General features: G+C 37.8%; 8 protein-coding genes across 27 annotated transcripts; 4 read left to right on the forward strand and 4 right to left on the reverse strand.

The window, feature by feature from the left end:
- Positions 1–39,053: 39,053 nt before the first annotated feature.
- Positions 39,054–41,045, reverse strand: LOC121997958 (cytochrome P450 86B1-like). The gene is made up of 2 exons (XM_042552644.1): positions 39,673–41,045; positions 39,054–39,594 (listed from the first exon to the last, which is right to left on the reverse strand). The coding sequence occupies exons 1-2, from the start codon at positions 40,969–40,971 to the stop codon at positions 39,211–39,213; spliced, it is 1,683 nt and encodes a 560-aa protein (XP_042408578.1). The 5' UTR covers positions 40,972–41,045; the 3' UTR covers positions 39,054–39,210.
- Positions 41,046–41,875: 830 nt separating this feature from the next.
- Positions 41,876–53,678, forward strand: LOC121997959 (probable protein arginine N-methyltransferase 6.2). 2 transcript variants are annotated; one of them, XM_042552645.1, is made up of 13 exons: positions 41,876–42,417; positions 44,084–44,149; positions 44,257–44,325; positions 45,577–45,612; positions 47,280–47,345; positions 48,367–48,435; positions 48,533–48,610; positions 49,880–49,958; positions 50,939–51,033; positions 51,586–51,670; positions 52,770–52,978; positions 53,107–53,225; positions 53,324–53,678. In XM_042552645.1, the coding sequence occupies exons 1-13, from the start codon at positions 42,169–42,171 to the stop codon at positions 53,364–53,366; spliced, it is 1,263 nt and encodes a 420-aa protein (XP_042408579.1). In that variant the 5' UTR covers positions 41,876–42,168; the 3' UTR covers positions 53,367–53,678. The 2 variants fall into 2 exon arrangements, with proteins under 2 accessions (XP_042408579.1, XP_042408580.1); XM_042552646.1 differs by lacking the exons at positions 48,367–48,435; positions 48,533–48,610.
- Positions 53,679–53,768: 90 nt separating this feature from the next.
- LOC121997957 (MLO-like protein 6) lies at positions 53,769–57,863 on the reverse strand. Its single transcript, XM_042552643.1, has 16 exons — positions 57,800–57,863; positions 56,826–57,097; positions 56,680–56,737; positions 56,339–56,592; positions 56,133–56,249; positions 56,001–56,061; positions 55,816–55,904; positions 55,667–55,741; positions 55,494–55,588; positions 55,366–55,415; positions 55,263–55,303; positions 54,987–55,160; positions 54,848–54,883; positions 54,681–54,748; positions 54,530–54,590; positions 53,769–54,456 (listed from the first exon to the last, which is right to left on the reverse strand). Exons 2-16 carry the CDS (start codon positions 56,955–56,957, stop codon positions 53,977–53,979), a joined length of 1,791 nt encoding a protein of 596 aa, XP_042408577.1. The 5' UTR covers positions 56,958–57,097; positions 57,800–57,863; the 3' UTR covers positions 53,769–53,976.
- An 18,848-nt stretch (positions 57,864–76,711) lies between these two features.
- LOC121997960 lies at positions 76,712–84,873 on the reverse strand. 7 transcript variants are annotated; one of them, XM_042552653.1, is made up of 14 exons: positions 84,553–84,873; positions 84,257–84,458; positions 83,949–84,023; positions 83,750–83,851; positions 82,367–82,461; positions 81,696–81,824; positions 79,337–79,451; positions 79,007–79,200; positions 78,821–78,937; positions 78,189–78,269; positions 77,771–78,006; positions 77,573–77,612; positions 77,020–77,430; positions 76,712–76,922 (listed from the first exon to the last, which is right to left on the reverse strand). In XM_042552653.1, exons 1-14 carry the CDS (start codon positions 84,598–84,600, stop codon positions 76,860–76,862), a joined length of 1,908 nt encoding a protein of 635 aa, XP_042408587.1. In that variant the 5' UTR covers positions 84,601–84,873; the 3' UTR covers positions 76,712–76,859. The 7 variants fall into 7 exon arrangements, with proteins under 7 accessions (XP_042408587.1, XP_042408583.1, XP_042408584.1 ...); XM_042552649.1 differs by having other exon boundaries at positions 76,712–77,430; positions 84,272–84,458; XM_042552650.1 differs by having other exon boundaries at positions 76,712–77,430; positions 82,367–82,416.
- A 334-nt stretch (positions 84,874–85,207) lies between these two features.
- On the forward strand, positions 85,208–87,897 carry LOC121997964 (anaphase-promoting complex subunit 10-like). 4 transcript variants are annotated; one of them, XR_006116403.1, is made up of 7 exons: positions 85,208–85,458; positions 85,790–85,850; positions 85,937–86,029; positions 86,240–86,310; positions 86,679–86,783; positions 86,865–87,498; positions 87,646–87,841. XR_006116403.1 is itself a non-coding variant. In XM_042552666.1 (7 exons), exons 1-6 carry the CDS (start codon positions 85,211–85,213, stop codon positions 86,932–86,934), a joined length of 648 nt encoding a protein of 215 aa, XP_042408600.1. In that variant the 5' UTR covers positions 85,208–85,210; the 3' UTR covers positions 86,935–86,974; positions 87,646–87,897. The 4 variants fall into 4 exon arrangements, 3 of the variants coding, with proteins under 3 accessions (XP_042408600.1, XP_042408601.1, XP_042408602.1); XM_042552666.1 differs by having other exon boundaries at positions 86,865–86,974; positions 87,646–87,897; XM_042552667.1 differs by lacking the exon at positions 87,646–87,841 and adding an exon at positions 87,499–87,606 and having other exon boundaries at positions 86,865–86,974.
- A 2,290-nt stretch (positions 87,898–90,187) lies between these two features.
- LOC121997963 lies at positions 90,188–93,815 on the forward strand. 3 transcript variants are annotated; one of them, XM_042552663.1, is made up of 7 exons: positions 90,188–90,271; positions 90,556–90,658; positions 90,742–90,988; positions 91,293–91,445; positions 91,528–91,630; positions 91,797–91,911; positions 93,487–93,815. In XM_042552663.1, exons 2-7 carry the CDS (start codon positions 90,611–90,613, stop codon positions 93,520–93,522), a joined length of 702 nt encoding a protein of 233 aa, XP_042408597.1. In that variant the 5' UTR covers positions 90,188–90,271; positions 90,556–90,610; the 3' UTR covers positions 93,523–93,815. The 3 variants fall into 3 exon arrangements, with proteins under 3 accessions (XP_042408597.1, XP_042408596.1, XP_042408599.1); XM_042552662.1 differs by having other exon boundaries at positions 90,196–90,271; positions 90,610–90,658; XM_042552665.1 differs by having other exon boundaries at positions 90,201–90,271; positions 90,610–90,658; positions 91,293–91,430.
- A 133-nt stretch (positions 93,816–93,948) lies between these two features.
- Positions 93,949–111,613, forward strand: LOC121997961 (acyl-coenzyme A thioesterase 8-like). Of its 8 annotated transcripts, none has more exons than XM_042552654.1 (17): positions 93,949–94,250; positions 94,327–94,419; positions 95,002–95,069; positions 95,497–95,578; positions 96,168–96,214; positions 96,325–96,450; positions 96,907–96,984; positions 98,123–98,210; positions 101,697–101,809; positions 103,385–103,450; positions 103,516–103,571; positions 104,814–104,915; positions 105,013–105,069; positions 109,770–109,871; positions 111,001–111,049; positions 111,134–111,202; positions 111,287–111,613. In XM_042552654.1, the coding sequence occupies exons 1-17, from the start codon at positions 94,235–94,237 to the stop codon at positions 111,368–111,370; spliced, it is 1,296 nt and encodes a 431-aa protein (XP_042408588.1). In that variant the 5' UTR covers positions 93,949–94,234; the 3' UTR covers positions 111,371–111,613. The 8 variants fall into 8 exon arrangements, with proteins under 8 accessions (XP_042408588.1, XP_042408590.1, XP_042408589.1 ...); XM_042552656.1 differs by having other exon boundaries at positions 104,817–104,915; XM_042552655.1 differs by having other exon boundaries at positions 103,388–103,450.
- Positions 111,614–112,848: 1,235 nt separating this feature from the next.
- Positions 112,849–117,937, reverse strand: LOC121997965 (Werner Syndrome-like exonuclease). The gene is made up of 6 exons (XM_042552669.1): positions 117,551–117,937; positions 115,648–115,827; positions 114,179–114,306; positions 113,910–114,071; positions 113,280–113,390; positions 112,849–113,186 (listed from the first exon to the last, which is right to left on the reverse strand). Exons 1-6 carry the CDS (start codon positions 117,894–117,896, stop codon positions 113,088–113,090), a joined length of 1,026 nt encoding a protein of 341 aa, XP_042408603.1. The 5' UTR covers positions 117,897–117,937; the 3' UTR covers positions 112,849–113,087.
- Between the last annotated feature and the right edge of the window lie 6,140 nt (positions 117,938–124,077).

The following is a 124,077-nucleotide window of genomic DNA, read 5'->3' on the forward strand; positions in this document are numbered from 1 at the left end:
TCCTGCATTTTTATATTAAATATTTTATTTAAAAGTAGGTCTCTTTTTGTTACCTTTGCGTCGCTTGTTCCTTCGTGCAACTCGATCAGTTTGTCCCACAATTCTTTAGCATTCTGATGTGGTCCGACCCGGTTCAGCTCTTCTCGTGTTAGGTCGCAGTGTAGCGTATTGATCGCTTTGTTTTCTGTTGACGCCTTTTTCCTCATGTCTGGAGTCCACTGTTCCATGTCTAGTGGATTTCCGGAGTTGTCGGTTGGAGCTCGGTAGGCCTTTATAACGCTGAACCACTGATCGTAATCCATCTTTAGGTATACTTCCATTCTTTTCTTCCAGTACGAGAAGTCATCCCTGTTGAATAGGGGAGGACGTACTGTGCTAAAGCCTTCTAGTTGAGATATTCTGCACACAAGTAAACAACGAAAAAAATATCCCAAGACTTGGTCTTGGATTAGCAGTGCGGGAAAAATAATAAGAATATCTAAATTAGTGTTACACCAATATGGATTTAATTGCAACGGAGGAAAGAAAAAGAAAAAAAAACTTCCCAGATTAATAATAATAAAATCATATTAGAATTAGGCGTAAAAAATTTTCACCCCCTGTCTGATTGGTGGTTGCACCAAATCAGAGCGGTACCTGCTCTGATACCACTTGTTGGATCGTGAAACGTCGATAGAGGGGGGGGGTGAATATCGATTCGAAAAATAACGAGTATAAACGCAGCGGAATAAAAATTGGACACAATGAATTTTACTTCGTTCGGAGCCTGTGACGACTCCTACTCGAAGGCCCGTACTCCGTGAGTACTTTCGTTGGGCAATTACTAGCAGTTCGAAAATGATTACAATTTAAGGTACAGTAATGCTTAGCAAAATAAAGAAAATACCGACAAGAATTAAGAACAGAAAAGGAGTATATCGTCGGATCTTCGTTAGCGTCGCAGGAGCGCAGAGCAGTAGAGCAGGCAGTCTGAGAGTTCTGAGTTTATTTTTGTTTCTGCCTCCGCCCCATCTTTTATATGAAGCTCGGGGCGCCCTGGATCCCTTCCAGGCGCCCTGGTGAGACGTGGCAAGTCCAACCAACGAGCTCCAAGTGGCGACGCGCGGTCAGGATAAATTTTGCCTCCAGGGCGCCCGGGTGCCTCCTGGACGCCCGGACCTCTGGGCGCCCGGATCCCCTCCGGGCGCCCGGACCACCTTTTTCCAGCGACCAACTTTCCTGCTGATCCTGTCCGAATGCTGAACCAACGGACGCTGGGCACGTGGCGCTCCCCGGCTGCTAATGTGGATCTTCGACTGGTTGCACGAAGCTCCGGCGAACCTGCACAGAAGTCGGGCCAGGAAGGGGTTCCCGGCGGCGACCCTCCGACGCTCAAGTCAGGCAAGCAAGCAATGACAAAGTGGCTCTCGAAAATATTAGAACGCGTACCTCCGGCGAAGTATGAGGCTCTTTATATAGAGCGGTGAAAGAGCTCCTGCATGTCCACCGAGGCACATACGTGTCCGTAGCCTATATCTCGGTATGTGTCTGTCAGAAAGCTTACCTGACCCATACTGCTACAGTCCAAACATGTCCTCGATGGGACAGCGGAACCCCGTCATAAGATTTGGAGTATGGCCTGCATGTGGAGCATACCCGCTATCAGAAAAAGATGTCACTTGTCCTTTTGCCCTTTCTCCCTGGAGGTCGTCCGGCCGGCCAGCTTCCGCGACATCCGGACGGACATATACGGTGGTCTACTTGGGGAGATTCTCAATCGGGCTTTGTGGAAACTATTAGCAGTATGCTACCTTATGGCTTTGGCCAAGCGTGCAGTCCGCTCGACCCTACGATCTTATCCTCTGAGCTCCAGAACCCTGACTTTCGACAGGGTGCCTTTATCAACTAGACACCGGTCGGCCGCCCGGCCGATCGAACGCATCCCTCTCCGACCGGCCACCTCCCACTTTGACTTCCACGTGGCGCTGACTCTGTTGGAGTGTATACTGAAAGCCTAAGCTTTGTAAACATTCATTATGAATAAAGAATCACATTTGGTCAAATTGTCTACATTTAGTTGTAGTTGTTCAATTAATTTATACTGTAGATAACATAGTATGTGGTGTCACATGCAGAAGATGATGTTATCAGTACCTTATAAATTGTAAACAGTAGCTCACGACCAAAATGGAAAGGAATAAATCATTAGAAGGTCGTAGTGTAATTAGGTATCAGTTTATCTTGACTGTATAATTACACTAGTACACTTAGAGTGTATTGAGTAGGACCATTTGATGTCGTTTCTTTTATACTGATTTTATAAAGAAACAAAGACCTCGGTTATTATGGAAGTGTGTGCTCTTAATCCTAATATAATAACAAGCACATATATTTGATATTTATTTCTTTAATTTATCAATGGGTGAGATTTAGTTCGATGAATCAATAAGCCCGATAAGTTGGGAAATGGTATCACTTATAGTGTGTGTTGTTGATTATAGAAGGAAACTGTGTCCTAGAGATACTAGGTTGATAATGTCCCCAAGAGGAGCTCATAAGGATTGTCATGTTAAACCCTGCAGGTGGACTTAGTCCGACATGACGATAAGGTTGAGTGGTACTACTCTTGGACTAAGATATTAATTAAATGAGTTGTCAGTAACTCACTTAATTAGTGGACATTCGATATCTTAAACACAGGGAGACTAACACACTCATAATAAGAAGGAGCCCAAAAAAATGTAATTTGGGATTGGTGCGGTAGTTCAATAATAGTTCTCTAGTCGAATGAATTATTATTGATAAAATTAAGTTGTGTGTTCCGGGCGAACACGGGATGCTTAATTTTATCGGGAGACCAAAACCAATTCCTCCTCTCGGTCCCTATCGTAGCCTCTTATTTATAGAGTACTATACCCACCTATACTCACTTTCTATACCCACCTAAAAGGGGCCGGCCAAGCTAGCTTGGGAACCAAGCTAGGGCCGGCCTAAGCATAAGATGGGGTGGCCGGCCCTAGCTTGAACCCAAGCTAGAGGGGCCGGCCATATTAATTTAAAAAGGATTTTTATTTTTATTTTTATTATGTTGGAGATATAATTTATTAAAGAGAATTAAAATTAAAATATCTCTCTTGTAAAATATCTACAAAAGATTAAAGAAAGAGATTAAATCTCTTTCTTTATTTGTAGATTGGTGAGATATTTTATTTTCTCTTTAAAAATTATTCACATGTTGTAAAATTAAAATTATAGAAATTTCCTTTTATCAACCATGAAGAGATTTTTAAAGAGATTTTTAAAGAGAAATTTTAATTTTAAAAATTTCTGGAAACAAATTAGGAAGTTTTAATTGTTGATTAAAACTTGTCTAATTTATCTCTTTTAATGTGGTCGGTCATTAAAGATTAATTGGGGAAATTTTATTTTATTTTTCTCAATTAAATCATGTCAAGGGAATTAAGGAAATTTTATTGTAATTAAATTTCCTAATTTGCCTAGGCCAAGGAATATAAAAGAAGGGGTGAGGGTGCCTTCATGAGACACAACCTCTTTTATTTCTCTCCCTCTTTTATTCCTTGGAGTGGCCGGTCATCCTCTTCCTCTCTCCCTCTTTGTGGTGGCCGAAACTCTCAAAGGCTTGGAGCTCTTGTGGCGGCCGGATACTACTTGGAGAAGAAGAAGAAGAAGAAGGAGAGAAAGCTAGCATCTCTTGGAGCTTGGTTGGTGTTTTGTTCTTCATCCTTGGTTAAGCTTTTTGTGGTCGAACCTAGCTAGGAGGAGAAGAAGGTGGTTGGTGGTTTCTCATCTCGGAAGATCGTTGCCCACACAACGTCCAAGGTTAGAAGAGGAATACGGTAGAAGATCAAAAGGTCTTTCTAAAAGGTATAACTAGTAATTTTTCTTTCCGCATCATACTAGTTATTTTTGGAAATAATACCAAATACAAGAGGCTTACGATTCTAGAATTTCGAATATATTTTTCGATATTGTGTTCTTTTGTTTTTTTCTTTTCCTTGTGATTTGATTTTTCTTTTCGGTTAACCTAAAGTTATTTTAGGAAATTAAATATTAGCTTTCTATAAAAGGTTTTGTCTAGTCGGTGGTGGTTGCTCCCATATCCAAGAAGGTCATGTGCCTCGCCACGTCAGTACTGGGAACCGATTATGGAAATTAATATTTAATGGAATTAATAACTTAAGGTGATTTGGGTCGAACGTGTTAAGTTCCGCAGGAGATCCAAGTCAAAGCCTAAAAGAACAAATAGATTAAGTTTTGGATCAAACGTGTTAAGTTCCGCAGGCGATCCAAAATTTAATTTAAAAGAACACATGGTAGCTAGGAAAAGGTTCAGACCTTTGTACAAAATTTTTGTACAGTGGAACCTCTAGGCTTTCCGAGTAGCAACCAGCAATTGGTATCAGAGCTAGGGTTTTGCCTCTGTGTATTTGGTATTAGTTTAATTATGCACATGTCATACATAATTTAGGCAGGTTAATAGTAGGATGTGTTAACTTTATGGATGCAGGATCCAACTATTATGGCTTTTAGTTATTATGTGTGTGATTGGACCCTTGGACATGTCAAGGGCATTTATCTGTGTGTGCATGATTGTATTAAAATACAGCAGGAGTTGTATTTAATTTTATTAGGATTTTATTTTTGATCTAGATACATGTACATTCCTTTTATGGAATATAGGATCAAAAATGTAAAATTCTATTTATGTCGCGGATCGAATCTTGCAAAGCGTGGAACCTTCTAAGGACCAGAGGCGTAGGGGAACTAGGAGCAAGATGGATGCGACAGCTAGACCCGGTGGCGTTGGCCAAATATGGCAGCAGCTTGGGATGACAACACACGGAGGACAACTAGAGATAAAAGCCATAATAGTTGAAAATTAGATTTTCTATTTATTGCTTTTATATTGTGCTGTGTGTGCATGTTAGTTTACAAGTTTAGTAGGCTAGCATAGTTAAAATTCCTCATTTATAAATAACTAAGTGGGAGAGGGTTTTTTAAGTAAATCTCATAGTCTCCATTACTGGTTTGTAAGTGATGCAAACAAGCTTGCGCGTTGGCTCTGAGTGCCTTCCTCCATAACGGATGAGCTTGTTTGTGGATCACCAGAACAAACTTCCATTTTTGGATGACTATAGGAAGTTAATTAAGAGCGTGTGATCTTCCCCAACGGAAGGGGCATAATCTTATTAATGGACTTAGTGTCAAGTAATGGTACACACTTAGACACATCTAATAGTATCCTCCCCATCGGAGTCACTGCTATTATTTGTGTGACCAAATGATACCAACTATTAATTTTATTTGTCAAAAAGTTAGGTTGACAAGATAATAAAATTAATGGGTTAAAACCCTCCTTTTACAAATGATGAATTTGTATACGTCCACACTAACGTGGCATACAAAATTCACGGTGCTTTGAGGTGTTGATTAATTTAAAATAGTATTGTTTGAGGAATCAATATTATTCTAAATTTAGAGTTCTAACCAAAAGTTATTTGTGATTCTTAGGATGACTTTCAACCCACTGTCCATCATACTTCAACATAATAGACTTACTGGACCAAATTACATAGATTGGAAAAGAAACCTGGACATTGTTCTTACTGCTGAAAGCTATAAATTTGTACTGACTGAGCCTTGCCCTGAAGCACCTACTGGTGAATCTACCCAAGAGGAGATTGAATATCATAGGAAATGGGTAAAAGCAGATGAGATGGCGCGGTGTTACATTTTGGCTTCAATGTCAAATGTATTGCAACATCAGCATCAAGATTTACCAACAACTTATGATATTATGAACAATCTCAAGGAACTCTTTGGTCATCAGGATAGGGCTTCTAGGCAAGAAGCCATGAGAAAGATAATGACAACCACCATGAGGGTACTCTGTGAGGGATCATATCCTAAAGATGATGGCTTATCCGAACGAGACAGATCCTTAGAGGAGAAATTGATGGGAAACCTAGATCGATATGATCCTCCAACGCTACCGAGAAGTTTCGCCCGAACTATAATATGAATAAAAGGATTTATTCATTAGCGGAACTACTTGTTGTCAGGCAGCAGAAGGATTATTTCGTCACAATGCTCAAATTCACTATGCTGAAAATGGTTCTACTTCTAAACCGAGAGGAAAGAAGAAGAAGAAACAAGCTGGTTCAGCAAAGAAAGTGAATAAATCTCAGAGTACGGGATTTAAAGCTGGAGTGAAGAAGCTAAAGGGCAAGTGCTTCATCTGCAAGCAGGCAGGACATTGGAAGGCGGACTGTCCTCGTAGGAACCAAAACAAAGGTATATCTCATACTCTAGTTGTTGAAACATGTTTAGCGATGTTATCTACCAGCACCTGGTGTGTAGATACGGGAGCCACTGATCATGTCTGCAATTCCTTGCAGGGGTTCCAGGAAACCCGACGATTATCTGAAGGAGAGATTACCGTCTACATGGGCAATGCTACTAAGGTGGCAGCTGTTGCAGTGGGAGACGTCTACTTATCTTTTAGTAGAAATAGAAATTTGATTTTAAGAAATTGTCTTTATGTACCCAGTTTTAGAAAGAATTTAATTTCAGTTTCTAAACTGTTTTTAGATGGATATTCAGTTTCTTTCAGTAACGATGTAGTTATTAAAAGAAATAAAGTGATTATCTGTTCTGGTGCATTAGTTGGCAATTTGTATACTTTAAATCCAATTTCTTCCACAAAACAAAACATGGAAATTTATAACTCATCTTCTAACTCTAATAAGAGAAAAGAACCTTCAGAGATGAACCAAGCATATCTTTGGCATCTAAGGCTTGGTCATATTAACTTAAGTAGGATTCAGAGGCTTATAGCCGATGGACTTTTGAGTTCATTAGAGTTGGAAATTTTTCCAACTTGTGAATCTTGCTTGGAAGGAAAAATGACCATAAGGTCGTTCAAGGCCAAGGGGTATAGAGCCAAAGAAGTGTTAGAATTGGTTCATTCTGATTTGTGTGGTCCTATATCTGTCCAAGCAAGAGGTGGTTTTGAATATTTTGTTTTTTTTATAGATGATTATTCAAGATACGGATATATTTACCTAATGCGCCGCAAGTCCGAGTGTTTTGATAAGTTCAAAGAATACAAGGCTGATGTGGAGAAACGATTAGGTAAAAGTATCAAGACACTACGATCTGATCGTGGTGGCGAATACCTCTTAGGAGAGTTTAGGAATTACTTATCAGAGGCCGAGATTCAATCCCAATTGTCTGCACCTGGAACACCCCAACAGAATGGTTTAGCAGAACGAAGGAATAGAACTCTTATGGAGATGGTTAGATCGATGATGAGTTATTCAGAATTACCAAATTCGTTTTGGGGATATGCTCTGGAAACAGCAGTATATGTTCTGAACTTAGTACCTTCTAAATCAGTTTCTTCTACTCCCATAGAATTGTGGAATGGGCGAAAACTCAGTCTAAGACATATTCGGATTTGGGGTAGTCCAGCACATGTGCTGAAACCAGATGCTGATAAGTTAGAATCCCGTACAGAAGTTCGTGTGTTTGTAGGATATCCCAAAGGAACAAAAGGTGGTTTATTTTATAGTCCTAAAGACCAGAAGGTCATTGTTAGCACCAATGCCCAGTTTTTAGAAGAAGACTATATAATGGATCACAAGCCCAGTAGTAAAGTTGTTTTAGAAGAACTTAGAGAGGACACGTCTACTTCAGTACCAACAGTACAAGATGAAGTACCACAAGAGACTGCAACACGTGTCACACATGATACACAACCACAGACAGTGCCTCGTCGTAGTGGGAGGGTTGTAAGGCAGCCTGAAAGATTCATGTTTTTGGGAGAGTCTTCGGACTTGATCCTGGGTAAACATGAACCTGATCCACGAACATATGACGAAGCACTCCAAGATATAGATGCAGCATCTTGGCAAAAGGCAATGAATTCTGAAATAGAGTCTATGTACTCTAATAAGGTCTGGGAGCTTGTAGAACCACCTGATGGTGTAAAAGCCGTTGGATGCAAGTGGATCTACAAAAGGAAAAGAGGGACAGACGGGAAGGTAGAAACCTTCAAAGCTAGGCTTGTTGCGAAAGGGTACACTCAGAAAGAGGGAATCGATTATGAGGAAACCTTTTCACCGGTAGTCATGCTTAAGTCTATCCGGATACTCTTATCCATTGCTTCTCATATGGATTATGAGATTTGGCAAATGGATGTCAAGACAGCTTTCCTTAATGGAAGTCTTGAAGAAAACATCCATATGAAGCAACCAGAAGGGTTCATTGAAAAAGGCAAAGAGCATCTAGTGTGCAAGCTCAATCGGTCCATTTATGGACTGAAGCAAGCTTCAAGGTCTTGGAACATCCGGTTTAATGAAGTAATCCAGTCGTATGGATTTATTCAGTGTCCGGATGACTCTTGTGTATACAAGAAGTGTAACGGAAACGTGGTGGTATTTCTTGTACTATACGTAGATGATATTTTGTTAATTGGCAACAATGTCAAGGTATTATCAGACGTAAGGGTATGGTTGTCCAAACAATTTGATATGAAGGACTTAGGAGAGTGTGCACACATTCTTGGGATCAAAGTGATAAGGGATCGCAAGAAAAGAATGTTGTGTCTGTCCCAAGCTTCATATATAGATACAATCCTTGCTCGTTTTAGTATGCAGGATTCCAAGAAAGGTTTCTTACCTTTTAGGCATTGAATAGCTCTATCTAAAGAGATGTCTCCTAAGACATCAAAGGAGATAGAAGACATGAAAGCAGTTCCTTATGCCTCGGCTGTAGGAAGTCTTATGTATGCAATGCTATGTACGAGACCTGATATTTGTTTTGCCGTGGGCATGGTCAGCAGATATCAGAGTAACCCTGGACATATATTTAAGTACCTGAGAAGGACTAGAGATTATATGCTAGTTTACCAAGCAGACGATTTGCTCCCTGTGGGTTACACGGATTCAGATTTCCAATCAGATAGGGACAACAGTAAGTCTACATCAGGCTATGTGTTTACTTTAGGAGGTGGAGTCATTTCATGGAGGAGTGTTAAGCAGAAATGCGTTTCGGACTCAACCATGGAAGCAGAGTATGTAGCAGCCTTTGAGGCAGCTAAAGAAGCAGTATGGCTCAGGAACTTTCTAATGGACTTAGATGTGATTCCTGGTTTGCCCAAAATCATCACAATTTATTGTGATAATAGTGGTGCAGTTGCAAACTCGAAGGAACCACGAGCTCATATGGCAAGTAAACATATAGAGCGCAAGTACCACCTGATACGAGATATCGTGAAGCGAGGAGAAGTTGTCATCGCCAAGATTGCATCAGCGGATAACCTGGCAGATCCTTTCACTAAGGCCCTTCCGGCGAAAGCTTTCGATCGGCATGTGGAGGGAATGGGAATCAAATGTATGGTAGAAGATATGGCAGCTTAGTCATTAGTATAAGTGGGAGATTGTTGGAGTGTATACTGAAAGCCTAAGCTTTGTAAACATTCATTATGAATAAAGAATCACATTTGGTCAAATTTTCTACATTTAGTTGTAGTTGTTCAATTAATTTATACTGTAGATAATATAGTATGTGGTGTCACATGCAGAAGATGATGTTATCAGTACCTTATAAATTATAAACAGTAGCTCACGACCAAAATGGAAAGGAATAAACCATTAGAAGGTCGTAGTGTAATTAGGTATCAGTTTATCTTGACTATATAATTACACTAGTACACTTAGAGTGTATTGAGTAGGACCATTTGAGGTTGTTTCTTTTATACTGATTTTATAAAGAAACAAAGACCTCGGTTATTATGGAAGTGTGTGCTCTTAATCCTAATATAATAACAAGCACATATATTTGATATTTATTTCTTTAATTTATCAATGGGTGAGATTTAGTTCGATGAATCAATAAGCCCGATAAGTTGGGAAATGGTATCACTTATAGTGTGTGTTGTTGATTATAGAAGGAAACTGTGTCCTAGAGATACTAGGTTGATAATGTCCCCAAGAGGAGCTCATAAGGATTGTCATGTTAAACCCTGCAGGTGGACTTAGTCCGACATGACGATAAGGTTGAGTGGTACTACTCTTGGACTAAGATATTAATTAAATGAGTTGTCAGTAACTCACTTAATTAGTGGACATTCGATATCTTAAACACAGGGAGACTAACACACTCATAATAAGAAGGAGCTCAAAAAAATGTAATTTGGGATTGGTGCGGTAGTTCAATAATAGTTCTCTAGTGGAATGAATTATTATTGATAAAATTAAGTTGTGTGTTCGGGGCGAACACGGGATGCTTAATTTTATCGGAAGACCAAAACAAATTCCTCCTCTCGGTCCCTATCGTAGCCTCTTATTTATAGAGTACTATACCCACCTATACTCACTTTCTATACCCACCTAAAAGGGGCCGGCCAAGCTAGCTTGGGAACTAAGCTAGGGCCGGCCTAAGCATAAGATGGGGTGGCCGGCCCTAGCTTGAACCCAAGCTAGAGGGGCCGGCCATATTAATTTAAAAATGATTTTAATTTTTATTTTTATTATATGGGAGATATAATTTATTAAAGAGACTTAAAATTAAAATATCTCTTTTGTAAAAGATCTACAAAAAATTAAAGAAAGAGATTAAATCTCTTTCCTTATTTGTAGATTGGTGAGATATTTTATTTTCTCTTTAAAAATTATTCACATGTTGTAAAATTAAAATTATAGAAATTTCCTTTTATCAACCATGAAGAGATTTTTAAAGAGAAATTTTAATTTTAAAAATTTCTGGAAATAAATTAGGAAGTTTTAATTGTTGATTAAAACTTGTCTAATTTATCTCTTTTAATGTGGCCGGCCATTAGAGATTAATTGGGGAAATTTTATTTTATTTTTCTCAATTAAATCATGTCAAGGGAATTAAGGAAATTTTATTGTAATTAAATTTCCTAATTTGCCTAGGCCAAGGAATATAAAAGAAGGGGTGAGGGTGCCTTCATGAGACACAACCTCTATTATTTCTCTCCCTCTTTTATTCCTTGGAGTGGCCGGCCATCCTCTTCCTCTCTCCCTCTTTGTGGTGGCCGAAACTCTCAAAGGCTTGGAGCTCTTGTGGCGGCCGGATACTACTTGGAGAAGAAGAAGAAGAGAAAGCTAGCATCTCTTGGAGCTTGGTTGGTGTTTTGTTCTTCATCCTTGGTTAAGCTTTTTGTGGCCGAACCTAGCTAGGAGGAGAAGAAGGTGGTTGGTGGTTTCTCATCTCGGAAGATCGTTGCCCACACAACGTCCGAAGTTAGAAGAGGAATACGGTAGAAGATCAAGAGGTCTTTCTAAAAGGTATAACTAGTAATATTTTTTTCCGCATTATACTAGTTATTTTTGGAAATAATACCAAATACAAGAGGCTTACGATTCTAGAATTTCGAATATGTTTTTCGATATTGTGTTCTTTTGTTTTTTTCTTTTCCTTGTGATTTGATTGTTCTTTTCGGTTAACCTAAAGCTATTTTAGGAAATTAAATATTAGCTTTCTATAAAAGGTTTTGTCTAGTCGGTGGCGGTTGCTCCCATATCCAAGAAGGCCATGTGTCTCGCCACGTCAGTACTGGGAACCGATTATGGAAATTAATATTTAATGGAATTAATAACTTAAGGTGATTTGGGTTGAACGTGTTAAGTTCTGCAGGAGACCCAAGTCAAAACCTAAAAGAACAAATAGATTAAGTTTTGGATCAAACGTGTTAAGTTCCGCAGGCGATCCAAAATTTAATTTAAAAGAACACATGGTAGCTAGGAAAAGGTTCAGACCTTTGTACAAAATTTTTGTACAGTGGAACCTCTAGGCTTTCCGAGTAGCAACCAACAGACTCCACCGGACGGGGGGCCTCTGTTCTTACAACCGGATCACCTGCAAAACAAGGTTAGTCCGAGACAAAATAGATCCTGCAAAATAAAGTGTTAGCATAATTACAGTTCAACAAAGTAATAGCAAAGAGTATGACTTAGATTCCATCTTTCCGAGACCGGAATCTAGTCACGATCTCGACTTAGATATCCGAAATGGATCTAAGCTAGATCGACGCATAATGTTCCCTTCCCGGGAACACGTCCTCGCAGTCACTCCCCTCCAGTGACTTACCTCACTTACCTGCCAGACGTCCGGTCAGCCCTTCGACCCGTCTGGACTTCTCGCCAGCTATCCGGTCAACCCGTCGACCTAGCTGGACTTCTCGCTAAGCGTCCGGTCAGCCCGTTGACCCGCTTGGACTTCTCGCCAGCTATCCGGTCAGCCCGTCGACCTAGCTGGGCTTCGTGCCAGACATCCGGTCAGCCCGTCGACCTGTCTGGACTTCTCCTGCACACTCGATCAAAGTGTCAGACAACACCAAACTAACTTAACTTGATTTGTCATTCATCAAAACCTGGATTAAATCGTTAATGCTAACCGCACCAACAATTATGTTCATTTTGATCAGAGGTGTAAAGAGGCTTTTGACAGATTGAAGGAGGCTCTTACTTCAGCACCTATTATCAGACCCCCAGACTAGTCCTTACCTTTTGATTTGATGTGCGATGCTTCATATTATGCAGTGGGAGCTGTACTTGAATAGAGAATGGATGGATCACCACACGTTATTTGCTACGCTTCCAAGACCTTAGATTCAGCTCAAGCAAACTACACCACGACAAAAAAAGAGCTTCTTTCTATTGTTTTTGCTTTAGATAAGTTCATATCATATTTACTTTGTTCTCATGTGGTGGTGTTTTCTGATCATGCAGCTTTGAAATACCTCCTCAAGAAGCCTGATGCAAAACCTTGGTTAATCAAATGGATGCTTCTGCTTCAAGAATTCGACGTAGAGATACGTGATAGGAGCGGGAAGGAGAATTTGGTTGCAGATCACTTGAGTAGGATTGAAGGAGACTTAGATCGTACAACTATTGATGATGATTTCAAGGATGAGCAGCTTCTACAGCTGCATGGTGAGTCACCATGGTATGCGGATTTAGTTAATTTCTTAGTAGCACATGTTTATCCCAAACAATTTTCAAAAACTCAAAGAGATGAATTAAAAAGTGATTCAAAATTCTATGTTTGGGATGATCCTTATATGTGGAAATTTTGTAGTGATTAGATCATTAGGAGATGCATACCTGATTATGAGTTTCAGTCTGTACTTACTTTTTATCATTCTTCTGAGTGTGGGGGGCATTTTGGACCACAAAGAACTGCTAGGAAAGTTTTAGAATGTGGTTTGTATTAGCCTACCCTTTTTCGTGATGCTTATGCTTTTTATCGATCATGTGATAGGTGTCAACGAACTGGGAACATAGGACTTAGAAATAAAATGGCTCAACAATTCATTGGCATTAGCGGTGTTATCTACCAGCACCTGGTGTGTAGATACAGGAGCCACTGATCATGTCTGTAATTCTTTGCAGGGGTTCCAGGAAACCCGACAACTATATAAAGGAGAAATAACCCTCTACATGGGCAATGCTACTAAGGTGGCGGCTGTTGCAGTGGGAGATGTCTACTTATCTTTTGATAGGAATAGAAAATTGGTTTTAAAAAATTATCTTTATGTACCCAGTTTTAAAAGAATTTAATTCCAGTTTCTAAACTGTATTTGGATGGATATTCTGTTTTCTTTAATAATAATGTAGTTATAAAGAGAAATAAAGTGATTATCTGTTCAGGTGCATTAGTTGGCAATTTATATACTTTAAATCTAATTTCTCCCACAAAGCAAAATATGGAAATTTATAACACATCATCTAACACTAATAAGAGAAAATAACCTTCGGAAATGAACCAAGCATATCTTTGGCATCTAAGGCTTGGTCATATTAACTTAAGTAGGATTCAAAGGCTTATAGCCGATGGACTCTTGGGTTCATTAGAGTTGGAAATTTTTTCAACTTGTGAATCTTGCTTGGAAGGTAAAATGACCAAGAGGTCTTTTAAGGCCAAGGGGTATAGAGCCAAAGAAGTGTTAGAATTGGTTCATTCTGATTTGTGTGGTCCTATGTCTATCCAGGCGAGAGGTGGTTTTGAATATTTTGTCTCTTTTATAGACGATTATTCAAGATATGGATACATTTACCTAATGTGCCGCAAGTTCGAGTGCTTTGATAAGTTCAAAGAGTACAAGGCTGATGTGGAGAAACGACTAGGTAAAAGTATCAAGACACTACGGTCTGATCGTGGTGGCGAATACCTCTTAGGAGAGTTTAAGAATTACTTATCAGAGGTCGGGATTCAATCCCAGTTGTCTGCACCTGGTACACCCCAACAGAATGGTGTGGCAGAACGAAGGAATAGGACTCTTATGGAAATGGTTAGATCGATGATGAGTTATTCAGAATTACCAAATTCATTTTGGGGATACGCTCTGGAAATGGCAGCGCACATTCTGAACTTAGTACCTTCTAAATTAGTATCTTCTACTCCCACAGAATTGTGGAATGGGTGAAAACCCAGTGTAAGACATATTCGGATTTGGGGTAGTCCAGCACATGTGTTGAAACCAGATGCTGATAAGTTAGAATCCTGTACAAAATTTCGCGTGTTTTTGGGTTATCCCAGAGGAACGAAAGGTGGTTTATTTTATAGTCCTAAAGACTAAAAGGTCATTATTAGCACCAATGCCCAGTTTTTAGAAGAAGACTATATAATGGATCACAAGCCCAGTAGCAAAATTATTTTAGAAGAACTTAGAGAGGGCATGTCTACTTTAGTACCAACAATACAAGATGAAGTACCACAAGAGACTGCAACACGTGTCACACATGATACACAACCACAGACGGTGCCTCGTCGTAGTGGGAGAGCTGTAAGGGAACCTGGGAGATTCATGTTTTTGGGAGAGTCTTCGGACTTGATCCCGGGTAAACATGAACCTGATCCCCGAACATATGACGAAGCACTCCAAGATATAGATGCAGTATCTTGGCAAAAGGCAATGAATTCTGAAATAGAGTCTATGTACTCTAATAAGGTTTGGGAGCTTGTAGAACCACCTGATGGTGTAAAAGCTGTTCGATGCAAGTGCATCTACAAAAGGAAAAGCGGGACAGACGGGAAGGTATAAACCTTCAAAGCTAAGCTTGTTGCGAAAGGGTACACTCAGAAAGAGGGAATCGATTATGAGGAGACCTTTTCACCGGTAACCATGCTTAAGTCTATCCGAATACTCTTATCCATTGTCGCTCATATGGATTATGAGATTTGGCAAATGGATGTCAAGACAGCTTTCCTTAATGGAAGTCTTGAAGAAAACATCCATATGAAGCAACCAGAAGGATTCATTGAAAAAGGCAAAGAGCATCTAGTGTGCAAGCTCAATCGGTCCATTTATGGACTGAAGCAAGCTTCAAGGTCTTGGAACATCCTGTTTAATGAAGTAATCCAATCATATGAATTTATTCAGTGTTCGGATGAGTCTTGTGTATACAAGAAGTGTAACGGAAACGTGGTGGTATTTCTTGTACTATACGTAGATGATATTTTGTTAATTGGCAACAATGTCAAGGTATTATCAGACGTAAGGGTATGGTTATCCAAACAATTTGATATGAAGGACTTGGAGATTGTGCACGCATTCTTGAGATCAAAGTTATAAGGGATCGCAAGAAAAAAAATGTTGTGTCTGTCCCAAGCTTCATATATAGATACAATCCTTACTCGTTTTAGAATGCAAAATTCCAAGAAAGGTTTCTTACCTTTTAGGCATGGAATAGCTCTATCTAAAGAGATGTCTTCGAAGACATCAAAGGAAATAGAGGACATGAAAGCAATTCCTTATGCTTCGGTTGTAGGAAGCCTTATGTATGCAATGCTATGTAAGAGATCTGATATATGTTTTGCCATGGGCATGGTTAGCATATATCAGAGTAACCCTGGACAAGGACATTGGACTACGGTAAAGCATATATTAAAGTACTTGAGAAGGACTAGAGATTGTATGCTAGTTTACCAAGCAAACGATTTGCTCCATGTGGGTTACACGGATTCAGATTTCCAATCAGATAGGGACAACAGTAAGTCTACATCAGGCTATGTGTTTACTTTAGGAGGTGGAGCCATTGCATGGAGGAGTGTTAAGCAGAAATGTGTTTCGGACTCAACCATGGAAGTGTTAGCTAGAGCCCTAGAGCCAATCATTTGATGATTGTATTTTGGACTTATTGTATCATATTCTATATAAATAAAGGCATTTGGATTTTGGTTATTATACTTACTTGTATTGGTGCCAAATAAACTAAGTATAATAATGTCCTTGAGTAGATGGTTCTCACCTATATCAATCGGTTAGTTGAACCGATAGTGAGATGATATAGGGAACACTACTCTTAATCATTCCTAATCGAGTATTAACATTCAGGGACAATGTTAATGCAATAAGACTAGCATGTAGGTCAACTTGATGACTTGATCTCACAAGTCATGGATATAGAGATATCAAGTTGACACATGGGTATACATTAGATAATGTATACTGAATGACCCGCCATGAGAAAGTATCATGAATCGTTATATGAGTGTCATATACTTTCTCATGTGGCTATTAGTATGACTACTAGTCCTTAGACCTGAAGTCACCATAGATCTCTACATAAGGAGTTATGTACTTTGGTTTCGTCAAACGTCACTCGTAACTGGGTGGACTATAAAGGCGATTACTGGGTATATAACAAATTATGCAGAGGGATGTGAGTGATGTAGATGGGATCTATCCCTCCTATATGACGGGAGAGACATATGTATTCTTGATAGAGTGAGACCACGAAGTGCATGGCCATGCTCAAATGAGTCAATATAGGATATTGAGCTCATTTGATTTAGTGAGTCTACTTGGAGTTCAAGATTTAGATTGGTCAGAGGATGACACGGTCTATGCCTCACATTGGCCAATCTAGATGTCTAGGATAGAAGGACACTTGTCATATTTTGTGAGGAGTCACAATTAATAGTCACAAGGTGATGTCGGATCTCAACATTCTTGTAACTTGGGTAGTAATGATGTGTTGCTAGATACCGCTCATTACTTATGCTCCTAAATGGGTTTAGGGCATTGCTAACGTTACAAGAACCTATAGGGTCACACACTTAGGACAATTAGATGGAGATTAGGTTCATATGATGAACCAAGAGGATTAGATTCATTTGATGAATCAAGTTGGATTAAGAGTAATCCTAATTGGGCTAACTTGAGTTCGACTCAAGTTGATTCATGTGTTCAATGAGTCTAATTTAGATTTTGACTCATTGAATCAATTTAATTAAATGAATTAGATTCATTATATTAAGTTGGCTTGAATCAAATGGTTAGATTAGATCAACCATGGAAGAGATTTGGTCAAGTTTGACTTGACTTGAGAGAAAGATTAAAAGTCAAGTTTGACTTGACTTTATGCCACCTCATTGGTGAGTTGGCATTGATCTAGACCAATGATGTTACTCCACATCATCATGGGTGCCACCTCATGGAAGTTACAAAGTCATTCTCTTTAATGGCTTCACATTAATTGCAATTAATGCAATTAATTTGGGTTTACACATGGAGAAGTGGCCGGCCACATTTTTGAATGAAATGGATTCATTTTTCATTCAAGTGGTATTATTGCATCTTCTTCCTCTCAAGCTCTCCCTCTCCTCCTTCCTTGGCCGAACCACATAGGTGCTAGCACACCTTGGTTTTTTGGTCACCTCCACCTAGTGTGTTCGTGTGGATACGTGTAGAGAGTTGTCTACATTGACAACTTCGAGATCCGGCGTACCGAGGACGAGCGGGATACACAAAAGGGCACGCATCAAAGGTATAAAATGTTTTTCCTTTGTAGATCTACTGTAGATCGTCGTTTTGTAACTCGTACTCGTATGTTTTTGTTTTATTTCTTCGCACGAGATCCGTTAGCTAGGGTGATTCGGGGTTTCCGCGACGCGAAAAAGCGGTTTTCGCGGCCCGAAAAACCCAACAGTGGTATCAGAGTCACGTGCGAAGCTTGTATGAGTTTAATTTGATTTTTATGAAAAATTAAAGCTTCTGTACATTTCTGTAAATTTATGAATTTTATAGTTTTAAGAGTAATATTTCTCGTAGAAGCGAAGCACAAGTGTTTATACACTTGTAGGCTTCGACTACCGAGAAGTTTTTCCAAAAACGGCATCGTTTCGACCCAAATCGTTTTGGGACAGCGGACTTAGGCACTTTTGGATCGCTTAGGAGCAACTCGCGATGGTTAGATCGCGGGTAGGGGTACTGCCCCTAACCCCGCAAGGGAATTTGCTCCGCGATTGCGCCCGAAATCGCTAATCGGGACCGCCGGGAAAAATTTACTCATAAAATCTGTAAAATTATGAAAAATTACAGAAAAATTACAGAAATATATAATTTTGAATTATATATTAATTTTGTGATAGTCATGGCCCAAAGACCCAATTCGATTGGACAATTGTGTTGTAATTCATAATACGGCCTGCGTGCCGTTATGTGATGTGCGTGCTTGTATTTTATTTTTATTTTATTTTTCGCGACCTGCGCGTCGTGCCTTTTTTTTATTCTGGTTGTAAATTAGATTTAGACTCGAATGTAATTCGAGTTTCAAAATTGTAATGTACAAAATTGGAGCTGTGGAAGGTCCACTCGAGACGGAGTTACGAGGAAGGCGCGAGCAACACAAGGTGGTCAAAAGGAAAGCGCTTGAGAAGTTGACCTTAGGTTGACCATCCGGTCTTCTCATTGGCTTGAGAAGATCGTAGTAGGGCCATGACTAATCACAAAACTTAGTTAATTACTTGTGTATATGATGCATGTTTAATTAAGTAATTAATTAGTGCCTAGCGATTAAGATTAGATCTAAATCGTGCACAAAATGCACCCTTACGATTAGATTAGATCTACATCGTGTACAAGATGCACTCTATCAATTAGATTAGATCTATTTCGTGTATATGATACAACATCATTTAGATTAGATCTAAATCACGACAACTCAAAATGCCTACCATGCCGTGATACCTACCACTACCTCGATCGCATGATGTTGTTGAATCTGCCAAAGCAGAGCAACACATACTATCTTGGTAGGGTACGGAGGGACAATCTTGGTTCCGCCTATCAACGCATGGGCGAGTACGAACTCAATTAGATTGAGTATTCCTAGTTTACTCGTTTGGATCGAGTACAACTATAGGCATTCTTCCAATGGTTGGAAAGGTAGGACAAAATCACGTTTATATTAACTCTCGGGCATATTAGCCAAAGCCAACTCGAGTTTTAATATAAATGTGGATTTTATCCTATAAACAAGAGTTGCATAGAGATGTAATTGGTAATCGTTACCTACCGATCATACTAAATCTTGGGCGTATTAGTCAAAGCTAACTTAAGGGTTAGTATGATGTGGATCTTGTCCCACATGAATTATAGAATTCAGTGGGAGCATCATTTAGTTAAAGGCCTAATTAAATGATTAAGAATATGATACTTATTTCTGCATTTATTTCTGTTGTAGAATTGTCATGACGTCAAATACGAACACTTTCTCTCTGCGATCTGCCCTTAAGAAGGACAAGCTCAACGGAGCAAATTTCCTGGACTGGTACAGGAACCTGAGAATAGTTCTCACCCAAGAACATAAACTGTACGTTCTGGAGTAGCCCATTCCGGAGGCTCCTCCTGCCACTGCCACGCGAGCAGACCGAGATGCTTACAAGAAGCATCAAGATGGCGCATTAGATGTGTCCTGTCTTATGCTTGCAATCATGAACTCTGAGCTTCAGAAGCAACATGAGTTGATGGGCGCTTACGATATGGTTGAACATCTTTGTCACCTATATCAAGGACAAGCAAGGCACTGGAAGAGGAACTCCAAAGAATACCTAGAAGATCTTAAGAAGAAGAGAAATAAGATTTCTACTTCAGGTATACATGTTATAGAAGTCAACCTCTCTATTTCTTCATCGTGGGTATTAGATACCGGATGTGCTTCGCACATTTGTACTAATGTACAAGCGCTGAGAAATAGCAGGGCATTGACAAAGGGTGAGATAGACCTACGAGTAGGCAATGGAGCACGGATTGCTGCTGTTGCTGTAGGGACTTACTTTTTATCTCTGCCCTCTGGGCTTGTACTAGAGTTAGACGATTGTTGTTATGTGCCTGCATTAACTAAGAACATTATTTCAGATTCTTGTTTGGACAAGAAAGCTTTCTCGTTTACTATAAAGAACAAATGTTGTTCCGTTTATTTAAACGATATGTTCTATTGTAGTGCACCTCTGATAAACGGACTCTATATTCTAGATCTTGAGAGCCCTATCTATAACATAAATACCAAGAGGTTCAAGTCAAATGACATGAACCAAACTTACCTTTGGCACTGTCGCTTAGGTCATATAAATGACAAGCGCTTATCCCAACTCCATAAGGATGGTTTGTTGGACTCATTTGATTTTGAATCATATGAGATATGCGAGTCATGCCTACGAGGCAAGATGACCAAGACTCCCTTTAGTGGGCACAGCGAGAGAGCAACTGATTTGTTATGACTCATACGTAGTGATGTATGTGGCCCTTTCAATGTTGCTGCTAGAGGTGGTTATAGGTACTTCATCACATTTATTGATGATTTCAGTAGATATGGTTATGTGTACTTGATGACACGTAAGTCTGAATCCTTTGAAAAGTTCAAAGAATTCAAGAATGAAGTACAGAACCAGCTTGGCAAGAGTATTAAGATACTTCGATCAGATCGAAGTGGAGAATACCTTAGCCATGAGTTTCGTGCCTACCTAGCTGAGTGTGGGATTCTATCCCAACTCACTCCTCCTGGGACACCACAGTGGAATGGTGTATCCGAAAGGAGGAATCGTACCTTATTAGATATGGTACGATCTATGATGAGTCACACTGATCTTCCGACATACCTTTGGGGCTATGCTCTAGACACGGCATCTTTTATACTCAACCGAGTTCCATCCAAGGCCGTGATTAAGACACCATATAGGATATGGACTGGGAGAGATGCCCAGGTGTCTTTCATGAGGATTTGGGGTTGTGAGGCTTACGTTCGACGTCAAGTCTCAGACAAGTTAGGACCCAAATCTGACAAGTGCTACTTTATTGGATATCCCAAGGAAACTAAGGGATATTACTTCTACATTCCCAGTCAGCACAAGGTAGTTGTGGCAAAGACTGGGATCTTTCTAGAAAGGGACTTTGTTTCTAGAAAGACTAGTGGGAGCGCGTTTGATCTTGAAGAAGTTCAAGATGCGAACAATAGCACTGATGCCTCGATGGAAATTGAACTGGAACCACAAAATGTTGTGGATGATGTTGTTCCACAAGGAGTTGAGGAACAACAACCAATTCAAGTAGACATACCTCTTCGCAGGTCTGATAGGGTACGTCGTCAGCCTGAGAGATACTCATTTCTCTTGTCTGACCATGATGACGTTATGCTCATAGAGGATGAGCCTACCACCTATCAGGGAGCTGTGATAAGACCAGATTCCGAGAAATGGCTAGAGGCCATGAGATCGGAAATGGAATCCATGTACACCAACCAAGTATGGACTTTGGTTGATCCACCTGAAGGGGTAAAACCCATTGGGTGTAAGTGGGTCTTTAAGAGAAAGACTGACATGGATGGACTTATTTATAAGGGTCGCTTGGTAGGTAAAGGTTTCAAGCAGATTCATGGTATTGACTATGATGAAACCTTTTCTCCAGTAGCGATGTTTAAGTCCATTCGGATCATGCTTGCTATTGCAGCCTACCATGACTATGAGATATGGCAGATGGATGTCAAAATCGCGTTTCTGAATGGAAACCTACTCGAGGATGTGTAGATGACACAACCTGAGGGTTTTGTAGATCCACAGCATACTAGCAGAGTATGCAAGCTGCATAGGTCCATTTATGGACTAAAGCAAACTTCTCGAAGCTGGAATCTTCGATTAGATGATGCAATCAAACAGTTTGGTTTCATCAAGAACGAAGATGAACCTTGTGTCTACAAGAAGGTTGTAGAGAACACAGTTGTCTTCCTCATATTGTATGTGGATGACATACTGCTCATTGGGAAGGACATCCCTATGCTTCAGTCTGTCAAGACCTGGCTAGGGAGTTGCTTCTCAATGAAGGACTTAGGTGAGGCATCCCGCATTCTAGGGATACAGATCTATAGAGATAGATCTAAGAGATTGCTTGGCCTAAGTCAAAGTACATACATTGACAAGGTACTCCTTCGGTTTGCCATGCAGAACTCCAAGAAGGGATTTCTGCCGATGTCACATGACGTGAGTCTTTCGAAGACTCAAGGTCCCTCTTCTAGAGAGGAAAGAGACCGCATGGATCAGATCCCTTATGCCTCAGCCATAGGATCGATCATGTACGCCATGCTATGTACTCGACCTGATGTCTCATATGCTTTGAGCATAACGAGCAGATACCAGTCTGATCCAGGTGAAAGTCACTGGATAGCAGTCAAGAATATTCTTAAGTACTTAAGAAGGACTAAAGAATATTTCTTGATATATGGAGGCAATGATGACTAGCTGTAAAGGGTTATAGTGATGCTAGCTTCCAGACCGACCAGGATGACTATAGATCGCAGTCGGGGTTCGTATTTTGCATTAATGGTGGTGCTATCAGCTGGAAGAGTTCGAAGCAGGATACAGTAGCTGATTCTACAACAGAAGCCGAGTACATTGCTGCATCAGATGTTGGTGCAATATCCCTCAGGTCAAGGTTGACCTGGGTAACCAAGCTGAGTCTTGGTTTGGGTTTAGATGTTTGACAATAAGATATTGATTGAAGAAGAGTCAAGTAGGTCAAGGTTGACTGGATACTTGACTGGGAAGTCCTAACTGGGATGTTAGGCAAAATGAAAGTCCTGGTGAGTGAAGCCAGGCAGAAGAAAAGTCCTGGTGAGTGAAGCCAGGCAAAAGGAAGTCCTGGTGAGTGAAGCCAGGCAGAAGGAAGTCCTAGTGAGTGAAGCTAGGCAGATGGAAATCCTGGTGAGTGAAGCCAGGTGAAAGTCCTAGTGAGTGAAGCTAGGCAGATGGAAATCCTGGTGAGTGAAGCTAGGTGAAAGTCCTGGTGAGTGAAGCCAGGCAAGGGAAAATCCAGATGGATCAAGGATGATCGGACATCTGGTGTTGGGAAGTCCAAGTAGGTCAAAGGATTGACTGGATACTTGGCATGAAAGAAAAGTCCAAGTAGGTCAAAGGGATTGACCGGATACTTGGCACAGAGAAAAGTCCAAGTGGGTCAAAGGGATTGACCGGACACTTGGTAAGGGAGTCCTAGCAGGTCAAGGGAGTGACTAGATGCTAGGCATGACATACCAACAGGTCAAGGTTGACCGGATGTTGGTTTGGGAGGTTTAGGACTTGGTTATGGACAAAACCAAGCGTTGGATCGATCGATGGATCAGGCTCGGATCGATCGGTGGATCGATCCGACTGTCCCAATTGGAGCTCCGGATCAATCCGTGGATCGATTCAGAGGTCCCAATCGATCGATGGATCGATTGGGACGCTGTCGCGCGATAAGCGCCGGATCGATCCGTGGATCGATCCGGTGAGTCACCGAGCCCCGGATCGATCCGTGGATCGATCCAAAGCCTCCCGATCGATTGGGAACATTCGAATCGATCGGGATCCGACCGCTGACGTCGCTTATAGGCGTTCGATGGCTGCGGGAATCACTTCTCTGATTCACTCCAGAGCTCTCGCCAACTCCTCCACAGCGCTCACAAAGCTCAGATCGCCAGTTCTTGAAGGATCTTGGAAGCTCTCCAAGTCAAGAGGCGGATCAAAGCCAAGAAGAGAAGCTAGGGTTAGGGTTTTGTACTCATTGTAAGCTTGTATTTCTTGTATCCTTTCCCTCTCTTCTTGTATTGAGTATTGTAGGGCTTCTCCGCCCTTGGTAGTTACCACAAAGGAGAGTTTTATTTAGTGGAGGGTGTGTGTGTTGGTGTGGATCCTTGGATTAGTCACCTCTTGTGAGGTGGATACCAAGTAAAACCAACCGTGTTAGCGTTGTGTGTTTGTTTCTGTATTTTCCGCTGCACATCTTTGAAGGAACAAGCAACGCCGAGCACCGAGCGAACGCGACGAGCTATTCACCCCCCCTCTAGCTACTTTTGGTCCTAACAAGTGGTATCAGAGCAAGGCCGCTCTTCACCGGAATCATCGCCGGAAGGGTCAAGCATAACAAGAAAAGCTAGAGGGTGAAGAAGTTGAAGCAAATTCTTCAAGTTCAAGACTTTATCAAGCTCAACTCCAAGATGCAATTCCAAGATGGACTTGGATTTGACACAAGGGTGGCTCCACCATATTCATCTACAAGCTTCGATTCTTGGAAATCAAGAATCGAAAATTTTCTTATGATGGAGATAGAGCAATGGTTTGCTCTCATGGAAGGTTTTGAAGCTCCCACAAATTCCAAGGGCAAAGTACTCAAAAGGAGCAAGTGGAGCAAAGACCAAATCCAAAGATGTGAGGCCAATGACAAAGTGACCAAGCTTTTGGTCAATTTATTGCCAAGCAACATCTTGGAACAAATTGGAGAGTTTGAAGATGCCAAGGAGCTTTGGAGCAAATTGGCAAGAATTCATGAGATCCCCTCCACGGTATCAAATCAAGGAGAATCCAAAGAGGGCGACTCATTGGATCAAGACCAAGAGGAGGACTCCGAGGTTGAGAGATGCTCAACCTCCGAAGAAGAGGAAATCCAAGAAGCTTCATCATCAAGGGAATGCACCGAAGGGAACAAGGAGGGAGTATACTCCTTGTTTCACATTCAAAATGATGAAGCCTCCACCTCTAGGATTGAGGGGGAGCAATTCTTGGTGACGCCGGATCAAGAAGAAGGAGAAGCTTCTACATCCGGGTCAAGTGAAGAAGAAGAAGATTGTGCCACCTCCGAAATTCAAGAAATATCAAATGGAGGAGCAAGTGCCATCCCTATACAAGAAGGTATAAATGTTTTAATTAAAAATAAAAATCATATAATATGTTTTGAGTGTAGGGAAAGTGGGCACTACAAGAGCAAATGCCCTAAATTGGCCAAGAAGAAGGGCCAAGTGGCACAAAAGGGCAAGAAGAAGCTCAAGGAGACCACCCCCGGGACAAAGAAGAGCAAGGAGCACATTGTGTGCTTCTTGTGTCAACTAAAAGGGTATTACCGAAGTCAATGCCCCAAGGGGAAGAAGATGGTCAAGGCTCAAGGAGGCACTAGTCAAGGGGGAGCCTCCAAGGTAAAAAGGAAGGTAACTTTCATTGAGCCTATTCCCTTGCAAAATGGTAAAAAGCATGCTAGATCAAATTTTTATCATTTTAATGCGATTTACCATAAGAATAGGAAGCATGAGGGCTTTAAGGAAAAGCATGTGGCCCTACATGCCAAAACTACTACACCTAAGGCTAGGAATGTAGGTAAAAGTCTAGGCAAGAACTCTAAGGATTGTAGCTACAAGCCTAGAAACAAAAATGCTCATGGACTTAATGGAAAATCAAAAACTAAGGACTTAGTGATGGAAAATCAAGTCTTGAGGTCAAAACTTGATAAAATGGAAAAGACCCTAAGAAGGATGGAAAATATCTTATTAGGCCGAAATGAGCATAGCCTAGGTCTAGGAGCACAAAGGTCATCCAATGGTCATAGAGGTTTGGGATACAAACCCAAAGCTAAAAAGGATGTGCCTAGTTATCATAGGGTTCCATATAGCTATGGAACAAACCCAAGTCTAGAGGTCAAGTCCAAGATACAAGGGAAGATATCCCTAGAAGTATCTTTGTAACCAAAGTGACTAAGACTTCTAAGAAGTCTAAGAAAGTCACTAATAAGGTCACAAGAGAGGCTATCCCTAGAGTTGACCTAGAAAATGTGACCAAGGCTTCTAAGAAGCCCAACAAGGTCACTAGGAAGGTATCTAGGGAAGTTATCCCTAGTGAGTACCTAGAGCATCCAAGGAGCATCAATAGGTGTTGGGTTCCTAGGAGCATCTTCTCTACCCCATAGATGGGTTAGAGAGTGTCAACTCCGATTAGAAGGGTAGTTAACCCAACTTTGAGGAAATTGACACTCAAGGAGCATTTTCAAGGTTTTTGTTAACCTTTGAAAATGAAATGGAATTATTGATTACTCCTTGAAAGAGTAAAATGTCCCTAATGGTGGAAGAATTGATTTTAATCTTAAATGGCACATATTGGAAAATTAATAAGAACTATCAAGTTGGGTTTTTGGTATGTTCTTAGGCAATTTAAGGCAATCCGGGCCTTAAATTTAAAAGTGCTACTCTTGAGGAAAAATGGAATATGCCAACATTTGAGGACATGTTTATTTTAATTGGCATAAATTAATCAAGGGAATAAGAAATGCAAACTTAGGCTTTGGCATTTTCTTGAAGCACTTTAGGGCAATCTAGGTTTAAGGTGTAAGTTTAGCTAAGACTTTAAGGATACTTAGATAGTTAATCTAGGTATATTTTATTTATGCTAAATCTTGCCATGATTGTTTGCCCATCATATGCCATGACATCATGTCTATTTTTACATTCATGTTTTATTATGAAAAATCCAAAAAAAAATACCATGTCATGACATTCATACATCATGTAGCAATAGGATATTTTCTTTTGAAAATTATTTTCTTTTGATGTATGCCATAACATAATCATGCATTAAGTTTAATTCCTTGTAATTAAGGACAAATGGCATCTAACGACACTTATTGACAAGTGACATCCTGGGTGGATGTCTAATATCTCTAAAATGCCTAGATAGATATGCATGATCCCTAGAATAGGGCAAAACCAAATTTTACATCTCACAAAGACCTCTAAGGTGACTTGTATGTGTTTTAGTGCATATTATATACAAGTGAGATGTTAGGATGATGAACAAAGCTCAAGATGTTGATTTAGTGCATTCCTTTGAGTTTTAAATTCATCAAAACACATAGTTATGTGTTTTCCCATCATTGGGAAAGCTAATGTACAAGTCATGTGCATTATGCCCAAGGAACATGATGGGATATTGGTTTTGAAAATGTTTTTAAAATATTTTTGGAAAACCTTGGTGAAGGCTATCTTTTGATAGTAATCACCATTGAATAGTTAGACACAAACTTGAAGAAAAACACTAAAGTTTTTGCAAATTTTCAAGTTTGTGTCAATCTTTGAAAATATGATGTATTTTCATAGAAATCTATTTTTCCATGATTAAGTATGCCCTAAATAATATCTACACGAAATTTCATAATTTTTGGATTTTTGTAGAATTTTCTAGGGGTTTCTGAAGTTGACTGAAATGGAATTTCAGCAACTATCAGAGCTCCGATCGATCCATGGATCGATTGGAGTTCCTGAATCGATCCATGGATCGATTCAAACAGCAATTCCCGCGAGCAGAAGCTCGCTGGATCGATCAGCCGATCGATCCAGGGAGTCTGAATCGATCCGTGGATCGATTCAGAAAGGTTCAATCGATTGGAACCCAACTCCAATCAATCCAAGTTGCTGATTTTGGCTGGGAAGGCCTGATTTCAGCATCTTTGAACCTCTTTGAGTCTAGGTAACCATTCCAAACCCCTTAAATACATTTGTATACATACAAAGGGTGTTTTCATGCTGAAAACAAGGATGGATTGGTTAACGAAGACTAAGTAGAAGTTTAGGTTGCGGTTGTTTCAAATTTTGAATATTTGAACCTCAAAACTTCTAAATTTGGGTTTCCTAATGTTTTAGGGATTCCAAGTCATTGTTGGTGCAATGACAGAAGTTACCACCATGTCTTTAGGGGGAGGGACTCTTTAAAGACATGAAAATTATTTTTCATGAACCTTGGAAGGTGGTTAACCTTCTGTTGTGAACTTGCTCAAGGTTGAGCATTTAAACTTGAAATGGGGAGAAATGGGGAGTGGATATCCTCATTATTTCAAGTGGACACTCAAGTGGTAGATAATGCTCAAGGTTGGGTAGTTGTCTACATTGAGGGAGAAGTTAAGGATAAATGAAGGGTATGGGACCTTCATTATCGTGTTGATCACAACGAGTGATGTTGTGAACAACGATGAGCAACTCTTCAGGGGGAGAGTCTTCAACAAATGGATTTGTTGAAGTGTGCCCAGAATTGGAGCATAGGTTGATGTGTGTCCAACGATGGGTTGATGTGTGCCAATAGGGGGAGAATGTATGGTTAAGCTTAGTCCTTCATTACCTATGGGAAGGTCATAGGGGGAGAATGAAAGGACTCATGAAAGGGAGTAAGTTAGGCTTTCATTACCTAGAGGGAGTTTGCCCTCTTAGAGGGAGAATGAAGAGCTTAATTTATGCTTTCATTACCTAGTGGCATGAAGAAGGAGACTATGGGATTAGCCTAACTTACATATGGGATTGTAAGTGTTATTGTGGTATTGTCAAACATCAAAAAGGGGGAGATTGTTGGTGCAATATCCCTCAGGTCAAGGTTGACCTGGGTAACCAAGCTGAGTCTTGGTTTGGGTTTAGATGTTTGACAATAAGATATTGATTGAAGAAGAGTCAAGTAGGTCAAGGTTGACTGGATACTTGACTGGGAAGTCCTAACTGGGATGTTAGGCAAAATGAAAGTCCTGGTGAGTGAAGCCAGGCAGAAGAAAAGTCCTGGTGAGTGAAGCCAGGCAGAAGGAAGTCCTGGTGAGTGAAGCCAGGCAGAAGGAAGTCCTAGTGAGTGAAGCTAGGCAGATGGAAATCCTGGTGAGTGAAGCCAGGTGAAAGTCCTAGTGAGTGAAGCTAGGCAGATGGAAATCCTGGTGAGTGAAGCCAGGTGAAAGTCCTAGTGAGTGAAGCTAGGCAGAGTGAAAATCCTAGTGAGTGAAGCTAGGTGAAAGTCCTAGTGAGTGAAGCTAGGCAGATGGAAAACCCTAGTGAGTGAAGCTAGGTGAAAGCCCTGGTGAGTGAAGCCAGGCAAGGGAAAATCCAGATGGATCAAGGATGATCGGACATCTGGTGCTGGGAAGTCCAAGTAGGTCAAAGGATTGACTGGATACTTGGCATGAAAGAAAAGTCCAAGTAGGTCAAAGGGATTGACCGGATACTTGGCACAGAGAAAAGTCCAAGTGGGTCAAAGGGATTGACCGGACACTTGGTAAGGGAGTCCTAGCAGGTCAAGGGAGTGACTAGATGCTAGGCATGACATACCAACAGGTCAAGGTTGACCGGATGTTGGTTTGGGAGGTTTAGGACTTGGTTTTGGACAAAAACCAAGTGCTGGATCGATCAGTGGATCGATCCAGGCTCTGGATCGATCAGTGGATCGATCCAGACCTGTCCCAGCGAACAGAGAGCCTCTGGATCGATCCGTGGATCGATCCAGAGGTCCCAATCGATCAGTGGATCGATTGGGACGCGGCTGCTTCGCGCGATAAGCGCTGGATCGATCCAGCGCTTATCGAACAGAGGCGCTCTGGATCGATCCGTGGATCGATCCAAAGCCTCCCCGATCGATTGGGAACATTCGAATCGATCGGGATCCGACCGTTGGCGTCGTTTATAGCTGCAGGCGTGTGATGGCTGCGGTATCACTTCACTGATTCACTCCAGAGCTCTCGCCAACTCCTCCACAAAGCTCAGATCGCCAGTTCTTGAAGGATCTTGGAAGCTCTCCAAGTCAAGAGGCGGATCAAAGCCAAGAAGAGAAGCTAGGGTTAGGGTTTTGTACTCATTGTAAGCTTGTAAGCTTGTATTTCTTGTATCCTTTCCCTCTCTTCTTGTATTGAGTATTGTAGGGCTTCTCCGCCCTTGGTAGTTACCACAAAGGAGAGTTTTATTTAGTGGAGGGTGTGTGTGTTGGTGTGGATCCTTGGATTAGTCACCTCTTGTGAGGTGGATACCAAGTAAAACCAACCGTGTTAGCGTTGTGTGTTTGTTTCTGTATTTTCCGCTGCACATCTTTGAAGGAACAAGCAACGCCGAGCACCGAGCGAACGCGACGAGCTATTCACCCCCCCCCCTCTAGCTACTTTTGGTCCTAACATCAGAGGCAGCAAAGGAGGCAGTTTGGATCCGCAAGTTCATCACTGAACTTGGGGTGGTTCCTAGCATTGCTGACCCCATTGAACTCTATTGTGACAACAATGGAGCTATAGCACAGGCGAAGGAACCTCGCTCACACCAGCGGACCAAACACATACTACGACGCTTCCATCTCATTCGAGAGATCATCGAGAGAGGAGATGTGAAGATTTGCAGAGTACCTACAGAGGCTAACACCGCAGATCCCTTGACCAAGGCTTTGGCACAGAAGAAGCATGATGGTCACACTAGGTCATTTGGGCTTAGAGCCTACACTGATTGGCACTAGTGCTAGTGGGAGATTGTTAGCTAGAGCCCTAGAACCAATCATTTGATGATTGTATTTTGGACTTATTGTATCATATTCTATATAAATAAAGGCATTTAGATTTTGGTTATTATACTTACTTGTATTGGTGCCAAATAAACTAAGTATAATAATGTCCTTGAGTAGACGGTTCTCACCTATATCAATCAGTTAGTTGAACCGATAGTGAGATGATATAGGGAACACTACTCTTAATCATTTCTAGTCGAGTATTAACATTCAGGGACAATGTTAATGCAATAAGACTAGCATGTAGGTCAACTTGATGACTTGATCTCACAAGTCATGGATATAGAGATATCAAGTTGACACATGGGTATACATTAGATAATGTATACTGAATGACCCACCATGAGAAAGTATCATGGATCGTTATATGAGTGTCATATACTTTCTCATGTGGCTATTAGTATGACTACTAGTCCTTAGACCTGAAGTCACCATAAATCCCTACATAAGGAGTTATGTACTTTGGTTTCGTCAAACGTCACCCGTAACTGGGTGGACTATAAAGGTGATTACTGGGTATATAACAAATTATGCAGAGGGATGTGAGTGATGTAGATGGGATCTATCCCTCCTATATGACGGGAGAGACATCGGTATTCTTGATAGAGTGAGACCACGAAGTGCATGGCCATACCCAAATGAGTCAATATAAGATATTGAGCTCATTTGATTTAGTGAGTCTACTTAGAGTTCAAGATTTAGATTGGTTAGAGGATGACACGGTCTATGCCTCACATTGGCCAATCTAGATGTCTAGGATAGAAGGACACTTGTCATATTTTGTGAGGAGTCACAATTAGTAGTCACAAGGTGATGTCGGATCTCGACATTCTTGTAACTTGGGTAGTAATGATGTGTTGCTAGATACCGCTCATTACTTATGCTCCTAAATGGGTTTAGGGCATTGCCAACGTTACAAGAACCTATAGGGTCACACACTTAGGACAATTAGATGGAGATTAGGTTCATATGATGAACCAAGAGGATTAGATTCATTTGATGAATCAAGTTGGATTAAGAGTAATCCTAATTGGGCTAACTTGAGTTCGACTCAAGTTGATTCATGTGTTCAATGAGTCTAATTTAGATTTTGACTCATTGAATCAATTTAATTAAATGAATTAGATTCATTATATTAAGTTGGCTTGAATCAAATGGTTAGATTAGATCAACCATGGAAGAGATTTGGTCAAGTTTGACTTGACTTGAGAGAAAGATTAAAAGTCAAGTTTGACTTGACTTTATGCCACCTCATTGGTGAGTTGGCATTGATGTAGACCAATGATGTTACTCCACATCATCATGGGTGCCACCTCATGGAAGTTACAAAGTCATTCTCTTTAATGGCTTCACATTAATTGCAATTAATGCAATTAATTTGGGTTTACACATGGAGAAGTGGCCGGCCACATTTTTGAATGAAATGGATTCATTTTTCATTCAAGTGGTATTATTGCATCTTCTTCCTCTCAAGCTCTCCCTCTCCTCCTTCCTTGGCCGAACCACATAGGTGCTAGCACACCTTGGTTTTTTGGTCACCTCCACCTAGTGTGTTCGTGTGGATACGTGTAGAGAGTTGTCTACATTGACAACTTCGAGATCCGGCGTACCGAGGACGAGCGGGATACACAAAAGGGCACGCATCAAAGGTATAAAATGTTTTTCCTTTGTAGATCTACTGTAGATCGTCGTTTTGTAACTCGTACTCGTATGTTTTCGTTTTATTTCTTCGCACGAGATCCGTTGGCTAGGGTGATTCGGGGTTTTCGCGACGCGAAAAAGCGGTTTTTGCGGCCCGAAAAACCCAACAGGAAGCTGAGTATGTGGCAGCCTCTGAGGCAGCTAAAGAAGCAGTATGGCTCAGGAACTTTCTGATGGACTTAGATGTGATTCCTGGTTTACCCAAAATCATCACAATTTATTGTGATAATAGCGGTACAGTTGCAAACTCGAATGAACCATGAGCCCATAAGGCAAGTAAACATATAGAGCGCAAGTACCACCTGATACGAGATATCGTGAAACAAGGAGAAGTTGTCATCGTCAAGATTGCATCAGCAGATAACCTGGCAGATCCTTTCACTAAGGCCCTTCCAGCAAAAGCTTTCGATCGGCATGTGGAGGGGATGAGAATCAGATGTATGGCAGCAGATATGGCAGCTTAGTCATTAGTATAAGTGGGAGATTGTTAGAGTGTATACTGAAAGCCTAAGCTTTTGTAGACATTTATTTTGAATAAAAGAATCGCATTTGGTCAAATTATCTATATTTATTTGTAGTCGTTCAATTAATTTATATTGTAGATAACATAGTATGTGGTGTCACATACAGAAGATAATGTTATCAGTACCTTATAAATTATAAACAGTAGCTCACGACCAAGATGGAAAGGAACAAACCATTGGAAGGTCGTAGTGTAATTAGGTGTTAGTTTATCTTAACTATATAATTACACTAGTACACTTAGAGTGTATTGAGTAGGACCATTAGAGGTCGTTTCTTTTATACTGACTTTATAAAGAAACAAAGACCTCAGTTATTATAGAAGTGTGTGTTCTTAATCCTAATATAATAACAAACTCATATATTTGATATTTATTTCTTTAATTTATCAATGGGTGAGATTTAGTTCGATAAATCAATAAGCCCGATAAGTTGGGAAATGATATCACTTATAGTGTGTGTTGTTGATTATAAAAGGAAATTGTGTCCTAGTGATCTAGGTTGATAATGTCCCCAAGAGGAGCTCATAAAGATTGTCATGTTAAACCCTGCAGGTGGACTTAGTCCGACATGATAATAAGGTTGAGTGGTACTACTCTTGGACTAAGATATCAATTAAATGAGTTGTCAGTAACTCACTTAATTAGTGGACATTTGACATCTTAAACATAGGGAGACTAACACACTCATAATAAGAAGGAACCCAAAATGTAATTTGGGATTGGTGCGGTAGTTCAATAATAGTTCTCTAGTGGAATGAATTATTATTGATAAAATTAAGTTGTGTGTTCGGGGCGAACACGGGATGCTTAATTTTATCAGGACACCAAAACCAATTCCTCCTCTCGGTCCCTATCGTAGCCTCTTATTTATAGAGTACTATACCCACCTATACCCACCTTCATACCCATGTTATAGGGGCCGGCCAAGCTAGCTTGGGTACCAAGCTAGGGCCGGCCAAGCCTTGGTCCATAGGTGGCCGGCCCTAGCTTGAGCCCAAGTCTAGGTGGCCGGCCATTATAAATACAAAAGAGATTTTAATTTTAAATTTTTTTTCTTATATGGAATACATGATTTAAAAGAGAGTTTAAAAATTAAAATATTTCCTTTTATAAGATTCTACAAAAGATTAAGAGAAGAGTTAAAATCTCTTTCCTTATTTGTAGATTAAAAGGTTGATTTTAATTTTGGTAAAAACTTTACTTATTTATCATCCACATGTTGAAAAGTTAAATTTTAAAATTATAGAAATTCCCTTTTATAGCATCAATCATGAAGGAATTATTAAAGAGAAATTTTATTTTAAAATTTCTCCGGAAGCAAATTAGGAAGCTTTAATTTTTCTAGCGAAAAATTTCCTTGTTTTCTTATTTAATGTGGGCGGTCATATACACTAAGAAAAGGATTTTAATTTTAATTAATTAAAACTTTCCTTTCCAATGGTAATAGAGTTAAGGAAGTTTTTATTAAATTTTCCTTATTTGCCAAGGCTAAAGGATTATAAAAGAGGGGGTTTGGGTGCCTTCAAGGTGAACAACCTCTATTATTTTTCTCCCTCTTTTCTTCCTTGGTGTGGTCGGCCTCTTCCCTTTCTCTTCTCTCCATCTTTGTGGCCGAACCTCTTCATGCTCTTGGAGTCTTATTTGGTGGCCGGATCTTAGCTTGGAGAAGAAGGAGAGAAAGCTTGCATCCCTTGGAGTTTGGTTGATGGAAAAAGATCTTCATCCTTTGGAAGTCTTGCTTGGCCGAAACTTGAAGGAAGAAGAAGAAGGTGCTAGGTGGTTCTCATCTCGGAAGATCGTTGCCCACACAACGTCCGAGATTAGAAGAAGAATACGGTAGAAGATCAAGAGGTCATTATCTACTAAGAAAAGTATAACTAATATTGTTTTCCGCATCATGTTAGTTTTATCTCCATGTAAAAATACCAAATACAAGAGGCATGCGATTCTAGTTTTTCGAATTAGTTTTCGAAATTGTGTTCTTTTGTTTTTTTTTCCTTGTGATTTGATTGTTCTTAGAGGTTAACCTAGGGTTACTATGGGAAGGTTAAATATTTAATTTCCTTAAAAGGCTTTGTCTAGTCGGTGGTGGTTGCTCCCATATCCAAGAAGGGCATGTGCCTCGCCATGCAGTACTGGAAGCCAATTTTGGAAATAGATATTTAATTGTCTTCGTGACCTAGGTGATTTGGATCGAACGTGTTAAGTTCCGCAGGAGATCCAAGTCTAAACCTAAAAGAACAAATAAATTAAACTTAGGATCAAACGTGTTAAGTTCCGCAGGCGATCCAAGTTTGATTTAAAAGAACACATGGTAGCTAGGAAAAGGTTCAGACCTTTGTACAAAATTTTTGTACAGTGGAACCGTTAGGTTTTCCGAGTAGCAACCAACACCTATGACCGTCCCGGTCGGTGTCCCAGACTCTCACCCCAGTGCGTGTTATAAGTGAGCTATGCTCTCACGCCCAACGACCATCCCGGTCAGTGTTCCAAACTCTTGCCCCAGTGCGAGTTATAAGTGAGCTTGCTCTCATGCCCAACGACCGTTCAGGTTGGTGTCCTATACTCTCGCCCCAGTGCGAGTTATAAGTGAGCATACTCTCACACCAACGACCGTCTAGGTCGATGTCCCAGACTCTCGTCTAGTGCGAGTTATAAGTGAGCATGCTCTCACGCCCAACGACCGTCCAGGTCAGGTCCCAGACTCTCGCCCCAGTGCGAGTTATAAGTGAGCATGCTCTCACGCCCAACGACTGTACAGGTCGGGTCCCAGACTCTCGCCCCTGTACGAGTTATAAGCTCGACAGATTTATAGCCGTATTCTTACGATCAATACAAGAGGCAAGGAAGCAGGTCTATATACGTCATGATGTGTCATTCCTTTCAAGCAGGAAAAAGGAAAAAGGTAAGTTATCCTTTATAAGATATCTTTTTTGCATATTTCCTTGAAGATACTATCAGAAATAAAGAAATCTAGACCCGTAGACCCATAACCTGGAGGGCAGATGAAAGCAGATAAGACAAGGGATATTATTTGACAAAGTTTGAAGTACAGACCCACAAGATTAAAAGCAGATAATACAAGGGATATTATCTAAAGCTGAACATTTTTTCAGTTCCCATTATCATTACGATATCCAGATCCAAAGGCTCGATCCTTCCTGGCCAGATGAGTCTGAGCTCTATTTAGATCTTCCTTAATAAGATCGATGGTGCGCTTCAGTTGGTCGATAGTCTCATCTTTGATCCGTCATTCCTCTTTCAGGAGGGTCATCTTGTCCTCATGTTTCATCTTCAAGTAGATAATATAGTGAACCTTGCTTTGGAAGTCCGATTGAGCTTTAAGCTTGGGAGCAATCTCGGCCCGGGTTCTGGATTTGGCGGCCAGCCAGAGGTTTTCCATTTGACGAGTAAGGGTCACTTGAAGATCTCTGCTTTCAATCATCTCCAGCAAGGCTTCCTCTTTCTGAGTCAATAACTCCGTCAGATGGGCAATTTGTGGAAGCAAAGAAGCGAGTTCGTTGGATTCTACTGCAGGTTCCATGGAAGCTAGATACTCTATTAACAAGAGGGTAGCTTGAAGAAAAGATGATGGAGGTGTACTTGGACCTTTTAAAGGGGAGGAGAAGATGAAGGATTACATTGGAATCTTAAACGACATGGTGGGAAACAGTGGGCTATTTGTAAGACAAAGACATGATCGGAAATTGAAGAGTCATCGTGCACACATTAACATCCAGGCTATCTCTTACAAAAGGTGATAAAGTTTAAGCGGGACATTGGAAAAAAAAGGACAACCAGTAGGCAAATGTAGGGCAGATGTCAGGAATCTAGATCGAGTGACAATAGGATTCGGGTCTAGTGAGTCGGACTAGATCCTCCTTCGACTAGACTTGAGGGGGAGGCTTGTGATACGGTGCATGATAGTGGAGTAGGCGAGATGAGGTGGTCGCGAGCCAAGACCACAAGATGGTCAAAAGTCAAGCTTACGTGGTGGTCAGAAGTCAAACGTATGTGGTGGTCGAAAGTCACGCCTACATGGAGGTCATAAGTTAGGCCCACGTGGGGGGTCAAAAAACTGGCTTACACGAAGGTCAAAGATCAGACCTACGTGTAGTGCAAGGAGCCCAGTTGCAAGATGGGCTAGATTAGGCACGAATGATGCCTTAAGAATGGACATAGCATACAAGTCGGGATTAGCCAACCAAGGATACAGATCAGGGCTTCTAGCCTTGCGGCACAGGACATAGCGTACAGGTCGGAATTGGCCAACTAAGGCTACATGTCGGGGATTCTAGCTTTGCGACACAGGACATAGCGTACAAGTCGGGATTAGCCAACCAAGGATACAGGTCGGGGCTTCTAGCCTTGCAGCACAGGACATAGCATACAGGTCGGAATTGGCTAACCAAGGATACAAGTCGGGGTTTCTAGCTTTGCGGCATAGGACATAGCGTACATGTCAGAATTGGCCAACCAAGGATACAGGTGGGGGCTTCTAGCCTTGCGACACAGGACATAGCGTACAGGTCGGAATTGGCCAACCAAGGATACATGTCGGGACTTCTAGCTTTGCGGCACAGGACATAGCGTACAGGTTGGGATTAGCCAACCAAGGATACAGGTCGGGGTTTCTAGCCTTGCGGCACAGGACATAGCGTACAGGTCAGAATTAGTCAACCAAGGATACAGGTCGGGGCTTTTAGCCTTGCGCCACAGGACATAGCGTACAGGTCAGGATTGACCAACCAATGATACAGGTCGGAGCTTCTAGCCTTGTGGCACAGGACATAGCGTACAGGTCGGGATTGGCCAACCAAAGATACAGGTCGAGGCTTCTAGCCTTGCGGCACAGGACATACTGTACAGGTCGGGATTGGTTAACCAAGGATACAGGTTGGGGCTTCTAGCCTTGGGGCACAGGACATAGCGTACAGGTCGGGACTTCTAGCCTTGCGGCACAGGACATGGCGTACAGGTCGGGATTGGCCAACCAAGGATACAGGATAAGCGGAAGCACACCGAGGCATACAGGTCGGGACCGAGGGCATGTGCAGGTCCAGATGCATAAAGCAATGGAGGATAGATACAGGTCTATGCCCACAGGTCGGGATCAGCAAATACCAAGAGCCAGTGCAGGGATAACGAGAGGAGGAGGCAGGGCGCTACACGACAAGAAGTCCAAGGAATCGTAACCACCTGCTAGAGAATAATCACTGCCTGTCAGAGAATATGCTAATGGTCGAGTACTTACCGCACTCTGATTCCTTCCTAGACCTATAAGATGACGCCACGTGTTATCCACCGCCAGACAAAGTCTGACACCTGACATTCCCTGACACTCGTCAGACTCCAGAAGAATCTGTTGTGGTATCAAAAGGGATGTTTTGTCCCTTATGCAGGTACACTCGTCATTTCATACTCGTCTTCTATTTTCGTCCTTTCGCTGTATTTTCTGGGGAAAAAGTACTTGACTTGAGCGTCGGAGGGCCTGACCCGGGGACTTTTTCTCTGGTTTCTGGTCTCTAACGACTCGTGAGCTGGTCGGAGTGTGCGTAGGACCTTTGCTTTGTCACCACCCCCTGTCATTCGCTCGTGTAAGCTTTTCCGGTGTGTGCCAGATCGACTCGGCTTGGCAACGACTTTTCGTCAACATCAGCGATCTCGTGGCCCACCTTCATCAGACTCAGTTTCCGGACGGGATCACCGAGCATCCCGAGTACCTCTACCTCACCTTCCTGAGTGTGGATGACGTAGCTAGCAAAGGATGCGAAGAACATATAGAATCATGGGGCATCTAAATGAGAGTAACGGAAGAAGCAAAGTGGACGACATGGCATCCCCTCGACTAGAATGTGGGTGACTGGGGACATGGGTAGGGGAACGTGGATATCGTGCCTCTATCGTCGAAGGTAGTATAAAGAAGAGTCTACTCTCACGAGGATAGGTAAGCGAAAAAGGATCTACACTTCTAATCTCTACTTGTCCTTCTTGATAGGTAAGCGAAAAAGGATCTACACTTCTAATCTCTACTTGTCCTTCTTTGACTACTAAAGTTTGACTTTAGCGAATCCACTTTGGCCTTCATTTTAATCCTTGTTGAGTATTTCAAGGATCCCAGGAGCTCACTCATCACCGTATCGTTTGAAATCAATTCGACCCAAGGACAGCTCGTCCTCGGTGGTTCACTCGTTCAGGATCTCAAATCAGAACAATATCCGTTATCGCATTGTGTATATGATTGTATCGAATTCCAGTTCAACTTTCAGCGGATAGGCATGAACCTGACTGCCCATATCTAAGTAAGCCAAGTCGGCACAAGCATTGAGTATAGCATTCAACGTAATCCGGTCGAATTTGAACCCTGAATTTTGTCCATATGTGTTTATTAGTTCTTAATCAACTCCTTTTTCTAGCTTAATTAATTCCCTGCTAATTCAGTTTAAAAATATTTAAAATATTATTCAGACTTTTGAGTTTCAAATCGTGTATTACATATCAATAGAGTACATAAAATTCTGGGAAAAGCACAATAGTAATTATGAGCGAGGTGAATAATTAATTCCAAACAAAGTGTTTAATTTCCGATCGAATGGTGTTATATTGCCTCGTGTTGATCTCGCCTGGTGAGGGTGACCTTGAGCCCGTACTTCATGTACATGGTGAGGGCCAACTTGGGCGCCACAGGGTGGCCCTCCGCCACCTTCACTCGGTACCGGCGCAGTATGGAGGCGGCCACAAACTTCATCTGGTAGTAGGCGAAGTCCTTGCCAAGGCACAGCCTCGGCCCGCCGTTGAACGCCGTGAACTTGTACGCCGGCTCGCTTAAGAACCGGCCGTCCTTGAGCCACCTCTCCGGTCGGTACTCGCGGGAATCCTTCCCCCATATGCTCTCCATCCTCCCCATGGAGAAGATCGCGTAGACCACCTTCGTCCCTTTCTTCAGCACCGTGCCATCAGGAAACACATCGTCTTCCACAACCTGCATACAGTTGATTTTGCATATAGTTTGTAATTTGATGATAGGATTATAATTTGTTTCTTACGGATACGAACGCACCTCCTTGTGATCTACCGGCACGGAGGGGTACAGCCGGAGCGCCTCCGATAAGGCGGCATGCAGATACTCCATCCTCTTCACTTCTTCCGGTCTCAGCACCAAGTCCTCCTCCGGCTCGGTGATCGCCTCCTCCCTCTCCTCCACTATCTTGTCCACCTCTTCGACGATCCGGGCCTCCACCTCCGGGTGGGTGTTCAGGAGCCAGAAGAACCAGGCCAGCGCCACCGACGAGGTGTCCCTCCCTGCCAGAATGAAGTTGACGCAGATGTCCCTCAAGAACTTATCCGAGTACGGCTTCCCATCTTCATCTCGCATCCCCATGAACGACGTCAGCAGATCGCCCTTCTTGCTCATCCCGTGTTCTCCCCCTGCTGCCGCCGCCTCCTCCTTCCTCTTCTTTATCACGTCGTAGGCGAACTCGTCCACCGCCTCGATGGACTTCCTCAGGCACCGCTCGCTTCCCACCCCGACATGCCTCATCGCCCTCCACACCGCCGTCGGCATCACGAAACGGAGGATCGTCGCCTCCGTCGCCTTCTCGAACGCGCTCGCGAAGGGAATCTTCGGCAGCCCCGGGCCGAGGCAGCCCGGGTCGGTCCCGAACGCGATCATGCACACGTTGTCAAAGGTGAGGCGTAGGAGCACGTCTTGGAGGTCCAACTGCGCTCGCCGCTCCGCTGCGTCCGCCAGCACGGGGAGCAGCCGCTCGTGGACCAGCTCCACCAGGGAGTGCGCCGTCAGGGCCCGGAACGCCGCCGAGTGGAAGTCAAGGCTGGCGGCCTTGCGCTGGCGCCGCCACGTCTCGTCGTCGGCGCTGAATATGCCGTCGCCGAGGAGGTCGCGGACGGTGTCGCGGAAGTAAGGGCCCTTGGGGAAGTTGGCGAAGCGGGCCTTAAGCAGGTGCTCCAAGTTGCGGGGATCGGCGGTGACCACGCAGTGGAGGTTGGTGCCCACCGGGCCGCGGAAGGTGAACGTGCCGCCCTGCCGCTCCAGCACACCGGTGACCCACTCGTACATGTGGCGACGGAGCGCGAGCAGCAGCGACGGAAGCATGCCCACCACCGGCCACACACACAGCCCATGCACTCTCCCCTGTCTCACCGCATGGATGCCCACGAAAATTGCCACCGCCACGAATAACTCCACCGTTCGGATTTCCGGCAGCAGCCGCAGTAATCCACTCATCACGACGTCGGCAGGGGACGAGAGGGCGGTCTGGTTGCCGGAGTTCATCATGCCCAGCTTAATTCCCCAAGTGCACCGCAATATCAATTTATAAAAGGACCAGATCCACTGCATGGACGAAGCCCTTGTAGCAAGCTTCGCTTGTCGGAGCTACTCTTGCCGTTCAATCCGTTCAACAGAAAGAAAGCCGCAATCGAATTAATTATTAAGCCTTGCAATCAATCCGTCGATATTATATAAACGCGTGGATGCAGGGAATTATATTATAATAACAATACGATGCTGATAATATGCTTTAGAAGAAGCAGGGAAGGTGTGGAGGATGAGGGTCGGTGAAGGTCCCCCCAGGCATGCAATCGGACGGAGGGAGGGTGTAAATTAGGTGTGACCCTCGGAAGGTGGCCAAACACAACTGCTTTTGCACTTTCCGTATACTCCTCCAAGCTAGCTCAACTCCAAGTAACTAAAATTCCAACTACTCTGCTCCTTTTATTCTTTTCTTTGTTCGTCCAAATTAAATTCAGTCGTTATTGGAGAAGGTTGAGCAATCGCCATTGAAGTCTGCTAGTTTATTAGGAGAAGTTGGGTGGCTTGCATTGCAAAAGCAAAGGAGGCCGATGGCGATGTTTTGTAGAAACATGCAATGTCTGTCGACCATTCAACAGCAAGGGCTGTTTGCGTTTCTTGGGCAGCAGTGCAAGTTATCCAGTGATTTAAGCATCTGGTCTTTGCAGATTAAATATGGTTCACTTACAATGAACGAGGTGTCTGTTTTTTCTACTATTGTCATTAATTGTGAGTATTAAGATAAGTGAGAAGGTAAGCATCTGTTTGTATTTAATAATATAGTGACATCTACAACGATATACACGTCCCGGGACGCTCGAGCATATGTTTGGTGACTGATCTGTAGGGCCGGACCGTCGACTTGCAAAATTATTTTTTTTTTTTTTTGCTTTTCTCATTTTCTTTCTTTATTTTCCAACTATATAAGATGGAGAAGGACGCATTACTCCTTTCTGGTTTCTTGGGCAGTATTCCGTGATGCTGCGCCTAACGGAAACTTGGTCCGTCTCGAGAGCAAGCGCAGGACCCGTGTTTTCAATTGGCTCCGCCCGAGCGCGCACATGTGTCCATCTCTCTCCGACGCGGCCTCCCTTTGTCGGAAGCCACAAAGTAAAACCTACTGCCTCGCGAACCCCCTCGCATCTTCCACTCCTCTCGGCTCCTGCCACCGCCAAGGAATCGCTCGTTGCGATTAGGGTTCTCGTTCATTTTAACTCACTGCTCGTCGCGTGAGCCGTCGTTGGGATGCTCGGCAACGGGTACGCATCCCCGTCATCGTCCTCTGTCCGGAGGCGGAGGGGCAGGCCGAGTGGGAGCGGCAGTGGCGCCGGAGGTGGAGGAGGAAGGTATGGCTACTGGCAGCCGTTGGCGCTTCAGCAGCATGAGCAGAAGAGGCAGCAAGATCGGAATCTGGAGGTGCCGCCGCTCACTGAGTTCGACATGGCCTACTTCCGCGCCTATTCTCACGTTGGAGTACACGAAGAGATGATTAAAGTCTTTCCCTTCTCTTTTTCGCCCCCTTTTCGTATTGCTTGTTGGCTTTGATTTGGATCTTGCATTGCTTTGTCTTGCTTTCGTGAGCTTATGATGTTTTCCCCGAAGAAGCTGAAACCCCCCGATTTTTTTTATAGCGTTCCTTTTGTTTTCTCCTACATTCGCAATGGTTCTTAATCACTCTTAACTTAAATTTTCTATCTAAACGTTGATCTTTTTCCTTTTAAGTTTTACCATGACATAGAATTACGGCTATACTATTTGAGATGTTTTTATTTAAGTGTTTCATGCTAATATAGAGAGAACGGTTTCTTCTGGCATTAACTCTATAACATCTCGATCTGGTAGAAGTGATTTTAATAACTCCTTAATGATTGTTTCCATTGGCTTTGAATATGTTAGTCCTCTCTGATGAATGTACTTTTGCATACTATTTCAACAAATAAACTTAAAATACTTTGTATTTTTGGGACCTGCTATGGCATATTAGTTTTGCCATAGTACCCTAAAGTCTATGACACCCCCAATCTCTATTTAAATGTGTCAAGAGGTGGCCATATAGTTGATTGTCACATAGTATTTTGAGTTTCTTTGCGAATAACCGACCACATCAAGTCAAATGTATGAATGTAATGCATGCCAAGTTCGATATCTCTTAAATTTTTTGCCATTCATATCTGGTCAAGTGTATTAAACAAATGTTAAATATGAAATCTCTAGTTGTTTCCTTCTACCACTTATTCTTGGGTATTAATGCTATTTTAAGTTTAGCAATAAGTTTTCATATAATAGTTTTACTAAACGTTAACTGAAAAATTGGAAAGTTCAGTTTAATAAAAGAATCAAACACAATATCAATAATTGATTTATAATATTTTTGATTGGATAATGCTGTATCTAAAATTTGAATAACCTTTATACTATATTTTTTATTATTAAATCTCTATAAATAATTTATTTAATTTAATATTTTATTACTAACAGTATTGTTAATTTTTTTTATCATACTCTAAATAATTAATTAGCAATAATTTATATTTGAGCTTCAACATTTTTTATAACAAAGTCAATGTGTTGATGAGAAATTGATTCAAGAAATTTGCTGACAAAAATAATTTCTCAATTTACAAGTGTATCAACTAATGAAAAATATTTAAGTTGATACAAATAGGCAGAATGGTCAAAACAACAAAGTAATAGTCAAGGCGATAGGTTAAGTTAGATAGCTTTAATATGCCAATTTCAAAATTCTTGCATGAAGTGAAAGATTAAACTTTAAAACTCAATTTATAATTTAGTTTTATATTTATTTATATTTTTATCAACATATATTTATTATTTTCAATTATGATTATATTTTTGCAGAGCAATGTGTGAGTCATTAACTTGTTTCTTGTGATATGACTATTTTGGTTTATCTAATTTGTTACAATATGTAATCCATGTTCTGAATCATCTTCTGTAGAGGGATTGTGATATTACAAATGTGATTTTTTGTTTTATGTTGAGGATTATCTTTCATAAAGTTAACTAGTAAAATAGCATTTCCAAATACAAGGTAGAAGATTAGGATGAAAATATTTTTGTAGTTTCCTACAATGTTAAGTGAGCGTAGGCTATCATCAGTCTTTTATGGGCTGCATTTTAATCCTTTGATCATTTGCAGGATCGTGTTCGTACTGAAACTTATAGATCTGCTATCATGCGATATCAACATTTAATTTCTGACAAGGTTGACTTCTAGCCTTTGGTTTCCTTGTCATATTTACTATTATGTTCATTAAGTCAATAACTGGATTTTTTTTATTTGAATCTCACTAAGAGAGTTATTCTGTGTAGGTTGTTTTGGATGTTGGTTGTGGTACAGGAATTCTTGCTATATTGTGTGCTTTTGCAGGTGCTAAAAGGGTAATAAATTGTCAAAGCTTATCTTTTAATTTATTGCTTTTTCAATATCCTTTTTACAATGTACATAAATTTTCTTGCAAGGCGCCATTGATCGTAATCTGGAGATGAGATCGGCATCATTTTTCATAGTACAAACTAACTTTTTGGCGCTTTATAAGGCAAATTGTGTATAACTGTTTTCTCATGCCTCATCAAGTGCTTTGCCAATGCCATTTGTAAATTGTGTTGCAAGCTTGTGCTGTTTATTATGCTATCAACAAGTCCTTTGCTTTGAACCAAAACAAAAAAAAATGCAAATTCTTTTCTTTTATTTGTTCAGATCTTTTCCTAGAGAAAAATGCTTGTTTTGAATGAAATGAACCAAATTTATTTAGATACTCAACCAACTTTAATTAGTCTGTGAGGATAATTCTAAGTTAGGAGAAACATGGAATTTGCCTGAGTATGTGTTAAATTTGCTGGATAAATTTCCACATCTTCAACTAACATAAACAATCGCCATCCTTGATATATGAAATGAACCTTTTATGAAATAATTCCATCTGAGTTTTACAAATTGCATACAAGGTAAACTGTGAACCCTCTTTCAATAGTTTAGGACAATATTGGGGCATTTTATTTTATCAAAACTGAACCACCATAAAGCACATTTTGTGTGAGTGACTCATGGCACAGTTTCTTTGGTACACTGGAAATGAACTAGTGCTGATTTGGCCTGGATTCATGAAATGAAGTCTGATGGAGAAGTCTCTAGAAGTTGAATAAAACATTTTGCCGATCGGATCAGGATTGACATTCTTTGCCATCCATGTTTCACCTGTAACGATATTTTTCTTCAGGTCATTATTTTTGTTCCTACTCTATGTTTTGCCAATGAGAGCTAATCTAATTTATGTAACACACTGAAGGTACATAGTATCAATGCTCTAGCTTGAGGCAACGAGTATTAAGAGCATTAAAGCTAATATGTTATTGTTCTTGTAGGTTTAGTCTAAATTAGGGTTAGGGTTGTTAGTTTTACATATGACCATTTAATTATCCCTTTATAATGTATGCAATACAATATTTTCCTTCCCAAAATTTAATAGTTACAAACAACGAGAAACAATGATCTATTTCTTAGACAGCTATTTTGGGTTTTCATCTGTTTGGGGTTTAATTGCATGAAATACTTCTTGGAAATTTTAATTTACTTGAGTAGTCTATCTTAGTTAACAAATTATTTCATAAGTTAGTCATTTCCACTATCAGGTGTATGCAGTAGATGCAAGTGAAATCGCAATTCAGGTATTTTGTTTTCTTATCACGGTTAATTTTCTTTTAAAGACACTGATGCAAAAAAATTTGGAAGTATTTTGTTGACAATTAAGTTTACAGAAAATAAAATTATCTGCTTACCAGCATGTACATCAGTATTATTTCATTGTTTTGTCAATGCAATGTTTCTTATAGTTGACTTTAGGTATATTGTAATTCTAAAAGGTGCCACCACCTTTCCTATTCAATTTAGGGCATGTGCAACAGGTCAAAAATGGATAATGAGTGTGTACCTATCTGGAAAGTCGTTAAATTTTGTGTAATTTGACCTGCTAAATTATGGTGATATCTTGAGACCTTTGGTGAAATTGGGCAGTTTTTTTTTATAATATCAACCTTGCAACATTCAGAACCAGACATCTGACGTTGACTATATTGGCTAATCCGAACCATAATTTTTTGTAGTTTGACCTTCTGAATTATATAATGTTGTCTTGAGTCCTTTGGTGAATTTGTCAAGATTTATTATCAGCATTGGAACATCCAGAACCAGTCATCTGTTGTTAGATGTTGATTATAATCACTACTCAACCCAGAATCAATTACAATAGGCTTGAGACAAATTCATCTTTTCTATTGATTTCTGTTGCCGGCTGTCAATCATCAATCATGATTATAGCAACCCATCCCTAAACCATCATGAATCTAAATGGGAATTCCATCCATCCCTACTGGATGTGATGCATTTTTGCTTGCATTAGTTCCCATCTGCACTAAGTTTCATACTGTAACCCTTGGATAGCTCACAACTTGGATGGAATTTGGTTTGGCCTCTCTAATCTTGACTGATTGATCTTTGGTAGATAAAATGTGGATGAATTGCTCATGCTAGTCACTCACCAAAAATTAACACTATTTACAAGAGAGAATATTGGGTGTATATTTGGTATCTGCAACTAAATCCCTCAAGCATAGGCTTTGGACTTCTCTAGTACAACTATTAGTTACGACTCAACACTATGGCTTGGTTTACTCGGACGGGTAACTAGGTGAGGAAAGGGGAGGGAAGGGAAAGAATCCTAAACTTGTATGAGTCTCTACTCTCCCTCCTACAAGTAATAAAATGGATAATTAGAGAAAAAAAGAAGAAGAGGAAATCAATCTTAATTTACCTTTTTTTTTCTTGCTTCTTTTAAAGAGAGATTAGTCTATACATATTTTGATGTCATAATCTATCTAATCATTGTATCTTTTCAATTTTCCCCTAAACTATTTCCCTTTTGGAGCTGGGTGACAATGTTAAACCTCTCCCAACAATGGGTATTGATCGAGCCCCCAACCTTTAGCTAGAAGAGAACTAGTTCATTTACCACTAGACCTAGCAGTTAGTCAATTTTTTCCCTTAGTTGAAGGAGCAATCACCATACCGAACATGATCAATGACATATTTGACGCTTCATATACAATTTGTAGCAAATAACTGGTCCAAATAATTAAGTTCTTATAATCAGACATCTAGCTGTTTTCTAAATGTAATTAAATATTTCTTGTAGATGATATGATTCTTATTTTCAGTTTCTTGTTTTGAACAATTTCAAGTTGGTTTTGTTAATTTTAACATGGAGTTTAATTATGAATTATGCTCATGTACTGAGTTTTTGTTAACCATAACAATGGTGTGCTTGCAACCTAAGCAGGCTAGTGAAGTTGTCAAAGACAACAATTTATCTGACAGGGTGACTGTTTTGCATGGACGAGTTGAGGTACACTTTTTCTGTTACATAATGTTGTTCTTTTTATTCCTATATCATTTATATGTTGTTTTCATATTTCAGTCCATCTATATGGGCTCTGGGTGTGGATGACTACAGTTAAAAAATGAGCAACAAAAAACTATTTTAGAGTCTGATTATGCTTCATTTTGTATCGACTTTTCAACATATTGCTTGTTCTGAGTTCTTGAGATGAAAAATAAGTTGGAAGCATGACAAAAATGGCAATCCTTGAGTATGAAATATTTGAGATGCGCAAGTTCTAATGGTTTTATTTCAGTGATTTTCCCAATCGTATTCAACATAAACCTCCTTGGTGTATCTTAGTTAAAAACAATATTTGACAGTTGAGAATAATTATATTATATTTGTAGCTTAAATTATGTAGAAGAACTTTAGGAACATTGTTTGGTTTGTGAATATTCTTTGTTTTCAAGAAAATAAAATTGGAAATTAAAAATAATAAAGCAAATATGTATCATTAACTTTTAAGTTTTAACTATATTGAATAATAGTATAAATTGTTTATACAAACATGTTTGATCTTTATCAAAGATAAGAGACAAAATCACTGTAATTTTTTTTTTGAGAAATAAAAGAATCAGAAAATAAAATTTAAATGCACTTTTGCTTATAAAAATAGCAATGAAAAAACAATTAAGATGGATGGATATTTGATCCCAATAAAAGCAATATTGCATTTAGAAACCTGATTACCATTGAAAACTGTTCTTAGGATTGCTATGCCTCAACTGTCATAATAATTGTTGTCCTTGAATTCAGGGCATGGGCAGCCCCTATATATTTGCACTGCTAGTCACCTTGTACAAATGATTAATGGAAACATGGTTCCTTCCATTTTAGGCAAATTTTCTAGATTTTTACTTTGGCTTGTTTCTTGTTAATATTCTTCCTATTGCTACTTCTTCTGTGCTTTACACTTCTATTTCTACCAGTACAACTTTCCTTTTTTGAAATACTTAGTGAGTCATGATAAATGTTATTGATGAAGGATGTGAACATTGATGAGAAAGTTGATGTCATAATATCTGAATGGATGGGCTACATGCTCTTATATGAGGTGCTTATCATGTTTCCTGCATGTTATCTTTTGTTGAATGACAAACCTATCAATTTTTTGTTTTTTCCCCCTAAATAAGAGCTTTCTTTCTCTATAGAGTATGTTGCCTAGTATCATTTTTTCCAGAGATAAATGGCTTAAGCCGGGAGGTCTTATTCTTCCATCACATGCTTCGGTAATATTCACAGAAAGTACATCCTTTTGATCTTGTTACTGTTTCTGTACCCATATCTTCAAGCATTGTCAAATGCAAATATATTTTAAAATTTTACTCAATGTCTTGGTTAATCATTATAATTAAATAAATTGCTAGCATCTGTTATTTACATCAAATAATACTTGACATACATAATCAAGTTCCACTGCACAAATTGGTGTCATTTTACTAACTTGAAGTCTGAACTTATCTTGGTTGAACACTAATTTTTGGGATTATTGTTGGATGCAATGCTAGTGGGGCTGGAGATTGTGCAATTGATCATAGGCATGGGAGAGGAGTGTTGTTTGAGTAGGTGTTGATGGACGGAAGGGAAACAACATCTCGGTGCTCACCTACTGGCCTTGTGGAGGTAAACTTAGGGTAGGAGATGTTGAGCTTGCAATCTAGGGAAGAGATCAAGATTGGGAATGGAGAGGGAGAGATCAACATGGGAATGAGAGTGCTATCTCCAAGATTGATAGTGAAGAAAACCTACCCTTTGTCCTGTTGAACCCCCACATTTACTGAACCTGGCCATATGAACTTGGCTCACCATTGGTTAAGCTCAATTACATCCAAATGGACTCTAATTCAAGCCCATCTCATACTCAGATTGATTCCTCTTTCATAATGGCACAAGCTTCCATTTATCAGATACTCCTTTTGTGTTATGAATGATTACAAGTATTACAAATTATGTGCCCTCTAACTTTGCCCAATACAGATTATTGATGGCATGAAGAAGGATTGAAATTACCTTAGGCACCTCAGTTGCACGAAGAAGGATTTAGAAAAATGCACGCTTCCTTTCTGTTATGCTTTATAAACATATGCATCTCAGTTGCACTAATCATGTTATCTGATCTGACCTAAGAAATATCAGTTGCTTTTTAGTGTAAGAGGCCATTATGCATACTAGTTACATATAAACTGTCACCGTATCAGTTATTTCCTATGATATTGAATATAAATTTAAATGTACGATCAAATTTGTCACCATTGAGCTTTTTTTGCATCAAAAATAAAATAAAATGTAGAACCAGATTTTGACAAATTTGAATATTTTGGAATGTATAATCAAATTTGTCAGCTTTGAGCTTTTTTACATCAAAAATAAAATTAAATGTAGAACCAGCTTTTGACCAATCTGAATATTTTGGAGTGATGTAGTGTCAATTCACTAAAGTCATTGCTACTGGGATTACACAATAAAGGAAATTTAGACTCGCTGTTTTTATCTTGCAGCTCTTTATGGCACCTGTCACTAATACAGATAGGTACCGTGAAAGCATTGGTTTTTGGCATGATGTTTATGGGATCAACAGTAAGTTAATCATTCAACTTGTATTCTTTGAAATTTCAAATATCACTTTCTTCCAAGTTTTAGAAAATATATGCAAGTTGCATGTCATTGGGTCATCCACATAGAACTGGCAATGCATTTCATATTTTGTTCATCATGATGTCTGTATGACTTTATGACCGGGTGAGCAAATTGTTCAAGCATTCAAGCAGACAGGTTGGTTGATATGCCAAACTGGGTAGGCTGATTAGTCTGGGAAGGTTGGTCCGCCTAGCAAACATGAAGATGGGCCAAACAGACAGAACAGTTGGTCTAAGACAACTAGGTTAGTCGAGCTTGTCGGTTGGTCCAAGCAAGCTAGGAGGATCAGGATATACAATCGCTTCACATCAGGTGAACTGACTTAGCCAAGTGAGCCAGGCGGTCTGAATAAGGTGAGTCATTTAGATGGGGTAAGCAGTTTGTACAAGTAAATCTGATTGGGTGGGTTGGATGGTTCACTCGAGTTTGTTTAGTTGGGCTGTCCCGTAAGCCATCCAAGCTGGATGGTTCATACAGATTGTCAGGCTGGGTGGTTCAGACAAGCATGCTAGATTGGATTGGTTGGGTCATCCAGACAAATTGAGTGTGTTGGACGAATTGAGGAGGCTGAACTTACAAGTCACTTGTACCTTTGTTTTTTCATTTGTTGGAATAAACACATGGTAGGATATCCAACTGCTCATTTATCCATCCATCCATATAATTTATCCCTCCATTTTTTTATCCCTTTGATGAACTGACCCTGAAGCAACATAAGATTGCATGTCAATGCAGTAATATGAGGTACATGAAAGCACTGCATTTGCATCTGCAGCCAAATGGCCACATGAACCACTTTTTGAAAGAATGCATGATATTCATAACCAGCAAAAGATGATTCCAGGGACAAACACCACAAATAAGACAAAGGAACTAAATCTAACTTAATTGTCAATTAAATTGCAACTCACTTTCTGCAGTGTCTGCTATGGTCCCTCTTGCCAAACAATATGCATTTGAAGAGCCAACTATTGAGACAATTTCAGGAGAAAATGTTCTGACATGGCCGATATTGGTAAGTTTAACCTGTTCATTTGCTCTTCTGGGATATGTACACTTCTCTCCCCTTCTATGTTCAGCACTAAACTTTGTGGATTTCAATGAGTATTTGCCAATATCATGACAATTTGAAGGAGCTCTTTTCTGTTTCTTCATTTTTTTTTTCTTGATGTCCAACAGAATAAGCAATTTGCAAACTCCTGCATCTTATGATCAACCATTTTAATGACCAAAATTTTTTTCATTATTGCATGGAGGATGGTTCACTAAATATTGTTTGGACACAGTATTTATTATGATTTCTAGTATAGAGGGTATATAGGTGGGCCAAATGCTATGTGCATGGTACTCTTTTCCCAGTTAATAGTTTCTTTAAATCCTTACAGATTAATGTCCATTACTTCATAATTCACTGTCTGTAACTGAGTTTAATTGAAGAAAATTCAAAGTGCTTGACTCTATGATGTATCCTCTTCTGTTCCACACATGAATTACCATTTCACTGCAGACTTAAATCTAATTGTATATGTTGCTTTCACATTAAGCTTTTCATAAACCTGATAAGCAGGTCAAAGAAGTGGATTGTTACACTGTCACTGCTCCAGAGCTAGAGTCAGTTACTGCAAAGTTCAGTTTTTCATCAATGTTACAAGGTAGCTAATGCAATTAAATTTATTTATACTTCGTTTAAATGTTCCAGAAGATTTTATTATCAGCTGCAGGAAATTGTTTAAACACATAATTAGCATTCGCTTTTTGCTTGCTTTCGATGCTAATGGGCCAGAGGGTTGATGTTTATTTGGTCTACATGCATGACTGCTCAAGAATAATTTCTAATCCACCAACGACATGACTCAGGAATCTCTAGGTTTATTTTGTAGATAGTCCAATCCAATTGCATATCATTCACACATTGTTGCCTCAAAAAGATCTATTTTAGAGAGAATAACAGTGTGCTGGCCAGTTAGCCAGGAGTGATCCAAATTAGAATCGTCTTTCAAATATATTTTTTACCAACAAATTAGGCATTTTTATCTTTACTATTTTGTGATGTAAGGTGCATAGCTCTTTTATGTCTCCTAATAGTTGAGAAGGAAAATGTTGTATTATATTCAAATAAAAAAGCCATTAAACCATATATATCTAGAGAGGATTCTTCCTTTTCCTTGTTTTCCCCTCAATTGCCTCTTTTTGGGCTGTGCATGGCTTTAGTGCTGTCGTAATCTAGGAATCCAGGGCTGGGATTAGAGTACATGCTAGCTTTGGTGTTCCATACCCGTATATCAAGTTGGCAGTTGAGTTGGATCCTTTGTCAACATCTAGATGCGGAGATTAGGAGCAGGAAAATCTTTTGTTGTTACCATGGTTGTCAAAATCCCATACTGATTGCATGGGTTGGATGCATATCAGCAAAGGCTGATTTGATCTTTCTTCAAAATCAGTCATCTCATATATAGATTGTCATCTATCGTAGATCCATATTTAAGCTCAAAGAAAGTAGATATTTGAAGAAATTAAATGGCATAGTTTGTTTTAAGCATGAGGCTGATGTACTGGTAGATGGTTGAACCATGACCTTTTGATTTTTTTTTTTTTTTTACTTTCCAGCTACCTAGCTTACCTCCACCTTGATTAGGTGGTTTTTGTTAAGTATGGGGGAGAGGTCATAATATATAAAATTTATATTCTTAAATTTCTGTCAATCTGCATCATCAATCATTGTTCACTGAGCCTATTTGTGTTCATCAAAAGCTCCACTCCATGGATTTGCATTTTGGTTCGATGTTGTGTTCGACGGACCCACAATTCAGCAATCAAACTATGATCTACAGCCTCCCCCGCCAGAATGTCAAGATGGCCTGCATTCACAAGGTTCTAATCAAAACAAGAAGCGTGCAAAATCTGACGAAAGTATTGTACTTTCTACTGCACCTGAAGATGCCCCAACTCACTGGCAACAGGTACTTTGTAAAATTCTATGCCTCTTCAAATTGATGGACGTTGTTGTCTTAGTCCACGGTTTACAGATTTCCCTTAATTCACGTGATTTCATTCTTTCCGAAGTCACTACCACACTTATACCTTTCAGACCCTGCTGTATTTGTATGACCCAATCGAGTTGAAGCAAGATCAGAAAATTGAAGGTTCCATAACATTGTCACAGAGCAAGGAGAGCCGAAGATTCTTAAATCTTCACTTGGAATACTCGTGAGTTAGAAAATTAGTATTCATTTAGATTTTTTTCACCTTAAGCTAGCAAATCTAAAAAGCTAATGCATTTCTTGTATCTTGCTGGCTTTCTACAGTTCAGGAGGACGATCTTATGTGAAAGAGTCGGTGATGCGATAAGACGATTAAATCTGTTGATTAACAAGTATTCATCTGGTCCATAAGACGATTAAATCTGTTGATTTACCAGAAGTATTCATCTGGTTCCCATGAAATGTTTTTATCTTCATGGGGCTAAAAGGCTAAATTGGCCATTGAGGTTCCACATCTTGTACTTCGATGACAATTTTGTTGTCTAGCTAACTGATGAGAGAGATTATGACTCACCTTGTTCTAATATTAGCTTCTGCCTGGAACAGTGTGCTGAGGCATTGATTGTGTAGCTTTGTGGGTTTTGTAGAAGTGTATTCTCAACGAGACAACTTATTTTAAGACAAATGGTATGATTTTTCTTTTCTTAAAATCAATATGTGCAGGGCCAAAAATATTCAATAGAAAAATGGCATTGCACTATGTAGATCATGCAGGAAGGAAGGATTAACCTTGTATTATACATCAATAGACAACACTCTTGAATCGATTCAACCTCCTCCTCGAGGCACTTGTATCTAGAACAGTTCATACAAAAAAAAATGAAGTAGACAAACTTTTGTATGCTAAGCTAAATTGATAAAGCATTCAGTCTCGTGTCCCAAAGATCAAGCGTTGAACCAATATCTCGTTGGTCTATCTACACCTGCGTCTTACCTTTCTCCATCTTGTCGAATGAGAAATCAATAGACACTCTACTGTTCGCATGGCCATCACTGCCCTGCCTGATTGGCAGCTGCAACCGGCCGTCGTCGTCGACTTCCCTCATCTCTATATTCGCTTCGACAAATCTCTTCAGCGTCGCGTTCCTGTACTGCGAGAACGACTCATCGTTCGTGTGGCCCGAGGGCGACGGCATGCCCTCAGGATCGAACTGGTCTTCCTCCACAAAGTACTTCTGCGGAGAGTTATGACTACTGTAGTCCACCTCATTGTGGTAGTACTGCAAGAGGTGCACCGGCGACAAGCTGTGGCTTGGAGTATTCGGCCTGCTCGTATAAGGCGTCACGCTGCCAGACTTCCTGCTCTCCTTCACGTTCTTCCTTGCAGTGTGGTGCCATTTCCTCAGAGCAGTGGCCACCCTCTCACTGAAAATAGTAGGCTTCAGATTCGTCCCCATCTGCAGAAGATCCATGTGAGTTTACGTTGGGTGAGTTTTGTGATTATACTAAATCAAGATCTGTCTTTTATACCTGTGTTACCAATGCATACAGAGGCAGTATCACATAGCTACACAAGACCTGTATGAGAATGCTGGCAAAGGAAAACATGTATCAGAAACTCACACTATCATTGTTTGTTTATGTATGTATCAAAACTCATTTAGAGGTTTGGAGAACTAACCCCATGGAGATGCGAATTATAATGTCTTCGATTCGCTTGTGGAAGCATGATGGGTAGCCAAATTCGTACTGCCATCGATCCAAGCAAGGAAAATTTAGATTTGTGATCTTGAGCAAGGTCTAGTTTTGGTTGAATTAAGTTTAAAAGAAGAGGCTTTTGTTTCTCACCCAACTCCAGGCAAAGAAGGCCAGCTGAAATGCATTCTGCAGTGCAAATTAAGACTATTATTATTTACTAGTGAAATTGCAAATAGATTAAATGGTGTGTATATATATATATATATTTATTTATAGACTTAAAATTGACCTGAAATAGGACGAAGTGAATGAGGAAGAGGAGAAGGCCTGGGCGATTGAACCAAAACAGGTTGTCTCGAGGCTGAACAACAGGAACACCCTTGACGACATCTCCACGTTCCATGATCTGTATTGCCATCTTTGTGATAATTACTTGAAGTTTTGTTCCAACCATGAGAATGATCTGCAAATATTTTAGGCATTTAAAGTGTTATTGTTGTAGCAATAGATTCACAGAAAAAAAAAGGAAGAAAAAAACATTTTGCACTTCAGAGTTAATACTTACAATCAAAGGAATGAATGGTTGCCACAAGTAGGATTGCCACCCTGAAAACATACACAGTGAGTTCTCACCGCTACTTTGAAGGTAGAAATGTCAATTGCCTTACCATGGGTATTAAATAGCAGGAAGACCACAGCCATGAACCATATTGCAGGACTGTCAATATAGTAAAGAAGGTGATCAAACTAATTTATCTTAACCAGTTTATCGTAAGGTTGATCAGCATTTATTTACCTTATTCCGACAACTACTGTGAAATCTTCTTCCAGTGATCTCTTGATGTACTTCTGGAAATTGAACTTGCTTGAGCTTTGTGGTGCCAAGTGTGCCTGAGACATTTTATGTGAGTCTGAATCATGCGTGTGTGTGTGTTGATCGACTATGTTATCAGAAGAACTTTAACTTACCATGATAAATCCATGCCTTAATGTCAAGTAGTCGACTTTCGATACCGAGCTCACAAATTGTCTGAAGAAACACACCTGTTTAAAAGGTTTCTTCTGGTTAGTATCCATATTTCTTTTCTTCTTGTTTAATTTTGTGGACTCAATCTTACAATCCAGATGAGCAATGGCGATTTGCTCCAGAAGTTCAAGTGCCGGCGGCCGAACGATGTATCTCTTGCAAACCGAAACCTGTCAGGATCTTTTGCACAAAGTTGCAGTTGCAATCAGATTTGCTGCTGATGTTAACAACAATAATAATAATTTTAAAAAAAAACTTATCAATTTGCATAGCTACCATGAGTGAATTGGTATTCAGCTGTTCTAGTCTCCATTTCCCAACCTTTCCACCTCCTCATCTGCAAGCACAATACTGATTTAACTATGTGTGTTTCTGCAAATTCTCTCTTCGAGTAAACAATTGTTTTACCTTGAGTCGACCAAAAGCCAACGTGCAGACGCAGTAGAGAACATGGGAGACAGCCAACACGAAGATAAAGATATGAAGCTGATTGATGGCTTCACCAGAAATCAAAGCCACTTTCCCCTGCACATTATAAGAACTTGATGAACACAAAGTATCGATCGATCTCTGAAAATATGAACATTAATAGCCAGTGAACTCAGTCTACTTGCCTCTGGGCAGGTATCTGACGACCCCCCTGCAGCCAAAACTCGTCTGAAGGCACGGACAGAGCCAGCAGTCTGCAGAAGCCTTCGTCGTCCTCCAGGGTTCTGGTCGGGGTCCTCCAAATGGCCGGCGATGTCGTCCTCTTCCGAGGGCTTGCACGGGTGCCATGAGTCGCCGACGCTCAGGGGCACACAAATCTTCGAGATGCTGCTCTGTAAGACCGTCAGCAGAAAGGATATGAACCCCATCAGCATCAACTCTGCCAATCAAACAACAACATCAGCATCAATCACTTCAGCTCTGCAGCCATGGAGATGATCGATGGCCTCTAGAATTAATTCCATACCAGCTTTGATCTTCTCCAGTGCTTCGTAGAGTGCTTTTTTATGATGCTTTTGCAGCCACTGCGAGATGCAAGAATCCCAGTACGTCAGGGCAAATGATCTAGACTAATTAGAAACAATAGCAAGGAAATTAAACTTAATTAATTACCTTGCCGAGGAGGTGGATGGCATGCTCAATGAGTACAGAGATGACGACGATGACCAAGCACACGACGGCCACCGCCCATGTCGGCGTCTCCTCCATCGACCGGCTGCCTTCACCTCCTCCTCCGGCCGCCATCGATTGCGAGCTAGCTAGCTCTTGTGATACTTCTCGAAGGTGGAAGAGATCTTATATAAAGAGAACTTGTAGATGCTGACTAAAGAAGGTAAGAAGATGTTCTTCACGAGAGAGGCGCGTTGCTTTGACGACTTGGTTGCCTTTGAAGGTTCAGAATTATAGAATTCAAACTTTGGCTAATTTGATGGGTCTTCAATTACTTCAGAAACTTTTAAATTTCTTCTGTTTTTCATTTATTTATTTTTTTTCCAAAGTCTTTTCTGATAAATAATAAATGATCTTTGATGTTTGTATCAAAATATGATGAGAATATTGCAATAATAAATGAATATTTGTCCTATTTTTTCTTCTTTTTTTTCCTTTGCGTGCAAGAACGTAATTGAGGCAGGGAAAATAAAATAAAATAAAATGAAATAAAATGGTGTGAGGAATAAGTCAAATCCTAAAGTAGCACTACCCAATTTCCCCATTTGTATTGCAAAGAAATCAAAGCTGAAAAGTCCTAAGATTTTGTCGTTTAGCGTTAATTAAACTATTGATCCTTCTCATAATAAAATAATTAAGGAGAAATGCATGAGAATAAAAGATGTGGACCAACATAAATCATAGAAGGCTACAAATTTTTTAGGTGAATAAAAAGACTAGCTAGTCCCTTACTTACCAAGTCAGCTATATTTCTACGTTTGTTCTTAACTAATTAATATATATCTATGAAAATAAAAGGATAGAATTTATAATTCGAACCCTAATTGGCTTAATTTCTCCACGATCAGTAGTGTTATTTATGTGATGATGAATGGATGATCAGTTAATTATCAGAAATGAATCCCAACTATGTTTACCTGAACAGGTTGAGCTGAGACCTTCCTTCCCCTTCCTATTTCACTCAAAATGAGGCCTGAAGCTCTACAGCTCCGTGGCGTATTTATAGCCTTGCACTTCCTGCTTCGAAGTCTTATCCTTTGTTGAAGCGTATGGTCACATTTTTACTTATTCTCTGTCTATGATGCAAACCTGTCATGTTACTCGCTTCGTGGCCTCTTCCTAGAACAAAAAGGAAAATGCACAGGCCACAAGTAATTAATTAATTAATTTGCAACATCATTACTGACTAATCCATCTCCAATATTGACTTTGTGGTCGAGCGTTATTTGCTAGAACCAGTCAACTTAATAACACACAGAAAAGAGGAGCAATAATACTTAATAAGACGGCCAGGTCGTATGCAGTACGCCAATGATCTCTCATGGATCAAAGTAATTGGGCGGTTGTTATATAATAAATTGTAATATAGAGAGGAGAGGACACACGTGAGAGACAACTTTTCGATTTTTTTTCTTGATTTTTAAGTAGATATTTGAAATGTTAACATCTTGACTTACTTGATATTTATCTTTTTTGGATGACTTATCTAAAAATTCATATCGGCAATCATAACTTTAATTATGAACTTTCTTTTTCGGAACAACATCGAAAGTGAAAAAATCTTTTACAATCACATTAAAGTTTATAATGTTGAATTTTGTTTTAAAATTTAAAGTATTTTTTTTTTTATAGTATTTTTAGTTCCACATTGCTAATTGGAAAATCTTGGAAGGACTTATATAGGAAGCTCTTTCATCTTTGCTTAACAATGATAAGGGGACCTACACGCATGCGCGGGTCAAACCCAAATCAAGTGGATTTGGGGGGTTCGAGCCGGAAATCCATAAATCGGGCGTCACGTACGCGATTATCGCAGGGGGGGGTGCAAATCCCCAGCCCGTGGGCCTTGCGCTCACGGGCGGCCCGGTCTGTTTTTGCTAGTTTGGTTTCCGGTTCGGTCTGAACCAAACCAAAGTTTGGTTTTTGTTCCGTGCGTGAGGGGAAGGGACGCGGACGCGACATTTAGACGCGTTTCCTTGCTAGCGAAGCAGTGCTTTGTACCTTCTCAGAGTGAATAAAAGGGGAGCAGCAGCGCCTCTATTCTTCCTGTGCGATACATTCTGCACAATTTTTCTGCCTTTCTTCTCGTCGAGTTTTTTCGCTGCTTTCTTGTCCTGAGGCTTGGTCTTCTGGCGATCTGAGGTTGGGTCCGAGTGTCGCGTCCGTCTTGGAGTGCACCTACGGACGAGACGAGCGGTTGTCGGATCTTGGGGGAGTTTTTGCCGGGAAGCCTTTGCACCGAGAGGCGGCAATAAATTCTCTAAGGACAGTCGGCGTGCCGACGCTTCAACCGGATAACTATATTCTAAACCCGACTTCTTTATTTATCTGTCTATTGCATGTTATTTTTTGTGCAAATATAATACTGCTTTTATTGCTTTATTTACAACATATAACTCTCACTCAAAAAAAAAAAAAAAAAACACAGCACAAAAAAAATGTAGAAGAGATTACAGATGAAGCATAATTTTCCTTCTTTGAGTTGCTTGAGAAAGTCTTGTAGATAAGAAATTGACCTTAGGCGCAATAGAGCAATGGAATAGTGTCTTGTTTTCTGCCCCAAGTCCACTCTGAATCGAGCGGTTTCTTTGCTTTTTGTAGCCACTAATCGATTAGAAGAAACCCCCAATTGATTGATGATTGTTTGACTATTCGTTGAACGACAATTGACTCTAGATTGATGGTTGAGATTGATCCATTTTGAATCTCAATCTATTGGCATTAAGCACTAATCGATTTGTCACCTTGATCGATTAGTCAATCGATTTGAGAACTTTATGTTTTCGCGAATAAAATCTCTCAATCAATTGCACGAATCGATTGACAGTGCCTCAATTGATCAGTGAATCGATTTGGATTTTTCTATTCTTGTGAAAAAAAACCTCCCAACAACCGATTAAAGTGTCGTAATCGATCAATGAATCGATTTAGGAGTTTTCTATTCTTGCGAAGAAAGCCTCCTAATCGATTGCACCAATTGATTTGTGTGGCCAGTCGTTTGAGAGCTTTCTATGTGCTCAAATTTCATTACCAATTGATTGGTCGATACATAATTTGGCACTCGGAAGTCCGGGTTTACAACAATCAATTGGTAATGGCAACCCCGGAAACTTAGGTTTAGGGGTTTAGCTCACCAACTCACCAATCGATTGGTGAACCCTAAAATAGGGTTTTCACCCCTAAACTCTTAAGCACACACTTCCTTTGACATTCCAATCGATCTCAATTATTTCATGCCAGATGAACCTCCTTTTCCCTGGACTTAGTGCCCAGCTTCCTTATGATCTCTGGGTCTTCATCTACCCTTACATTTGATCTCATGATTTGCTCGAGTTTTCACCTTTTACCAAGAATTTGTTCCTCAATTTTTTTGGACTTCTCTTCCCTTACATCTGATCTTTTGACCGGCATGGACTTTTTCTTGTCAAGAATTCGACTTTTAACCTTCTGGGACTTCTCTTACCTTGCATTTGATCTTCCAATCAGAATGAACTTCTTCTTGCTAAGAATCTGGATCTCGACCTTTTTAGACTTCTTTTATCCTACAAACTTGTAGCTCGATCCAATGTATTAACCTAAATTTAAATAATTGTTAATCATTGAAACTTCTCCTTCGGGGTATACACACACACACCTTACACGATATATCTCGTACACATCTAAAATATTTTTTTGGTTTGAAATTTTTTTGTGTGCTTAATATTATAACCTAATCCCTAAACCTTAAAGATAAAAACCTTAAATGGCATACCTTAAGCCAAAAAAGTAATCAAAATAAAAAATAAAAAAATTGAAATGCACCGTCGAGAATGGTGGTCCATAGCTTATATATATATATATGATGATGATATATCAATCTATTTGATTGTATTGAAAGGCCCACTGAATTGGGATTTCCCTATCGGGCCGGATCATTTCGGGGCAAGCTGAGCATTTATCATGAAGAGGATGAGCTTCAAGAGCATGAGGAGGAGTTCTTGCAGAGGGGAACCATGCAGTACCGAACACCAGATAGATTTTCCAAAGAACAAGGCTTTTTTCGAATAAGCCAATTCATTTGGGACCCTGCAGATCCATTCTTTTTCCTATTCAAAAATTAGTCCTTTGTCTTGTAAGCACCTTGCAAGCACCTATGATTTAGGGTTTAGGATATAGTATTTAGGTTGAAGGAAGTAGAAATTAAAAAAAAAATGCTAAGTGCTGTCAGGGTGCTCGTATATGGGTGTGCATCATACCATCCTTCATATGGAAATATCATGTTGCACACCTATTAGTGAGCACCCGTGTTAATTTTTTTTTAATTTTCACTTTCTTTAGTCTAAATACTATACAATAAATCCTAAATCCTAAACCATATGATTTTTACTTGCTTTGTATCAAAGTTATGTGATTTTTATGTACTTTGTATCGAAGTTATGTTTTTTTAGAAATTTTAGGATTTGTGAATAGTAAAAAATGAATACTAATTGTGAACAATAAAAAGTGATTAGTAATTATGAACAATAACCTTGAATAGAAATGGTCAAATCTAGGCTTTTTGAAAGGATATTTTCTTCATTTTTGGTTCTCATCAATTATATCTTATTGTTCAAGCTTTATCTTGACTTTTGTAGGTCTGACAAGCTTAAACTATCTGACACTTCCTAACTTTTTAAGATAATGAGATGAAAATTGCGCCTTTAATTTTTTTTATATTAAGCTACCACAGAAATTTTACAGGAAAACATACAAACTAGGAAATTGAAAGCATATAAGCTAACTTAGCTAGATACAGATAAAGAAATTATAAGCTAGGTACAAGTTTACATAAGGAAATTACAAGGACATTACAGGAGATACTTATAGAAAAATTGAAAACACACTTGCACTCTTGGCACTATTGCACTCTTGGTTGTCTTCAGCGTTGGAGATGAGAGGTATTTATAGAAGGAGAGGGAGAGTTTGCTTCGGGGTGAAGAAAGGATGAGGTGTTCGCATCAGGATGAGTTGAGGGGGGACAAATGTAGTGGAGGTGAGGTGTCAGGGCAGTGGATAATGAAATTGTTACTAGCAAGTAAAGTTATCGATGGAGAATATTGCTTCATGTCGTCATAGCTTACATTTTTAGCATGATGATGTCATTGCTTATGTCGTCTTCGGGGTTCCATTATATTTTCCAAATTGTGTTCATCAACTAAGTCTAATGACAGGGTTCTGGAGATGGTAGCTTAGGTAGAAGTGTTGGCAGTGTTTAGAGCACGCCTGTAGGAAATGGTTGATCTTACTGAGCTAGCTATTTTCCTTGCTACTCTCCTTTTTGCTTTCATTTGAGGGTTGTATGTTGAGTAGAGAAATTAAATAGAAAAAAACTAGTGCCCATGTCTCTTGGCCAGTAAATTTTTTTTATGTAGGTTTCTCTAACTAGTATGTAATTTTCTGAATCTTCATACTAATCCTACAACCAATTGTTTCCTTGAGTTAAAGCATATCAATGATTAAATTGATCTACTGGTGCAGGAAGTGTTGCCCACTCTAGATCAGGAGTGGGATATTCTTCAATTTCTAATTGATTAAGTGTGTAACTGGTTCTATCTTTAAGTTTATCCACTCCAATGAAGAACTTTCAAAAGTGTAGATAATAAATGTTTTTTCTTTTTCAAGAGCATGAGCTATAATGCTATTCAATTTCTTTGGGAAGTCTTTAACAGAATCCACGTTGTGTACCTAAAATTTGTGTAGAAGTCCATAATCCATTAAAGTAACTAAGTAATAAGTCTTCCTCTGAAATTTCTTAGTACATTTTTTTCAAAGTCAATATTGACTTTTCTGAAGAAGTAAATTAGTTGGCATGGACAATCGTATTTTTTTGAATCTGTACAAGCTTTGAAGAGCTTTTGACATTTCAATTTATAACTAAATTTAGCTTTGTAGACAATTGTCATATCTTTAGGAGGACTTGTATGGAGTGCCTTGAGTATTTCACGCAAGCCAAGGAATGTTTGAAAAGTAGATTTTTTTTGTTATATTCAAACATATATGTTGGTGCAATCGACCTCTAGGGTTCTAAGGTTTGACAATGTACCTAAGTTTGGTCAATTTGACCAAGGGTTAATCCAAACAAGACTTTATATTTGAAAGAGAGAAGTCTAATAAGGACTAGATAATTACCAAGGGTAAGTCCTAACTGAATGATAGGTAGGCGAAAAGTCTACTGAGTTACTAATCCTAACTAGAGGTTAAGCAAGGGGAAGTCTTGGTGAGTAAAGTCAGACCCTAGTGAGTAAAGCTAGGTAGTGGAAGTCCTGGTAAGTGAAGTCAGTGTGAGTGAAGCTAGGTGGTGAAAGTCTTGGTGAGTGAAATCAGACATTGAAAATACTAGTGAGTGAAGCTGGACAATCCTAGGGGAGATAACCCTAGGTAATATGTGACCGACTGATTTTTGGTCGATTGCGCATGGTCGATCGGATCAGTGAATTATTAATAATGTTAACACTATTTTTCTTTACCATTTTATATCTATTGTCCTAACTCAGTGTTACAGGCAAGTCTTAGTAGATCAGCTTGGTCAAATACTAAGTAAGGTCAGAGAAAGTCCAAACAGGTCTGAAGGATTAAATATTTGGCAGGTAAGTGGAGGTAAGTCATAGAGGAGAGTGACTCAGTGAGGACGTGTTCCTGGTTGAGGGAACAGTAGGCGTCAGTCCAGCTTAGATCCATTTGGGAAACTTAAGCTGAGATCTTGACTATATCCTAGTTTCGGGAAGACCGGATATAATTACTACTACTATCTTATTGTATTGTGCTAACTTTATTTTGCAGGATAAATATATTTTGGTTGTCTGGACTAACTCTTTTTTACAGGAAAGAAGAGGCTGAAAAAAGAGTGTCTGGACACCCGAAAGGGATCCAGGAGCTCAGACTCTGAGCGCCAGAGTTTATCCGGGCGCCTGGACCAGATTCACCCGGACAGGTGCTTAGCCAGGTATTCGGGCAATTCGAGCGCCTGAACCAGATTCACCCGGACGGGTGCTTGGCCAAGTATTCGGGCAATCCGAGCGCCCGGAGCTAGTCCAGGTGCTCAAACAAGAAATTTTATCTAGAAGTTGAGTTAGATCGCAACAACTAGTCGAACCCACATCAATGGTCCAAGCGCCCCGAAGGTGGATAAACTTCGAGGATGAAGTTTCGACGAGAACTTACCATGTCAACATAGTCTAGGCACCCGGGAGGAGATCTAGGCGCCCGAACGGGCCTATAAAAGCAGCCTTTGACCAACAGCTTGAAAACAACATTTGTTACGACTTTCATATTGACGCACTGCTCCGAAAATGCTCTAACTACACCAAAAGGTTGCTCTGAAGTTCGAAGAATGAAGACTTTTTAAAATTTTTATTCTATTTGTCGGTAACGTTTACATTACAATTATTGTACTTAACTTTGTAAATCCATTACGAATTAATAGTGATAATCCATTGAAAGCATTCTTACGTGCGGACCTTGGAGTTAGAGTCATCGAAGGCTCTAAACTAAATCAAATTAATTGTGTTAGCGTGTACTTTTGTTCTCTTTTTTTCACTGCATGACTTATTTTAAATCACGATTTTTCTATTAATGCTATTCACCCTTCCCCCTCTAGCTTATTTACAGTCCTATAATATGTGGATATATCTTCTGGGATAATAGTAGGGTAACCCAAAAGCATTGATTTTTAAGCTCTTATTATGACTTTTCAACAACCTTGGCTTTAAGCTAGACTAAAGTTGAGTAATTGGGCCTATGAATAAGGTCTGAGGGTTGTGAATTTATTTTTTCAGACTCATCAAAAGCTGCTTGAGCATATGTTTTGTCTGATTGAATTTTTTTGCTTGCCTTTAGCAAGGTGCTTATAAAAAAATTAGGTCATAGTCTTTCTCTGGCAGAATAAATGTTTCACCTAAGGAGTGAAGTCTTTGTAGAATGATTTTTCACATTCTTGTATGAATATTTTAACTTCTTCACAGTCATAGTAATCTCCTGCTTATTTTTCAAAAAAATACTACGTAACAAGAGTACTTCTTTCCATCAGATTTTTGTATTGTTGTCAAGAAGTAATTTGAAAATATATTGATTATAGCAATCTTGTAATTGGAGCTTCCTAGTATTGTTGGAATATTCCAAATATTGTCAAGCAAATAGTTTTGTATATTGTCAAGTCTTTCGATCTCTTGAGGAGAAATGTAATTGATCCTCATGTTTTGTAAATTGTTGAAGTTCTTGATTGTCAAACCTCATGGTTTTCATGGCAAAAGTTCGCACTTCTCACTGTCTATCCATTCATGAAATATCCATTAAAGGTTAATATAAAAGTCTAGATAAAATATCTGCTAGGAAATTATTTATTCCCTTAATATGTTTCTAGTGGATTTTTAATCGCCTCCGGGGAAAGGTTTAGTTGGCTAGTGTGGAGCAAAGTTGAGGGGAAAAAGCCCTCCTCCACATTAGCCAACTAGAGCTTCTCGATTTATCTCCTCACAAATGGTCTTGGGGTCGATCGTGTGGGGCCACTGGGATGGCGGATTCCACCTTTTGCTACCATAGTGGATTTTTAATCCTCTGTTTATGATTTTGTTTGTAAATTTAACCATCTCTTTGTACTTAGAGTTTTTCTTAATCCTTTTGTTTGCTTGTTGTACTTCACAATTGCTTCACAGTCAATTCTAATAGTAATTTCTTTCTTATTGTAAATGAAAAGTATGAATGCATCAAGGCAATAAATTACTACTAAGAGTTTATAATCTAAGAAAGTCAGATGTCCTTTATCTTTATATTTTTCTAAAGCATATTTACGTAAAGTTTTAGTGGTTTTGAGATTATCTTTGAAGTTTATCTGAATAATACTCCCCTATCCTAATTCACATCTATCTGTTTTTATCACCAAGTAATGAGTGTCTAGTAGAAGTGTTAAGACTTGAATATTTTTAACCATTGATTTGATTTATTTCACTAGTTCTATATCTTGTTGGTTAAAACTTTTCTGCCCTGTGTTTGACGTCTTATTGTCTAATAATCCACTATTTTTTCATATGTTTTTTAGATACTATCAGGCATAATTGAGAAGTCCTAAGAAAGCTCTAAGTATCTTTGTGTCTTCTTTTTTGTCTGAGAAAGTCAAGATTTTGAAAGCAATATGAGGTTGAAGTAAAAATTTTCCTTGTCTAATTTCTGCTCCTAGAAATTCTATATGTTTAATGTGGGATACTATAAGATTATGTTTTTTAAATAGGTAAAAGATTATATGGAGATGAGCGTAATGTTCATCTTTTATTTTTGAGAAAAATAAGATGTCATCAATATACACACATGTGAATAAAGAGATATATCTAAATATATCATCCTTTTTTTTGGAAGATTTGATGTGCTACCTTAAGTCCAAATGGCATAACTAACCATTCAAGTGTCCTTCTGGACATGAGAAGGTCGTTCATTCGATAAAATCAGGATTCATCTTAACTTGCCAAATTTTCGATTTCATATCGAATTTTGAGTATCATTTCGAGTTTTGTATTTTGTTTAGAAGTTGATATTTGTCAGATACCTTATATCCGCCTTCCTAACAGTTATCATTAAGTCTTTTGTAATTAAAAATTATCCTGGATTGTCTATATTTTTGCTCATATCCTTTATTTACTATAAAAGTTAGACTTCTATGCCTAGAAGTAGATCTTTGGATTGCTCCAAGAGCTAGTAATTGTTTGATATGCATTGTGCATTCTTTTATTTCCCAATTAGTGGATCTTAAGTCTTGGACTTTTATGGTAAAGTTTGGGTTTATTATTGCTAATTTACAATAGATCTTATCTCGTTCCCAATATTTGTTGGGATTTTCTTCTATAATTTCTAATTTTTCTATTTGAGATATCAAAGAATCTAGGTCTGGTTGTATCTTTATTAAATGTAGTAAATATGTGGGAGAAACTAAATCTTTTGGAAGGTTTAAGTTTGAGTTACTAAATCTTCTATAAAAGTTTTCTTTTTATAAAAGCTTGTACAACTAAGTATTGTTAGTTTTCTTGTAGTTTGTGGAATGCTAATGCGCATGATAGTTCTTGCATTAATAAACAAGAACCTTTGCAAGAAGTCTTATATGTACACTGACATGTATCATTATCAGTAATAGAGGTGGATGTTTAAGGTATATCCTTATTAGTGATGGTGAGAATATGTGTAGGTCTTCATGTTGTAAGGGTATTACCATGTTTCTGGATTGTAGAGGGTAGTCAAAAACAATTGGAGAAGCGATATGTGTAGAAAGAAAAATAGCAGTCTTTTGTAAGGAATAATACTCGATCCTGAACAATGAGAAAACTAAGTCCTAAAATTAAGTGGAGATTAGGTTATGGAAGGGGTCTAATCCAAAGTTTGGGTAGAGTGAGAGGGGAGCTAGATTTATCATAGTTCGTATAAAACCTTACGTGAGTATTGGAGACAAACTTTTGATAGGATAATTCTTGACCATCAAATTGGGTACTAATAAGGGGGTTAGTGGTCGTTTTAATGAGTTCCAGAGGTATGATTGAGAATATAGTAGTTTTATCAATTGTTGAATTAGTGGCTCCACTATCAAGAAAGACATATAGTCATATAGTATAAATTTATGTCCATGTATGTTAACTAGACAACGAACTCTAATATCAGTAGTTTGTCTAGTATTGCATATACTAGGAGTTTTTATGAAAACTAATTCAACATATGAGGTTAGTTCATTTATCTCAATTTCTTTGCCTCGATTGTCAGTTATAGGGGTAGAGGATTGCTTGAGATTAGCTAACTTGGCACATTTCTTATACTCCCTTGTACTTGTTGAATAGTAAGTATAAGGATGTTAAGTATTTGTTGTAAGCATATATTATAGATTTGTCTCCTACAGAGCTTAAATGTTCCTCTTTTGTCTATGGCTGGGTAAAACCCATATAAGAAATAAGGAACATTATTTGTTCATGTTTTTAAAGTTCATTCACAGAAACATTCGGGTAAGTCAGGTTTTAGTAAAGTAGTCAGGTTTTAGTAAGGTTCATGTTATCTATGTTCAAATCCTCCCATTATTTTATTAAGTTCTCAATTTCTGACTAGAATGTCTCATTAGAGATTCCGTATTTTTCGACTAGGGTATATGAGATGTTTAGGAATGAGTTGATGAGTCTATAAGTAGAGGGAGCAATTATTTCTTCTGTATTCTCTATAGAAATAATAGAGTAGATAGAGGAGGTATCAGACACATCCTCTTGTATTTCTATTAAGTAGATTAGTGCAAGAGACTAATTTAGTCTCTCTTGTATATGAGTTTTTTCTATTTGGACATGCAGAAGATAGATGTCTTGGTTCATTACAGACAAAATAGGTTATAGTATTGACATATGTTTTCTTTGGTTTAAATTGCCTAACATATTTATCTTTATTTAAATAAGACTTCTTTTCTTTATTTTTTTTCTTAAATAGTAGGTCTTTCTAGGCTTTATTTTAAGTTTAGGCTGGCTTGGCCAACCTTCTTCTCTATTTATACATATGTTAGTTTAATTTGTATTGTTTCGGAGTATATATTTGATTATAAAAGTCATATTATTATTTTTTAAGTTGTTTTTATATTTGTAGATAAGTACATTTTTCCGTAAGTATGAAAATGATATATTAAATTCAGACTCCTATGTTATCATATTGGGGGGTTGCTTTCAAGTTTGTCAAAGCTTTGCGAATTTCTTTTCCTAAATCTCCTGGTAATATACTGAAAAGTCTTTTGCCTAATTCGGAATTACAATAATTTCCCGAGACTATAGTAAGTGCTAGGAAATCATTACAGAAAGGTTTGATCCAGTTTCAACTGAATAGTTGAAGTTGTTATAATTCTCTCATTGCTTCCCTTTGTTGTATATCTAATCCTGAATTAGTATCTCAGGTTGTTAAAAGTCTATGGATGGTATAACAAAAGTTTAAGATGTTATTTCCCTCGGCTGCTATATGGACTATTTCTTCTGAAAATTTTACCTGGTAGGCTTCCCATGCAACTCTAGCTATATTGCACACATCATGACTTTACTTGTTTCTATGTCAAATTCATGTCTGACTTGATAATCTCTTCTAAATGTGTATCATACATCTGGGGTCGTCACACTCGGCTATATTTAGAAGTATTGAATTTTTCGCTAATCAAGTAATTTTTTATGACCTTCTTTTTCCTATAATTCGAAGTAAGAGATTATTATTTGTATGTGGAGCTATTTCTATTCTTGGTGGGTGGTCATGTATATAATCCGTAGTTCTCATAGAACTTTTTGGATATTAGATTATTGGTGGTCTGGACGTGACAGATAGTAATAGATTTTGTTGAGTTCATGAGGTTTAATTCGTTAGGTTATTTTCTAGCAATTATATTCCATTTTTCATTAAAATATAATTCTCAATCTTTGTCAAGTTTTTGTTATTTCTTTTCAAATTCCTCAAATTCAGTTACTTCTTTCGGGGTTAGATAAGTTGTCATCTCTGTTGGCATGTATAAGAATTCATCTAAATCATCAAAAAAACCTTGTTGTCTCTCTTGTTGAAACATATAATTCATATTATTGTTTGAATATAAGAGTTGGTTAGTTAATTATACATGTTTATTTCCTAGTTATTGTAACATATGTCTAGTTTGTTTAATTTCTAGGAAAGTTTCATCTTTTATGTCTTCTATACACATTAAGTTGAAAATTTCATTTTCTTCATTTTGTGAAGTTGATGGTTTATAGTCATTAAACCTAATAGTCAAGACACTATGCCGATCTTTATCCATAAGTGAATTTGTAGGTTAAAGAGTTTGTACTTGATTTACAAGACTGATATTTCAATTTAGTCTGGCTAGGATTTCAGACGAGAAGTCTTTTGGTTTTAGAAAATATATTCCTTTTGTTGTAAGAGATTCAATGATGTTATTAATTTATATCTTAAAAATATTATTTATTTGAGTCATAGTTTTCCCAAAGAAAATGATGTCAATCTGAACATTGTGTTTTTGGAAGTTTCCGTTGCCTTTGGCTTGGACTAAGATTTTAATGTGCTTAATAAAATCTGGAATGGTCATATTCAAGTTTGGGTAAAAAATAAGTGATACCTAAATTAATATTCATATCTACTTCAACAAGTCCTGTAACTACATTTTCATCATCTGAAAATCTAGTGTCATATAGTACTAGGAAGAGTTTGGCTCCTATGCTCCTTGTTAAGCTTCTAAGGCTAAATATGATTAATCCTAAATGTATATAATTATGCCTTTGTTGTAGAAATGCACTTGTTGATTCTCCAGTCATAAGATTCAACTTTTCTTCTCCTTCATCTGAAAGATGAAGAGGTTGGGTTCTATGATGACGATAAAGTAATATAGTAAAGAATAATATTTCTTGATTGTATAATCTCCTAGGATTTAAGGAATTAAGTTGTTCATTTGAGAAAGTTGTCAGGTTTCTTTCTATATCGATCAGATCTTCTAGTAGATAATTCCACGTCGTCTAGTTATGATATTATCTAACCAAGAAGTCGTATTTGACTCCATTTGTCTTCTTACTATCTCTGAGGGGACTGTGAATGATTCAGTCGGTGTTTGTGCTAGACTCATTGTGTTGAGTGGTATAAGTTAAGAATGAATAAGTTTTGGGTTGTCTTCTAGGGATAATATTTCATATAGATAATTTGTTTAAGTCTTTTGTTAAAGTTTTTATACTTTCTCTCCACTCAGTAGCTTTAGTGGTTTTTTGAATTTGTGTTTCAACTTGAAGTAGTTTATTTTCTAGTAAAATGAGTCGATGGTGTAAGGATGCTAGAAGGACTAGTATAGTATTATTTTGTTGAATTAACACTTGGTCTCCTTGTCCAATAACCTCAAGATTACAATAGCCATTCTCTTGGATTTTTGAAAAGTGTTTAGAAAATTCCAAGGCTTATTCGTAATATGTATTTTCAAAGTTTTGTTTGCTCATTTATATTTGATCTCCTCAAGTGTAGTATGTAGATTCCTCAATTCGTCTGCTATTTGAGTTTTATGTATTTCAATTAATTCTTTAATTTGAAGTAAAATAGTTTTAGACTGGAGCTCAAAATGTTTGGATTGAAGTTCTCAATTTTTAGGTTTATTTTCTGTGATTAGTTTTGAAAGGCTTAAGATTTCTTTTTTAGTAGGAATACTAAGTAAATTGAGTTAGCTAAATCTTTTATTCAATGAGTCTTGAGTGTCTTTTAAGAAATCAATATTTCTTTTTAAATCACTTAATATTTGTATTTGTTGATTTAAAGTGATAACTATTTTTTCCAATAGGATTTTAATTTGACTTTGTTGAAACTCTAAGTTGGTTCTTATACTGAGTAGTAGGCCTATGATTGTATTTAAGTATGCACTATCAGTATGAAGACAATGGATTGTATGTTATAGATCTAAAATAACAATTATTTTTATGTTGATCTAGAGTAATAATTTTTCGAGCTGAGACTTGAAGGGTTAAATCTTAAAAATCTCATTTTTGAAAGTCCAAAAAATTTTTATAATTAGAAGTCATTCATGGTAATCCGAAGATCTTATAGCTATGATACCAAATTTTTACATACTTCGTGTCAAAATTATATGATTTTTGTGTGTTTTGTGTCAAAGTTATATTTTTCAGAAATTTTAGAATTTGTGAATAGTAATTGTGAACAATAAAATGTGAACAGTAATCTCAAATAGTAATTGTCAAATCTAAATTTTTTGGAAGAATATTTTTCTCATTTTTACTGCTCATCAATTATGTTTTATTGTTCAAGTTTTACCCCAATCTTTGTAGGTCTTATAACGAGCTTTCAGTAGTTCTTACTTCTTACTGTTCAACTTAGTCAGCATAGGTTTTACAAGCTTAAACCACAAGACAGTTTCTAACTTTTGAAGACAAGGAGACGAAAACAACGTCTTTTTTTTATATATTAAGTTGCTATAGAAATTTTTTAGGAAAACATACAAATTAGAAAACTGAAAACATACAAGCTAACTTAGCTAGATACAGATTTACATAAGGAAATAATAAGCTAAGTACAAGCTTACATAAAAAAATTACAAGGATACTATAGGAGATACTTAATATCCTAAGGTTGTGTTTGGTAGGTGGGATAAAATTAATGGTGTTAATTAATAGTGTATGAATTAATGGTATGATAAATAATTATTGGCTCCCTCTTATGATAATTTTTTCATACCATTAATCTCACATCATTCATTCTATTCCACTTACCAAACTCTCCCTAAGAGTTTTATGAGAACTACAAACTATGGTCATGATCATCCTTCTATAAGAAAAATAACTTGTACAAATAATAATCCTTTACAATCATAGGAAAAAGGAGGCTGAAGAGATTACTTATTTTGGAAATATATAAATGTAATTAGTTGAAATGGTGGTGTAGCGTGACGTTAACTGCATTATTGATGGTGGACTGGTTCCAAATCTAAGCGAAAAGTATGCGCGAGGGTTGACACTTAATTATGAGGAATTTTTTTTTAAAAAAGAATTCACATTTAACGAATTTGACAAATGAGTACCTCTTAAAGAAAAGTCAAAATAATACCTCATTAGAAGCTTTATACCAAAAATATTCTTTTTCCAATATTGCTATATATTACAGTATTCATTGGTCTAATATAAAAAATAACTATTTCACTAGTTGTACTTTAATCAAAATTATTTTAAATTGGTTAAAATAGTTATTACATATTATATCAATGTCATCAGTTGCAGTAATTAATTATAGTGTCGGATATAAGTGATGTGAATGAAGAAGGGGTAGAAAAAGAAAGATACTCTATTATGATGGGACTTTAGTTTTACATTGAGAGTTTTATGATATGTTAATTGGTTTATATTGATTCATATGTATTGAGGATGTGAACACATACATGAGGAGAGACTCTCTCTCACGCGTGGGTGTGTATGAGGGGTACAAATTCAGAGTCCGGATTGCACTATGTTGGTTGGTCCTAGGAAGATCGTACCGGTTCCACTGTACAAAAATTTTGTACAAGCTTTGAACCTTTCATAACAACCTATTGTGTTCTTTAGAAATTAAATTCGGAATCGCAAACGAAACTTAACATTATTGATTCCAAATTTAACTTATCTGTTCTTAATGGTTTAGACTTGGATCGCAAACGATGCTTAACATTATTGATCCAAATCCACCTATGTTATAAATTCAATTAAATATTAATTTCAGAAATCGGCTTCCAGGTTAAACATGACGAGGTACTAGACCTTCTTGGATATGGGAGCAACCACCACTTCCTAGACAAAGTCTTTCAATGAAATCTAATATTTAATTTCCTTATATAACCCTAGGTTTAACCAAAAGGAACAATCGAATCACAAATTCAAAAAATAAAACAAAAGAAACACAACTTCGAATATCTAATCCGAAAATCTAGAATCACTAGCCTCTTGTGTTTGGAATTCATACAAAGAAAATTAGTATGATGCAGAAAACAATTACTAGTTATACCTTCCTTTGTAAGCAATAACCTCTTAGTCTTCTATCGTATTCCTCTTCTTATCTCAGATGTTGTGTGGGCAACGATCTACCGAGATGAGAACCACCAACACCTTCCTTTCTTCTAGCAAGATTCGACCACAAACCAATGAGCTCCAAGGGATGCAAGAGCAAAGCCTCTTTTCTCTCCTTCTTCTCCAAGCTAGAACCGACCACCAAAAATCCCCTCTAGTATTGATGTCGTCGGCCACCAAGGAAGAAAAGAAAAGGAGAAGAGCAAGGACTAGGGCCGGCCACCACCAAGGACGAGAGGGAGGAAAATAAAATAGAGTTGTATCTCATGAACGCACCCCTCCCTCTCTTTTATAATCCTTAGTCTTGGCAAATAAGGAAAATTTAAATAAAAACTTCCTTATTTTCTTTGCCATTAAAAGGGAAATTTAATTGATTAAAACCAATTTCCTTTTCTTATATTAAGTGGTCGGCCACCTGTGTTCCCTCTTCCTCTGTCGTACAACTCCTGCTCGGCGGAGCGTCCATGATAACAGTCGGGTACCACTCAGTTCACCGTGACCACTAATGCTGGGCGTAATCACGGTTAATCGTTCTATCTTGGGAAACAAACGACCCAAGTAAACCTCGAAACACTGTCGGAGGTGAGGCGAATCTGTTTCAAGGAAACTGCGTCAGTCGCAGGCCTCTGTCAGCTAGCCCGATCTCATCATCTGCCCGGTCGGCCTCTTCATCCTCCCGGTCGGACTCTTCGTCCTCTCGGTTGGCCTCTTCGTCTACCTGCTCAGCCTCTCCGCATGGTCGACACCAGCTCGCTTAGCCTGCCTATTCACCTAACTGACCTCTCACTCGGCCTGTCTGTTAGCCTGACTGGCCTCTCGCTCGATTTGTCCGCTCGCCCGACCAGCCTCTCACCCGGTCAGCTCTCTGTCTGGCCGAACTTGCTCGGCCTTACTGCCCAGTCGACCAATTTACTACTTGCCCGCTTGGACTTTACTGCTCAGATTCGAAGCTCGGTCTATACTCAACAATTAGCAGAAACCAATGTTTTGAAAATCGGACCGGTCACTGAACCGGTGCGATGACCAGGTCGAGGTTTTTAAGGTTTGACCGGTCGAACCGGAGGTTCAACCGTTATATATATATATATATATATATATATATATATATATATATATATAAATCATGCTTCAATAAATAAAAATCATGTTTCAATCCTGGTTGAACCTGCGATTTTGATCGATTTCGAGCGATTTTGGCCGGTTTTGACAAGTTGTAAGTGGTTTGACCGGTTTTAAACGGTTTTGACCAATTTTTTTATTTTTTTCGGCTTTAATGGTGGACCAGACCGGATCAAGAGCCGGTTCGCAGTTCAACCCCGGTTCAATTTTCTCAATACTAGTAGAAATTAGTCTCTGTCGGCAGTCTAAAATTATCAACTCAAATCATTTTAATAAATAAATAAATTTAATTCGATGTAATAAAATTTAAAAATATCTTGTATATTTTTGGTAGCAGATTATTTTATCGAACAAATAAGTACCTATACTAGCCTTGGAAGTAAGGTATAATATTGTAGTAACTATCTGGAATTGTTATATGCAGTAGTTCTGTAGTTGCTATAAGTTATTATTATAGTTACTATAATAACAAATTAAAGATATTTTCAAGATAAGATATATTCATTTGACTATTTTTATATAAAAATGTTCCAATTCATTAAAAACGAAACCTTCTTTTGAATTTTACTTTAATTATAAAAAACTAGATTTGGAAGAGTGTTTGGAAAGATCCAGCAGCATCCATGCTCGATCGCAATTTTAATGCTCATTTAAGGAGTGTAGATTTGCATGTGTACTCATCTCATTGTTCACGCTAAAAGAAAACAAGTGCACTTTGCTAATTGCGGCTTCTGGAGAAGTGCCACTCTAGTTTAAGTTGTGCATGAACTAACAAAATATAAAAATATTTTAAATCCTTTAACTAAATAGACATCGACATGTGAATTAAGAATATAATTAAATGAAACTTAAATCCAACTTAAATTTGACCCAAAGATTTTTTTTTTAAAAAAATATAACACTGCGATTCCATCAAATGTTTAAAATGTCAATGCAACTGACGAGAGGGATATTTGAAAGTCAAGAGATCAAACGATTAGTAGATTTTTTTAAAAAAAAAATGCCATTGATTAACCTTTTGTGCCCGTATTTCTATAAAAGGAATCTTGTATTGATCATGATCAAATCCAGTTGACTTTCTATGGGGCGGTCATTTGTGGGGATTACAATTCAAATGATTTGCAATCCAAAGAATGAAAGAAGTCAAAGTCAAAACTAGACTAAGACTTCGAAAGTCTCGAGCAAAAATATTATATGAAATGTTAACTGTCCAACATAATGGGAGGATTTCAAATGGCTTAGTCAGAAAGATTTGACTAAACCAATGCAACTTGATCCAACTTGCTGGAAAAGATCAATTCCATGGTGCGAAAAGTGACCGAAAATAAAATTCAAACTAAGGTGGCTAAGAAAGATACAAAAAAAACAGTAGTTCAATGCCGAACGTTCATTATTATAAACCAATCATTCCGAAATAGGGCTGCGAATTGACCTAAACGAAATTCTTTGAAGATTAACTAAGTGGGCCAAGTTAGTTTTGAAACTAAGAGCAACTATCTCTAATTCCTAAAAGACTTTGACTCGGTGTAATGGTAGAATACTTTTTAATTTTTTAGGTATTTAAAAATCAAATCTTAGTTTTAACAAATTAAGGGATAAATTTTCATTTATTAACCTAAGCATGCTAGTTGATGGATCGTTTATTACAAGCGCTTCTCAATTTATCCTAATAGTCAGTGAAAAATTTCTATGGATTAGACCGTTTACACCTAAGATTAGTCGGTGTAAACTGAATACATGATACCAGCTAAAAAGAATAAAAAAATAAAAACTTTGACTCACCCCTAAAACAATAGTACGATAGCAAAATCTCTTCTTAATTTCCTCAATGGATAGTTAACCTAAGACCGCTAGACTGATGGATCATCCGCTGTAAACACTTCTCAATTTACTCTAATGACCGATGGGATGCTTCCATTAGATTGGACCGTTCATCAAAATTAATTATAAACTAAATATCTAATACCAACTAAAAAAAATTGAAAAACTTACAATTTGACCCCGTTATCTTTTTTTTTTAGAATGAAGATTATCAAAGGATTCTCAAACTACGGAAGATCCTCTAAATCAAACTCAAATGCCTTCGATTCAAATTTCAAGACCTTGTGCCTTGAACACTAATTGCTTCAAGTAAACACAAATCCATATCGAATCCGGGTCAAATTTCCATTAACATTACAATTTCACAAATTTTAGACAACATGAAAGTTTGCTTAATAGTTATTTAAACAACCATTTGCAATTTGATGGATTCCAGAAGGTCAAACCTTGAGTCCCTATACATCTTCAGATGTCAATGGAGGCCAGCTGACTTCCTGACACAATATGAGATCGGAAATGGTCTTCCCATGCCGGTCTATCCTTCGTGAACAGTTCACACCTCCATCAAGTATATTCCGCACTACAATATTGAGAGAATGGATACCAGGGACTTCATAAATTTCTACGTTTACCTGTTCCATCTGCTTGTTCCTCTGCTCAATTGCTTTGCTGTTGGGAAAGGATGAAATGTCGAGGAGGGATGAAACCACATGCTTGACCCAATCTGCAGTTAATAACTGTTTAAGCTTGTCGATATCATTGGGAAGGTGAGGGATGATTGAGAAGTTCAAGTCATTTCCTTTGTCACCAGCCCTGCTATGGGCGAGTTTATACAGAGGGATTTTCTTGTTGGGTTGAGTAGGCTCAGCTGGTGCAGAGGACATTGGATCAGTGATAGAGTTGTTCGAGGGAAGCAAAACTTCATTTTCTTCTCTTGTAATGTTCATACGATCTGGATGATCATGCAGATCATCCTTTTTGGATGGCTGCTTGGACTCTGATTTCTTTATCTCAGTTCTCCAGAAAATACTTTCCCGCTCAACCTGAACAACATAAAAATGTTTAGCTAAAACTATAATGAAGATGGAGAATCCTCTAGTCAATATTGCAAGAAGATGAAAAGAAAATGAAAGCTATCCAAAATTGCAACATTATCATGCTTTGTATTTAAACATAGATTCACACCAGTTTCTTATGAAGAATGATTTCCCTCTTGTGTCCAGTGCTGCATATGGAACAAAGTAACTCCACATGTTAAGGTTGAATCTAGCAAGTTCGATATTTTGAATTTAGTTTAAACATATAGAAATTATATAGAAGTCAAGAAACCATCCATTTTCAAGATGAATGACCGGAAAAAGAATTTCATTCTCTCATATGTACCAAATACCACCACCAGCAGCTGGCCCATTAGTATACAGAGCTGTAAACTCTTGAACTAAGCACATTGCATGCTCCTTCAAATTGAACAAGCCATCCATGCGAAGCCTAACATCCACCGGTTCCACAAACGAAACACTCTGACTAGCTCTAGTTGCCTTCAGGCTGTCATGTCCGATAATATAAGATATTATACTATCACTAATTCCAGGATATGCTTCCTCCACCCATGATCTCACCTAAAAGGGCATACAAAATAATTAAAGCTAGTTATTTGAATATTCAAAAGAAAAAAAAAAAAGAAGATAAGTAAATGATATCAATTTAGGAATTATAATTATTCTGCAAAGGTAGCACACCTTTACTTTGTCTTTTTAGTTGTTAATCAGTATTCATAAAAACAAAAGATTGAAAAACTAACCAAAAACTCTGCAACCTCAGCACGTCTAATGCATCCAAATCCTCCATAAGATATCTCTCCCCATCCTTTCCATCCACAATCCTGGAAGACCAATCATCAAAACAGTTAACTGTTTAGGATTCATTAGGTGAACTTATCCCTCCATTTTTAGTTCAAAGGAAAGCATCACTACAAATATTCAAAACAACACATTGACTAATATTTTTTTTTCATCTCCCTCTACCCCTACTATATTACATTCCAATAGAATCAATTCTTCTAAAGGCTTCTAACCATCCAGTCACATTTAAACATATCAAAAAGCAGATAATACTACTTTAACTTTTCATGAAGACGAGCAATAAGAATTTGGAGAGAAAGAAATATTATATTGCATTATTGTAAAAAAAGAATTACATGCATATATATTAAGGCTCAATGTAGAAACTTTAAATCTAAAATATCAATGTGGACTAAGTGGCAAGCGCTCAATACCTTAAAACCTGAACACTAACAATTAAACAATTATAATGGATCGCCCAATATATTTATGCATGGTCACTGAAGCAAAATAATATTATTAATGCATCATACTAAACTATAATATATGGTATATCTCAGAATACTAGATAGTACATAGAATAATCACGTACATTTGGAACCAATTGCAGAAGCTTATCAGGAAAAGGAATGCTTGAAGGCTTTGCCCCACAGCAAAGAACTTTATCATTTGACAACGAGCTGAAGCATACATTTCTCAGGTCTATAACCTGTTGAATGACATTAGATCGATGACTATGATTCCATATTTAGAGGATGGTAAAAAAATATAACCTTACCACATCAGGAGTAATGTAGGAGCTAGGATCTCTAACTTCATAAAGGAGCTGTTCAGCACATGTGCTACTGTTGAGAAGACCACCACTTCCTTCTGCTTTGGCTAAGCATACTTCTCCTTTATAACCAATTTCAGCATATGGAAGTGACAAATTCAAGATCTGTTCAATAGAAAATTCTCGATTCTTGTCTCCTGCTTAATGGTTCAATAAAACTAAGTTTAGATGTTTGTCATGCAAGGATATTTTCATAATAAGAAAAAGTTGGCAACCTCAAGAACATCTAGTTATTGTGTCACGCACTTGCTATGAAAACTTCAGTTTAATCAGTACCTGGATGCATAAAATATCCACCTGTGAGTTGACAACCACACTCAAGAAGATGGCCAGCCAGAGCCCCCTGTGCTAGCTCACTGAAATCGTTCCAATTCCATCCTAGTTCATAGACCTAAACATGGCAAACATTTATTAAACAAGACAACAGGAAAGTTAACTAGTGCTTCAGTTTGTTCTGTTGCAATTTGAGGCCAAAGATCCGTGCATACATTTAAACAAGTTCAATGTGACTTAGGAAGAAACTGCTAGTTCACAAGGGATTATCTTTTCAACAAAGTCAAAAGATGACATTTAATGGCCTAGAGTCAACATAAAAAAAAGTCAACAGTGATCCTAGCAAATAAAAATAATAATTTAGTGAATCTGTGACTGAAAGGAGTAAAAAATGTACAATTGGACACTACTTAATATACAAGCTACAGATGATAAGGAACACATTAATATCATGCATTTAAACAAGTTCAATGTGACTTAGGAAGAAACTGCTAGTTCACAAGCGATTATCTTTTCAACAAGGTCAAAAGATGACATTTTAGTAGCCTAGAGTCAACATAAAAAAAAAGGAAGTCAACAGTAATTCTAGCAAATAAAAATAATAATTTAGTGAATCTGTAACTGAAAGGAGTAAGAAATGTACAATTGGACACTACTTAATATACAAGCCACAGTTGATAAGGAACACATTAATATAACAAGACAAATGGGATCATAAATACAGTATCTTACATATCTATCATGAAATTACACACAGTCATGTTTTGAAAAATATATACTACATTACACAAACATCAAAACTTAAAAGAAATGACATGAACAACCATCAAAAACTCATAGGAACAACATAAACATGATTAATAAAGCCTTATTATTTAGCAAAAAACATTTTATTTACCTAGACATCAAACCCAATGAAAATGATAATAAACAAAATCTCAAAACTCAAAGAAAATGACAATGAATATGACTAATGATGTTTTATCATCTTCTCTCTATATATGAGAGATTTGGACAGTTATGTGGCATAGAACAATATTTTGGAAAAAAATATAATATACTGTTTTGTATGTAATATCCATTGAATTTTAACCACAAAAATTGGCTTACACCTAATTGAATAGTGGCTGATTTCCTCTTTGAAAATGTCAAAGATTAAAACTCTTTATGGGCAAGGTAGCATTATTTTTTATTAGAAATAATAAATATCTCCAACTAGTGGAGTTTCAATAATTGTTAGTGATCGGCTTCAATGAGGATTTAGTTGTCTGTTAGTCACTCCACTGATGTGATTCCCACCGACAATCACATAAAGAGCAAAAGGAGATAAGGGTGGGCATTTTTGAAAAGAAAAAAAAGAGAGTCTTATTTGTCACTTTGTGCAAACAGGGGAATGATAAGTCTTTTCCTAAAAGAGGGGGCATTTTAGGCCTTTTTCTCTAGATATTTTATTAATAATTGATTTCCATCTCTTCCAATTAGAACAACTGCATCAATTTATCAACAACATGTAGACCAGGAAGAGGCCCCCATCTTCCCGACAGGTGCAAATGCTGCTTTGGGTTATCTTGTGCTCCCGTCTTGGAAGGCCGCTCAGCTAAGGTTGAATAAACCCTTATAATTTACCCCCCTTAAGAATGTGTGGGGCTGTCCTAGAGGGGCCGCTAAGGTGACGGCTTCACCTTTTGCCACCACGAAGAGGCATCTTAATTAGAGAAGAAATCAACTTTAATACCTAGACCAACAATCTTAAGATCAAATAAAACTTGAAGTGACAAATAAACAACAGTGGATATTATGGTAAAAGAGTAGTTTCTAAAATACATCAGAATTTCAACTTTACCTCCTCTTTTCATATTTTCCACTTGCTTATGTCGATTATCACATATTGTATACATGTCATTCACTCACTCATGATAACTTCACTCCACCTTCATGTCAATCATTCTGTAGTTGAATAACAAATTAAAGAATAGTATTCCTTTCATCACAGACATTGATACAGAAAATGCATTAGAAATCAAATTGTGATGACAATGTTTCAGAGTATAATAGAATCATCATAGCCACGAGTGTGAGTGTATTATATGAAAAAAAGTACAATTAATCTATTAGTTGAACAATGCTCCTTATAAAGGCATTTTAAAAATGACAAGTCTTGCAGCGAACTCAGAAAGTGAAAATGGAGTAACCAAAACTATTTTATCAAACCAGTAACCTAAAGAAGAGATGATATCCCAGAAGCCAATACTCTCAGCAATGAATTGATTCCATTTTCGTCTCTGTTAATTATGTGATGAACCACTGGCCAAAAAATTTAACCAAACACATTAACATCCATGACCTTAAGTGTGACTCATACCATTGGAGCTAAGAATAGTGCAGCATCAGCAACCCTCGAAGTAATGACAACATGGGGCTTGTACCTCTCAAGACATTCAACTATTGGAGCGGCTCCCATGTAAGTGCTTACGCCTTTCACATGTAAAAACTGAAAAAAATAAGTGTGCATTCTAATATTTGAGGGACAATATTTATACAAGATCGGAGATAACATGTTCCCTAACAATGTAAATGGCCTAGCATGTTGAAACTAAGAACCTCCCTAAACTCATAAAACAATTTTACTGAGCCCTCCAAAAATAATAATAAAAAAGTCCTGGAACAGCAGCTAGCAGCATAAACAAAAATTCTACAGCCAATTTACATCAAGAAGTATATGGAGATCCATTTTTGGTACTTTAATGATTGAAAGCTTTGACATAGGAAACTTAAGAGTCTTCAAAAATTTAAAAAAAAAAAGAAGTTATTTATTTCCAGGATGTGAAATTAACAAGGCGTACATGCCGACATGAGAAAAAAAATAGAAGTAATCTTAGTCACCATGGCAAATGTCTATATAGTGAACATCATGTGCGTAACATTTTTGCCGCTAGTTGAGTTTGAGCTTCTTAATTCAACCATCAGGTAATGTTTAAATAATACACATCAACTTGCACCCAACAAAAGACTTCAAGGAAGAGAAAGTAATACCGATTTGTCATTAAAGTATAATTTTTCCAATTCATCTCTCATAGCCTGCCCTGTTGCATATAGCGGATAAAGTTTCTGAGATAGTACGGGGAATCCTAAAAAGTTAAAGAATAAAAATCACCAAGATATCATAAGGGTTAATTGTGATCATATTAGAGCCTCAATGCAAAGGGATGATGAATATGTATCATGATCTTTGTGAAGCACTTGTAGATAGTAGAGAATCACAATCATTTTAGGTGTTAGAAGAAGATAACAAATGATTTTGATCTTAATGAAAGATGTAAGGAACATCATATTGTTAGGAGTTTCTAGGGGCATCAGCAGTTAAGGACCAAATCACAATCTCTTAGTTACTAGAGTAAAGCTATACTACCATGTAATTTAATTAGGAAAAATTCAATCAAAAAACTAGTTAGCTCCTTTTACCTATACGAATGTTAGGATACATGAGATACTTGCATATAGTCCCATGTTCATTTATGCATTTACAAATTGATCCTCTTTCAGGGATATTAGTTTAAGTAATGATTCCAACTAAAAAAGAATCTAAAGAACAATATGTACAATCGTTATGTGCAATGGCAACAATAATCACAGTAGACACACAATTATTGAACATACAACTTCATGGAGGATATTTTAAGCAAATGAATTTATCATTATCTGCTCATATGAGAGGATCAATTAACTAATTAGATCCAACCACTACTCCAAAAGCCTTGAGCCCAATTTAATAATAGTTTATTCATCTGAGATTACAAAGCTCTTTTTTTAGCCTACAACTTACTATGTGAGGCTAAATTAAGGTGTTACAATCCCCACTTAAGGTTTGACATCTATCGAGATTCAAACATCAACTGATAGCCTAGAATCATCCTAATCAACAAGTGAGACCCAATGGTGTCTTTACCATCACACAGAAGCCCTTTTTAACACCTCACCATGTCTAGGATCAGGTCTAACTATCAATCCTCATGACTACTTAGCTGAGAGAACTAACTCCTTAACTTATCAACTTCAACCATTGATCCAAAATGCTTAAACTCAAGTTAATAGTCGCTCAGTCAACTAAGATTACAAAACTCCTCTAGTAACACACAATTCACCATTTGAGGCTAAATTAGGTTACAAAATTGCATGACACATTGTATATAGTCCCAAACCATAAAAGATCTACAATCATTGTGTAGCATAGTTATAAGGCCCTCACCCCTTCTAAAATCTTGCATCCTTCATATGAAAACTTAAAACCTGTAAAGCAAATGATCATATTCAAAATTATTACAAGAGACTAGATGCAATTTAATTGTTTGGAATATAAATAAATCAGTAAAAAATAAAAAGGAACTTTTCTACAAGATTGGGTGATTTTGAGCACACCTGATGTCTCCTTAAAAATTTCATAAACAGCTGCAATAGTTATATCAAATCCAAGTTTTGTTGTAAGGTCAAGCACCACTTGTTGTGCGCCAAGAGGATCCACTTCCAGTTGAGTATTTGAGATAAAAATAAAACATATTAATATTAATAAAGACAATACAATAACTTGCATATTGACCCTGATAAAGAAGATCATTACCTGCACCCATGTTAGTTATTATACAAGTTCCTCTTTCTACAGCCAAAGGTAGAAGCATTGACATCCAATCCGATACTGAAATTACCAAGTGTGGAAGCACATTATGCATTGGAAAAGAAAAAGCAGAAGACATTTCCAACCGCATTGCCCATACTATACGCTATATCTTTGACGTGGAACATAAGCTTGCGATGTTTCTGACAAATTTAACTGCTACTAAATGACTCAGAATTTTATTTGATGGTCAAAACATACAAGAAGAAAAAAATTACCAGACAGAATTTAAGCAAACTAAATATCTAACATACTTCGAGTGTCGTAACCTTTTCCTCCAGACATCATAAGTTGATATCGCTCGGCAAGTGTTCTTTCAGCCAAACATTCAAGCACAAGATAATCAAGTTCTTTAACAGTTCGGAGCAATTTGAGTGCTGCCTGCGGTCTATCTCCACCAAAACCCGCCCCACAACCAACAAAAACCTTCTCTTTCCTCCTCAAAGGATTTTCCCTCTACGTTGTAATCACAAAGTCACTAATTTCCAGCCATTCATAGTCATCGAAAAAAAAATCGCCAAGAAAAGAAAAGGACTTCCATTCAACTCACCAATTTATACTCGCAGCTGACTTTTTCACCGTTCTCCTTCGCTTCCATTAAGAAAACGCCTTCGCCTGAACAATTGCACAACTAACCAAAAATACAATGTGGATTCAATTTCTTCTTCTTTTTTAAGAGGAAAAGGAGTAAAATAGTTTAGTTTGCTTCTATGGTTCACAGCATATAGAGAAGAAACATAAGAGTAATCCCAGCGAATTCCTGGAAGAAAAAGAAAGCAAGAATCCTTTCCTCGATCGCCAGATCTGTTGATTCCAACCAAAGGTAAAAGAATCGACACGTTGAGTTGCCAGAGCTATTCGCGACTGGGTAAAATTCGACGGAGTACACATAGAACTAGGAAATAAATGTGTGTTCGTACGGCCTGATAAGTAATGAAGCCCATGAATATTGCAACGCAGGCTCGGCCCAATAGATGACAGCGGTATGTGTAAAACAAATAAATAATTAAAAAAATAATATAAAATTTAACAGGATATTAAAAACAAGTAAAATTGAAAAAAAAAATCAGAATTGGAATAAATTTAAAATTTTCAAAATAAAATAAATATAAAATAAAACACTGAAACACTGCTTACGTGGAGAAAGGAGTACAGTACATGGCTACCGCATATGCGTAAATTTCCCGAATATCTATTTAAGAGCATTAATGAGTAGGGTTTGGACTCGGGACCGAAGAGTTGTGACCGCGGGGGGACGGCAGGCGGCGATGGCTACGGAATTGGACGGGGAGGAGGAGACGGCTGCTGCAGCTGGAAAACTCACCGGAAGTCCGCAGCTTTCTGTGGAAGATGACCTCCGTGAGATGGCCAAGAATGCAGCGTGGAGCGTTAGCTCCTACAAGCCCGGGAATAACGTCCTCTCCCTCCGCGATGACAACCTAGATACCTACTGGCAGTTGAGTGGAATCTCTCTTCCTGTCATTGTCTCCCTATGTTCTTGATTTGCCGAATGTTTTTCATTCGGTGGTTTCCGCACATGATTTACAGTTCGCCACCCGTTAATTTGCGTGAATGGTCAAATGAGCCAAATCTGTCTTTTCCACTTTTTCTTTAAAGAACCGCTAAAACTAGGTTTCTCTTCATAATTGTCTTGACCGCGTGAGCAATTCTATGAAAATTTTGAAATGTGAAATGTATCTAGCATTCGAGGAAAATTATTCTTTGATAAACTTCCTTATAAATAAAGTGGCGAGAAAGGTTGGTTATTTATTTGTTTGTTGGGTCAGATCGGATGGAGCGCAGCCTCATTTGGTGAATATTCAGTTTCAGAAAAAGGTTAAGCTACAGGTTGTTCTCCTGTGTTTGTCATCATTTTGTTAATTTGAATCGACTTTTTATTTTTACTATTAGTTGTCTTTGCCATCCTGACCCAGCTAGTAATTCTCTATGTGGATTTCAAATTGGATGAGAGCTACACACCTAGCAAGATCTCGATCCGGGCTGGAGATGGTTTCCACAACCTGAAGGTTTCTTTGTCTTCTTTTAGAGCTGTACTTAAGTATACCTGCATAATCTTTTTCTTTCTTTGGGTCTTTAGGTGGGGCTGGGTCACATGTTTTAGGTAAATGTACATTATAATCAAACTTTGTATTGCTAGTGTAGTTGATAATTGTTATAATCATGCTTTTGTATTTGATGTTTTTGATGGATTTATTTTTGTGCTCCTGGTGTGGCAGGAGATTAAAACTGTGGAGCTTATGAAGCCAGTTGGATGGGTTCATATATCTTTGTCAGGAAATGATCCCCGGTAATCTCATTATTGAATGGTATTATTTGTTTTGGTATGAATCATTAAGGTTAATCGCTTTTGTACCTTTCATGTATCTTGGTTATGTGAACTGTGTGGTTTTCGTCCTTTTCTGAGTAATAAATTGATTTTTGTTGAATATGGAGTCAAAGTTTAGAGTGCTCACCAGGATTAACTTCAGAAAAGCTTTCTTGAAGTTTTTACTGGCTAAAAGATATAGCACTATAAATCTACTCAAGCATATTGCTGGCATTGCCCGCTTGTTAAAACTAAAAGTCAGCTCTTCATGTAACAATTTTGGATGATGAAATTAACAAACACCAGAATTTCTAACCAGTCATTCTGAATTATCCTCTTTTATTTTGCAGAGAAACCTTCATTAATACTTTCATGCTTCAAGTTGCTATTTTGTCAAATCATCTAAATGGACGGGATACACATATACGCCAAATCAAAATATATGGTCCTAGACCGTAAGTCGATAATGTTATTTTTTTTTTTTTCAATATTCTCACAGTTAAGTTTCCAACTTGCTGTTGTATGTTGGATTACAGAAACCCTGTCCCCCTTCAACCATTTCATTTTACTTCACAAGAATTCATTTCCTACTCAACCATTAGATAAGCAGTGTCAGCGCCAATCTCTGTTGTATGAAGTTCATGAGGTAATGAGAACCAAAGCTGTAAAAAACATTGAACAAATTTGGATATGACCTTTTTGTCTAAGAGTTTTAGTTACAAGATATTCTTTTACTTGTGTGGCTAAAGAAGTGAAACATAAATAACCTCTCTCAGTGCAATGACTGCCATAAGCTGTTCTTTCCAACTTGGAAATTTCTGCCATCTGTAAATTGGATTTCCATTTATGTCACTGCAATACACTAAGATCTGCATGTTTCTACTAAGCATATTTATGGTTATTTTGATAGATGTTAGATGAACAAATATACCTTGCACTGGATCATTCTTTATCTTACACATGAATATAGTGCTATTGTTTCATCTCCAATAGTTGTAAGAAAACACAGCATGCCACTGTTCAGCAATTATCTGGTATAATAGGTGATATTGCTTTGTCGAAATGGATAAACATGGTCTAGTATCATCCATGAAGATGATCTGCAGAAATACATGTCTGTGTCAATTTCCACGGGGAAGGGATTGCTTTTTATTATCTGTGAATTGACAGGTATGGAAATTTAGATAAAGACAATCCGACTGAGCAAAGTGTTGATGCAACAATACCAACAGAAAGGATTGTTCTATTTGCTGAATACCTCCTATATTTCGAACTTGCATGTTTTACGGAATAATTATTTGTGTTTATAAAATGCAGATCTAAATTCAGACCAAGATTCTTGAGAGGATGTTCAGTGCTATACATGCAAGACATCTTGGCAGCAAAAGTAACTGTTGAAAATACAGACTTAAGACAAATTGCAAATAGCTAAGGAGTTGATATTGTTGTTGTAATTATTTCAAAGGAAAAGAATATACTTGTGATGGCTAGTATTTGGATTGAGCTTATTCAATGTGTCTGCACTAGAATATTGTTGTTTAAGATTTTCAAAGTGTGTGATTAAGACTATGATTCAAAGGTGCCTTTTGGTCTAAAGATGAAGAATAATTCCTTTTTTTTGATAATTTAAATATTCGGTGGTTTCGCCCGATTAATTTCGAAGGTCGACAGATTTTAAGCACAGTTTAGTTATTGAGATTTGAATTAATTTTATTATCTTATGACATTTAGAAGGTGCCATTATAAGGCAAATAGCGAAATTTCGAGGGTGGTTCGTAGATGGATTCAAAATACGCAGGTTGATTTTTTGATAAAATTTTAAATCTTGTCCGAGTTTCTGAATACTCAATAATTGAATTATTATTTATAATAATTAATTTTTAATGTATTTTGTATTTATAATATTATATAAAAGGTAAAGTTGTGACCTAGCGACCGGTCTTATTCGCGCTCATTTAGAGAGGAAAGTTTTTTTTTTTTTGTAAATTCGACAGAATATCTATGCTGCACCATAAGCCGAGGACATCTCAGAGTCTGTGCCAGTGTTGTGTGAAGGGAGTTACATATTTCGTATTTTAAGTTATTTTTAAAATTTTGTTAAATGTTAGATATTAAGTTTTTGAAATTTGTTTAAAAAATTATAAGGGGGCGTTTGGTTCTTTCCTAGGAATAGGAATCGGAATAGAAATCATTGTATTATGGAATGGGAATGGGTATGAGCATGGATATCACTCTTAAAAGCAATGTTTGGTTAGTTGTATATCTTCTATCGGAATAAATCAAAGTTTCATTTTTTACCTTTAAAGGAAAATAAGAGAAAAAATTAGATATGAGAGAAAGATGAATGTGAGAGAAAAATATGATGCAAAAAGGTTGGAACCGCCAACCCAGCGGCCCCCTCACCCCGGCCCCACAAGTATGAGAGGGAGTAAATCACGGTGAATACGGGCCCAGCTATGACATGGCGGTCTTAGGTGTTTAGCACGGACAGATATTGATGTTATCGCAATTGCTATGTGAGAGAAAAATATGATGAAAGAGAATGATGAGAGAGAAAGTGTGATAAGAAAGAATGAAGACAGAGAAAGTGTGATGAGATAAAATGAAAAAAAAAAGTGTGATTTGAGAGAGCATGATGAGAGAAAATATGATGTGAGAGAAAGTATGATAAGAGAGGATGAAGAGAGAGAAAATATAGTGAGAAAAAATGAGGAGAGAGAGTGTCATGAGAGAGATTGAGGAGAGAGAAAATATGGTGAGAAAAAAAGAATAGTGAATATGATGGGAGAGATTGAGGAGAGAGAAAGTATGATGAGAGAGAAAGTGTGATGAGGAAAAAAAGAAGGAAGAAAGTGCGATGGAAGAGATCGAGGAGAGAGAAAATATGATGAGAGAGAAAGTGTAATGAGAAAAGAAAGAGGAAAGAGAGTGTGATAGGAGAGATTAAGGAGAGAGAAAGTGTGATAAAATGATGAGAGAGAAAATATAATGAGAGAGAATAAGGAGAGATAAGTGATATGAAAGAAAAAATAAATAAATATATTTTGATATTTGATATTAATGGAGAAAAATTTAGTTTTAAGTCAAGGGTATTTTTGGAATAAGGGAATATTTTGATTGATGAAAATAGGGTAATGGCTCATTGAAGGGGAGGTACATGGGAATGAGTTATTACCCAATTTTAAGGATTCATTCCCTTATTTGTATTCCTATTCCTATAATCCAAACATTAACAATGGGAATCAATGATTCTCATTCCCATTCCCCACTCCTATTACCCTAAACCAAACGCCCCCTAATTTTTATAAGACGATTTATACTCATTTTTAAATTTTTTATACTTAAAATATGAGGGACAATTAGATAAGTATATTAGAGACTAGGGAGTGAAAATAAAGTTCTTTTTCAATGGAGAGTGCATGTAAAATTGTGTTTGCCAATGGGGACTGCATGTAAATTTACCCTTCGGTAAAGTAGAGAAAAATCCTCAATCATAATTTGAATTATGCATTCAATCTCCACTCATAAAAAACTTTGTTTTCACTCCGTGCATGTAAAATTTTGTTTACTTCAACTCCCTCATGTAAATATTATGACCTTATTGTCCCTCAAATTTTTTAGGTACAAAAGGTCAAAAAATGAGTATAATTCCTCTTAAATTTAACATTTTACATAAGAATCGACTATATTTTCTATTAAATTGAGTATATTTTTTTTCTATTTTAATATAATTTCTCCTAAATTTAACACCATATTAAAAAAAATTAAGTATATTTGATATCCAATTACGTATCATTTAAAAAAAAAATCTAATATATTTTCTATCTAAATTAATATCATTTAAAAATATAGTACTACCCTTTTCTTCCTCGTCCCCGATTCCCCTCCGCATCAGTCGCTGCGCCCGCCGCCCACTTCTGTCGCCTAACGCCGACGCTCGCCGGTCAGTACGCTTCTTCTTCTCCTCTAACCTCTCTTCTTTCTTACCGGTCTTGTTCCTCTTCCTCTGATTTCCATCGCACTCCTCTCATTTCATTCTCATCTCCTCGGTCCCTCTTCTTTCCCTCGATTTCCGTTATGCCGCCGTGCTGGAGTCGTCTCTGTGCCGTTCAGCGAGCGGGACGGCCTACCGGCACGGCTCGACACTGGAAACCATCACAAGCATCTTATCTATCATTCACTCTTGTTCGCTTTTATAAAGATAGTTAAACTATGGTCTAATTGTAGAAAAATAAAACATAGCATTCGTTGGCTGCTTCTAAACTGGCATTGATCTACTAGGATGACAACATCCAATGAGGAGTACTCGCAAATTGGTGTATCTCAAGAGGTATGTGATATTCCTTCGTTTCTAGTTGTTTCTTCCCTTCTAACGAGGCTGTAGCAATTTGAAAATAAATTGTTTTGCTACAGGAGAAAGACAAGCTGGTAGGAGAGGTAATCCGTTATGTACTTTTCAAGACCCACCAAAGTTCTGGATGCCCTATAAAGAGGGAGGAGTTGACTCAATTGATAACTAGAAACTACCACCAGCGTTCACTCCCAGCTCTTGTCATAAACGAAGCCAGAGAAAAAATCTCTAGCATTTTTGGGTACGAGATGAAAGAATTACAACGTTCTCGCCCTTCCTCAAATAAACAGGGTCGTGCTTCTCAACAAAGTATGTCATCTCTTCAGTGCCTTCAATGTTTTTTGCATGTCTACTTTAAAAATGTCCAACGATGCTACTAAATTAGTTCCATGTGAATTTTTGATATTTTCTATAAAGAATTTGTGCAATGGGATATTGTCTTCCACCTAAAACTTGATAGCACCTAGACAATTATGGTAAAAAAGAATTTTGCAGAAGATGGAGAAAATAAACGATGGAAATTTTTTTATGTGAAGGATTCATATGTTTAACCCTAATTTTGCATCAGACTTTGTTGTATTTTTTTATGGTCTAACATGAGCAGTGCATGTAGGTGCCTTCGAGTCAAAATCATACATTCTTGTGAGCCAGCTACCTCCTGATGTTTATAGTGAATTTGTTGAAGATAAAGAGTCTTCACATCTGTCTGGTTTTGCTTTTGTTGTTATCAGCATTATACATCTGTCAGGAGGTAAACTTTCTGAAGGTAATTTATTTTATTTCGTCAACAATGCAGCCTTCTCTATATTTTGTTGCCTAATTTTTTTTCTTTTAAATAATGGTAATAGAAAACCTTTGGCATCACTTGGGAAGGTTGGGTTTAAATGAAAATGACCAAAACAACGTGCTTGGTAACACTAAGCAGGCACTTGAAACGCTTATACAGAAAAGGTGAGGACATTAAAATATTAAACTATCCATCATAGTTGTTCACTATATGTTGAAATACCTTACTATTTTCAAATATATATATATATATATATATATATATATATATATATATATATATATATATATATATATATATCTTAGATTTCTGTACTTGTTTCTTTGTTAGGTACCTCCAAAAGGAGAAAGTTAATGGCCCTGAAGGCAATACTGTGATGTTTGAGCTTGCAGAAAGGGCTTTAGATGAATCCATTATTGAGAAACTTAAAGACTACATTAGCCAGGTATGAAATTTAGAAAGGTTAACCATTATAAGTTTGTAATGGACAACTAGGAGCAGGAGAAACTACTTTCTATGGTTTAATAGCAATTTGTTGAATGGAAAACTTCATATGAAATATGCTTCCTGACATGGACATGTGATTTATTGCAAACTAGATACACGTGAAATGCTGATCCTTATGTATGCTCTTTTGAATGTGAGTCAATGCATTAAAATGAACTAGTGAAAATCTTTTTTGTCAACTTTTTAGTTTCAAGATAATAGGGCTTGTTGAGTTTCCTTAGCACAAGAATCTACTATATAATGGAACAATCAGAGTCAATATGCTGATGTTTTTCTTAGGTCTCTCTTGATTTTTGGTAGTTTAACGAACATTTTAACAACAAATTTAAAGGTTCTTGTGCTATTGACATTATTCACTTCATCACTCTCTAATTCATTGAAGTAATTAAATATTATTTCCCTCATTTTGAGATTAATTGTGATAAATTTTGAATTTACAGGGATTATTAGAGGCACTTTTATATTTTAGTTCGAAGTAATTATGGATTATATCAAGTGGAATTTGTGGTATTTAGTTGGATCGGATTTGGTTTAATTCTAGTTGAATTTGAATTTGAATTTGGTGAACTAGATTGGTTTTGAATTGATCCAAGGAGATAAAATTTTGATTAGTTCTAACCTAGTTGCTAGGATTTGATTGACCCCTAGATTACTCTATATCTATAAAATCTACCCTCCTATATTTTTTTGTTTAGAAGAAGTGTGCATAATATAAAACAATGTTATCTATCAATGATGGATAACCTAAACCCCAAAACTTTTCGATGGTGATTCGTGAATAATGTACCTTCACCAGCAAGGTTTAGGTTTCACTTCAAGGTTTCACTTGGGATCACACAGTGCACACACACTAAAACAACTTAGCACAGATATGCACATGAAAGGAGTACGAGGCACTCATTCATCTCCCTTCTTGCAAAACATTCTCCCTTTTTCACCTTAGATTGTTTTTTTCTTTCTAATCTCTTTTAATCTTCTTCCTGTTTTGATACCTTTTGGAGCTTTTGGCTTTTGACCAGAAACTACAATTTGATTCCTTGCCAAATCAAGCAATACCTCTACTAAGAATCAAAGGATTTCTCTCAGTCAAACTATATCCAATCAATTTCAAAATGGTTTAACTTTTCTTTTTTCCTTTTTTTTTTTTGTGGCTTTAACATATATTCTTTTTAATCTATTGATTTTGCTCTTAATTATGGACCAGGTCCAATTTCTTGGATGAAATCAAATTGTCAAAGGCCGATACTGATCTAACTTAGCCACAATGAGATCAGAATCAGTCAAATTGGAAAAGCATGAAATGAATGCATAAATAGAAATATCAGGATCTGATTGTTTCTTAATAATTTCTCTCATATGCTTCTTGGTATTCGAAGATCGTCATTTCCTGCTGTGTTCAACCAAAGAAAACTTGTCAATATTCTGCTATTTGATCTTCTATTGGTAATATGCATCCAGATGGCTCTGTTTACTTCGCTTTCACCTCATTTTCTGAAGGTTGTTGCCTATGCAGGTTGTTAACAATGACCCCGCCGCAGAGACCGAGTGAGATGTATGCAAAGCTCAGGCCTGAATCATCGTTACAGAATTCCTTACAAAGCTGTGATTTGCCTTAGCCGTTTAGCTACTACATCTCAAGTATTTTGCAGATCGAAGGTTCCAAAATGTCATCTGCTGAGCATTTCGTTAACGTCGCAGCAGCAGTATCTCTAGATTGTAGAAAACATGGAACTACCGGCCATTTTGTTAATGTGGCAGCAGCATTTGGAATGGGAAACCATTCGCCTTTTGCACTTAAACCAATTTCAACTGCGAAAAGAAATGCAGGCAAATTTATCCCTATTTGAATCCGAACAAGTATCTGAGTAAATTCGTCAAAAAAATTAAATATATACAAAGTACAATAAAACCTCCAGTTTTCATTTCAAGGGTTATTTATACTGATCCCGGGGCAATGCAATCTCAGTTACGGTTGGTTATGGATAATTTTTAAATTTATTATGATAGTCGTTAGGAAATTTTGGACTAGATCGGTCATTTAATAAATTTTAGTAGATTGGTCAAAGAATTAGATGGTATTTAATAGTCGGTTGAACTCGATAGTTGGATTAAAAAAAAATTATTTATACTGATCCATGCTTATAAAAATCATATCGACACGGCGGTTTGACCTGTTGACCAACAATTGACCGGATCAATAGATGTGTCACCGATCGTGAAGACCAAAACCATTCCTCTCGCTTGCCTTTCCTTTCCGGGCGATGGATCGCGGAAGAGGTACCCTGAACTCAGTGTTGGGTTTCATCCTCGCTTTCTGTGTCTTTTTTTTTCTTGATTTCTTCGTCGCGTTCAGTGATCGAGTTCCTGGCACAAATCCCTCTGCTGCAGCGGCTCCCTAGTCTTTCTCTCCGCAAGATCGCACAGTCTGTCCGGGTGAAGCGCTATGGTGGGTACTTCTTTCATCTTCCGGCATCTCAATAGTGACAATCTGTATGCTTCATCGATGTTCCCTCTTTCGGTTCTCTGATTAAAGTTTGTACGCCGGCATTCTCATTTTGAGGAGTTATTAGGTTTTCTAAGTTCACTTATTAAGAAAATGATTTTTTCCCCCTAAGCGAATGTTTGAGAATTTAAATGTATAGTTGCGGTGAAAATTGGAGTTGGATAGCCGTGATACAGGATTTTTATTCTTAGAGTAGCTCATACAATCAGGACAAGGAAAAAAATATCTGCGCCGACGTGAAAAGGTTTTGAGAAAGTAGAAATTATTATGGATGTAGTGTTTGTATATTTTTTCCCTTTGAATTTTAATTTCCACGAGATTAGTATTTAATTGAACTGATCAAAACAACCACATAGGATGCTTCTGCAATGAGATTTTATTGGACTGTTCAAAAGACTCTTGGGAAGTAGTGATTTTTCCCTAGGGCATCTAGATTGGGAAATTTGCAAAAGTTTGCTTCTTATTCAAAATATGAGACTCATAATCCTCTACGATATCTAACTAATTTTTTCTCATTAATTTTAGAAAACGGTGAATATGTTGTTCGCGAAGGGAAAACTGGAGAGCTTATATACTTCATCTTAGAGGGCCAGGTATTGACACGATAAAGGCATTAACCAGAGTTTCATATAATATGTTTTGCTGAAGTTGATGGTATAGGATTTCTTTCTTTTTTTTCACGTCGCTTAAGGTAAATTTGATGTTTGTCGATCATTTCATTCGTAGTAAATATAAATTACTTTTTATTTCTTACAATATTTAAGAGGTCTTTTTAGTGTATCTTCAGATTATCCATTTTGAGATAGTTATAATTTAAGATATTCTAATAAGTGGATTGCGGTCCTTGCTATGCAAATTGTGGATTCTTCGCTTTCAGTTAACAACATTGTCATAATTATCTCTGTTGCTTTACTCATTCTATGAAATGAATTTTATTTCTTTATTTTTACAAAAAAAAATTATCAGAATAGGTGATTTTAAATATAATTTATTATTAGTTAGTGTTTTTCATGTTTTTAGGCTGAAATTTCTGGACCTGCAGATGCTGAAAAAGGAAATTATCCTACTGTCTCATTAAAAAAATTTGACACCTTTGGCCATGGTATGAATCTTTCTTATTTAGTACTTCATCCTGGATAACACATTATAATAAAGTAATTTGAGATTCTTTAGCCTTAGTCACTACTAATATTTTTATTTTTCAAGAAATATATTCTACTTTCTAATGCACGGCACAAGGCTATCATATCTAGCATTGGAAGTTTGGCCAGGCACAGAGTATGTTCTGGTGTGTTGGGTAAAGATAGAGCAAAATGTACATTAGGGATAAATTTTTATATCTCTTGATAGAGAAGTTGGTATGGGTCCTTTACCAAACTGGTATAGGTAGCCTTTCAGCTCTTTGCCTTATAAATTTGGCTTTGCACATGACCAGTGCTATGCTTGTTAGTGGTTGGCTTAAAGTTGTTGCTTCCATGTGATGGTTGTTGTGGAATGATTCTTCTCATTTTCTGTGAAACATTGTCTCAAGGCTCCTATATCCAACCTATTTTCTTGTAGATATGTTTGTGTAGGCTGATGTTGTCTGAAGTTATTCTTAAAAATAATCTCTTCTATTGTAATGCTTATTTGTTTATTTGCTATTTTTTTCAGCACTCTATTCATCTCAAATGCTATTTTTCATTTCACAGAAAATTATGGTTGCATTAATCGTGCTAATGTCATAGCATTATCTAAGGTAAATTTGGCTGTAAAGTAATGGCAATTCAATCGAAAATTAGAATGGTTTTCTATGTTATTGTTGAAATAGTTAGATGCTTTGTTTTTTTTATTTCTCCAATTTTGCAGCTAACCTGCTTGTTGCTGTCAGACCATTATAGCAATTTACTGCAACCCAAATCAATTTGGAATGCAGATGAAGCATCTGAAGGTTTCTCACTTGTGGAGCGTACATTGTGCCTAGAGCCACTGGAAGTAGGTCTATCATACAGTCCATACTCCTAATTGTCATCATCTCACCTCTGAAAATAAGATATAAGGTAGAAAGATTAATAGAAATTTCAAGCATTTTTCCTCACTTCTCTCTTAATTACGTTTATTTTCTAACAAAATTAGATGAACATAAATGTTAGCACTAATTCAGTGGAAATAATGACTGTAAATCTATTTATTTCTTCTATATATTCCTTGCAAATTTCCCACTTTATAGACCTAAATTATGAGAGCTTGTGGTTCATTTTAAATGGTAACAGCTAATAAGATTTTTTTCATCAAGTACACTTTCTTCAAAAGGAATTTTCTGCTTAAATATCATATTATATAGATTTGTCTTTTGCATTTGATTTATTTGCTTTGATATTGATTGGTTCCGAGTTTCTATTTTCTTAATTTTTTTGTTATCTTAGTTAATTGCTTATTATTATTTTGCAGGTGGATATATTTCGAGGCTTTACTTTGCCAGGTTCTCCATCATTTAGACAAGTCTTTGGAGGCCAGTTTATTGGACAGGCATGATCTAAAAATCTAGTCACATGTGTGCTCTATCGTGTTAACTAACTGTTTCAGTTTCTTGTTCTCATTAGCATGATGCATTTTATATGATGAAATTCACATCTGATCTCTAATTATATTGGCCTGTTGGGAGACCATTTAATATGATGTTTATGCTCCTAAGTTGAAAAACTGAATACATTGATTGTTGATAGGTCCAACTTTCAACCTACAATGAATATAATTTTTAGACTATTTATTGGTATTTGTTTTTATAAATAAAATTAATTGATATATTGTCATAATAAAGTTAGTCATGTGGCTGTGAATTTCATTGTATCTAGTATTTTCCTTTTGTTTGATCTTTTCATACCTCTTAAGCTTCAAGAATGTTTTAGACCTTTGCATGGATAGAGATATGTTGGAAAACCATTAATAGGTACAAGTAACTCCATGTAGACAACATAAAGACATTGTAGTTGTCTAATCATTGCATCTGTGTATGACATCCTGCAAACAATATGAAACTAGTTGATATTTGATTCTTGGCACAACTCATCTTCATCTAGGAGTGCTGGAACGACCTTTTCTTCTCTGTATTATGCCTTCTCACCTGACATTCATCTGGACAAATGTTGAGATGGAATTCAACACATTTTCTTCCTGTTAGGGCTTGACATAGGACTGCCACCTCCTCCATCTTCTTCTCCTTTTTGTGCTATTGTTAGAGCTTGGCACAATGACTAACACAGTGCTCAACACGGGCACATCTCGCATTAGTGTGAGACCAATACTTTGGCACAATACAAGACTTCAAAACCTTTAGAAATTGTTTGGAAACTTTTTAAATCTTCTCACTAATGCCAGAGGGTATAGAAGATTTGTCGGAAAATTAAAATTATCTTGTGCTCACAAGACAAGACATTCATAGTGAGTGTGATTCATCCATTCCTTGAAGCTCCATGTCATCCATGTCATGATCATTTGAAGGTTGTCTTCAATCCTACAGCATTAGAGAATACTCTAGGAAAAAGTCACTTATCAAGACTAACATCACCTTTAGATTGTAGGATATATTGATGTATTCATATTCTTACTAGTTTATGGTAGTCCATGCTTTTTTGCTCTCTTATAACTCATATTTTTGTTATTCTAGGCATTAGCAGCAGCATCTAAGACAGTGGATTGCCTAAAATTGGTGCATAGTTTGCATGCTCTGTTTATTTTAGCTGGACATAACAATGGTATGTTTATATATCAGGTGGATATCCTGTTAAATCATTATATTTTACTAGTTTTTATTTGTCATATTTAACGTCCCAAGAGAATCCCTTCTCATGGGTGAGAAAGTTTATCTGGGCTGCCAAGAAGCCTCTTCTCACGGGGGAGAAGTTTATCTCGGCTGCCAATTTATGTCATGCGCCCACCATCTGCGCTACGCCCTGGGGGCACCCTTTCTTGCTTCTGCTACTAAAGGATGAAATAACTACTCTCTTGCTTCTGACATGATTCTATCTTATATCTTCATTGTAGAATTTGTTCTATTTACTCCAGGCAACCACCATTGCTATCCATTACCAGTTTTATATTAACGCGTGCCTTTACTTTTTGTTTCATAGTTCTGACCATATTGGAGATCCTAGTGTTTTGTAGTTATTATTAGATTTATGGTGCTTCATTGTTGGGATACAGTCAAAGTTTCATATTAGCAAAAATATGGAAAAGCTCATGTGTTTAAAAAGATGTAAGATATCTCCATTGGCATGAGTTTAGGCCCAGAATGGACAATATGATGTCATTATGGAGATATGTACATTCCTTTGGACACAACAAATCGTATCAGAGTTATGGTCCAGACAAGATGCCATGTGGGGTGGCCTTAAACGAAGTTGTTGGATGCCCGGAGCAGGTCAGGGTGATCTGATGTTCGCGGGGAAGCAGGTCAGGTGATCGAATGTTTGCGGAGAGGCCCGGAGCAGGTCAAGAATGACCGGATGTGGATGCTTATGGGGAGGCTCGGAGCAGGTCAGGATGATCGAATGCTCGTATGCTCGCGAGGAGGGCCGAAGCATGTCAGAGTGATCGGATGCTCGCGGGGAGACCCGGAGCAAGTCAAGGTGATCAGATACTCACGGATAGGCTTGGAGCAGGTCAAGAATGATCGGATGCGGATGCTTGCGGGAAGCCGGAGCATGTCAGGATGACCGGATGCTTCTGAAGAAGGTCCAGAGCAAGTAAGGCGGATGCTTGCGGAGAGGCCCGGAGCAGGTCAGAATGACCTAGATGCTTGCGGGGAAGGCCCGGAGCAGGTCAGGGTGACCGGATGCTTGCGGGGAAGGCCCGGAGCAGGTCAGGATGACCGGATGCTTGCGGGGGAGGTCTGGAGCATGTCAAGGTGATCGGATGTAGATGTGGATGCTTGCGTGGAGGTCCGGAGTAGATCAGAATAATCAGATGCTTGCGGGGAAGGCCCGGAGTAGGTCAAGGTGACCTGATGCTTGCAGGGAATGCTCGGAGTAGGTCAGGGTGATTGGATGCTCACGGAGAGGTCCTTAGTTTTTGGGGAAGATTGTTGGGAATTCAATCAAAGTCCACATTGGAAAGATATGGAAAAGATCATGGGTTTAAAAAGTGTTATAAATGGCATTGTAGGTAGCCGCCTAAGCGGCGCCCAGGCGGGAGGCGGAGATCATCTGCCCCGCTTTTGTTAGAGGAGGCGGACTTAAAAGGCGGGGTAAAACAAGTAGGTTAAAAAAAACTTAATTGCCTTCCACCTTTGCCTCCTTCCGCCTGCAGCCGCTTCGCAGCTTCTGTCGTCAGCCACCTACAGTTATTGCTGCAAGTCGCCTGCGCTGCTGCCCGCCGCTACCGCGGCTGCTGTCATCAGGTAAGGTTTTCAAAAATCTAGATTTCAAAGTTTCCTTCGGAGGCTTGTGCAAGAACACAGGACGTCTCACTGGACCTGTCGCTAGGGCACGGACACCTCAACGGACCCGTCACGAGGGCACAGACGCATCGCGCGGGCTTGATGACAGGCTCGGACGTGTCACCCGGGCCCAGCGAGGCTTCCGTGGACCCACAACGAACCGTCCAATGAGCATCCGTCGCACGTGCTCTCACGAAGTAGAAACCGATTACACTTCTGTTTTTTTGTTTTTTGTGTTTTTTTGTTTTTAAACTTAGGATTTAATTAAATTTAATCAAATACTTTATGTTAATAATTTTAATCAACTCCTAGCTATGATTCAAATAATTTAAATAGACATAATTAAAACCTAACTTACACCGCATACCCCGTCCCCACCTAAGATATTTTTTAATTTAAAAATTTTTTGTGCTTAATATCTTAATCTAACATCTAAAGTCTAAAGGCAAAATCCTAAAGGGCATATCCTCAAGCTAAAAAAATAATCAAAAAAAAAATCCCAAATGTACTGATGATATATACATAGCTATTAGTCTATTATATATTTAATTTTCTAATATTTAGATTAAATTGTTGCACTAAATTTTAATTTGTTTTATTATTGAAGATTAATGGCGGAAAATGAGAAACAACCGGAGGTGGAATTGAAGCGGAAGTCTAATGATGAAGATTTGCTTTTATCCTCTCAAGCTAGAGAAGCTCAAGGTTGGCTTGTTGATGGTGGTGATGAAGATGAGGTCGAGCCGGGTTCGAGACTTATTTAGAGAATGGTGGCGAAGGTCTCGGGAGCAGATGAAATGCTGAAATGCTACAACTAAGGAGGAGCGTTAGGAACATCTCCATTAGAGAACTTGATGAGGATCTAGATACATCGGAGGAGGAGAATAAAGAAGATGTTGATTTTGAGTCTGATGATGAGAGGATTATGGATGTAGTTGATGGTGCATGTGTAGATGATTTAGAAGATTAGTTATGTTTAGTCTAGTCCTTTTGACTTGTTGTCATGTTGAATTGAAACTTCAAATTTTTTTAACTTAGATTTTTGGTATAAATAGTGATATTACTTTTTTATTATTAATATGGTGCTGAATTTTTATTAATTATCTTGTTAGATTATCTTTTTTATTGTAGGACCCCTAAAAAAAATTCAATCGCCTAGGCGGTTGAGGCAGTAGGCGATAAGTGACCGCCTCACCACCGCCTACCGCCATTTACAACACTGGTTTAAAAGAATATATGATATCCCCATTGACGTGGGACCTTTTGGATAGAGCCTAAAAACAAAGTCATAAGGGTTTAGGTCCAAAATAGACAATATCATGTCATTGTGGAGATATGTGAATATCCTTTTGGACACAACAAATGGTATTAGAGTCATGGTTCAAACCAGATGCCACGTGGGATGACCTTGAACAAAGTTGAGGGGAGGCCAAAGCAGGTCAAGAGTGATCGGATGCTCGCGGGGAGGTCGGACTATGAGAGTAATAGTAGTCTTTCGTTTGAGGGGAGGATTGTTGGGATACAATCAAAGTCCCACATTAGAAAGATATGGAAAAGATCATGGGTTTAAAAGGATGTAAAATATCTCCATTGGTACGAGACATTTTAGGTAGAGCCCAAGATCAAAGTCATAGAGGTTTAGACTCAAAGTGGACAATATCATGACATTGTGAAGATATGTACATTCCTTTGTTGATTACAATGTTGTTATGTTTTTTTTTCCTCAATATTTATCTTATTTTTTCAGAACGTCTTTCATCAAAAACTAATCTAATTGTTGATTACATTGATTCTTGGCTAATAGTTCCCATTATATATCACGTTCATCGTATTCACGATGGCAAGAACTTTGCTACCAGACAAGTTGATGCCCAACAAAATGGAAGGGTCATATTCATTTTGCTTGCTTCTTTTCAGGTAATGACATTTATTGCAGATCCTTTTGCATTGCATGTAGTGCGTGGTATTTTGTTTTTATATCATCTTTTGGCCTTTACGTTTACATATTGAATTCTTTGCACACTGGCATCTTTTAGCTTTCGGGAATTCTGGGTTTAATTTTTACTAGAATTCTTTGACTTGCTACCATCTCTCTCTAAGGGTCTATTTGCTTATTTGGATAGAACCATAGTTTAAATATTTCTGATGTAATGATAAATAATCAATATGTACCAATCATATATCATTAAGTTCATCAATCGGTTCGTTGAACATATAGGATACTCAGAACCTTGTGCACAGTGAGTACAGAAGAAAATGGGTCCTCCAATCTTGATGACAATTAGCAAGTCGAAGCTCCACATGGCTCCATGCTTGATCCATTGAGTCCATCAACCAAGCTTACTTAATCTTCTCAAAAACAACACTTGTAACCCTGCACAATTGATACACATGAAAATCTCCCAACTTAAGCACAATGACAAATCACTCAAAACATCTTAATTAAACCTAACCAAGTTTACCGATATAAACTTTCTTCAAACTAGAAAAAGTAATAAAAGGATTGCTAACACTGAATCAATTTGAAATGAAGTTAGTTTCACAAATAAAAGAGCTAGACAGAAGACGAATGACAGTGTTAACAGACAAGAACAAGATGCATTGACTCAATAATTGCAAGTCAAATCAAACATTGCTGAAAACATCCAACTATGCATGGCAAAATACTATATCATGCACTCCCACAGATCCATTAGTGAAGCATTGTAGCAATATATATTACTAACAACTTAGATATAAACGTTGCTCTAGCATCAAAGCAACATTCTCCACAATTTATAACTCTGTATCACTTTAACATTGTTTTAGTATATCAAACACTAATCATGTCATAAGTAGCACTCTGAGTAAGACCTATGGGTTTGCCCTGCTCTTTGACAGTATGAAGAGGCACACCATGTTGCCTTGTGCATGTTTATGGTTGCTGACATACAGTAGTTTTGATGACTCAATAGACTCTGTTAGCTGTAACAAGTTTGGTCTCTATAATATTTGAATGGGAAATGCTACAGACTTAAATGTGACTATCATTTATTCTAGGGATCCATTTGTAATATCTATGTTGATTAATAGGATAAGAGGACTGCCAAAGGAGTAGAACAGAGTTTTATCTCCATAACATCTTTAAAATCTACTATGTAACTACACTAGTGTCTAGCATCAGAGAAAGTATAATAAATCAGACCTCTATTGGTAAACACTACATCCAACAAATGAAAAATGTAGCCAGAACGACAATCATTCCTAAAACTAGTTAAAGGAGGAGACAATTGTTAGCTGATATACACTAGCAGGAAACATTTCCAGGATAAAGTCAAGAAAGAAGATAACAAAATGGAAGCTATTGATTAATCAATTACTAGCATCGTCTGACCATTCTTTAATCAAACACAAAAGTAGTTGATACCGAATAATTATCCAATGCGCTTATGACACTCAAACATCACTAATTACTTAACAGTATATTGAACAATTTTTCCATTATCAATGTAGCAGAAAGTGGTTGAAGAATTTGAACATCAGGAAGTTTGCATGCCACATGTACCTGATCCAGAGACTGTAAGTGTAAGCTTTACATATTTAATCTGGACAATGTTAAATGTAAATCACGTATCCAATTGCAGCTTCCAAATCTAGAAGAGCTAAGAGAGAGGCGTCTATCAGATTTCAATATTCCCATGTAAGATGTAACTGCCAGTTGTAAATTTGTTTGTTTGTACTTCACTCCAAGTGACATTGTTTGTAGTCTATAAGAACAATACACTTGTAAACTCAGTATACTTGGATGGTTAGGAAAGGATAAATGAACATTTCATCCATAAGATGCTTCCTTTATCCTTAAAAATTTAACACTGATTAATGCCGCTGCTGGCAAACAGCTAACAAATAAGAATATATATATATATATATGAGCAATGATATGCACAAGGAAAAAAACTCAATGAAAACCTCAAGGATAGACACATAAAGTCATGGCCCACCATTTCACTTTTTGTGGGCCCCATCATTTTATGTGTCTATCCTTGAGGTTTTCATTGAGTTTTTTTCCTTGTGCATATCATTTTTCTATATATATCTTCTTAATCGTCTAATTGTATGTATAGTTTGAAATGTGAAATTTCTGGTGACTTGGAGTATTATTTGAAAATCACATATATTTGGATGATTGTGATTAAAGAAGATCACGGAACCAAGAAATTTATAAATAGTGCTGTGAAAAGTGACAAAATATATCCTTATGTACCCTTAAAGACGACTTATTTTTAATGTACTAGTAAACTATCTTACACATGTCTACAAAACTTGATGATGAACAATAAATGATGAATATGGCCTAACAAAGATGTAATTTAATTTAACTTAGGAAATATTGTTGATTCAGAATAATGTGTTTACAAACCCCACCAATACAAGGTCAGACGAAAAAGGTATGACAACCAGCATTCCACTGTCATGTTCTGAACATGGACCTCACCAAAGATCCAATAGGTTTCCTCAAATAGTTGGCATTTGTATTTTGTCGTTTTTGTTTTTTGTTCTTTTTATAATTCACTCTAGCAAATACAATGTCGATAGAATTATGATGTGCTTAAACTACTACAAACACCTTTATATTCCATTAAAGGTGGAAAAAACACAATCACCGACCCTTATCTAGTTGACGAGCTATTGAGCTTCAGGATTTTCAAAGCTCTTCCCCTACCACCCTACTATCTCTGTAGTTAATTATTAAAGTTTTTTTGGTTAAATTCTAATATTATTGTTTCATTTTTTTTAGATATTCTTTAGGACATTGACAATTTTTTTATAATTAAATGCTATCCTCAGTTATGTATTTGTTCTTTTGAATCATAATCCCTTGTAATGTGTTTCCGCCTTATATTTTATAAATGTTTATCCTTATACTACAACTTTTAACTAGCAGGGAATATCGAAACAAAATTAATAGTAAAAAATTTATTCCCTGGCCTATAGAGATAAGAAGTTGTGATGCAATCAATTTCTCAGAACAATCTGAACCAAGGTAACTATTTATTGTGCTTGCATTCTTTTGTTTTCCTAGAAAACCTTCTATTTGATTGAACAAATTGCTCTTGGTTTAAACTTTGATTCCCTGTTAGGTTGAAGTATTGGTTTAAAGCAAGAGGGAAACTTACAGCTGACCCAGCTTTGCATAGGTAACTTACTAAAACTTTTAATGCACACACTCATCTTGGAGTTTTGTGCAAGGGACTTCAAATCTTGTATACTTACTAGAGATTAATGTATGTTAGGTCATGTAGTGCTTTAATATAGATCATTTTTTAATCTTAAAGCATGTCCTTTGATTATTCATTGAATAGAATATTGAATCGTTTTATCATAGTTCATAAGTTATTGTTTGGGACGTCCGAGCATGTTCTCTCCCATGCCTTGGCCACTTGCACTAATGGCTAGTAGCCACCGTGTTAACTTAGGGACGAGTTGGTGGGGGCACGGGGGGTGAGCGAATCTCCTTTTACCACATAAGTTATTGTTTGGGAGCTCCCTCACCGGGCAATTTTGAAAGCCCACGGTGCTCGAACTTTTGGTGTAGTAAGGGCGCCACATCAGGACTCACTCGCACTTCCCGACCGTCGGCCAGGGCGTCCACCCAAGAATTAGTCCTTGTAAAAAAATAATAATAAAAAAATAAGTTATTGTCACTAATGCAACATAAAGAATTTGCCAATAAGTTGCTCGTTGTTAATGCATGCATACGTTTGGTTTTTTTTTTTCAAAATACAAGTGTATACCTTTCTTTCTGGTGTTTCATTCTCATTCTTAATGTGCGTAATGAGATTTTTATAATAATTTATAACATATTGCTCTCAAATATTAATGGAAATTATTTTTTTAATTCGTGTATATTTTTATTTGAAATTAAATAATTATCAAAAGTATATGGGTACGACAAGATGTAATACTAAAATCATATTGTTTCAGTTAGAATGGTTGCAAATAAGATCCCATATTGAAAACACATGTAAAGAATCATGGACTTGTAAGGGAAAGTTATCTCTATTGTTTCAGTTAGAATGGTTGCAAATAAGGTCCCACATTGAAAACACCTGTAAAGAATCATGGACTTGTAAGGGAAAAATCAATCATGAGCCCAGAAACAAAACTATGAGGGCTTACGCCCAAAGTGGATAATATTATATTATTGTGGAGATATCTGAATTCTTTTGGTTCTAACAACCACAACTCTGGTGCATTACGACATTTTAAACCTTGATTTGACCCCCCATAATCCTAATATTGAAAGGTAAGCATTACGAGGTTTTATGCTAGTGTAACTTGAAACTCTAATGTGCAAAACCTTATGCAATATGCATGCGGTTTTCTTTGCCTAGGTTACGTGCATTAATTTTAAAGTTTAGAGGATTAATCAAAAATTGTTGATTATGTTAGGAATACATAAAATATTCCAACTCGATTGAGGTTGGATGGAAAACTGAGGAACAACCACTAAGCCTTATCCTACTAGGTGGGGTTGGCTATATGGATCTTTTTATGCCATTGAGCTCTTTCTCCTACTATATCATTATCTATACTTAAATAAATTTTATCTTGTCTTATTGTTGCTAACCAAGTCTATTTTGGTTTTCCTCATTTAATATGTGTATTTGTCATAGTTTCACATCGCCTAACCGGAGCATTTATTGGTTATCTAAGTACATATCCGTACCATCCTAAACATGTTTCTCAGAGTTTTCCTTCGATAGATGTAACTTCGACTTTCTCTCTAATATTCTCATTTCTTATTCTGTCCATCCTCGTATGTCCACACATCTACCTTAATACATCTTTGCAACTCTCATTTTCTGCTCATGTGCTCGAGTCATAGCCCAACATTCAGTTCCATGTAACATAAGTCTAACTACGGTTTTGTAGAACTTTCCTTTAAGTTTTAGAGGTAATTTACAGTCACATAAAACACCCGACGCTCTCCTCCATTTCAACCATCATGCTTATATTCTATGTAAGACTTCTCTCTCAATCTCTCCATCGTCTTGCAAAAATGATTCTAAATATCTAAAACTCTCGGTTCTTCTCCTATCTGAATAGTTGTCTCATTACATCTAATATTGCTAAACTTAAATTTCATATATTTTATCTTTATTCTACTAAGCCTAAAACCTTTCCCTTCTAGTATTTTCCGTCAAGATTCTAGTTTAGCATTTACTTCTTTACGTGTTTCATCTACCAAGACAATATCATCTGTAAACAACATGCACCACGGTACTGTGTCTTGAATGTATGCATGAGTTAGTCCATAATTAGTGTAAAAAGATAGGTACTTAGTTACTCCGCCTGAAGTCTTACTCTGATCGTTACATCCTCATACATATTCTTAATTAGTTCAATATATATTATATTAATACCTTTTTTTCTAAAATTCTTTATATAATTTCTCTTGGACTCTATCAAAAGTTTTTTCTAAGTCAATGAATATCATGTGTAGATCTTACTTTTACTTTCGATATTTTGTAATTAATTGTCTAAAAAGATGTATAGCTTCTATTATCATGAACCCAAATTAATTTTCGGTCGCCGTGGTCTCCTTAATCTTTTTTCTATTATTTTTTTCTAAAGTTTCATGGTATGACGTATTAGTTTAATACCCCTATAGTTTGTACAATTTTGTATGTCTCCCTCTCTATAAGGGAACTAAAGTACTTATTCTCCATTCGTTTGACATTTTTTTCGTTTTCAATATCATGTTAAATACTTTTGCAAGTCATTCAATATCTTATTTCCCTAGCCACTTCCATACCTCTATCGGAATATTATCTAGTTCAACGGTTTTTCCATTGTGCATCCGATTTAAATCTAATTCTATTTCTGAAGTTTAAATTTTACAATAAAAATTTAAATTTCTATGTTCATTTGACCTACTTAAATTATCTAAGTTAAGTTGGCCACTTAAACTTTCATTAAAAAATTGATGAAAATACATCTTCCACTCTTTTATTTCTCCATCATTTACTAGTATCATATTACTTTCATCTTTAATACATTTTATTTGGATAAAATCTCTTATCTTCCTTTCTCTTACTTTAGATATTCTATAAATGTCTCTTTCCCCTTCTTTTGTATCTAATTTTTGATATAATCGTTCAAAAATTTCATTCTTTGCTTCATTCACTACTCTCTTAGCTTCTTTCTTGACTATTGTATATTTTTTTAAGTTTTTCTCGTTCTTATAAATATATAATTCTTTATAAGTATTCGTTTTTCCTTCACTTTCTCTTGTATTTTCTCATTCCACCAACAAAATTCCTTACTTATTGGTGCATGTCTCTTTGACTTACCGAGTGTACTCTTAGCTATTATTTTTAATTTTGATATCACCTTATCCCATGTCGTATTAGAGTTACCGTATATTTTACCTAATATTTGTATTCCTATCTTTTTCTTAAATATATTATGTTTCTCATCTTTTAACTTCCACCACTTAATTTTAAGAGATATATATATTTTTTCTATTGATACTATGTTGGATAGTTAAGCTTTTTCTAGGGATGTTCTTACAATCTTTACAAATCTTTCTATCCTTTTTTCTAACTATAAGAAAGTCAATTTGCGATTTATTATTTCCGCTTTTGAGCGTGATTAAGGGTTCTTTTTTCTTAAAACACGTATTAGCTAATATAAGGTCATATGTTATCGCAAAATCTAATATAGTTTTCCCTACCTCATTTCTCATTCCAAACCCATAACTCCCATGTACACTCTCATATTCATTTTTCACTCCAATATGCTCATTTAGATTATCTCCTATTAAAATCATTTCATTTGGCAAAATGTTTTGTAATATTTCATCCAAGTTGTTCCAAAATCTTGATTTGGTAGTTTCATCTAACCCTACTTACGATGCATATACGCTAATTATATTCATAGTTTTTTTGTCACTATTATCTTAAGGGCTATAATTCTATCCTCTTTTCTAATTACTCCTAGAACTATCTACAACAATACTTACTCCATTTCTTACTTTACACTTTCCTGTGTATCTTTTGCACACACAAAATATTAATTCTTCTCCTAATCATCGTATCTACTACCTCCATTGATTTACCAATGAGGGTTCCTATGTTTCGTGTTCCAAATCTTAGATTATTAGTTTTCATATCATATTTGTTCTTATCCAACATATGGTGTGAAAACTCATGCTTATTTAACACTACATCCAAGTTCTCATGGAGATATAGCGGCCCTTGTCGATATGTTATAGTCAAATCCTGTAACGCAAACTCTTACATATTTAGCACTACACTCAAGTTCGGGAGATGTAGCGGTCCTTGCCGAGCACGTTTCTTTCGGGGAACAACCTAGCATTAACACAATAGTTTAGTAGATCCGTTCATCGAATATTTGTCATAATTTTAGCGCTAGCGGGCAACCTAACACAAACCTCCTCCTTTATCTGAGCTTGAGACTAGCCATGGCTGGTTTGTCATGAGCGGAGTTGAAAACTGAGGAACAAATATTTAAAAAAAATAAATAAACATTTAAAATTTCAGTGAGGAGCAAACATCTAAACATTACATTATCTTTTTCTTCTCAATTGAAGTTCTTCTGTGAATACCAAGAGGAGAATGTTTCATAAAAAATCAATTCAATAACCTTTTCACTCAGAAATAGAATATCATTTCTATTTATATGCATGACCTTGCATTTTTCACATATATAGATCTTATGGTTGAGCATTCGTATTAAGGACCCCACAATCAACATTATATCAGCGACATTTGATATGGAAATTCTTTTGCTATTATACTTTTACTAAGTCCTGGTCTTCCATTTTTTTTTTCGTTGTTTATACCATTTGCAATATCTGTTCTGCTTGCAGGTGTGTTGTAGCATATGCTTCTGATCTTATCTTTGGTGGCATTAGCCTAAATCCTCACCGAAGGAGGGGCTTGAAGACAGCATCTCTCAGTTTGGATCATTCGTATATTCTTAAAACTTAAATATAATGTTGCTTTTTTGTCTCTATGTTACTTGTAAATGTCAAGTTTAATAGCTCTGTAAAGGGTGGAATTATAATTATGTATGGTTTAATAGTCTTTATCTAAGTCATGGACATGATTGTCCTAATTGATTGACCTAGTTTGGGATCCAGGATTCAATTTGGATCTAATTAGCTTCAAATAAGACCCATTATGTTCCTAAGATGTGAAAAGAATATCATGCAGTTTGTAGCTCTTTGATTTGGGTTGAACCAGAGCCAAAATCCAGCTGACTGGGTTAACCACTTAAACTAGGAACTGGTTCTGTAGCTAATTCATTTATTAAACATTGCTCTGGATAGGAATGTTCAGCTCGATGGAATTGCTTCAAGTGGTCAGTTGAAATGAGTGGCATCTGCCAGAATGAAAATCTTTGGTTCGTGCCCCACTAGTTGGACTACATGCTCTCTGTCGAAGTTTTCTTGGTTTGGATCCAAAATATTTTCGTAAACTAGTCTAGGAATTTATTCCTTCCCAAGAGTGCTTTAGTGAGTAGGCATGACATGGTAACCAATAGATTCCATACATGAACTTAATCTGGTCTGAGCCCTTGTTTGATTCAACTATTGTGATTAGTTTGTGTCTCATAAATTATACCAGTATCTTGTTTGCTGATGTTATAATTGAAATTTTAATTCACAGTCAACTCTTGTAAACTACCATGATGCTGCTATTTCGGCATGAATTGACATTATTGTCATCTCACTTAAATTCTGTCATCTTGCGAGTTGTGAATATGCCTTGGACACTTAGGTTTGTCTGTGCTTCTACTCGACCTGAATATGGGAGAAGCAAATTACTTCTTTATCTTTCCCCTTCGGTGCTTCAAACGTTTGCATCCCGGCATGAACATATAAAATATGAAGAATATATCTTACTTTAGTGGAAACCAAAATCTCCAATCAGTTGTGAACTAGTCATAAATACTCTCAACTATTATTCAGAAGTTCTTTTTGTTGTTTGGATGGTATGTTTACTTTCCCCAGTTTAAGGGTTGTTTATTTCTGCCATTGGTTAAGAAAAGGATCTTTTTGATTAAGAAAAGAATCTTTACAGTTCTTTGCTTTCTAGGATTTGGTTCCATAGACCTGTAAGAGCGGACGATTGGCTGTTATTTGTGGTGGGTAATTAGACAACCATTTTTTTTTCTCAACTCTCTGACATGATTTTCCTGGGCTCCTAATCACATTCTTGACTGATGCAGATGGAGAGCTCATCTGCTAGCGGAGGCCGTGGATTATGCAATGGTCAAATGTTTAACAAGAGCGGTCAGGTAATCAATCTGCTCCCTTGTAATTCAGCGCTATCCTCTGGAAATTGTAATGACAGAATCCTGAATACATGCATCTGTCTGCAGCTAATCATGTCAATAACCCAAGAGGGTCTTATTAGAAAAGCTAAAGTAGCAGTACAAAATGAAGTTCCCAAATCCAAGCTCTAAGAGCCCTTTGGTGTTCCTCTCCTGCCTTTAAGTTGTGCTGCTCGCACTAAGATTCTCCATTTGTATTTCAAGGTGGGGGCCTAGGTCTAACCACCTCAAAGGATGGCTGATGTATTGAATAATAGTACCTACGGGAGTAAAAGAGGAAATGCTTATGTTTGGACTTATGTGTATAGTATTCAATCAGTGCTTAGCTTTAACCAAGCAAAGTTGGTCAATAGATAAACAAACAACGTTTGGACATCTTGATCAATCAGTGTATAGCTTTGTCAAGTTTTTATAATATTGAGAAATTTCATTGGGGAGCCGACAATACTAGGGTGTTTGAAATGAGCGTTACCAGACAAAAATTCATTCATTTTCATTCAAAAGTAAAGCCCTGGGACGCTGCTGCTGCTCTGGTCTTGGTGGAGCCATCCACGTCAGTCATCCTCTACGGCCGGGCCACTCGCCAGGCCCCACCTCAGCCGCTGCTCGTGCGTGCGTGCGCGCGTGTTGCATCTCGAGATCGAGCTTCCTGTTGCGCTCCTCCTGTTTGCTTCTGTTGCTCCTTTTGTTCTCTTCCTACCGTCGCTCTCATCCAAATCCTTCACTGAGCTCACCCCCTATCTAATCTGTCTGTCCTCCTTCCTCCACCTCCCTCTCTCTATATCTGTCGTTCTCTCCCTACTTAATTGACTCATGAGGAAGAAGCATACAACTTAGTGCGCTACTCTCGCCCGCTTCCTCTCTTTCAGCTCTGTAATCAGCAGTCGATATTTGCAGGTGCAGCACCATCATGATTCACATAGCTCGACAGCTCCTTCTTAGTCAGGATATGAGAATCTTGATGATGCTGCACCAGCAACAGGCGACTACATGAAACGCAGAGAGACTTTCAAGCTTCTCTCATTCATTCGGACGCGAAAGACAGCAGAGTTTTTTCCCTTTGTTTTTTTTTTTTAATTTCTGTAGCAGGAGATTTTGGATAAGTAGTAGCACGGAATCTGTTGATGATCATCAGGCTGGTTCTGGAATAAATTTTAGCAAAGGAGAACGTTGTTTTCCTTTCCATTTCTTTTTTTTTTGGTTTGTTTTAATTGGTTATTCTGATTTTGTTTTTGATTGGTGATCTCTTTGTTTCCTTTAGTCGCCATTATTTTTTCTCATTTTGATGGAGAATTTACCTATTATTTTCCCCTCCTAGCACAATTTCTCCCCAACCTCTTTTATGAAACATGATGAAAAAAGACAACACGAAGTGGTTCACAATGAATGCTCGTAGGGATTCCGAGCACAGACAAATTAATATTACGGCTATATGCATCACAAAGCACCTACATATTGGCTATTAAAACCCATGTTCCATCCAATTGTAGGAGAAATCTATAAGCAATATGAACAAAGACGTTGTACAAATGATCTTCATCCATAATTTACTTGCATAGCAATTGCTTTACAGATCTTTCACGTTCCCAATGAATGTTTTTGAAACAGAGTTGCTATAATGAATATTTACTTGATCAACAACAAAATCACATTCATGGATGGCATAATTATCATGATGAACATAATCAACACAAACCCTTCCTACCAGCATTCTAAGTGTCTTGCTACACTCCCCATTCTAGGAAGGTGATAATGAAGGAAAATATTGATACTAATCATATTATGAGGAACTTAAATGGCAAAACAAGATGGGAAAATGAAGAGCCAACACTTCAAAAGATTAAACTAGCTAAAGAACCGGTTGCTTATCCGGATGCTCCTTGGTAGTTTCATTGTCTGCTTGCCCGCATTTGTTCTCAACTTTTATAACTGGAAATCCTTTCAGCGCCTGCAGAGGATACTCTTAATCATTTAATTTTTTTTGTATAGAAGGTTGTTGAAGGGAAGAACCATAAATTGGATGATAATATTTCCAAATTACCTCATACAAGTACCATGACACATAAGCGTCTGTCGCTGCATACTGCAGTTGCTCTTTTGACAACATCTCAGCTTCCCAATTTCCCAATCTAATCCTTCTAGGCTTTTCCAACTATACAGAAAAATAAAATATGTTGAATGGCTCTTATTTATGGAATTATGGCACTGAATAAGTATATACACAATCTGCAAACACAAAGTGCTATGCTATATAAATAACAATGCAGACATTTTTTTTACTTCTTGTCGTAGGTTCAATTTCCATTCTGCTAAAAACTCTGACATCCAATATTCATTCCCATAATTTATTGTTGTCGTAGGACAGCATATGTTAGTTTGATTGGTACAAATCAGAGCAAACTAACAATACAGCAACAAGCTGTTTCATTCAATTGAACCTTTAGAAAGGTGAGTCATGAACTATTCACCTATACAAGAACATCAAAGATTTTGAACGTGTCGCCAATTAAAAAATTAGAGTGAAATATTACTGATATATCACTTTTATGTTGTTCCACACAACTTTGAACAATTATCACTAAACTTCAGAATAACTGTGTAGTAAATGCATGCATCAATGGTATCAAGACAACTTAACAAGCTAAGCTAAGAGACAAGTTGCTCGTAAAACCTGCTTGCATGTGATAAGTTCGGTTAAAGAAGCCAGACTCCATTGTTTAGGAGCTACATCAAGCTCAAGGTTCGCAAGACTTGATAAATCCTCCAATGGTTCAACACAAACATTGTAGTCATTTGACATCTTCCGTGCATCATTGGCTATGCCTATTCCAACCTTCAAAAAGAAAAGAAAAAATCAATGGATTACTATTGAATGGGTAAAAAACATTCAAATAAGAGAATTAACAACATAAAGATAGTCATAACAACCTAGCTCCTAACCTTAACAGATGCATGATCCTCCAAAAGAGACTTCAAAAGAGGAGGAATTCCAGAATGGATTATGTGCATGACATAACATGTTGTATTCTCAAGGCATAATTGCATCACTGCTGCTTTCCTTTGAGTTCCTATGTAAGTTGGCATACAGTAGAAAAGGATAACTTTACCACAGTAGAAGGGAAACATGAGCCTCCTGTAGGGTTACGCTTTCAAGAACAATTAGTCATATCCACTACAACTCAGACCATGTTTGACCATTTTTTACAGGTCAACTTTGACTGTCAAATAGTCTACTTGGCCCTACAGTAGTGGATCTTATAGAATTAGCCAAATTACCACTGTTCTGGTTGAAACAAGTGCCATAAGATTTCAAAATTTCATCCTCAAAGTCTGATAGCCAATATGGGATCGAGGTAAAAAAAACAAGTTCACACTCATAGATAAGTAAACTCAACTCATACAATACATCACTTCACATTAAAAAAAGGCATAACAAAACAAAACAGCTTTGTCAACAAAATAATGTCTATTCAATAAAACCAGTAAATAACAAGGACTGAGGTAACAAGTTAAAACGATCATGAAAAAGAAGGTAGGCAATATCTAATGAAAGGGTAGTCCAATGCACGAAACTCCCACCATGCAGGCTTCCAGGGAAGTTGGGCCACATTGGGTCTATTGTAGGCAATAGCTCATTGAGAGAGAAAATTCTACCCTTTACAGCAATATTGGTTAGGCCAATAACCTGCATGATACTTTTGCCTAAATTGCTCAAGTTGTTCATTCGGACTGCTTCTTAAAACTCGCACCTGAAGGTGACTGCAGGTTCATTTGCACATTGTATATGCTGCTGAAAGCTTGTGAACACTTAAATAATAGATTGCTTTCTTGCACTTCTACTTTTGAAGAAAACATCTTCTCAATTTGTTATGCTTAGTAGAGACTCAAGTTATTTATCTAATTTCTCCGAGACCTGTGAGTATTTTTCTTTTTCCACAGTCCATTGCATATTGTTGCACGTGCCACTTCAAGGAGAAGCCTAGTAGAGAAATTTGTTCATGAATCTCTCTCTCTCTCTCTCTCTTTGTTGATGTGCTCATTTACACTTGGTTGTGTGATGATCTTTGCTCGAAGGGATTGCTGATTGAGTTCTTTATTAATTCCTTATGTTTTGTATCATTTGCATGCAAGTAGTATGTATTTCATTATTTGTCATGTATAGTTCATCTTCTGCATGAGAATTTCTCTATTTTATATAACAAGATGGACATAGTATCTATATTCCATCTTGAAGGGGAATATTAAGAGTATTAGATTAATGGGTTATTTAGTGGGTTAAGTTCCACATGAATATTTTAGGTATAAGTTATCTCTAGAGTCCTATATATATAGGTGAAAAGATGTCTCATGAATACACACAATAAATACAATCTATAATTATCTTTCCCAAAATTATACAAAAAAAATACCTTTTCTAAAAATGGGCCTCCATTCTATGTCAAATCCAAGGGAGATATGATCCATATGTTGTTTCATAGAAAATATTTTTTCTGAAAGCTCCTGAGCAGCCTGCTCGACTTCTGCAGCAGCCCTAGAGTATATTATACGACCCTTAAATAGCATAGATGGGTATCTCACTCGAGGGCTAGCTGCAAGCAAACATAAAGAAATGTAAGGCTAGAATATGGTTGATGAAAGAAAAGATTTTTTAATACCTAGGAAATGATGGCATGTATTGCATATTCAGAAGTACAAGCAGCACACTTTCACAAAACAAAGAGTTATCCAAAATTGGTTTAGCAGGTTTCTGAGATAATGGTCTATGAATTTTTAGATGATTTAATAGAATTTGAAAAAATACTTATTTGTATTACACAAAAATATAAACTAGTACTGCTTCTATTTTCATTATAAAGTAACAAAACTATTGCTCTTACCAGGATGGAAAAATAAAATCCCAAGACCCTTTCTGTCAAAATTTCCAGTTGATTTTGGTCCAAATAGAGACATTTTTTTAAATTAATAAGGTTGCTTACTTGCTTTAAGGAGGGCAGAGGATATGAGGATTTGATTTGGAGACTAGACAAATAAACCCAACAAGCAGTATTTATAAAGGATGCAAGTTCATCAACTATTTTATTAATAATAAAGCTGAGATTTCTTCTTGCTTTTACCACAGTTTCAAGACACAAGGATAAGATTCCAAAGGGCATAAATGCTGATACCGGAATATTTCCTACATACCATATCAGACTTAAAGGTGATTTATAGTCACAAGTTGAATTAAACCACATGCAGAAATTACAATGGAAGAATTCTAATCAAAATGAATTTCTATCATGTTAGAGAAGATATACGTGTAAGCAGTGACAGGTTCCCATGCCTATTTACTGAACCATACTTGAAACATTGAGATTAGAATCTAACATCAATTCCTAATGTACATGTTCATGTGTTTAACGTTGGCTGGCTATCAAAGCCTAAACCTTGAACCTTTCATTCAGGCTTTGGACCAGCATTGAAAATTTCATGTTTCATGTATCTGTGATTGAGCTGATGTAATATACATATGATGTAGCTGACCAATGGATTTTTGTGCAGACAATAAGTGCTCACTCAAGGTGTGATATTAAATTTCACATATGCCCATTTTGTTCTCATGAATGCAAGATCAACGCAATTAAACAAAGATATCAAAAGAAAAGAGGAGCATGACGCATTGGATAACAGATACATTGCACAGTGTTGCACAGATACAAGCACAGTCCACCTAATTCTACATAGTATTTCGAACATCTAGTCAGGTTATCCTAATCTGTTACATACTAAATTTATTATCATTTCTAGAAAATAAACGCACAGCATAATAGGATAACTTAGGTATATTAGAATTACATCTAACAGTTAAATAATTAGAACCTTACGGATCTTAATACCCAAGCAAACAAAGCAATTCAAGAATTGTGCAATTCAGATCTTAATTCATAAACCAAACTTCAGTACAACTGAAACAGCTGTATTCAAAAATTTATTGATTTTTGGACATAACTAAACAAAAACATCATACATTCGTGCAAAGGTAAATAGGAAAGGAATAATCATAAAGATCATTGTATTTATTTCTTTTAATAAAAGATAAAATATGAAACAAACCCAACGTTGTGGATTTGTGAGAGTCTCAGAACCTGACCCAAGAAAGGAATGCTTCCCAAGCAGACATTAATTATCACCAATAATAATTGCATTTAGACACATTCTCCGTTCTTTTTCTTTTTCCCAGGAACAAAAAGATAGGTTTAAAGTATAATAATCCTACCAAAACAGATTCTTTTGAAAATAAGACAGAACGAAGATTTGCAGAGTTTATAGAACCTGGACGAGGAAGAGGCAGTACACTCGACGCCCCATTTGAAGGGTACGATGCAGGAAGAAGACCGTCAGTCCCCCTAACCACGTGATTGTGATCGAGAACATGGCGCTTCAGAGGGTTAGAATCTTTCCAACCCCAGCGGGGCAAACGACGGCCCATTTGTCGCGGATCGAGTGCTTCCGATTCCTCAGCGTCAATATCGGAGGAGAGTTGACGCTTGGTGCCAGTGGTTGCTGAAAAGGACGAGCAATAGGTCGCCTCGATGGCTTGCAGCTCTTTCTCGGCGGCCGAGTCCCATTCCCCAATCCAGGAAGCCTCCTTCTCCGCCGCCGTCTTGTCCCATTTCATCACCTCACACTTACCCAATACTCGCCCGCTCGTCGCTCGAAAAAGTAGTTTAAACTTGACCCAGATCGTCCGTCCATCAATCGAAATATCTTTTGAAATTATCAAAAAAGATATCTTTCACATTAAGGTTTTTTTTCATTAAAGTGTTTTTTTTAGTCCATCGACTAGTTTCAATTATACTGTTTTTCAATCAAAATATTTCAAACTCAAGAATTAAGTAGGGGTCTAATCGAGCCGAGTCGAACTTTTGAATATTTGAGTTTGACTCGTTTATAATCGAGCCGAGCTCGAGCTTTATTTAACGAATATATTCAAAATATAAGTTAATTTCGATAGAAAATATACTCGATCCTAGTATAGAGTACTGTATTATAGTGTAAAGTGCTGAATTTAACAGGAATTATACTTATTTTTAGACTTTTTATACCTAAAAAATAAGAGGGACAATTTTGATAGAAAATATACTCGATTTTAATATAAAGTGCTGACTTTAAGAAAAATTATATTCATTTTTGGACTTTTTGTACCTATAAAATCTGAGGAACAATTTAGATAATAATATTTGCATGAGGGAGTTGAAACAAATAATACTTTATATGCAGAGAGTGGAAATAAAATTTTTTTGATATGAAGATTTCATATAAAATTAACATTATGATTGATAATTTTTCTCTAATTTACTCTTTTTTTAGTCCATCAACTAATTTCAATTATCCTGCTTTTCCAATCAAAATATTTCAAACTCAAGAATTAAGAAATTAAGTCTGGATATTTTCAAAGGGAAAAAGGATGTCAAAGAAGATGCCTTATTTATGGCAACATGAAGAACGGAAATTTCGAAAGAGTTCTTTAGATATTATTCTAGCAACAAGATTGAGTAGCCCTGCTAGGCTGTAACCAGCATGAACGTCCCCAAATGTGATGCAACTTCTTAATACTTCTCTAGTGCATTCTCAGCTGTCCGTGTTGGAAAAAATTGAATGAAAATGCGACATGTGGGTTGTAGTCCCACAACGATTGAAAGCAAGGCTTTCCGACTGATTCGGAACAAAGGGGGTTGGAAATTCAGGGCCCGGATGACATCAACACGAGGGGTATTTTTGTGAACCTCATTATTTATTACATCAGTCAGACAACTTGTTGACCAACATACAAGATAAGAAAGGTCGACAACTTACTTACACACCACGTGGCACGCTTACTTGTGCCACATGACAAGCAAGGTCACATGACAAGCAAGCTTGCAAGCCAAGTGACTTGCATGCAAGCCACAACGTGGCTTGCTTGCAGCCACCAGCAAGCCACGTTGTGGCCTTGCTGGCAACTTGCAGCCAACAGCAAGCCACGTTGTGGCTTGCTGGCAAGCATGCAAGCCACAACGTGGCTTGCTGTGCTTGCAAGCCAAGCTTGCATAAGGTCTATATAAGACCTTGAGCACAGAAATGAAGAAGAACATAGCTTCAGTGAGTTTCGTGTGGAAAACTAAGCTTTGTGTGCATGTGCTCTTTCCTTTCTCTTTGAATCCCTGTGTTTCCTTCCTTTTTGTTGGGCATTTCTTTTGCGCAACAGAAATCGTGATAATTTTCGGATCTAGTTCAGATCGTCACGACAACCAGTGCTCGGTTGTGTTCGTGATCCTGCCGTTTTATCCTGGGAGACAGACGTCCACCTAATCCTCTGAGCACCGTGGAGGGGCCGAATCTATTTTAAGGAGACAGCGCTCTACTGGACTCGGCATCCACTTTGAGTTCGTGTTGCAGCTCCTGACATCCTGTCAACAACTCTCGGTAGCAACTTGGCGCTGCTCGACAACTCACGGTGTCCGCGACTCACCTACTCGGCACTTGGATCGACTCAATAGAGTCGACAGTTTGAGATTATCTGCTCAAACCTTCTTGATTGTAAGTACTTGTGCATTTGGTATGGACTCAGAAGCGTGAAACAGAGCTTCTGAGACGATCACAAAAAGATTATAACGAGTTTATTCCCAACAAAACTTAAAACAGATTCGTTCTGTTACCATGGCGACAGAAAATGTTGAGATGCAACAGGCTCAACATGTGCTGACCTCCTCCGCCCTGATTGGGAATGTGTCAATCAATCACGGGGAAAAACCAGAAAAATTCACAGGAGTGAATTTCAAGCGGTGGCAGCAGAAGATGTTCTTCTACTTAACCACGCTAGGTCTGGCACGTATCTTGACCGAGGAAATTCCCAAGGTTGTTAAGGGTGTAGATGACGTGAACACCCTCCTTCTGCTCGACAAATGGAACGAGTCTGAGTTCCTCTGTCGAAACTGCATCCTTAACAATCTTGCCGACTCACTCTATCTTGTGTATTGTGAGATAAAAATGGCAAAGGAACTGTGAGAATCTCTGGACAAGAAATATAAATCGGAGAATGCTGGGGCCAAAAAGTTTATTGTTGGTCGTTTCCTGGACTATAAGATGAGTGACTCGAAGTCTGTAATCAGTCAAGTCCAGGAGCTTCAAGTACTCTTACAAGAAATTCACTCAGAAGGTATGACTCTGAGCGAAACCTTCCAAGTGGCAGCTATCATCGAAAAGCTACCAACTGGCTGGAAGGACTTTAAGAATTATCTGAAGCACAAGCGGAAGGAAATGAACCTGGAGGAACTTGTTGTTCGCCTTCGTATAGAAGAAGACAACAAGAATTCGGAGAGAAAACTGTTCTCTCAGGTTACTGTAAAAGCTAATGTTGTTGAGCACGGACAAAGCTCAAAACGGAAGCATCTAAAATCTTCCACGACGCAACCCAAAGGACAAAACATGAAAAAGAAGTTCTTAGGGAACTGCTACAATTGTGATTGTATGGGTCACAAGGCTTCAGACTGTAAAAGGCCAAAGAAGAAAAAACCTGAGACCAACCTGATAAGAGAACAGGATATGGATCTCTGCGCCATGATCTCTGAAGTGAACCTAATAGGTTCCAATCCTCGGCAATGGTGGATTGATACTGGAGCCACCAGACATGTGTGCTGCAACAAAGAGCTGCTCCACAACTTCGAAGAAGTCACTGGAGATAAACTGTTCATGGGGAACTCAGCAACCTCGGACGTCATAGGCCAAGGAAAAGTGGTGCTGAAAATGACCTCGGGCAAGGATCTCACTCTAAACAATGTGCTATATGTTCCAGAGATTCGAAAGAATCTAGTATCCGGCTCACTGTTGAGCAAGCATGGCTTTCGCATTGTTTTTGAGTCGGACAGAGTTGTATTGTCCAAAAATGGAGTGTTTATAGGAAGAGGCTATGTATCTGATGGGATGTTTAAGCTCAATATAATGGTCATTAGGCCCAAGATAAATAAAAGTGAAAGCTCTTCCACTTATATGCTTGAGTCTTCGTGTTTGTGGCATGGTAGACTAGGACATGTTAACTACGATGTATTGCGTAGATTAATAAACATGCAAAGCATACCTACATTCCACCTTGACCCAAAACACAAGTGTGAGATTTGTGTTGAAGCAAAAATGACAAGGTCATCCTTTCAACATATTGAAAGAAGTAATAAACCACTTGACCTAATCTACACTGATGTGTGCGACCTAAAAGGTACGCCAACACGTGGTGGTAATAAATATTTCATCACTTTTGTAGATGATAACACAAAATACTGTTATGTGTATCTTCTCAAAAGTAAGGATGAAGCTATAGAGAAATTTGCTCTCTATAAGAACGAGGTTGAAAACCAGCTTAATAGAAAGATTAAGGTGGTTTGAAGTGACCGAGGTGGTGAATATGTGTCACCGTTCGCTGAGTTGTGTGCTGAACATGGGATCAGACACGAAACAACAGCTCCTTATACTCCTCAGCAAAATGGAGTTGCTGAGCGAAAGAACCGAACGCTTAAGGAGATGATGAATGTTCTTCTATTAAGCTCTGGATTGCCAGAGTCCATGTGGGGGGAGGCTGTGTTAACAGCTAATTACCTTTTAAATAAGGTGCCCCGGAAGACACTAGATAAGAGCTCTTATGAGTTGTGGAATGGAAGACAACCGTCCTACAAATATTTACGAATGTGGGGGTGTCTTGCCAAAGTGTTGGTACCTGATCCAAAATAGATTAAGATAGGATCAAAGACTGTTGATTGCATATTTATTGGATATGCACAAAACAGCGCTGCATATAGATTTTGTGTGTTTGAGTCACACATACCGGAGATACACAAGAACTCGATAATCGAATCAAGAAATGCCTCATTCTTTGAGCATGAATTTCCTTTTAAGACCCGAGAGGATGCTAGCTCCTCAAAACGGACATATGAAACACAAGACGAAGGAAAAGATGCTGAACCAGTGGAGGTTGAGCTTAGACGAAGTAAACGAGCTCGAGTAGAAAAATCCTATGGATCGGATTTTATCACTTTCATGCTGGAAAGTGAGCCCCGGAGTTACTTAGAAGCAGTAAGCTCGTCTGATGGACCTCACTGGAGAGAGGCAATTGCATCTGAGATAGAATCTATCTTGCAAAATCACACTTGGGAACTCGTGGAGCTTCCTCCGGGAAGTAAACCATTAGGTTGCAAGTGGATCTTCAAGAAGAAAATGAAATCAGACGGCACAATCGATAAATACAAGGCCAGATTGGTAATCAAAGGATACCGACAACGAGAATGCCTTGATTACTTCGATACATACTCTCCGGTATCGAGAATCACTTTCATTAGAGTATTGTTGGCTATTGCTACTCTATGGAATCTCGAAATACATCAAATGGATGACAAGACAGCCTTTCTAAACGGGAATTTAGAAGAGGAAATCTACATAGACCAACCTGAGGGGTTTTCTGTGCTAGGACAGAAAAACAAGGTCTGTAGATTGGTGAAGTCATTGTATGGCTTGAAACAAGCACCAAAGCAGTGGCATGAGAAATTTGATAATGCCATGAAGGAATAATGAATGTGATAAATGTGTCTACATGAGAGCCACAGAGAATGACTATGTCATCTTGTGTCTCTATGTAGATGACATACTTATCATTGGGAGTAATGATAAGATAATCAAATCCACTAAAGATATGTTGAACTCAAGATTTGACATGAAAGACATGGGGCTAGCTGATGTGATTCTAGGAATCAAAATTCTTAGAACGACAGAAGGACTTGTTCTTAGTCAGTACCATTACGTGGACAAGATTCTTGAGAAATTCACCAAGAGTGATACTGTGTTGGCACGAACGCCGATAGATACGAGTCAACATCTATCGAAAAATCGAGGTGAAAGTATCTCGCAGATAGAGTACTCTCGAGTGATTGGAAGTCTGATGTACTTGATGAGTTGTACTCGACCAGACTTGGCCTACGCAGTAAGCAAACTGAGTAGATACACGAGTAATCCCAGTGTCGAGCACTGGAAAGGGATAACAAGAGTACTGAGATACTTAAGGTATACTCGTGACTATGGACTGCATTATTCGAGATATCCCGCTGTGATCGAAGGATACAGTGATGCAAGTTAGATATCTGATATAAAAGACTCTAAGTCTACGAGTGGATATGTATTCACTCTAGCTGGTGCAGCCATTTCCTGGAAATCTTCTAAGCAAACTGTAATAACCTAATCCACGATGGAATCTGAGTTTGTAGCTCTTGACAAATGTGGTGAAGAGGCTGAATGGCTACGACAATTCTTAGAAGATATTCCACGTTGGCCAAAACCTGTGCCGGCGATTTGCATACATTGCGATAGTCAATCAACAATTGGTCGGGCACAGAGCCAACTGTATAATGGTAAATCTAGACATATACGTCGTAGACATAATACCATTAGACAACTACTCTCAACTGGAATTATCAATGTTGACTATGTGAAGTCAAAAGATAACCTAGCGGATCCGCTAACCAAGGGGTTAAATCGAGAGTTAGTTGCAAGCTCATCACAGGGAATGGGCTTGATGTCGTTGTCAGCGATCAGTGCAGAGGACACCCAACCTATGCTGACTGGAGATCCCAAGAACTAGGTTCAAAGGGACAACTAATCTGCACTGACTAGACACACTGTAGGGGGAGCCCAATGAAACAGTAACTAGACCAGGATAAGCCGATGAGCTTTTAATGATCAAAAGAGTAGATAGTAACTCTTGAGGGATCACCTATGTGAGAAAGAAGTGAGGTCGCTTCGAAAAGAATTAGAGGCACAATTCTGAGAACTTCTCACAAAAC

The sequence above is a fragment of the Zingiber officinale genome, chromosome 6A (genome assembly GCF_018446385.1).
Source record: "Zingiber officinale cultivar Zhangliang chromosome 6A, Zo_v1.1, whole genome shotgun sequence".
In the NCBI taxonomy this organism is placed as follows: Eukaryota; Viridiplantae; Streptophyta; class Magnoliopsida; order Zingiberales; family Zingiberaceae; genus Zingiber; species Zingiber officinale.

Coding starts and splice junctions, on each gene's coding strand:
- LOC121997958 (XM_042552644.1), bottom strand. CDS start 40,971: ATGCAGTGGATCTGGTCCTTTTATAAATTGATATTGCGGTGCACTTGG. Junction 39,595..39,672: donor TGCCGGTAGATCACAAGGAG/GTGCGTTCGTAT, acceptor AACTGTATGCAG/GTTGTGGAAGACGATGTGTT.
- LOC121997959 (XM_042552645.1), top strand. CDS start 42,169: ATGCTCGGCAACGGGTACGCATCCCCGTCATCGTCCTCTGTCCGGAGG. Junction 44,150..44,256: donor AACATTTAATTTCTGACAAG/GTTGACTTCTAG, acceptor TATTCTGTGTAG/GTTGTTTTGGATGTTGGTTG. Junction 51,034..51,585: donor TTCTGACATGGCCGATATTG/GTAAGTTTAACC, acceptor CCTGATAAGCAG/GTCAAAGAAGTGGATTGTTA.
- LOC121997957 (XM_042552643.1), bottom strand. CDS start 56,957: ATGGCGGCCGGAGGAGGAGGTGAAGGCAGCCGGTCGATGGAGGAGACG. Junction 56,062..56,132: donor TGGCTTTTGGTCGACTCAAG/GTAAAACAATTG, acceptor TTGTGCTTGCAG/ATGAGGAGGTGGAAAGGTTG. Junction 55,905..56,000: donor TGAATACCAATTCACTCATG/GTAGCTATGCAA, acceptor TTTGTGCAAAAG/ATCCTGACAGGTTTCGGTTT.
- LOC121997960 (XM_042552647.1), bottom strand. CDS start 84,600: ATGGAAGCGAAGGAGAACGGTGAAAAAGTCAGCTGCGAGTATAAATTG. Junction 84,459..84,552: donor TCAGCTGCGAGTATAAATTG/GTGAGTTGAATG, acceptor ATTACAACGTAG/AGGGAAAATCCTTTGAGGAG. Junction 79,452..81,695: donor CACTATTCTTAGCTCCAATG/GTATGAGTCACA, acceptor TGCCATGTTTAG/GTCTATGAACTAGGATGGAA.
- LOC121997964 (XM_042552666.1), top strand. CDS start 85,211: ATGAGTAGGGTTTGGACTCGGGACCGAAGAGTTGTGACCGCGGGGGGA. Junction 86,030..86,239: donor ATGGTTTCCACAACCTGAAG/GTTTCTTTGTCT, acceptor CTGGTGTGGCAG/GAGATTAAAACTGTGGAGCT. Junction 86,784..86,864: donor AAAATATATGGTCCTAGACC/GTAAGTCGATAA, acceptor GTTGGATTACAG/AAACCCTGTCCCCCTTCAAC.
- LOC121997963 (XM_042552663.1), top strand. CDS start 90,611: ATGACAACATCCAATGAGGAGTACTCGCAAATTGGTGTATCTCAAGAG. Junction 90,989..91,292: donor GGGTCGTGCTTCTCAACAAA/GTATGTCATCTC, acceptor CAGTGCATGTAG/GTGCCTTCGAGTCAAAATCA. Junction 91,631..91,796: donor GAAACGCTTATACAGAAAAG/GTGAGGACATTA, acceptor TTTCTTTGTTAG/GTACCTCCAAAAGGAGAAAG.
- LOC121997961 (XM_042552654.1), top strand. Junction 101,810..103,384: donor TTTTGCTTGCTTCTTTTCAG/GTAATGACATTT, acceptor TTATCAATGTAG/CAGAAAGTGGTTGAAGAATT. Junction 103,572..104,813: donor TCAGATTTCAATATTCCCAT/GTAAGATGTAAC, acceptor ACTTTTAACTAG/CAGGGAATATCGAAACAAAA.
- LOC121997965 (XM_042552669.1), bottom strand. CDS start 117,896: ATGAAATGGGACAAGACGGCGGCGGAGAAGGAGGCTTCCTGGATTGGG. Junction 114,307..115,647: donor GAGGCCCATTTTTAGAAAAG/GTATTTTTTTTG, acceptor CAACTTACATAG/GAACTCAAAGGAAAGCAGCA. Junction 114,072..114,178: donor AGGATCATGCATCTGTTAAG/GTTAGGAGCTAG, acceptor TTCTTTTTGAAG/GTTGGAATAGGCATAGCCAA.